Source organism: Equus asinus, chromosome 10, assembly GCF_041296235.1.
Source record: "Equus asinus isolate D_3611 breed Donkey chromosome 10, EquAss-T2T_v2, whole genome shotgun sequence".
In the NCBI taxonomy this organism is placed as follows: domain Eukaryota; kingdom Metazoa; phylum Chordata; class Mammalia; order Perissodactyla; family Equidae; genus Equus; species Equus asinus.
The window spans coordinates 17,558,553-17,695,539 of record NC_091799.1 but is presented as its reverse complement, the minus strand read 5'-3'; the positions used below and the strand labels follow the sequence as shown (position 1 = coordinate 17,695,539).

The 136,987-nt window shown below is 54.4% G+C and overlaps 7 protein-coding genes across 71 annotated transcripts in view; 4 read left to right on the top strand and 3 right to left on the bottom strand.

The window, feature by feature from the left end:
* Positions 1–2,633, bottom strand: part of PTGES2 (prostaglandin E synthase 2) — a 5,254-nt gene extending 2,621 nt beyond the window's left edge. The window contains exons 1-4 of one of the 3 annotated variants that reach the window (XM_070518681.1): positions 2,329–2,594; positions 901–1,098; positions 453–541; positions 124–182 (exon numbers count right to left, since the gene is read on the bottom strand). In XM_070518681.1, coding sequence (XP_070374782.1) covers positions 124–182; positions 453–530 — 137 coding nt within the window. In that variant the 5' untranslated portion in view covers positions 531–541; positions 901–1,098; positions 2,329–2,594. Of the gene's footprint in view, positions 1–123; positions 183–452; positions 542–900; positions 1,099–2,328 lie in introns of all 3 variants that reach the window. The other 2 variants (XM_044778684.2, XM_014863299.3) reach the window with 2 other exon arrangements.
* Positions 2,634–3,592: 959 nt separating this feature from the next.
* Positions 3,593–18,832, top strand: LCN2 (lipocalin 2). 18 transcript variants are annotated; one of them, XM_070518673.1, is made up of 10 exons: positions 3,618–3,849; positions 5,809–5,847; positions 6,401–6,480; positions 14,925–15,096; positions 15,668–15,804; positions 16,967–17,046; positions 17,245–17,364; positions 17,594–17,695; positions 18,492–18,521; positions 18,637–18,832. In XM_070518673.1, the coding sequence occupies exons 3-9, from the start codon at positions 6,467–6,469 to the stop codon at positions 18,512–18,514; spliced, it is 648 nt and encodes a 215-aa protein (XP_070374774.1). In that variant the 5' UTR covers positions 3,618–3,849; positions 5,809–5,847; positions 6,401–6,466; the 3' UTR covers positions 18,515–18,521; positions 18,637–18,832. The 18 variants fall into 18 exon arrangements, with proteins under 18 accessions (XP_044634618.2, XP_070374771.1, XP_044634616.1 ...); XM_070518671.1 differs by having other exon boundaries at positions 3,672–3,849; positions 6,331–6,480; XM_070518674.1 differs by having other exon boundaries at positions 3,704–3,845.
* Positions 18,833–22,879: 4,047 nt separating this feature from the next.
* On the top strand, positions 22,880–26,490 carry BBLN (bublin coiled coil protein). Its single transcript, XM_014863619.3, has 2 exons — positions 22,880–23,175; positions 26,021–26,490. Exons 1-2 carry the CDS (start codon positions 23,097–23,099, stop codon positions 26,191–26,193), a joined length of 252 nt encoding a protein of 83 aa, XP_014719105.1. The 5' UTR covers positions 22,880–23,096; the 3' UTR covers positions 26,194–26,490.
* CIZ1 (CDKN1A interacting zinc finger protein 1) lies at positions 23,918–43,078 on the bottom strand. Of its 13 annotated transcripts, none has more exons than XM_070518662.1 (18): positions 42,939–43,078; positions 42,173–42,338; positions 41,816–41,931; positions 39,865–39,936; positions 37,841–38,070; positions 35,330–35,423; positions 35,038–35,146; positions 33,832–34,526; positions 33,453–33,574; positions 32,615–32,812; positions 31,779–31,903; positions 30,350–30,437; positions 29,743–29,856; positions 29,388–29,540; positions 28,432–28,501; positions 28,085–28,206; positions 27,654–27,809; positions 23,918–25,085 (listed from the first exon to the last, which is right to left on the bottom strand). In XM_070518662.1, exons 2-18 carry the CDS (start codon positions 42,331–42,333, stop codon positions 24,972–24,974), a joined length of 2,739 nt encoding a protein of 912 aa, XP_070374763.1. In that variant the 5' UTR covers positions 42,334–42,338; positions 42,939–43,078; the 3' UTR covers positions 23,918–24,971. The 13 variants fall into 13 exon arrangements, with proteins under 13 accessions (XP_070374763.1, XP_070374762.1, XP_070374756.1 ...); XM_070518661.1 differs by lacking the exon at positions 42,939–43,078 and adding an exon at positions 42,812–42,924 and having other exon boundaries at positions 23,918–25,501; XM_070518655.1 differs by lacking the exon at positions 42,939–43,078 and adding an exon at positions 42,812–42,924.
* An 8,449-nt stretch (positions 43,079–51,527) lies between these two features.
* Positions 51,528–93,467, top strand: DNM1 (dynamin 1). 20 transcript variants are annotated; one of them, XM_044778670.2, is made up of 23 exons: positions 51,529–51,808; positions 64,716–64,789; positions 65,116–65,265; positions 65,640–65,843; positions 66,103–66,201; positions 66,297–66,457; positions 67,811–67,953; positions 68,087–68,222; positions 68,409–68,476; positions 71,378–71,516; positions 76,795–76,881; positions 79,208–79,278; positions 79,437–79,488; positions 79,694–79,705; positions 81,362–81,475; positions 85,308–85,417; positions 86,143–86,254; positions 86,701–86,712; positions 87,073–87,243; positions 88,313–88,554; positions 88,916–89,131; positions 91,233–91,269; positions 92,194–93,458. In XM_044778670.2, exons 1-22 carry the CDS (start codon positions 51,648–51,650, stop codon positions 91,252–91,254), a joined length of 2,556 nt encoding a protein of 851 aa, XP_044634605.1. In that variant the 5' UTR covers positions 51,529–51,647; the 3' UTR covers positions 91,255–91,269; positions 92,194–93,458. The 20 variants fall into 20 exon arrangements, 14 of the variants coding, with proteins under 14 accessions (XP_070374753.1, XP_044634605.1, XP_070374750.1 ...); XR_011506210.1 differs by lacking the exons at positions 71,378–71,516; positions 86,701–86,712 and adding an exon at positions 69,602–69,740 and having other exon boundaries at positions 88,313–88,528; positions 92,872–93,467; XR_011506211.1 differs by lacking the exons at positions 71,378–71,516; positions 86,701–86,712 and adding an exon at positions 69,602–69,740 and having other exon boundaries at positions 88,313–88,528; positions 92,197–92,296.
* Positions 93,468–94,023: 556 nt separating this feature from the next.
* GOLGA2 (golgin A2) lies at positions 94,024–111,877 on the bottom strand. Of its 15 annotated transcripts, XM_044778652.2 has the most exons (28): positions 111,731–111,877; positions 110,108–110,224; positions 109,696–109,812; positions 108,622–108,702; positions 105,351–105,467; positions 105,025–105,068; positions 104,844–104,907; positions 104,353–104,412; positions 104,091–104,171; positions 103,258–103,296; positions 102,969–103,031; positions 102,788–102,881; positions 102,583–102,689; positions 101,496–101,554; positions 101,104–101,245; positions 99,647–99,736; positions 99,432–99,539; positions 99,152–99,239; positions 98,404–98,741; positions 97,989–98,102; positions 97,082–97,306; positions 96,924–96,999; positions 96,613–96,701; positions 96,155–96,370; positions 95,963–96,065; positions 95,760–95,866; positions 95,513–95,681; positions 94,024–95,425 (listed from the first exon to the last, which is right to left on the bottom strand). In XM_044778652.2, the coding sequence occupies exons 1-28, from the start codon at positions 111,818–111,820 to the stop codon at positions 95,208–95,210; spliced, it is 3,216 nt and encodes a 1,071-aa protein (XP_044634587.1). In that variant the 5' UTR covers positions 111,821–111,877; the 3' UTR covers positions 94,024–95,207. The 15 variants fall into 15 exon arrangements, with proteins under 15 accessions (XP_044634587.1, XP_044634589.1, XP_044634591.1 ...); XM_044778654.2 differs by lacking the exon at positions 104,091–104,171; XM_044778656.2 differs by lacking the exon at positions 105,351–105,467.
* On the top strand, positions 111,133–117,452 carry SWI5 (SWI5 homologous recombination repair protein). Its single transcript, XM_044778675.2, is given in 6 exon segments — positions 111,133–111,439; positions 111,442–111,485; positions 112,576–112,624; positions 114,436–114,557; positions 115,238–115,332; positions 117,138–117,452. Coding segments are annotated over 6 exon segments (558 nt in total). The 5' UTR covers positions 111,133–111,256; the 3' UTR covers positions 117,203–117,452.
* The last annotated feature ends 19,535 nt before the right edge of the window (positions 117,453–136,987 follow it).

Here is a 136,987-nt window from a genome sequence, read left to right as displayed (position 1 = left end):
AAATCTAAGCAGCAGCCCCATCCTGCTCCCATGGAGGAACTCAGGGGAGGCCTCCCGTGGAGGCAGGAGAAGGGACAAATGCGATGCCCGCCTGGGCCTCCGGCGGGGTGGGGGGGGTCTTACCCCGACACCAGGTGGGTCTTGAGGGCGCTGATGATGACAGAGGAGTCATTCAGTTGTTGCTGGAGAAGAAGATGGTTTAGGTCAGGGCAGCTGCCTGGCAGCCGGCACGATCCCCAGGGGCTCTGAACAACACCGACACCCCGGCATCGGCGGGCACTAGGCAGGGGGAACCCGGGCACTGTTCATCCACCCCTGGGGGCTCCCCCAAAACCGAGGCCCTCCTCCTAACCCAGTCCCTGCCCTCGGGATGGCCCATCACAAGGGAGCAAGTGCAGCTCATGGGGAGGAGGCGTGGGGAGGACCCAGGGGCTGGGCCCTGGCCCACTCACCCGCCTGGCCTCCCGGGCACCGAGGGGCAGGATGGACTTCAGATCTACGTAACAGGTGCCAAGCACTGTGCCAGGCATATCTGCTGTGCCTACAACCAGGAGAGTATGGTCCTCGATTAATGAGGAAGGAAGCCCAGAGAGGCTAAATAACTGGCCCCAAGTCACACAGCCAGTGAGTAGCAGAGCCACACCTCGAACCAAGAGCACCCCGATTTCAGAAGCCAGCTTGTTAAGCTCTGTGCTCTGCCTCCCTTAGACCTGGCTGGGTTTGGTGTTGGTGGAGGAAGAGAGCCTACACTGCCTGCACATCTATCGTAAACCAGCCACTTTCCCCTCGTTCCCAGCTGACACCCAGGGAGCCCAAGCTCCTTCCAAGGCTGCAGAGCAAGGCCCCACTTGGGAGTTTCCCAAGACAATCCCGGACCTGCGGGGGCTCCCCGAGGCTCACCAAGCTGTCTCCTTCCTGGGCCAGCAGGATGGGCACCTTCCTGTAGGAGGAGAACTTGATCTCGGCCTTGCGCACGGGGTTCACCTCCACCACCCGGTAGGGCAGGGCGTGGAAGTCGAGGAAGGCACGGACCTTGCTGCAGAAGGGACACGTTTTGTACTGGTACAGGGTCAGCTGCAGGTGGCCGGTCAGGGAGAGCTGGGTGGGGAGCAGAGAAAGGGGGGCTTCTGAGGCCTGGCACCCAGACCTGCCCCCAGACCCAGGCCCTGCCCCCAAGCAGACATGTCTCAGTTGGGGAGGGGAGTCTTCTAGGATGACCCTGAGAACATCGGGAGGAATGGGGGTGGGTAGCAGGGAGAAGGGGAGACACAGGGAGGTGGGGAGTGGGCCCATGCAGTGGACAGACAGCCCAGGCTCAAGCACCCATGCGGCACACTCCCCAGAGGGGTCTGTGTAGGAGGAATTTTCTGGGCTCTGTCCAACACTGGACAGACACCTCTCCTCTCCCTCCTGTCCCAAGGGAACACCAGGCACCAACAGGTGTGCGCCCGGAGATGCAGAATAATTGTTTCAACTTGGGAGTGCCCACCCTCTCTCCCCCAAACCCAGGGACCTCTGGGGGAGGGGGCAGAGCCAGCTTTGCCAGAGTGGGGTCTACCTCAAACCTCCAGGAGGGAGGGTTGTACCAGTGCCTCCCGCCTCCCCCTGGATGCCACACCTTCCTCAGGAAAGGCCCAGGTGAGCTTGCACCCTATTCACATAGGAAAGTGGCACCTGCAGCCCACCTCCCTCCATGTTGCGGGGGGGGGGGGGGGGGGGGGGGGGGGGGGGGGGGGGGGGTAGCAGGAAGACACAGAGGATGCCACTCCCCTTCCACCCACCCTGGTCCCCTGCGGCCAGGAAAGGGACTGCAGGGGGTCGGGGGGAGGGCGGGAGCAGAGAAAGGCAATGTTGGTGCTGTGTATAAAGCATTTCAAGGGCAGCTGGGCCACCATCGGCTGGGAGGACACCTCCCTGTCCCTCCCTGTCTCCGCCCCTGGAGTCTATGGGTCATCGGTCCCATAAAAATACTAATAACAACCCTAATAAGTAAATTCCCGACCTTAGGATTTGGGGACGGTGGGAGGGGGACAACAAAATGGAAAGTGATAAACTGTGAAAGAGGCTTGCTTTCTCTTTTCTATGACCTTCAAATCTTTCCATTAAAACACTTAGAAAAACGATTTTAAGGCAAAGACAACAATTCGAGTTAGCAGACATCAGCAGCGCCCCCATTTCACAGATGAGGTCGGAGACTTAACACTGAGTCACGTGCTCAAGGTCACAGCGGACGGAGGAGGCATTCCTGACCCCGCCGGTTTCTAGAAGTCCCGACGTGCGGCGCAGACCCCAGCGCTCCGACCCGCACTCGGCCCGGCCCTGGCTCACCTGCACGGCCGAGCGCTCGGCGCGGAGGTCCTGGGCGCGCAGGTGCCACCGCGCCGTGTGGTACAGCCCCAGGGCGCCCCCCAGGGCCAGAGCCGCCGCCCCTAGGAGCCGCGAGCTCCCCTTGCGGGCGGTGGCGGCGGGCCCTCCCGCCGTCCCCGCGAAGCCGGCCCGGCCCTGCATGGGAAGTCGGGGCGGGGGGCGATGGGCCAGCCCCCAGGCCAGAGCGCGCCCGCAGGGCCACAGCGCCCGCGCAACCTGGGCCATGTTTGTTCACCGGCGCCGCGGGCGGGCGCGCGAAACGAAGACGGCCTGGGCTCGGCTCCTTTTAAAGGACCTTGGGGGGGGGGGGGGGCGGGGTGGTCTCCGGGTTGCCAGGGGCGACCGTGACGCCGAGCGGGGAGGACAGCGCTCCTGGGACTGGGCGTGCGTGCCCGGCGCCCAGCTTCCACACACCGGTCAGAGCCACAGAAACACATCGGGGATGCCTGGGAGTCGCTAAGTGCCCCGGCTTCTGAACATGTAGATATACTGGGTCTCGGTGGTGACCCGGGCCGAACGCAGGGAACTCGGCCAATAACTCGCCATGTGGCCTCTGAGCCTCAGCGTGGTCCGTAATAGATGGCTAGTAATTTCTAACCAGTCGAAACAGACAGAACCCTTGAGAGTGTCAGGGAAAGGGTCACGGCTTCGGGCCCATGAGTGTCGTGGAAACGGGCCGACCCGCCCCACTAGTGGCCGGACGTCGGCCACTCGGGCTCTTTCTGCCCTCCCGCATCGCTGCGCCGTTTCTTCGGTGGCCCGAACCATAAAAGTTTCCCTACACACAGGGGGCCTTAGAAACCACGTGTCTCAGATCTCGTCCACGCTTAGGCGCCGGTTCGCGGACCCGCAGGTCCCCAGATGCAGGATGAGGCCGGGGTGGCGGGGGGGCCGGTCCCAGGCTGCTGCTGCCCCACGCCCGGCCCGCTAGCCCTAGCTGAGGACCGAAGCCTCAACTATCTAGGCGTCTCCGCGGGCAGCCCCGGGATGGCCCCGCCCCGCTGGGCGTGGGGCGGTGCACGGGGAGGGGCGGAGATCTGAAGGCGGGACAGGTTGTGGGCGGGGAGGGGCAGAGTCTGAGGCGGGGCGGGGACAGCGCTGCTCGCGCGGGGAGGTGCGAAAGCGGGCCTTAGTGGGGGGCGGAGCCTGGCGGCGGGCGGGGGCGTGATTATGGGTGGGGGCGGAGTCTGGCTGCGGCGTGGGGCGGGGCTCTTGCGGTGGGGCGGGATGGGCGGAGCTCTGGGCCCCCAGGCTCCTGCGTTACGCTCGGGGACTGCTGTCAGCCGCACCCTTCCACCCTTTCCGCGCCGTGTTCCCTCCTCCTCCTGCACCTTCCGCCCGGCGCCGGCTCTCCGCCCGGCGCTGTTCCATCGTCCGCGGCCCTTGCGGCGCCCGAACCCGCAATGTGGGGCCCCAACCGGGACCTGGGCGTGCCGGTGGAGGCGGGCGCGGAAGGCGAGGACGACGGCTTCAGGGAGGCAGGTGACCCGGAGGGGCTCCTGGAAGCGACCTTTGCTTTCCGGGGGTTCCCTGTTGGAAAGGGGGATCGGGGCTGGGATGGGGGCGTGAAAGAGACCTCGGAGCCTCCCCCACTCTTGGGTGGGTCGCGAGCTGCAGGTGCCATCTCGGGGTTCAGGGCGAGCATTTGAGAGCGGGTCCCCAGAAACCGCAGCATTCGAGAACTATGGGAGCTGGCCTCGTTTTGCAGACGGGGAAACTGAGGCCGCTTCAGGGACACTCGCCCTGTTGGGATTTGCCCCAGCCACTTCCTTCAGCCCCTGAGGAGACGGAGGCTCCTGAGGGGGCGGGGCCTGTGGACCGCCTTGGCTCAGCACCGGGGGCTGTCTGGGTGGGCGCGCCTGCCCTGCTGAGTCGGCATCCCCGGCCCCCTTTGCTGGTGGAGGCTTGGCGACGGTGACTTGCTTACAAAGCAGCCCGTTGCCTGCACAGCACGGCGGGGGGGGGGGGGGGGGGCGCGTCGAGGGGATGGGTATTGAGAGAGAACCGTAAGCTTCCTTTTCACCTTATGAAGCCGGTTTCCCCATCCGTAAAATGGGAATAAGGATTAGTGTCTCCTATTGAGATGTGTCGGGATTAAATGGGAAAACGAATGGCAGAGGCTGGAGGCTGGAGAGGCCTGTTCCTTAGAGATCCCTATTTTTTTGCCCACCTGGCAGCTGCTCCACCCAAGCATGGGGTGATTCAGCCTTTGGCAAATATAGCAAGGAAACCCTATGACCAGCCCCTCCACCAAAATATTTGCCTCAGTCTCCCTTTGTCCTCCTGGCCAAAATTGGCAGGACATCAGGGCAGGCCCACACCTCTTGGCTTGCCATCCAGTGCTCCCGCCCTTGGTCCTACACCGCTTCTCCCTTACTTCGCTCCAACCAGGGGCCTCCTATCTGTGGCCAGCATTGACGGCAGCACTGCTTAATGCCCAGGGGACCACAGGGCTGTGGCTGAGTTGGGCAGAGCCCTAGGCCCAAATTGGAGCAAAGCCCAGAGATGGCTGTGCTCTTCCCAGTTGTGAGACATCTGGGGTAAGCGGCTGAGACCCAGGGTTCCCGTATAGGGAAGAGGATGGAGCCTCTGTCCAGGCATAGCCCAGATCCTGCCAGCCCATGAGCCCTGTTCCAGACTATAACTTCTATGACCTCCCTTTGGTATCTGACCCTGGTGGCCTCTCTCCTCCTGGACACATGCCCTTCTGTGGCTCCATGACACCACCTCTCTTTGTTTTCCTTCGGGCTCTCTGGACACGTTTCCCTGGAAACCAAGGAAAGTCTGAGAAACTGTCACAGTTTCTCAATAGGAGCCTGAAGAGACATGACAACTGGATGGGATCCTGGGACAGAAAAGGGACATTATGTGAAAACTAAGGAAATCGGCGTCATTTATGGACTTTAGTTAATAATAATGTATCAGGGGCCGGCCCCGTGGCCGAGTGGTTAGCTTCACGTGCTCTACTTCAGCATCCCAGGGTTTTGCTGGTTAGGATCCTGGGCATGGACATGGCACCACTCGTCAGGCCATGCTGAGGTGGCGTCCCACATGCCACAACTAGAAGGACCCACAACTAAAAATACACAGCTATGTCCTGGGGGGCTTTGGGGAGAAAAAGGAAAAAATAAAACCTTAAAAAAAATAAATAAATAAATAAAAAATAGTAATGTATCAATAGTGTTTCATTAATGTAACAAACGTACCATACTAATGTAGGATGTTAATAACAGAAGAAACTTGGGTGCAGGGCATATGGGGACTCTGTATAGTATTTTCACAATATTTCTGTAAATCTAAAACTATTTTAAAATTAAAAGTTTATTTTTTAAAAGCTTGTCAAATTGTGCAGGTTGAATGTGTGCAGTTTATTGCATTGTCTGGTGTTCTCTTTGTAGGGAAATTTGTCCCTAACTGATTTAATTTCTGTGATCGTTATAGGGCAACTCAGACTTCCTTTTTCTTCTTGAATCCATTTTGGTAAGTTACAATTTGCTGGAAATTTCCATTTCATTACTTATAGCATTCTCTTATCCTTTTAATGTCCATAGAATCTATAGATATATCTTTGTTTGTTTGTTTGGTGAGGAAGATTGACCCTGAGCTAATATCCATTGCCAATCTTCCTCTGTTTTTTTTCCTCCCCAAAGCCCCAGTACGTAGTTGTGTATCCTCGTTGTAAGTCCTTCTGGTTCTTCTATGTGGGATTACATTGCAGCGTGGCTTGATGAGCAGTGGGTAGGCCCACACCCAAGATCCGAACTGGCGAACCCCAGGCCACCAAAGCAGAGCACGCACACAACCACTCGGCCATGGGGCCGGCCTCTATAGATATATCTCTTTTTTATTTCTACTTCTTCTGTTATTTGTGCCTTATATCTTTCTGTCTTGAGAAATTTTTCCAAATTTCTATCTATGTTATTAGTCTTTTCTAAGAGTCAACATTTTTTTTTCTTTTTTCAGGAAAAGATTTGCCCTGAGCTAACATCTGTTGCCAATCGTCCTCTTTTTTTCCCTTTTCTCCTCCCCAAAGCTGCAGTGTATGGTTGTATATCCTAGTTGTAAGCTCTAGTTCTTCAATGTGAGCCACCCCCACAGCATGGCAACTGACAGGTGAGTGGTGTGGTTCCACGACCAGGAAACAAGCCTGGGCTGCCAAAGCAGTGAGAGCGCCAAACTTCAACCACTAGGCCATCAGGGCCGGCTCCCGAGTCAACTTTTGGCTTTGATGTTCCTATGGTAGCTTTCTATTTCATTAATTTCTGCATTTAACTTCATTTTCTCCTTCCATTTTCTTTGGGTTTTTTGTGTAGTTTCCTTTCTAAATTCTTGCTTTGGACACTTCTTCATGACTTTGCAGCCCTTCTCAATCTGAACTCACACTTAAGGCTATGTGAGCCTCTTGTGTCTTGTGAGCCCGGCAGGGCAGTTGAGTCAGTTTCATGCTAGATCAGTGGTCTGGTGGATGAGGGGGCCGTTCAGGGTGCCCAGATTGCTGTACAGCCAGGACTTCTTTCGTACGGATCCTCTCCAAGGTCCACTGGGCCCCCAGGAAGACCAGGCCCCCCTGCCTTCCCGTGCAGAGTGGCAGCCTCCTGGGCAGCCTACCCCTCTGCTGTCCAGCAGGGGCTGATGCAACCCATCTCTTGCCTTTTGGCTTTTTGTGGCAATAGTCTGACTCCAGTCCACAAGCTCCAAGGTCAGAAGTCAGCTCCCCACCTTCCCCAGGGATTCTCTAAAATGGCCACTGGCGGGGAGGTGGGCAAAGCAGCTCCCTCCCTCCGCTGCTCCTCGTGGGTATAATTAATAGAAGGAGAGGCTTGTGGTTGGGGGGGGAAGGACCCTGCAGTCCATGACTACCAGGCAAAGGGACAATAGTCACAAAGGGACTTGAGTCTGGGGTCCTCCGGGATATACCAGGTCTGGGGGACCTCCTGTTTCCCACCACTCCTAATACAGCACACACTCAGAGGGAGCACTTGGGAGCCTGTATGAACCCTTAGCCACACAGGTGACAGGAAGAGGAGGAGACAGTGGCAAAAGGACAAGGCTCCCACACTCCAGCCTCAGCACCCACCGGGGCACCCAGGACCCCTGCCTGGGACAGCTGAGCCCTGAAGGTCCTCAGCCCAGGATGCTAGGGGCTCTCTGAGCAGCCTGGCCGCAGCTGCCTGCACAGGCCGGCCCACCCAGGGCCCGGGGCCCCTCCTGAGATGAACCCGAGTCCCTTTGTGAGCAGGCCTGGGGTGTGGGGAGGAGATCAATGTGCCAAGGTGACTGTGGTAAGCTAAAAAATGGCTCCCCAAAAGAAATTCGTGTCCTAATTCCTGGAACCTGTAAATGTAACTATATTTGGAAAAAGAGTCTTTGCAGCTATGATTAAGTTCAAAATTTTTTTCTCTATTACTGCTTTTTAAAATTTCATAATAGTTAATGTCCTAATGTTCGATTTTTAAGGGGGACAAATTAAATGCATGCATTACTCTCTTCAAAAGCAAACAGAACAAGCTATCTTTTTCTTGGTATGGTCCAGATTTTTTTCTTTTCTTGGAGATTCGCAATGTTCTCCTTCCTGATTCGTAAGACAGCACAGAGTGCCTTCTGTTTTCAAATTTGTAAGAGAAGAATAAAATTATTTTCACAGCTCACCAATATTTTAACAGTAGAAGACAGGAGTTCTCAACCAATGTTGGGCCTTTCCCTTCTTTTCCTTCTCCTTTCTGTCTTCCTTCTTTGCCTCCTCATTATTATTATTATTATTAACTTATTATTTCACCTTTTTAATAAGTTGGGATTTTGACATGAGGAGATCGTCCTGGATTATCTGGGTGGGCCAGAAATGTCAGCACAAGTGTGCTGGGAAGAGCGAGGTGGAGGGAGATTACACACGGAGGAGACGCGATGTGCAGGTGGAGGCAGACTGGAGTGCTGGGGCCGCAAGCCAACGAGTGCCAGCAGCCCCCACCAGCAGGAAGAGGCAGGGAACAGTTTTCTAGAGCCTCCAGAGGGAGTGTGGCCCTGTCCACACCTTGACTTTAGCACAGTGGAGTTCTGATTCTGGACTTCTGGCCTTTGGCATGTGTGGTTTTAAGCCAATAAATTTGTGGTAATTTGTTACAGTTTTGATGATTTGGGAAGTTCTCAGCCTATCCAGACTGCAGAAGATGCCACAAGTAGGAAATTCACTTTTAGGAGAACATGCTCTGGGGAGAAGTCCCAGGGTGTGGCTGGGTAGGGGACCTATGATGTGGGGAAGAGGAGGCCCAAGACAAGGGTCTCCACGGGGGTGGGGAGAGGTGGCCCAGGACAAGGAGACCCAGAATACCATAGACTAGGTGGCTTATAAACAACAGAAATTTAATTCTTACGGTTCTAGAGTCTGGGAAGTCCAAGATGAAGGTATTGGCAGATTTGGTGTCTGGCGAGACTCGTTTCCTGGTTCAGAGATGGCTGTCTTCTCGCTGTGACTGCACATGGTGGGAAGGGCAAGGGAGCTTTCTGGGGGGGGGGGGTGTCTCTCTTTCTCTCTCTTTTTTTTTGTGTGTGTGTGAGGAAGATTGGCCCTGAGCTAACATCGGTGTCAATCTTCCTCCATTTTTGTATGTGGGATGCCACCACAGCATGGCTTGATGAGCGTCCAGGTTGGAAACCCGCAAACCCCAGGCCACCAAAGTGGAGCATGCAAACTTAACCACTATGCCACCAGGCCAGCTCCTGGGGTCTCTTTTATAAGGGCACTAATCCTATTCATGAGGGCTGCACCCTTATGACCTAATCACCCCAAGGGCCCCACCTAATGCCATTGCATTGGGGGTTAGGATTTCAACATATGAATTTGGGGGGGGACACAAACATTCAGTTCTTAACAGTGTCCCAGGACAGGGGGATGCAGGGGTGTGGGTAGAGACTGAGGAGTCATGGGTCACTCCAATCCAGGCAGATCCAGGCTGGTTCCTAGAGAGGGGCACTTGTGGCTGCACTGACCCTGGGGGAGGCTGGCGCCCACCCGAGGGGCTCTGGGCCCAGAGGGAGCGCTCAGACCTGTGCTCTGCGTCCTCTGCCTGTCCATCACACCTCTGCAGAGGCTGCCCACTCCTAAGAGGTGATTCTGAGAGTCATGAGAAGGGGGAAGAGAGAGGTCCTTCCTCCAGCCCAAGGTCCCCAGAAACTCAAAACTTCCCCCTAGACCCCCAAACTTGTCCCCCTGAGATTGGGCTACAGAGGGACAGTGGCCAGGCCAAGGCCAAGGTGGGTGTTCTCTGCTCCCTGCACCACTCTCCACGGCCCCTTGCCCCACTCTCCACTGGCCTGGGTCGGACCCTTCTTATGAAGGTGAACACGCTCTCCCTTTGGAGTCTGACCTTGCCCTCACTGCCTGTCACAGTCCTGCTCATGACTGCCCTCACCCGGATGGGGACTTAGCCACAGACCTCGCCCCATCTGAAATAAACACGGTGTCGTGGAGCTGAGCTGAGACCCCAGCCACTGGGATGAATGGGGAGGGGCAGAAGGGCCATAGCTCGGTCGGGCCCCAGCCCCCACCCCCTAAGCACCCAGGGAGGACCCAGGAGGAGCCTGAGCACCTCTCAGACATTTGTTCTCATTTAACCCTTCCAGCACCACTCCCCCACCCCCTAGGCTGGGCGCTCCCCTGGCATATCCTGGGCTCTCAGGCCACAAATGAGAAGGACCCTTTCTGGGGAGCCAGGTCCGTCCTCTCACTCAATCCACCTTCAATGTGTCCAGCAGAGGCCCAGTCAAGGGCCTGGGAGCAGGGAGTATGGGGATGACCCAGGAGTGGTCGGGGTGGAAAAGCCCCTTTCCTGGGGTGCCAGAGGCTGCAGTCCAGGCAGGAGGGGTGCAGTGCTGAGAGGAGCATGTCTTGTCCAGTGCCAAGGCCAGCCCAGGCAGAAGCCTATGACAAAAGTGCCCCCTGCCCAGCTCCACAGGAGCCCAGCGTCCACTACAGATCCTGCTCTGAGCAGTGGCCTCCACTCCCCTGCCCTCTTGTGGCCATCATGGGCCCTCTCACCCACATGGGAGTCCAGGCGCCAGAGTGGAAGGCAGGAGCACCCAGCCAAGGGCCACACTGGGCAACTCACAGGAGGACCAGAACCAGATGGCAGCCCTGGGCCCAGACCTCATGCTGCCTCCTGCCCGGTGGACCCTGAGGACCTCCCCAGAGGAAGGAACCCAGTGGGCACATTGTGAGGGTGTCAGGAGGGGCTGCCTTGCAGAGCTTTTCCACAGGCAGGGCCCCTGTCAGGTGGAAAGGACAGGAGCCGGGGGATCCTCCACTGAGCCCTGGAATGAGAGGTGGGAGGTGGGGTTGGGAAGCTGCTTCCAGAAACTGGACACTCAAGCTAAGGCCCTAGGGCAGCAGGAACCTCCCATTGAACAGTCCTTCTGTTACTGAGCAATCTGAGCTGATTAATCACAACGAGTTAGAGATCGAGAAAGGAAGGTTTTACCCAATTAGCTGGCACAATCGGAAGATGGCAGACTAATGTCTCAAAAACATCCTAAAGAATTACAGAATCTTGGGGCAGTTATAGCGGGAAAACGGGCAATAAGGAGGGGGTTTAGAAATGTCGGCCTTCAGGCGTGAAGGACTCCAGGGTCCCTCACTGTTCTGTTCTTCTGCCAGGGATGATGAATATCCTACAGGTGATCCTTCTTCCTGGAGGCCTTCTTATTCCTTGGGAAAATTTGTTAAGGTTTCTCAGGAACAGGGGGCTGGCCCCATGGCCGAGTGGTTAAGTTCGAGCGCTCCGCTGCAGGCGGCCCAGTGTTTTGTTGGTTCGAATCCTGGGCGCAGACATGGCACTGCTCGTCAAACCACACTGAGGCAGCATCCCACATGCCACAGCTAGAAGGACCCACAACGAAGAATATACAACTATGTACCGGGGGGCTTTGGGGAGAAAAAGGAAAAAAATAAAATCTTTAAAAAAAAAAAGATTTCTCAGGAACAAAGCTCTCAGGGCAGCTCAACAAGTGGATGTGCACAGGATCAGGGCCAGAAAATTACGAAAGCGTGTAGGAATTTACAGTGATTACATTTTAACTAGGAAAGGGCCCTTTAGCGTAACAAGATGGCCTCGCTTCTGTTCACTTACACTTCCTCCTGGATGTTTGGACCTGCAGTAGCCAAGGAAGGCCCATCTGCAGACACGAAGAGTTCCTGCGGCTGTGACGGGCCCCCTGGGGGCATCGTGACTGTAGGCTCCTCCCAGGCGTGACCCTGGCTCCAAGAAGCCTAGTCACCCTCTGGGGGGACCTCCTGCCCAGCCCTTCAAGCAGGGGAGAGAGGGTTGTTTTTGCCCTGGCCATCCGAGGCTGGGCTGAACACTGCTCACAGGCTTCCAGAAACCTGTCCAGGAGGTTAGGCTGCATTCCTGAGGTGCAGGAACTGTCAGAGAACATTATGCTGCCTTCCTGAGTTGATTAGACCAGGGCTGGAGCCCGGGCCGCTCCGTGGGAGGACAGGCCACTGCGGTACCTGAGAGCCTCTCCTCTTGGGCACATGGAGGGGCGAGAGCCACCTGCCAGAGACAGTGTTGGGGGTCTGGAGCAGCCAGAGTTCTCTTGGCTTCTTGCCATAGAGAAACCCAAGTGTGGATGGTTTTTAAGTTCCTGCCATTGCTAAAGAGACCCAGGGCAGGACTTGGAACGCTCTGTTCTGGCGTCTCCCAGGAGGGGCTTGGCCTCAAGGCTTCTGTGTGGCTTCTTGCGGCCTCACTCAGGACATCTGAGTTCCTGGAGGGAGAGGGAAGGTCAGTAGGGGTGGCCCTGCAGGACCAGCCTAGAGGCCACAGCAGAAGCCAAGAAAGGGGCTGAGAGGAGACTGGTGAGTGCTTGGTGTGCCCCTCACGGTGCCACATGTGCAGTGCAGACCGTTCTGAGAGCCCCGGGGCCCAGGGACTGTCCCCAGCTGGGCAGTATGAACCCAAGAGTCCCCTTTTTGGCCAGGGGCTCAGGCCCAGTGGGAACTGGGAGGGCAAAGAGTGGGGCCTCCAGGGTCCTGTCCACCCTGGAGCTCTTGGAGTTGGCCTGAGTCTCAACAGGTCTATACCACGGTCCTCACTCAACCCTCCTAGTGCTGAGTTTCGCCGCTTGGGTGAGGCTGGTATGCACCTTAAGCTGACCTTCCCCCCGAGGCCCTGCTCGACCCTGAAGACAGTGGGCAGAGCTTTTCACCTGTATCCCCAGCCCAGCCTACTGGACCTCCCTTCCGAGGGCAGAATGCAGCGAGCATCCCCAGCTGATCCCCTGCCCTCCATCCCCAGCCAGCCCAACACCCGCCTCTTATTGGCTGAGGCAGTCTGACCTCTGCTCCAGCCATGGCCATGACCATCCTCAGCTGGGTGGGCCAGGAGAGAAGGCGGGAGGCAGCCAGGTAAGGAAGGGGCGATGAGATGGCCATCACCATGTATCAGCTGAGACCAAGATCACACAGAGATGAGGACAGAGAGACAGAGACAAGGCCAGAGGGTCTGAGACAGGCCTGGAGCCAGCGCAGGGAGAAGAATGGGCCCTGTGTGGGTTTGGTCAGAAACTCAGCAGTGACCTCATGTAGAAACACTCTGTGCATGTGCACGTGGACTCTGCGTGTGCATGGCCTCGAAGAATCTGCAGGGCTGCTCTCTTCATAGAAGGGGAAACTGATGGGGCTGTGGGTGGGCAGAGATTTGAGAGTACCTAGAGGGGCCAGGATTCAAAGTGGGGTCCCTGGGCTGGGCTGTCACCCCTCCTGCACCTGGCCCTGGTTTTCATATGCTGCAGACCAGGCCCTGACCCCCCTCCCCAATTCATACCAGGAGAGCATTGGCCACTCTACCACCTGACATTCAGAGTCTAGAATATTCCATCCAGTGGCTCCTTGGTGATCCAGTACACTGCCCCTTTCCTACTTAAAATTCTTCAGGGCTCCGTCCATCGGTCTCCCCACATCCAACGGTCACCACAGACCTGAGGATACCCTTTTAAGGTCAAAGAGAGGGGCAAAGGTGGAGCCCCTGGGGCTGTGAGCGGGGATGAGAGGGGTGGGAGGTGGCCACTCGCACCTCCAGAGGGTGTGCGGGCTTTGGTGGCAACATCCTTCCCCCAAAGCAGCTTTGCTCACCTCTACTTCCTGCCCTTTCATCACCCAGAGGGGCAGGCAGGGCAGGGCCTGAGGGGACAGGGGGCCTGCGGGGGCCTCTCCGGCCTTGGGGAGGCTGAGGCTGCACCCTCCCCGCCAGCTCAGGACCCCCTCCAAAGCCCCCTCTCTCACACCCGCCACCCCAGAGCCCAGGCCGGGGGAGCCAGTCTCCTGCAACAGATGGGCAGAGCCACTGAGGTCCTGTCAGTCTCCTCTGAGGCCAGCGAACCCTCAGTTTAGCCTCAGGTCAGGTGTCCAGACAGCCTTGGCCCTCATGGTGACATCTGGGAGACACTGCACAGGGGCTGGGGCCCACTACTGCCTCCTAAGGACCACCAAGCCCCCAGTTAGGAAACTGCTTTTCTCCACAACAGAGCTAGGATTGGCCATGGCAGGGACAATTCCAGGGGCCCAGGCCTGAGCCACTGGGCTGCACGGCGCAAGGCTGTGCCAGGAGACATGGATGATCTCAATGACCTCTCAAGGACGAGGCTGAGTCCTTGTGCTCCCTGTGACCCAGAGCACCTGGTGTCCAGAGCAGCCTGGTGGAGAGCCCACCTTCAGGCCCCCAGCCTGCCTCATCCTGCGCAGGTGCATGCCCTGCATCATCCCCCCGCCGGGATGGAGCTGGGACTGCAGCCTTGGCATTCTGCTTTGCCAAGCAGCCACATGTGCTGCTCCAGTGCCCAGCTTGGGGTCTCTGTCCACTGGCCACAGGACAGGTCAAGTCCCTTAGGGGTCAGTTGCAGTCTGCTCTTACAAATGGCGCATGGAGGAGGGGAGGGGTCAATTCTCAGGTCAGCCTCTCAGAGGGTCTTACCCTGTGCCAGGGCCAGAGTCTGGGCTCCACAAGCTCAGGGCACATACTCTGTCCTTCCCTGTTGGGCATGTCCACTCTCAGCGGCTCCACCCTTCCCTGTCCCTTCCGAGAACCAGGAAACAACACACAGTCTGTTGTGGTGAGGCATTCCCTGCTTACATCAGGTGCAGGAAGGGGGGCCTCCATGCACAGACCCCGCGCCAGGCTTGGGCTGAGCAGGGGCTCCTGGAGGTCAGAGGACAGCTCCTCCACATCTGGGACCACTGCCCACATATGAGGCCAACCAGAGCGAAGGGAAGGGCCACAGGGAGTGTGTGGAGGGACCCCTTGTCTGTGCCAGAGGTGAGGAGCTCAGGTATTGTCGCTCCCAACCCCCTTGGCCTTCCTGCCCATCCACCTTGCACAATCCTGACCAGCGGGGAAAGAGGCAGAAATCTTGCCAAGTGTTTCAGCAGGAGTTGCTGGCAATTGCCTCACCCTTCCTGGATGTGGCAAAGGATGAATCACTCCATCCTGGGGTGGGCCAGCCACAGGTGGACCATAAATAAGGTCCTCCAGGCCAGGCTCCTCACTCTCCTCCTCCTCCTCCAGCAGCTCCCGGAGTGCCAGCTTCCTTGGCCCCGAAATCATGGCCCTAGGTCTCCTGTGGCTAGGCTTCACCCTGCTCGGGGCCCTGCAGACCCAGGCCCGGGACCCTGCCCCAAAGCTGATCCCGGCCCCACCTCTGGACAGGGTCCCACTGCAGCCCGACTTCAAGGATGACCAGGTGAGGGGCCTGGAGGGAGAGCTGCAGAGAGAGCCCGGGGAAGAAGGCAAGCAGAGCGGAAGAGAGCCGAAGCGTCTTAGGAACCGTGTTAGGGCAGGAGACCCAGGCCCAGGCTTCAGCTCAATGTGCCCTTCTGGAAGCCATGTCCCATGCCCCCATCTCACCCTGACCTTGCTAACAAGAGGGTCACCTGAGCAGACCTTCCCAGGCCCATACTCTCTTTAACCCCCACAGTCTTTGCAAGGTGGGAACACCTTCAGTCCCTCTGCATGGTGAGGAAACTGAAGCTCAGAAAGGCCAGCTGGTTACTTGCCCAGGGTCACCCCATCCCTGCAAAACTCAGGGCTCCCTCCTGGCCTGGTGGCCTCCAGATCCTGCTGGCTTCATCAATGCAGGCCCAGCTCGGGTCTGAGTGCCCAGTCCCCAGGGGCCCAGTGCCCCTAGGCCCTGCTGCCTAGTTAGACGGGCTCCTGGTTCCAGGCTGGGCTGCCCAGAGGTGCCTTCAGGGATGGAGCTGTAGGGGGGCCCTGGGGCCATTCCCGGGCTCTGCCTGCCATCAGCCCCCCTGCAGTTCCAGGGGAAGTGGTATGTCGTGGGTGTGGCCGGGAATGCATTCAAGAAAGAAGAACAAGGCCAGTTTACGATGTACACCACCACCTACGAGCTGAAGGAAGACCACAGCTACAACGTCACCTCCATCCTGCTCAGGTGACAGCCACTGCCTCCTTGGGGAACATGGGGACCTGGGGGTCTGTCCATGGGGCCGAGGCGCAGACTGATGTCGCAGCCAAGAAGTGACCGAAGCTAAGAGACAGGCATTGGTCCTACTGCTCAGTGCTGGATTCGCATATTTGTCCCTTCTTTCCTTCTTGATTAGATCAGCATTTATCGGTCACTGCAGCGCAGACACACAGATGGCAGTGGGGATGGACAGTTATTGGGAAACAAGATGGAGAGAGCAGGGGTGTCCCGCTGTGGGAGGAGGGTCACTGGATGCAGCCTGGAACCCCACCCAGGCTTCATCCAGGGCTTCTAAGGGGGTGGCCTCCAGGCTGGACCTTGAAGGAGCCAACCTGCCTCAGGAGGAGGCATGAGGCAGTCACGGCAGGGGCTGGTGGACCCCTTCAGGAAGCAGCAAGCCATTGTGTGGCTGCCTTGAGCAAGAGCCGATGAGCAGCCTGGAAGGGGGCAGGTGCCATGCTGGCGGGGGCCTCAGGCACCAGCCCCAAAGGAATTTGGTGAGGAGCAGGTCCGAGCAGGAGAGGAATGGTGGGGTGCCAGGGATCACGTAGCTCCTGTGGGTTTCTGGCTCTGGCACCTGGGGACATCGGGACAGAAGCATTTGTGGTGCAAGGAGCAGAAGGAGGGGAGTTTGGGAGGTCAGGGGACAGGGTGGGACTCAGGCAAGAGGTCGGGTTGGCCCAAGAGCTAGGGGTGTCCTTGGCGTGGAGAAGACTGGAACCTCACAGGGTGAATCCCCCGGGGGAGGCCACAGAGAGGGATAAATGCCTGGGGAACATGGTGGGAGCGACAGTACGACAGTACGTAGGGAAGGCCCCCGCGGGGAGACAGCCCTGAAGAGGGAAGGACAGTAGGTGCTGAAGGGAGGGTCTAAGCAGGGTCATGTGGCCCAGGGCAGACCGGGCAGGGACAGCCAGAGATAGGCTCAGAGGGGAGGACCCAGGTCCGTCTAAGCTGGGTGGGGTGGGGCCCCCTGCTGTGGTGGGGGCTGGGCTGTCATGGGCTGGCTAGATCAGAGGCATCAGAATCTTAGCCCCTTCAGCTACAGCCCTGGCCCCACCTCGTCCAGCCCAGGCAGTCCAAGCCTGTGTCCTCTCCCCTCTCACCCACCCATCTCTCACTCTCCCAGGGACCAGAACTGTGACCACTGGATCAGAACTTTCATCCCAAGTTCCCAGCCCGGCCAGTTCAACTTGGGTGACATTAAACGTGAGTCCTCAGTGAGGTGGGCCCCGGGGTAAGGGCTTGGGGGAGTGGAGTCCTCTTAGAAGGGGCACAGACCCCCCTGCCCCTCCACATAGGTGCTGTCCGGCGGGGGGAAGCCCATGCAGACAAGTGGGGGGCGGGGCAGGAAGAAAGGATCAGCTCCCGGCCAAGGTGGGCTGACCACTCACCGTCGCCCCACAGGTTACTTTGGAGTGCAGAGCTATATCGTGCGCGTGGCGGACACCGACTACAACCAGTTTGCCATCGTGTTCTTCAGGAAGGTTTACAAAAACCAGGAGTACTTCAAGACCACTCTCTATAGTGGGTTCTCACCCACCCCCTCAGGGACCCGGCTCCTGGTCACTAGAGGGGAGGAGAGGACCATCCCCACCCATCCCCCAAGGTCCTCTCCAGCACCAGCTCTGCTCTGAGCCCCTGGGAGGCCAGGGAGAGAGGTCCCTGGGTGAGGAGGGGTTGTGAGGCCTCATTCACACATTCAACAATATTTATGGAGTGTTCACTGGCCACTCACTGGCTGTCTTGGTCACAGGGAGGACCAAGGAGCTGACCCCTGAACTGAGGGAGAAATTCATCAGCTTCGCGAAATCCCTGGGCCTCACCGATGATCATATCATCTTCCCGGTCCCTATTGGTAAGGGCCAGTTGGGGAGAGGAGAAGGGGATGTGGGGACTGTCCAGGTCTGGTGCTGCACCACCAGGGAAAGGGGAGAGGAGGCACAGTCCCCTGCTCCAGTCACTGGAGCCCCCTGGGAGCCACTTTGGGTTCAGGAAGACTCTGCCTTACCCAAGGGTCTGTGGGGCCCCCAGGGATCTCTGCCCCAAGTATTCTTCCCTGACAGGCCACCTGGGCCTGCCCAGATGAGAATTTTAGGCCCAGGTTCAAGTTTCCCCTGCCTCATTGCCCAGGGCCACCTCCCGCTATGCCCCAGGTCCTGCTGTCCCAGGCTACTCCCTCCTCACACTCCCAGGCCCACTTGTCCCCGGCTTGGCCTGGGGCTTGCTCACCACTGACTTGGGAGGTGCTCTTGTCTGAAGGTGGCCTGGCCTGGGCAGGGGGCTCCAGCCAGGCCACTCAGAAAGCTAGTGAGCTCCCCAAGGCTGAAGGGCTGCTAGGGCTCGGTGGGTAGATGGGCAGGAGGCCTGGGTACCCGAGCAAGCATCTGGGCCTCACTTGCCTCCTCCGGAGAATGCGTGTTCCCCAGGTCCACTTGTCCTCAGCCCTTTCTCCCAATCCGCTGCCCCCATTGTCCACCCCTCTGCTGCCCCATCTCTGAAGGGAACCCCCAGATCTGCTGCTGCTGGGCCAGACTGGGGCAGCCCAGGGGCAGTACAGGGGCAGTACAGGGGCCCTGGTGGTCAGGGATCACACACACACAGACATACACACACACACCCCTGCCCATTCCGACCGACTCTCTCCTCTACAGATCAATGCATCGATGAAGAGTGAGCGCGCAGTGAGTACAGCTCGGGGGGCTAGTGGGAGCTGGGGTGCAGCGGGGCAGGGTCTCGGGCCTGCCTTTGCTCCCCACCAAGCTTGCTGCCATCTTGATTTCCTTGTCTCCCTCTCAGGTGCCTTCTGTCTCTCTGCCCCCGTCACCCTCATGTCAGCCCCTGTCCAGGGCACTGCCTCAGCTGCCCCAACCAGCCCGGACACCAGTGAGAGAGCCAAGGGACCCTTCCCGAAGCGCAGCCCACCAGCTGCTCCCCAGGCCACCCTACTGATGGAGCCCCTCCTTTCCTGCTAAATAAACACAAGCCCCCAGCCCCCCAGTCTGTGCTCCTTGACCCCTGGGCCATCTGGGAGGAGGATGGGTGAAGGGTGGGTTCACATTAGCATTGCTCCCAGGGACTGAGGTCCCAGTGAGGGATGGAGGCTGCAGAACTAGAGTCCAGCTTTCACTGAACACTTCCTGGCTCCCAACCCTGGGCCCACCTCCATGTCCCTGCCTTCAAGGGGTATCCAATCCAGTGGAAACAGTGATGGGGCCACACCTCATGCCCATGCTCTGCTGCCTGCAACAGTCCTGTAGCAGAGGCCCACCCAGGGCCAGGGAGCTGGAGGGGCCTGGGAAGGCTGAGGTGCTGTCACCTCTGATCACCCTGTGGATGCTGGAAGATGGCAGCCAGTGTGGGAAGGGTGCACAGTGGTGGGGCGGAGGCATGCCCAGCTTGAGGCTGTGCCAGGCAGAAAGGGTCCCCAGAGGTGGTTCCCTGCCCCTCTGCTGGCCCCTGTGGGCCCAGTGCTCACCCTCCTGGCCCCACTGGTGGGTGGCAGTGTCCATGCTGACCCCATTCAGAGTGCTGTCCCTTACCCATGCCTCCTCTCCATCATGACCGCTGATCACCAGGGGCAGGGCCGGGGGAGGCAAGGAGGGGAATATGCTGCCAGGAATCCAGATTCCGGAAGATTCGAGGGCTTGAGGCCTGCACCCACTGCTTAGCTGTCAGGGTCAGGGGCCTGATAAGCCCTGTCTACCCGCAGGCCACAGCTGCAGCTCCTGCATCACACACAGGAACTCCCTCCGTGGCCTCTTCTCCCCCTGCAAGGTCAGAGGCCAGAGGAGGCGGGGTTCTGAAGAAACCTAGGCTTCTGTGCTCCGCAGACTTGTACACCTACCCACTGGCTGAGGGGGTGGGGAGACACTGGAGCTGTGAGCAGTCCTAGCCTGAGCCCCCAGGGAGCAGGACAGGCCTGAGACCCAGGCCCACCAGATGCTGCCGCAGCCTCAGAAGTCTGAAGCAGACTCCAGGAAGAGACCAGCTTGCTGCAGCCTGGGCTGAGTGAGGGATGGGAGCCATACCTGAGCTCAGACAGGCCCACACTGAGAAGAGCACCAAGGGGGCCACTAGCCAGAGCCCCTGAGCTGGCCGAGAGTGGGGGAAGCTGAACCCAGCACGCCTGGCCCTTGGGCTCTACTTCAGGCAGCAGATGCAGGTTCTTTGCCTTGGCCCACGCAACACAGCTTCCCATCACCACCTGGGCCTGCCAGGCCTTCCGGGGTCAAATCCTTAGGGCACAAATGGGGCTCTGTGTTTCCTCCCAGGGTCACTGGGTTTATTAGTTGTCTATGGCTGCTATAAGAAATTACCACAGGGGCCAGCCCGGTGGCACAGTGGTTAAGTTTGCATGTTCCGCTTCGGCAGCCCGGGGTTTGCTGGTTTAGATCCCGGGTGCGGACATGGCAACCACTTGGCACGCCATGCTGTGGTAGACATCCCATGTATAAAGTAGAGGAAGATGGGCACAGATGTTAGCTCAGGGCCAGTCTTCCTCAGCAAAAAGAGGAGGATTGGCAGCAGTTAGCACAGGGCTAATCTTCCTCAAAAAAAAAAAAAAAAAAAGAAAGAAAGAAAGAAAAAGAAATTACCACAAACTAGCAGCTTAAAACAACATATATTTCTTGTCTTACAGTCCTGGAGACCAGAAGAGGAAAATCAGTTTCCCTGGGCTGAAATCAAAGTGTTGGCTGGGCTACGCTTCCCCCTGGGGACTCCAAGGGGAACCCACTTCTCTGCCATTTCCAGCTTTTAGAGCTGCCTTCCTTGCATCCCTTAGCTTGTGGTCCTTTCCACCTTCTTCAAAGAGCACAGCAGCGTAGCATCTCCAAACCTCTCTCTCCGCGGAGGTCCTCACACGGCCTTCCCTCTTATGTCCATGGTCAGATCTCCCTCCGTCTCCCCCTTATAACTTGTGATTCCGTTTAGGGCCCACCTGGATAATCGAGGATAATCTTTCCAGCTCAAATCATAATGCAATCACATCTGAAAAGACCCTTTTTCCAAATAAAGTACCGTCCACAGATTCCAAGAATCAGGACCCGGATCTCTGGGGACGATTATTCAGCCCACGCCCCCGGGCTTAGAGAGAAATGATGGCAGAGCTTGTGAGTTGGGGAATGAGAGGTGAACAGGGACCCCACAGGCAAGGCAGTACCAAGGCACACCCCCACCCCCATCGGGGCTGGCTGGGGAGGGGGTTGTTTTATCCTGTGGTCTGGTGTGTGGGCCTTGACACCAGAGTGGGGTGGGCAGGGTGCAGGTTAGCTCTGGCCTCTGTGAGTGGAGAAGGGGCCAGCCAGGTAAGGGGCCTCTGCCATCTCGCCTGCTCCCCCAGCCCCAGCTCCCTCACTCCCCCGGCTCCCTGCCCTCACATGGGCATCCACATGGGGGATGAAGCTTTGGCTTCATCTGCCCTCTGCTCTCCTCTCCTTCCTGCTTCCCTCTGCCCACACCACTACCCCAAGCCCCAGGCCCCTGCTCGGGCTCCAGGAGAATGGCCACTTCTCCATTCCCGGAGAATGGCTCCTTGAATGCTGCAGGTGGGGCTGGTCCTGCAGGGGGCCTTGCAGGGTCCAGCAGACCCTACCCACTTCTCCATGGAGTCTGACTTCTAACAGGACAAGGTGAGGGACTCTGATCCCCACGATGGGATGGGAGCCCCTGATGGGGGAGGGGGCACTCTCTGAGGCTAGGTTGCCTCCCTGGGAAAGGGGGGGCTGAGCAGGGGCAGCACCTGGCAGAGGTGTGAGCAGGAGTGAGAGAGAAGGAGGGCTGGGCGCTGCCTTTGGCTGATCAGTGAGAGGCCCTCTCTGGGGACCATAGCATTTCACCAACCAAGACAGCAGAGCCCCATGTCCGCTGACAAGCACAGAAGCACCTGTGTCTGTGTGTAGCACACCAGTGTGCAGAGACATGTCAGAAACACAGGTCAGGGGTCGGCCGGGTGGCGCAGAGGTTAAGTTCGCACGTTCCGCTTCAGCAGCCCTGCGTTGGTCGGTTCAGATTCCAGGTGCAGACATGGCACGGCATGGGAAGCCATGCTGTGGTAGGCGTCCCACATGTAAAAAGTAGAGGAAGATGGGCACGGATGTGAGCTCAGGGCCAGTCTTCCTCAGCAAAAAGAGGAGGATTGGCAGCAGATGTTAGCTCAGGGCTAATTTTCCTCAAAAAAAAAAAAAAGAAAGAAACACAGGTCACATGTGTGGATGTGCCAATGCAATTCAAACACATTTATCACTATAAGCACAGGGCACCCCCCCAAAAAAAACACAGGCACACATTTTGCTCTCAGATGTGAAATCACATCTGGGATCACAGGACCCCACTCTGTGTATGAGCCCACAGACAAAGGGATAAATACTCAGACTCCCGGGCACACCGGGATGAGCAACAGACCCTCAGAGAGTCATACAGGTTCCCAGAAACATGCCCAGGCGCACACAGACACACACACCACACAGACACCCAGGTGGAAACACACACGACACAGACACTGCAAGTGGATGCGAACCCTCACTCATGGAGGTTGCACAGAGATGCGAGATGCACACGTCCGCCCAGCTGCCCCCAGGCACACTTTCAGCACCCTCCCTTCCCAGCTGGTAAAAGGGGTGGAGGATGGTGGCAGCTGGGCCCAGCTTATCCCAAAGCCTTCCCTGACGGGCAGCCACAGACGGTGACTCTCAAGGAGGCTGTGAACGGAAATTTTCCCCATATTGGTGAGGGGAGGCGGGGGGGGGGGGGGGGGGGGGGTGGAGGCCGGGGGGGTTTGTCTTAGAAACCACGCGTTTCAGATTTCGCCCACGCGGAGGCGCCGGCTTGAGGGCCCTCAGATCCCCAGCGGCAGGATGGGGCAGAGTGGGGACCCTCTCGCCCTAGCTGAGGGCCAGAGCCTCAGCAACTGGGGCTCTCAGCCGGCAGCCCCGGGACGGCCCCGCCCCGAGGCCAGGGGAGGAGCCGGGCTCGCGCGCACGTGGGGGTGGGCGGAGTTAGACTTGAGGCAGGGTGTGGGCGGGGCTAGAGGCTCGGGGGCGGAGTCTGGCGGCGGGCGGGGGCGGAGTTAGGGGGCGGGGTTCGGGCCGTGCGGCTCCAGCCCTGGGGGCGGGGCCCCGGCCGCCCGCCGCGTTCAGCCGAGCAGCTCAGCTCTTCCGGCCCGGCGTTCGCTCCTCCGCCTGCACCTTCCGCACGGCGCCGGCTCTCCGCCCGGCGCTGTTCCATCGTCCGCGGCCCTTGCGGCGCCCGAGCCCGCAATGTCGGGCCCCAACGGGGACCTGGGCGTGCCGGTGGAGGCGGGCGCGGAAGGCGAGGACGACGGCTTCGGGGAAGCAGGTGACCCGGGGGGCTGCTGAAGCGACCTTTGCTTTCCGGGGGTGCCCTGTTGGAAAGGTGGATCGGGGCCGGGATGGGGGCTTGGAAGGGACCTCGGAGCCTCTCCCACCCTTGGGCGGGTTGCGAGCTGCAGGTGCCGTTTCGGCGTTCAGGGCCAGCACCTGCGTGTGAGCGGGTCCCCAGAAACGGCAGCGTTCGAGAACTATGGGAGCTGGCCTCGTTTCGCAGACGGGGAAACTGAGGTCGCTTCAGGGACACTCGCCCTGTTGGGATTTGCCCCAGCCACTTCCTTCAGCCCCTGAGGAGACGGAGGCTCCTGAGGGGGCGGGGCCTGTGGACCGCCTTGGCTCAGCGGCAGGGGCTGTCTGGGTGGGCGCGCCTGCCCTGCTGAGTCAGCATCCCCGGCCCCCTTTGCTGGTGGAGGCTTGGCGACGGTGACTTGCTTACAAAGCAGCCTGTTGCCTGCACAGCACGGGGGGGGGGGGGGGGGGGGGGGAGGTGGAGAGAGAACCATTAGCTCCCTTCTCGTCTTCTCGAGCCTTAGTTTCTCCATTTGTGAATTAAGAATAATGATTAGTGTCTCCTACTGCAGTGTGTCAGGATTAAATAGGAAAACGAACGGAAGATACTAGGTAGGTTCCAAGCATGCTAGTGCAGTAAGTGGTCATTATTATTCTCTTTAGTGTAATGAAGACTGGGTTATTAACAGGACTTAGTAAATGTGGGGCACTATGGAGTCTGCTTTTTGTTTTCTTTTGGGTAACAGCTTTATTGAGTTATAATCCACATACTATACAATTTACCCATTTCAGTTGTACAATTCAGCGGGTTTTAGGTCATCCACAGAGTTGTGCATCCATCACCACAGTAGTTTTAGAACACTTTCATCACCCACAGTCTGCGTTTAATGAGGAGGTAGAGGACCTCCCACTCCCAGTGGGGTAAGTGGCGGGCTGGCTGGTTGACCCTGGACACTACTAGTGAACAGTGGCCAGATGTGTGTGATGACACGGCAGCTGTGGTGGCAGCGTGAGGAAGGGCCTCCCAGGAGTCACACGAGTGGATGTTGGCAGATTCATGAGACTTAGCACAGTGGGGAGGAGGGCGTCCCAAGTGGAAGGCAAAGGTTTGGACCTGGGAAGTGCCCTTGACACAGATAAAGTCTGGCCCCAGTGGTGTGGAAATGCTCACCTCCCCCATCCTTCTCCCGGCCTGTGTCTCATGACACGGAATGCGAAATGTTGACGGTAATGACCATCTGTAAGTACTTGCTGTGGTCAGACCTTGTCTGAGTTCTTGATACAGATGAATCCTCACAAAAACCAGTTCTCACCACCTGTTCCAGAAAGGGGCCGTGACTTGCTGGGATGGGGCAGAGCTGGGACTAAATCCGAAGTGCCCCTGGTGGCCAAGTCTGAATTGTGGCTCTGCCATGAACCAGCTGGAGGACCCTGGGCAGGTCTCCTCCTTCTTGGTCCTCAATTTCCCCATTTGTACCACAAGGGGGTTGGAATGTAAGAGCCAGCAGCGACCTTCCAGGACTCTGGTCTCTGTGAGGTGGGCCAGCTCTGGGCGATGGGTGCTCTTCCCCCAGAATGCAGACACATTCGCACCCATATCCCAGACCGCACTCCTCCAGCCCTGGCCTTTTCCAGACACTGCCAGCCACTTCCCCTTTGTCCAAAGCTGGCAGCTGAGTGTATCTGAGTCATGGGCTGGCTCAGAACTGGGTCCCACAGTGGGCACAGGCCCAGACCTTGGGTCCTAAGGGATATTGTGTTGCTGAGAGAAGCAGGTCAGGAGTGGCCGTGGTGGAGGGAGTGATGGTTTCTTCTGGAGACCATGGAAGGCTTCTCGGAAGAGGAGGCATTTTGAGCTGGTCCTTGAATGGCTGTTGTGCTTGAGGCATTCTGGGTGGCAGGGACAGTTAAGCAAAGGCAGAAAGGCTGGGCAGTCAGGCTTCATTCATTCACCCATTCATTCATTCAACAAATGGTTATTGTGTACCAGTGAGGGCACCAGGGACACAGCAGTGGACGCAAGACCATCCCACCTCTCATGGAGCTCTACAGTGTGGTAGGGGAGACAGACCAGCACACAGATAATCACGGCAGGCAATCCGGAGGTGAGGGCTGTAGAGGTGTGAGGAGGGCAGGGGCTCAGGAATAGAGGCCTGGTCCACCTGGGGCATTGGGAGGGCTCCCTGTGTGTCATCCATGCTGAGACATGAAGGACGAGTGGGACTCATCCAGGAGGAGAGGAGGGAAGGAAGACAGAAGGAGGACACAGCGCATTCCAGGCAGAGGCAACAGCATGTTCAACGGGCCTGAGGTGGGCAAAGGCAGGTGTGAGAGAGCAAAGGAAAAGACATGAGAGGCGGGGCTCGAGACAGGAGCAGGGATGGGGCAGAAAGGGCTAGAGGCGGGCAGGGGCAGTGCTAGAGAGGGGAGTGGGGCCTTAGAGCCTGTGGGGAGCTTCATCCCCAAGGGCAGAGAGCCACAGAAAGGCTGGAGAGTAGTGCCTGCCTGGGGGCAGAGGCCTTGATTGCCTGGGCTCTGGCCTCTAGGCAGCTGATGAAGGAAATGGAGAGGAGACTTGGCACCTGGCAGGATTTCCCAGGCAGGACACTGTCTGGCTGACCTCCTCATGACCACCCTAACCCTAGAAAAAACAACGATGCACTAGGTATGATTTTTCCAAAGCCTTTCCTCTTTTGGTATCCACCTATTTTCCAGATGGTGACGCCGAGGCTCAGGAAGGAGGAGGGACTTGCCCATGGTGGGGGAGGGTGTCTGTGAACCCTGAGGAGGCGAGGGACCTTGGCTCTCTTTCCCCTTCCTCCCAGAATACGCTGCCATCAACTCCATGTTGGACCAGATCAACTCCTGTCTGGACCACCTGGAGGAGAAGAACGACCACCTCCACGCCCGCCTCCAGGAGTTACTTGAGTCCAACCGGCAGACGCGCCTTGAGTTCCAGCAGCAGCTCGGGGAGGCCCCCAGCGATGCCAGCCCCTAGGCTCCCGGAGTCCCCACCCAGGCCCCTCCCTGGCCAGGCTCTGGCCTGGGCACTCACCACCTGACTTAGATACCTTCTCAAGGGCTGGCCTGCGGGTCCCCTGGTGGGTCTGCCTGCCTGGGCCACCTTTCTCGTATTCCTCTTGGGGTGCCTGAGCCAGCCCACACTGCCCAGCATCCCCTCCTGGGGCCAGGAGTATGCCCACAACCCACCCACCTTGTCTGCCTGCCCAATCCCTGGGCACTCCCCACTCTGCCCAGGCCTTGAGCGTCCACATTAAACGGGGCTCCAACACCACTGCGCCTCTCTCCTCTGTTTCCCAGGATGAGGGTCCCAGGGGCCGCCAGAAGTGAACAGGACAGTGGAGGCCTTCCAGGAGGTGATCACCACTGGTGGCTCACGGGCCTGGTGTTGGGGCTGGGGTTCTTGGCCTTCTTGTATTTCTGGACACAGAGGGCACAAGTGAGGTCAGGGCTTCCTCCCCACCTGGTGTGCTCCTAGCCAGCAGCTGCTTTCCCAGCCTGGCTGAAACAGCATCAGACATGCTGTGTGACCCTGTGTGATGCTCTCAGCTTCTCTGGGTACTAGGGCCTTTCACCCAGACAACTAACACCAAGACATGCTGTGCAACCTTGGGCACTGCCCTCCTGTTCTTGGCCTCAGTCTCCTCAGCTGGCCAATAACAAGGTTGGTCTGATTGGCTATCTCTAAGGGTCTTTCTAGATGGGGAAATAGCAGAAGTAAAGAGCCACCTCAGCCTGGGCCCCATTTACTGATGATTCATCATAGAGTTGCCTGACGAGAAGGGCGGGCCCTACCTGCCCTCCCCCCCCCACTAGTGAACCACAAACTCAGACCCTGAAGAGCAGCGAGGGTCCACTCTTGTGCACCTGAACTTCCACAGGGTCCAGAGCTCAGGCCTGGCGTCAAATCCTAGCCACTCACCAAACATATGACCTTCAGCAAGTCACCTGACTTTGCTAGGCCTCAGTTTCTTGATCTGTAATTTGGAGATAATGACAAGACCCGCCTCCTAGGGTCATTGTGAAGATTAAATGAGATCTTACTTGAAGGTGCTTCCCTAGCCCTGATACATTATTAAGAGGGAAGCTGAGGCTCAGAGAGGTGAAGCGCTTTGTGAACGCAGAGCCCCTGGTTAGAGAGCCTTCTGGTTCTGCTGCCACACTGCTAGAGAGGCTGGGCGCTGGCTGAGAGCTGGCCGGGTGCCCCCTTCCCCTCTGCCCCCGGACACAAGGGCTGTGGGAACTGTACAGCCAAACTACCTTCTTTTATTGGATTTTGAGTAAAAACACCAACCATGTCAAAGTTTCCACACAGATTCCTACAGCTAAGCAGGTCTGGACCCAGACAGGGGGGCCTGGGAGCTCCCGCTATCAGGTTTTGAGGCGGGTCGAGCGCCGGGGCAGTGGGGGCTGAGGTAGAGGGGGCCGGGCCGTCACCTTGCTGGAGGTTTTTGCTGTGTCCTGGGCGCTGGGCTGGCTGGGCGGGCGGCCACCAGAGGTGAACAGAGCAGTCAAGGCGTTGCGGGCATTGATCGCACACCGGCGGCTCACAGGCCTGGAGGTGGGGCTGGGGTTCTTGGCCTTCTTGTATTTCTGGACACAGAGGGCGCAGGTGAGGCAGGGCTTCCTCCCTGTGCTGTGTGACCCTGTGCGATACGCTCGGCCTCCCTGGGCCAGAGCTCACCCTGGCCCTCAGCGCCCCTGACACCAACAGCAGGAAGACCTTGGCTCACCCGGGCTCTGATTCCCCTTGTGCCCAAGGACTGAGGCCAAGCACAGGAGGGAGGTGGCCACTGGCCATCCCCATCAGCTTGGGCGGAGTCTGAGCCCCTGGGCAGGGCAGGGGGCAGGCAGGAGGTCCGGCTCACCTGCAGGTTCTCGAAGTGGGCCAAGGTCTTGCAGTGGGAGAGCTGCGCCCCCGAGTTGCTGTGGTAGAACTTATGGCAGATGCGGCAGATATACCCCATCACGGGCACCAGGAAGTCCACACCTGGGGGATGGCAGGGTCTGTGCACTCACATCCCCAGCGCCAGCCAGGTGTCCCGCCCTCTCCAGGGGCCCATTTGCTCCCTCACCCTTTGGGTGGGAGAAGAGAAGAGGACGAGGAGGGCTAGGCTGGCTGGCCAGGATGCTGTGGCTCAGATCTGGGGGGTAGCCTGGGGGCTGGGCCCGAGGGCCACAGCTCCTGCAGGTGGGGTCAGGGCTGCGCTCTTACCATATGCGGTGTTGGGGCTGTAGGTCTCCGAGCCTTTCCACTCCTCTATGGATATATCTCTGGACCTCACCTGGAATCATGCAAGTGTTCTGAGCAGAGGAAACTGAGGCTCGGAGAAGCCAAGGGGCTTGCCCGGGGTCACGCCACTGCTGACTGCTGAGTAGCAAAGCCAGCCTCACCCCTAACCTGCGACCCTCCATCCACAGCCCCTCTGCGACCCCCCCTTCGGCTGCCCCCTCACCACCCTGGACTGCAATGGGCGGGCTCTGTGAGGGCAGAGGCCAGGCCTTGGTCCCCACACATCCCTGGTGTCCAGCACTAGGGCTGGCCCCAAACAAGTGCTTCAGAAACATTTGTTAGACTGAAAAGAATGCAGGCTCCTCCAGCTCCTCACTCATGGGGGCGGCGGAGCTGGGGCGTTATGAGCGTGAACTCACTGCCTGGCATCCAAGTCGGTGAGATTCTGCCGGGAAAATGCTTGGTACACGCCTGGCATATGGTGAGTGCTCCAAAAATGGTGACTATTCTCACCACCACCACCACCACCACCACCACCACCACCACCATCATCATCATCATCTTCTTCATCTTCATCATCATCATCATCATCATCATCATCATCTTACGCTGATTTTTCCTGTATACACCACACAGTCCCCCCTCTGTGCCTTTGTTGGTGCTGTTCCCTTGGCCTAGGCTGACCCTTCCCTTCCTCAACACAGGTCAAAATTTCAGCCAGGCTTCGAGGCCCCTGCATATTTCACCTGCCACCCTGTAGTCATCATGGTGTATATTTACATATAGTCACACAGTATATAGTTCCTGTTAACACTACATGAGGCATGCGTTAGTGCCTACAAATGCCGCACGCTGCCTCTCGGCCCCTGGGAGGTGGGGCGAAGTCCCTCCCAGGCTTGGAGTCCAGCCTGCCTCCCACACACCCCCCTCCCAAGCACCTGCTTGCAGAATTCCTCCTCAACCTCGATCTCTTCTTCTTCCTCGTCATCGTCGTCCTCCTCTTCTTCATCACCCTCAAAGCAGCCCACGGCATCCACCGTGATGAAGTGGTCCTCATCTTGGCCAGCTATCTCCTTCTCAAGCATCTTCAGCTGCCCAGGGGAGTGGGCCAGCGCTCAGGTCAGCTCTGGGCAGCCAAGGTGCCATGCCCCGTCCACCCCGCACCCCAGAAGGCTCCAGTTCCTCTGGAACTGCTATGAGTTCAGCCTGGGATAAACCTCAACTTGCTGTGTGGCCTTGGCCAAGGCTCTGTACCTCTCTGGGCCTGTCTTCCTCTGAGGGAGCTGGGGTTACCTCCTTGACTTTATCCTTGTGCCCCTGGGACTTCACATGCTCCACAAACTTGCGGGGGGTCTTGAAGTAGCGGTTGCAAATAGTGCAGAAAGGTCGCAGCGATTGTTTGGCAATCTGGGGAAAGGAGGGCAGGCCAAGTGGGCAGCCGGCAGTGTCCCCAGGTGCAGCCAGGCCGTGCCCAGTGAGACCTCGCTTCCCAGCTGCAGGCCACCACACCCGTAATCAGCTGGCTGTGCTCTGCCCCTGTACCAGAACATGGGCCAACATAACCCCGCCCTGTGCCATGGGCTATGAGATGGGATGGCAGATGGCAACAGAGACAGGACAGAGAGGAGACAGGGAGAGAGGGAGCCGCCAAGAGGACCCCCACAAACCCTGTGGCTGAATGGTGGGGTGAGACGGTGCCTTGCCCACACTGGACAGATGGGGAAACCGAAGCCCAAAGAAGAAACAGGACTGACTCATTGAGAAGCCACACTTATGAGTTATGTGTGCGGAGACAAAGACTGACATTTACTTTCCACTCCCAGCCTGGGCTCCCTCCTTCCCAGCCCTCGGCTCGGTGACAGCTCATGTGGGTGCCTTCGCAGCATGCAGGTCCTCTTACCTTGTGGTCCTGTGTCCTGCGGTGCTGGATCAGGTCCCCCACGTAGTAGACCTGGCAGGTGTTGCACCAGCGCCTCGGTGGGGGCTCTCTGAATCATGAGAATCAAAACAAGCATAGGGTGACACTATGTCCCCATCGGAAAGACAGCAGCTCTCCCAGATGCTCCGTGAATGTGGCACAATTTCAACAGGATCTTTTTTGGAAACTCAACAAAATGGTTCTGAGATTCATCTGGAAGAATACTTGAATAAGAATAACTAAGGAAACTTGGGGGAAAAATGAGATTTAGAAGCATTTGGGATACCAGGAGGCCACCAGGACAGTGACACAACTGAGGATATCTGGCCTTGAAAACTCTTTATCCTTTAGTCTAAATGTCCTGTTGTTCCCAGAGCTGTTCTTGCCCCTCCCCCATTCCCAGGAAGCCAGGCCCCCCTCTGAGGCCCCAAAGTGCCGCTGCCATAGCATTTTCCATGATGGACTGGGAGCACCTGATCCTTCTCTGCCCCTGATGGACTGTGGTGAGCTCTGGGAGGCCAGGACTCCATCCCAGGACCCCCAGGCCCTGAAGGGGATCAGCCCAGAGTTTCTGACTGTTGGATGATGGGAGGACAGGCAGCCCATCTGCAGGACTGCCACATTCTGTGTGGCCCCACTGGGTCAAGTCAAGACTCAAGGGGAAACGTCATCAGCAGACAGTTCAATGACTCCCCTCCATCTGGAGTTTGTTAACATCTTGAGCTCCATCCTTCTGGTTTTCTTGAGTCACAAGATGTATTTTTATATAATCAAGTTGATTCTGCAAGTGCAATTTTGAATCTGTTCTAGCCTGACATTACATCACACATATGTTTCCACATTATCATAAATTCCCTGCCTCTGTCCTATTTATCAGTCATTCCACAGAGTGGACAAGGCTTAACCGATCTAATTCCTTAGTTCTGGATATTTTAGATCATTTCCAATTAAATTTTTTTTCACCATTACATTTACTCTGCAAGGAACATCTTCGTGAGTCCCCTTTCTCCTGTGTTCATGATTATTTCACCTGAGTATTAGTCCTAGGGTAGTGGGCAGGGCAAGGTTTAAGGCTCGAGAACAGACTACAAAACCACGCAGAGCGGCTCTTCTCAAAGTGAGATTTCACACACAAATCTGGGTTTCTGGATTCTCCCCAAAAAATGGGAGATCTGGAGCTGAGGGGCATGTGTCATGCACGAATTCCTGCATGACACCCTGCACCAGGCCATTTTACAGATGAGGGAAACTGAGGTCCAAGGCCACACAGTGTGAAAAGGCCTCTGGGCAACGGCGCTGCTTAGCCCAGAGGCAGGCCTTGCAGATGGTAGATTCGGGGCCCCTCCTGGCATTGCCTGGCCTGCGAGACAGCCCACCCCCCAGCACAGAGGCCCTGAGATTCCCCGCTCACTCGTCCTCTCTCTCCAGGACATCCCGGGGCACAGGCAGCAGGGACAGGAGGCAGGCTTGGCTCATATGCTGGATCTCCCCGAGCCTCTGCTGGTGCTGGGCCCCCGACATGTGGTCCTGGAACTCCTGTGGTGGGCGAGAGGGAGGGATGGGTGTGAGGAGTGAGCCCCGGAACAGCAGGCATGGGTGGGGCCTGGGGAGAAGGCCTTCAACTTTGGCTTCATGGCCACCCCACCGTGGCTATGAGGCCATTCCTCTTACAACAACTCTATGGGTCAGAGAAGGATGGTAAACTGAGGCACAGAGGGCGCACACAGCAGGCAGAGCTCCTGCTCCTCCGGGAGACTGTGAGCGCCTCAGAGACAAGGAGCGGTCTGATTAACTTCCAGGTGCCCATGGCTCTGCTCAGGTGAGGCACAGAGTCACGGAGGGAACAATAGCAAGGGTAGTAATAACGGGAGTATAATGCTGTTATTAATGCTGTGCTCACTCTAGGCCAGGCCTGGGGCTCCTGACTTCAATGTCAAGTCGCTGAATCCTCAGAACCACCCAGTGAGGTGGGTTCTAAATGTCTCTTCATTTGACGCAGGAGGAAACTGAGGCACAAAGGGTGGAATTCACCTTCTGAGGTCTACACAGCTGGTCAGGGCCGATTCAAACCAGGTCAGCCTGACTCTAAAATCCTGCCTCCTTGGCTAGTCAGGAAATGTTTTCTGAGCAAATGCCCTGAGTGGCCATCAGGCAGCCATGGAACGGGCAGGTTGGGCATCCCCTCCAGACCCCGAACCCTCCACTCTGCCCACTCGACCCGCCCACCCCGGGGCCCGCTGGCGGCACCTGCTGGCTGCTGCAGTTGGCCTTGCAGATGTAGCAGAAGAACTGGAGGGCCTGCTTAGAGGGCGCGCTGGCGGCGGCGGGGGCAGCGGAGGTGGAGTCCCCAGAACGCGGCCCGGGTGCGAGGGAGACGGTGCTGAAGGCCCGGCTGTCACTGCTCTGCAGGATGGTGACCTTCAGGGAGCCCCCAGCACCCCACATCTGCGCCGGGAACAGGAGCAGAGCTACCACCAGCTGGGCGCTTAGGGTGGGCCAGCCCCAGCACTACACATCCACCAGCACTGTCTCATCAGGCCCTCCTGGTGGCCCGCTTTACAGATGGGGAAACTGAGGCTCTGAGCGGTTAGGTGACTGCCCGAGCTCACACAGCTAGGAAGTGCTACAGTCGGGAGTCAAACCCAGGTCCGCCTAACTCTAAAGTCCATCCCACGTGACCCCTCACGCGACCGATGGAGAAGCTGAGATGCAAAGAAGAGAATGGGTTTGGCTAAAATTACACTACGAGGCAGAACTGGGACCCAAGGCCCAGGCTTCCCTCACACAGGCAACGTGACCCTTGTGAGGGGACTGGGGTCTCTAGTGTAGGGAGGAGCAGGCTGGAAGGGACTCATAACGGAAAGTGTCTCCGGGCAGGGCATGTGAAGGCAGCAAACAGCACGAGCATTTGATGAATCACCGTCAAACCCAGTCTGGTCTGCCCACGAGCCCAGGCAGAGGGCTGCTGTCCCATTTCACAGGTGAGGAAGCGTGAGGGGGCCCAGATGGGGGCTGGGGCAGAAAGAGGCCATCCTGCCACTGGCCCCTGTGGCCCTCATGCTGCCACGTTAGCATCTCTACCCACCCCTAGCATCTCTCTTGCTCTTTTTTCACATTCTCCCACATCCAGGCCACTGGTCAACTCCTCCTGGCTCTCCTCCATGCTGACCTGGGCACCTGCTGGCTCCGGCGAGGCCTCCTCCAGGCCTGAAATGACAGACGTGCTCTGTTTCCCAGAGTCCGTCTCCCACCTGGGCCCAGAGGGACCCAGGCCCAAGCCACCTTCTCTTCCCACAGCCAGGACCTTGAGGCTTCTGGTGTGGATGGCTCTGAACTCTGGTTCCAGGCCCAATGCTCAGCCCCAGGCAGCACCCAGTCAGGGCTGGACAGTGCCAGGGGAGGAACGAAGGGTTCGGGCAGAACTGTCCCACCACCAGGCCAGCTGGGAGCTAGCGCTCACTTACCTGCTCTAGCTTCTACTGTGTCAGGAGGTGTCTCCAGCACTGTGGAATGAACCAGAACCGGTGTTTGCTCTGATGCTGGCAATGACACCTGTGACTGGGTCTGAGGCTGCCCCTGGGTCTGGTCCAGTGGCTGCACTGGCAACTGCATTGGAGGTTGCTCCCGTGGCTGCTCCAGTGGCTGAACCCTTGGCTGTGCTTCTGCCTGGGCCTGTGGATACGTCTGCGTCTGTGCCTGCTTCTGCAGCTGTGGCTGAGCCTGCCTTGGGGGCTGTGAATGTGCCTGTGGCTGCATCTGTGGCTGCACCTGCTTCTGTGGCTCAGCCTGCCTTGGGGGCTTTGAATGTGCCTGTGGCTGCATCTGTGACTGCACCTGCTTCTGTGGCTCTGCCTGCTTCTGCAGCTTCAGCTGCACCTGCTGCAGCACTAAGTGCTCTGGAGAGGTCTGTGTCTGTGCCTGCTTCTGCAGCTTTGGCTGCACCTGGACATCCACTGGTGGCATCTGTAGCTGAGTCTGTGGCTGCACCTGGGCCTGGATCTGCAGAACCCGTGGCTGGAAACGTGGCTGCACTCGGGCTTCCTGGGGCTCAGGCAGCAGCTCAGGGGTCTGTGTCTGCTTCGGTGCCGTCATCCGGGCCTGTGGCTGGACCTTTGCCTGCAGCTGCCCTGGGGGTCCCTTCTCTGTGGGCCCCTCTGAGCTAGGAAGGATAAAAAGAAGATCAAATTCACATCTTCCAATTGGCCCCAGGGGCTCCCCAGAAAGGCCAAGACCCAAGTTCCAATCCTAGCTCTACCACATACAAGCTGAGCATTTGGGAAGCCCCTTTGGCTCTCTAGGTACCAGATTCACCAAAATAAATTGAGAGTCACTCGCTCCCACTTCCCACAACTTGCTAATATGGATCCAAGCTGCCCACCCTCTGCCCATTCTGAGATCTCAGATGCACATCTTCACCCCTCCAACCTGGCCACCTAGCCCACTTCCAGGGGGCTCAATCACAGTGAAGACACCAGAGTCTGTCTGGCCTGGGACCTTCCCAGGTGAAGCACAGAATTAGGTTTGACCTTCCTCCAAGTCAGAGGCCAAGGCCTTTTCCTTGCTCCAGCTCCCCTGAAGGGCCCCACCCCCAACCTACGCCCACGCCCTGCCTTTGCAGGAAGGAGAGTACAGGGCACCTGGGCCCTGGGCAGGTTTTCAGCAGCAGTTACCTCTTTGACCTCTTGGCTGGTGGCTCAGATGCCTCACAAGACTCGGGCTCAGGTGCTGGAGTGCCTTTTTCCTTAGTGATGCCATCTGGGCTGGGAGAGGTATCTTGGTCTGGAATGGAGGTTAGATGAGTGGCCTGATGCTGGGTAGAGCATGAATGAGCTCCAGGAGACAGAGCCTGGGCTCACACCCCACCAAGACCCCTGCCTCCCAGATCTGCCTTCATTACCAGCCCCACACCCAGCTGCCCCAACCTGCATCCCCTCTGAAGGGCCAGCAGCCTCCCTCCCTTACCTTCTGGTGTGTCTGTTTGGGGTTCTGTGGCTTCCTCAGACCCCTCTGGGGGGTCTGACTTGTCTTCCACAGGCATCGTCTGAGAAGAAGAATCCTACTTCCTTTCAGAAACTGTCTTTGACATCTGCCACCCACTGTTGTAAACACTCCCTTGACCAAGAGTGGCTGCAACAGTCCCCCAGGATGAAGGAGCCTGGCCCCAGAGCTGCCAGGAGATGACCCTAAACCTCTCAGGAATTGCGTCTAGGGGGTTCCATCTAACTGCCTGACTGTTAAGTATACCCAGGTTTGGGGACACAAAGCCCTCTCCTGGCCCACGGTGCCACCTCCTGACTTCCTCGCCCCCTCCTCCATGAAGCAGCCAGAGTAAGCCTTCTAAAATGCAAACCCGAAGACATCTTGTCTCTTTCAGGCTGAGACTCTCCTGTGAGTTCTCCTTCCTTACCCTAAGCCTGAAGCCACCTCCCCCACCCCCTGCGCAATCTGACCTCTGCCCCCTTGTCCACTCCTCCAGCCTCAGCTCTCCCTACTCTCCCCCTCACCGTCTCTACGTCCACAATGGCCTTTTCTCTGGTTCCCCAAAGTTGCAGAGCTCTTCCTGCCCCAGGCCTTCACCCAGAGCCTTAAAGGCACTTCTTGCAGGAAGCCCTCCTGACCCTAGAGTGGGTGCAGACCCAGAGGGCTTTGGGCTTCCTTTTTGTGGCATTTTCCACAGTCTTAATTAATTGATGGGAGCATTGTCTGCATTAACGTCCCATCACCAACACCACCCTCCTCCCCAGCCCAAGATCTCCAGCAGGGCCAGGCCAAGCCATCTGTACCACTGAGTCCCCTGCAGGGACTTAGAGATGTTTGCTAATAAATGCTTGGCTCCGGCTGGTTCCGGGGCACCCCAGGAGGCCCCCAGGAGTACGCCTGCAGCCTCCCTCCCTCCTACTAAGCCCGAGGAACGAGTGCTGAGTGGGGATGTGGATCATACCAGGACTCCATGCCCTTCAGAAACTACCCAGCTCTCGCCCTGCCCGACACTGGCACTGGTGTGCGAGTCAGGAGGCCCAGGCTCTGGGTCTGTCTTGACAGCTGTGCAGCCCAGGGCAACCCCAATCTCTGAGCCTCAGTTTTCGCATATGTAAAATGGGGGCGGGAGTAGACCCTAGACAAGACCACCTTAGGACAGGCCCAACTGGAAGGCTGGAGGCCAAGACCCCCCTCTGGAGGGAAATGCCTCACCTCCAGATGTGGGCGGGCCCTGGAGCAGCCAGAAAATGGGGGGTGTTGGCCCTGCCCTGGAATGCTCTCAGGAGCATAGTGTGTGTGAGGAGCTGCCGGGACGGTCAGGGGCAGGACGGTTCTTTCCTTTTCCAGCTCTCTGAGTCTGCTTATCAGGGAGAGCCTCTGATGAGTTAAACACCTCTCAAATGCCCCTGGAGCAAGCAGTGCTGGCTGGAACCTTCCATGGCAACAGTGTAGCATTCAGGATTATATAACATTGTTTCACTCTAGCTTGCTTTCTTTTCCTTCTGTGTATGGCAATTAATTTAAACTGTTTTTAAAATTTCAAGAAGTGATATGTTTCCTTTTTAAATAAATGTAACTGAGAAGCAGCTAGTTGACTGAAAGCTGCTCTGCCCCAGACAGGAGCCACCAGACACACGTGTGTGGCTTTTGAGCGCTTGAAATGTGGCAAGCTGAACTGAGATAGTATGTATAAAATACACACCAGATTTTAAAGATTTAGTACAACAACAAAAAAAGGAATGTAAAATGCCTCATTCATTTTTTTATATTGATTACATGTTGAAATAATTTTTTTTCTTTTTCTCCCCAAAGCTCCCTGGTACATAGTTGTGTATTTTTAGTTATGGCATGTGGGACGCCGCCTCAGCATGGCCTGATGAGTGGTGCCATGTCTGCACCCAGGATTCGAACTGGCGAAACCCTGGGCTACCGAAGCAGAGCACGCGAACTTAATCACTCGGCCACAGGGTCGGCCCCTGAAATAATATTTTTAATATATTGGGTTAAATAAAATACATGAGTAAAATTAATTTCACCTGTTTATTTTTACTTCATTAATGTGATTACTAGAAAAATTTAAATGACATATACGACTTCCATTTTATTTCTATTGGGTAGCACTGATTTAAAGAGAAATATTAGGGTACATCTAAAATTAACACAATGTTTTACGTCAATTATATCTCAGTTTTTTTTTTTTTTTTTTAAAGAGAGAAATACTAGGTAAATAACAGTTCTAGTGGTGTTTGGGCATGGCAAAAATCACAAAATCACATCAGGGGTTCAGGAATATTTGAAGTTTGGGAAACACTAGACAGGTCCAACTTATCTTCGTTGCCCCTAGCCTGGCTCATCTTACAGATGAGGAAACTGAGGCACAAAGAGGGGTGTGACCTGCCCCAAGGCCCAGTGTGAGCCAGAGTGGGTGGAGCTGGGCTGATACCCAGGATGCCCTCTCCCACCCCCACCTGCTGCATCCCAGCCACCACTCACCTTGCGATTAGGGGTGGTGGAGGAGGGGGTCCGGGCCTGTTTCTGGGGGGTCCGCCCTGAAAGGTTGAGTTGGGAGGGGTTTATGGGGACCCCAACAGGAGGGGGGCCCAGCAGAGACTGCCGAGTGGCCTGGGGAAAGAACTGCTGCAGATTTGGGGTGGCCAGCGGCGGGGCTGGGAGGCTGGGGGCCGTCAGGTTCGGAGTTGCCAGGCTGTAGCTGCGGAGGTTACCTGTAGGCAAGAAGAGGGATCACAACCGTGGTTGGGTGGTAGAGGCTGGGGTCAGGGGTCAATCTCCCAAAGCATCATGGGAACATCATGGATAACTTCAAAGGGGCCCCTTCCCACCCAAGGGCAACCAGAGGGGAGAAAGGAGAGCCGAAGCCCAGTCCCACCTCAGGCTTTGGTGGGGAGGGGGCTATGGGGCTGGTTTTCTGCTCCAGCTGGGGAGGGGAGAGGTTCTGCCTTTTCCCTCCCCAGATACCTCTCTGGTCAGCAGCTTGAGCACCCCCAGCAACCCCGCTCACCCTCAGGCATGCTTTAGGGTACGCCTTAAGGTGTGTGAAAGATCCACACAGGACCCATAGGGAGAACCAGCAAGATGACTGGTCCCTGGAATAATGAGACACTCCCTACCCACCACCAGCTATCCTTCATCAAAGTCTACCGGGAGCCAGGCCCTTGCTAAGCACTTTCCACGCATGGCCTCAGTCACTCCTCCCAGCCACCATCAGGGAGGTATTATCATCTCTATCCATGACCAAATAGAGACACAAAGTGGAGGAGTAGCTTCTCCAGGGTCTCTGGGAGGGACACCACTGTCCACCCACTGGCCCCAGGCAGGCTTTTGGGGTCCCCCTGATTCTCCCCTCTCTTTACCCCCCCCCCCATCCAAGCCATCACCAAATCCTGTCAAGCCTGTCTCCTACCCCTCTTCCCGGTCCAGCCTGACTCCCCTTTCCATCTCCACTCCTGCCTCCCTTCCAAAGCTACCTCATCCCGTCTGAATTTCCGCCACAGCTTTGGCACCAGATAGCAGCAGACAGTGATCACTCTAAAACCACACTCTGACTTCGCCACCCACCCCCAAACCCTTCCATAGCTGCTCAGGAACAAAGCCCATTCCGCACCAGGCAAGGTCTAGCCCTGCCCACCTCCTCAACCTCCTTTCTTGACATTCTCCCCACATGTGCCCCCATGATACTCCAGCCACATGCTCCCGTGAGTCCCTCAAACAAGCCTGGTTTCTTCCTGCCTCTGGGCCTTTGCATATTCTGTCCTTCCACCTGAGTCATTCTGCTTTCACTACCTCCAGTCATCCTTCATTCCTCCTTTAGATGTTTCTCCTCTGGGAGGCCTTCCCAGACCCTCTCTGTGTCCCCAGAGGCCTTGGCTTCCCTGTTCTAGGACCAGCTGCTTCCCACTGCCCACTACCCAAGCACACAGGGAACTCCTTAAGGGCAGACACCATCTGACTTAGAGGCCCAGTACTCAGGCCATAAAAGACAGTTCAAATCATTGCCCTGGTGAGGGGACAGGAAGCACAGGGGTTAATGGCATGGTGCTGTGAGAGCTGGCTCAAGTCCAGATTCTACAGGACAAGCTCTGTGAATTCAGCAAGTTAGGCCCCTTCTTAGGCTCAGTTTCCTCAACTGTCAGATGAGCATAATAACAGAGCTTGACTCGCAATGCTTTATGAGGACTCAGGAGATACACAAGCGTGCCTGGTACACAGCACGTGTTCAGTTAACATCAACTTGAACACATATACACATATGCGCAGAGCAAGAACGCCAACCAGCTCTTAAAAACAGTGAGATAAAAGATGGCACACTCAAAAAGAAAAATGGACAAAGGACATGGACAAGTCACAAAAAGAAATACGAACGTTTAACAGACAAATATAAAATGTACAACTGCACTGGCACTCCAGGAAATGTAAATGAACACATTAATGATAGAGCTTTTTTGCCAATCAAATTAATAAACTATGTGTATATATATATAAAGAAAAGCATATAATACCCAATGTTGCTGTGGGCATGGGGAGACCGGCACTGTCATATGCGGCTGGTGGCATTGCAAACTGGTCCAGTCCTTTGGGAAAGCAATTTGGCAATACTTATCAAGAGCCATAAAACATCCACCACCACCCCCACCCCTAGTCACCCTAGTTTTTTTTTTTGGGGGGGGGGAGATTAGCCCTGAGCTAACATCTGCTGCCAATCCTCCTCTTTTTGCTGAGGAAGACTGGCCCTGAGCTAACATCCGTGCCCATCTCCTTCTATTTTATATGTGGGATGCCTACCACAGCATGGCTTGACAAGCAGTGCCATGTCCGCACTTATGATCCGAACTGACGAACCCCAGGTCACCAAAACAGAAGGTGTGAACTTAACCGTTGAGCCACCAGGCTGGCCCCTCAGTCATTCTACTTTTGGGAACCCATTCTAAGAAAATAATCTCAAACATGATATTCATCCCAGTGTTACTTAAAACAGCAAAAAAAAAAAAAAAAAGGAAACAGCTGAGAAGCTTAGGTAAGCGAGGGTACATCCCTCCAGTGGAATATTAAACACCTGTTAAAAATACTCTTTACAGAGCCTGTCAAGTCATGTGGTAAATGAGCACACCATTCTACTCAGTGGAAAGGAAACAAGATGCAGCCTTTCGAGTGTACCAGTAACCACAATCATAAACAAATCCCCAAGTTTGTGCCTAGAAAAAAATGGGAGGAAGTCCACCAAAACCTTGCCGGGGGCTTTTGTCTTCAGGAGGTGAGTGTACATATGACCATTTGGGTTTTCTTATCCTCTTTTTAAAATATTTCTTTCAGGTAGCAGAGTAGCGCAGAAGTGTGCTGGGCCCATAAAATTTTTTTTTCGCATTTCTTTGAAGAGTGTGACTTTTAAAGTGGGAAAGAAAAAGGGGGAAATACATATATACACGTTATGGGTCCCTGTGGTTTTACCTCTGCACCCATCCATCTATCATTTGTAAGTCAGCTCCCAGGACCAGCCACACCCATGGGGCCCTGGTGGGGCTGGAGAGTGACAACCATCCCATCTTGTGACCTGGCTGCATGCCCTGCTGGGAGGCAGGATAGCCTGGTGTCTAAGAACGCAGCTCTGTGCTAAGACCTGGGCTCTAGCTCTCTTTCTAATCAACATCTCCATGCTGTGTGACCTTGGGCACATGGCCCCTCTCTGGGCCTCAGTTTCTTCATCTGTAAAATGGGATCATGAGTGTACCTCCCCTTAGGGTTGTCAGCAGAGTCAAGGAATTGGGTTTGCAAAGGCCCCAGCACAGTGCCCAGCCTGGAGGGACCACCCAGCAAGCCACGCCCACTCTGTAGGAGGCGCTGGGCCTGAAAATGAGCTGGCCCCAGGTCAATGGATCCCTGGGTTACTCCTGCAGGGGCTGATATATCAGGCGCAGCATCTTGGAAGTAGGAACTGAGAGACTGCTCTCCGCATGGGGAAACTGAGGCCAGGGCACAAGCTTAATGCACAGGGCTAGAGACACCCACCCACAGATCCAGGGAGTCAGGAGGCCCGGGCCTTGGTCTAGCTCAGCCACTGCCTGTGCTGTGTGGCTCCAGGGCAAAAGGGAAAAAGACTTTCCTTCTCTGGACCTCAGCTTCCTCATCCATCAAATGGGATGTGGAGAAGGGTGGTCAACATAGATCTTTCCATCTATCATCTCATCTAATATGAATGTCACGGGACTGTGCTGAGCACGGCCCACAAAGACAGCACCATGGCCAAGGGCACACCTCTGTGATCAGATAGACCTGCATCCAGCTGAGCAACTTAGGGCCTTCCACCTCCTGGAGCCTCAGTGTCCTCATCTGTAAACTGGGACACTGACAGTAGTTCCCTCTCAGGGTTACTGAGTGGATTTGATGAGATTTCCTGCAATGGGGCTCCCGGGGAGCTACCACTAAGATGGTGTGAGAAAGGGCCCATAGCCATACCTTGCAACTGCTGCAGAAGCAAAGCTCTCTGGAGCATGGAACCATTGAAGAGGGAGGCCGAGTTGGTGCCCTGGAGATTCAGAAGCTGCTGCTGGGGTTGCTGCTGGGGGAGCCCCCTGTGTTGAAAGGAGGTGTCAGAGGGTGACTGGGTGAGCCAGACTCTCCCTCTTTCCTGAGACCCCTCATCTCCATTCTTTCCCCCTCTCCTGCAGACTGAGGATCCCCATGGGGTGGGAATGGAGAACTTCCAGGATTCAAACCGGGATGTCCCTGGGAGAAACGGCTGCGATGGGGGATTCTCCGAGAGGGGTCCGAGTGGCAGGCCTAGAGCACCCACCCCTCCAGTGGGGAACTCACCGGCTGACAGCCATGGGCAGTGGGGCCTGCGGAGGGGACTGCTGGAGCAGCTGCTGGAGCTGCAGCAACTGCTGCTGTTGCATCTGTTGCTGCTGCTGGAGCTGCTGCTGCTGCAATTGCTGGAACTGCTGCTGCTGGAGTTGCTGCTGCTGGTTGAACATGGCGGCTGGGGGAGGCAGGGGAGGAAGGCCTGGATCCCCACCACACGTCAGTCCAGCGCCCCTCTCACCCATGGCCACCCACGCCAGCCCACGGCCCTCAGAGACTGCCCGCTGAGCTTCACAGCTACACTCCCAGTCCTGGCGAGAGCATGCCACATGGGCCCCCCATCCTTTCAATACCTCCAAATCTGCCACTAGCAGCAGGCTTCAGGTATCTTCCCTCCAACTTCCCCCAAATCCTGCCAACAGTCTCTCCTGCAAATGCCCAACCCCGCCCTCGATCTCTCCAACTCCCACAGCTCGACCCTTCCAGGAGGAGCGTCCGACCCCAATCCGTCTCCCCAGCCCACCCTTCAGCCGTGCCCTGCTCCAATCACGTCCCAACGCCAGCCGCTCCCACTCACACCCCCTTCGACAACACTCCCACCGTCTCCCTCCTTCGTGCCTATTTTGTGTCAATAACAACAGCATCCCCAACCTTTCACTTTGGCCCAGAAACAAGGTAGGAGGAAGGCTTCTCTCTCCCCGAATCCCCCACCCCCATTCCGCTCCCCGCTTCCTCTGCAGGTGCCGCCTGCGTTACACATCAGATCCGGGAGCCCCACCTGCCCGCGAAGCCCGCAGCCTCCATTCAAGGGGCCCCAAGCCTCACGTCCGGGCCCCGCGTCCCCGGCGCGCGCGCCTCGCCGCCCCGCGCGGTCCCCTCCCCGCGGCCCCTCCGCGGTCGCGCCGCCCCCACGCGCGGGCGGAGGCCTGCGGCTCGCGGCTCGCGGCTCCGGCCCCCAGCGCCTCGGCCGGGGCCTGTCCGCTCCGAGGGCCCGTCGGCGGGCCGCGCCGGTGCAGCGCCCCCTGGAGGCCCGGAGGTCCCGGTGCCGCCGGCCGCGCCGCGAGCGCCTGCCCCACGCCCGGCTCACGGGGCGGGGCGGCGCCCGCTCACCCGGCGCCTGGCGGGCCGCGGGCTCGGCTCCCGGCTGCGAGGGGGCCTCGGGAGGCGCAGACCCTCCGTCGCGCGTTCTCCGCATCGGGCAGGGTCGGCTCTGAGCCCAAGGTCCGTCTGCTGTCCAGAGGGGTCTGTCGTCTGGCGGCGACATCGAGGGCGACTTCCAGGAGGACCGTCCCCAACCGACCGCCCCGCGGCCGCCACTGTCCCGCGATCCCCGGCCCCGCGCGGGGTTGGGATGGGAGGGGGCGTGCAGCCGACCGCTGTCCATTGGGACACCGAGACCCGACGAGAGGGCGATCGGCGCGGGCAGGCAGAAGAATTGCCCTAGAAGGGCGCGGGGAGGTCCGTTTGAAAGTGTTTTTTCAACTTTGATTTGACTCAGGACGGGGCGAGGAGGGCTGAGTTCAATGATGAAAAACGGCGCTCATCCTGCCTCTGAAATGGTCCTGCCCGGAAGGACCCTTCAACTTTGACTCTGTCCCGCGTCCCGGCCCCCCTCTCCTCGGTCCCCACACGGGGTCACTGAGCCGAACAATCTGGCAGGGCTGCCGGAGCCGCGCAGTTACTAAGTCGGTTAGTGGTTACTAAGTAGCAAAGCCTTCCACAACTGTAACAGCCTTGGGCTCTTCGCTCCCTTTGCCTTAAGCGCCGACTGTGTGCGGGCAGGGCGCGCGGTGGCGCTAGGGACGCGCAGACCCGAGGCCTGCCCAGCGTGGCGGAGACGGGAGTGTCAGCCAATCACTGCAAGTCATGTGACAAGCGCTGCCCTAAGCTCTGGGCCGGCTCTACTGCAGCGCGGGGCGACCTCACAGGTGCCTAACTCCGCCTGGACTTGGAGGCGCGAAAGTGGCCTAGAGTGCCCGGAGCGCGGGGCGGGGCCGGGGTCAGCGGGACGTTGCGCCTTTGGGTGGAAGGGCAGCCTGGATGGTGGGGACTTGGAAGACCGGCCTAAGCAGCTGAGCTTTATCTCCGGAGGCCAGGGAGGGCTAGGGAGGGCTGTGACAGCATCACATGCACCCAGGTTAGAAAACTCACTCTGGTGAGAACCAAGACACAGACAGTGGGGGAGGAGGGGAGGGGCCGAAGCAAAATCTTGCAGGCTCGCAACCAGGTTGATGCGGCTGCTGGCCTTGGAGGGGTCCGGGCTCCGCTTCCGTGTAGCTCACGATCCCGGCCGGCGCAGGAACCCTCTCTGAGCCGGTTTCCTTGTCTCTAAAATGGGCGCCCCCCGGGGGTGAGGGGAGTGTGAGGATGATATTACATAATGCTCAGCACTGGCACCTGGCACAGAGCACGCTTAGCAAATTGCCAAAGTAAAAAAACTAAAAATAATGCTCATGCTGGTGAAGGTAGGGAAGCCAGCGCTCGCTTCCTGTGTTGGTTCATCTTTCTGAAAAGAGATCTGCAAATTCTCTAACAAGACTCTTGATTGTGTTCTGCACTTTGACCTGGTAACCTTTCTTGTAGGAATCTAACCCAAGAAAAAAGTCAGAAACGAGTCTTTTAAAAGCCAGCAGGTCATTCACAGAAACATTATTTATAATAGCTGTGGAAAATAATCAGCTTAAGAGGAACAACTAAATAAATCCTGGTGTCTGTCTCTTCAGAAATAGCACACAGCCATCGAAATTAGGTTTTAAATATCAAAGGATATTTAAACACAATATGATGTGAGATGTGAAGTGAACTCAGCAGGTTACAAAACTGCGTGCACATTATGATCTTGATTTTGGAAAGAAGAAATATGTGTGCAGTGGGCTCATGGGCGTTTTTCACTTTCTCTCCTTTTTTTCTAACTTGCTGTGAGCGGTTTGGATGGTTTTATCACAGGGAAGGAGTGAACATTTTTTTGAGTGTATATGACCTTGTGCTGCCTCCTTAAAGACCAGACCAGATAGTGGATGGGAACACTCTGGGGACACTGTTTGGGGCTAGACTCATGTTAATTTCTTTTAATTACTTCCTTTCAGGCAAAGGCCCCAAATGGAACAAGTTGAGAAGGAGAAGAGAGGCCCCGCCTCTTTGCATTCCAAATGAAGTCAGAGGCTGTCGCATCACCTGGGGGCCTCTTTCTTGCTCCTAATTTGAGATGCACTTTCATCACAAAATAAACTCTTATACTCAGTGGATCTATGTCCAGACCTATTCTGCTACCTGTCTCTTCCCGTGATGATATCCCATAGTGTGGTTATTATAATTTTGGAATATATTTTAATGCCTGATAGCACAAGGCCCCGACATCATTATACTTTATAAAAAATTTCTTGCCAATCCGCAATCATGTAAATTTTTTCAGTTAAATTATAAAATGATTTTGTCAAACTCCTCCCCCTGCCCCCAACCCCATCAGAATTTCAGCTGGTGTTGCGTGAAATGTGTTTACATGGAGAAGAGCTGATATCTTTATCCCAAGTTTTTCAGTTTAAGAATGAAGTAAATGTCTCCATTTATTCAAGCCTCGCGTTATGTCATCTTTCAGTATCCTTAATCAAGCGCCTGTGAAGTTTCTATGGTGGTTATTATTGCTATTTTCCCAGTACACTTTCTAGCCAGCTATTGATTATGGTGTCTTTGTCTTGTAACCTGCCACTTCCTCACTTGGCATTATTTCTGCCTTCTGTAATGTCATGTGCCCCTTAGCAGCGGAAAGCAGCTGCTGAGTTGCCGCTGTGTCATTGGGACACCAGCTCAGAGTCCTGCGCATCGTGATTGCCTGGGAAAGGTCAATTAAATGAGCGAGCGGATGAATGAATGACTCTAGTGTGCAATTTCCTTCCTCCATCCTCAGGTTGGTGTTCATCGTAGCAGCTCTTCCCTCCATGACATCTGTGTCCATCACCCCATGGAGGTGGACCCCATCAAGGCACCCAGCTCACAGACACAGGTAATAGAGTGGACCCACAACCAGACACCCAGCCCAGGAATCACAGGAACAGGCTGTGCTCGGTGACAGCTCCAGGTCAGACTAGAGGCAGAGAAAAATGTAACACCATATGCTTGTCATGCAGCCTCACCAGTCACTGTCACCCACCTGTGCCTTTACCTATAAATAAACAGGGTGAGGGAGACAGACAACAGAGGCAGGGAGTGGCAGGATGGGACAGCCTTGTTGCTGCCGCTTCCTTCCAGAGTGACCCAGGGCAGGACCCCTCCTGACTTAGGAACTTAGTTTGGCCATCTCTGCTGGTCAGGACTGACTTGAGGGTAATGGGTTCTCTCTCACCCTCCTTACCATGTCCAGCCATGGTGGCTGCCTTCTGTCCCCAAGGTACCAAACTTCCCTCACAATGCACCCCCATGCCTCACTCCTCACCAGGCCAATTGCTGTGCAGTTTTCCCAGCTCAGCTCAAACGTCACCTCCTCGGAAGGCCTTCCCTGATGGCTGGTCATACCCTCAAAGCCCCCTTCTCTGCGGGGAATTGGGCCATCTGGAGCCCAGTGGGGCTTGGGATTCCCATAGGCTGAGCCATCCAGGGACACAGCTGGCTCCCAATCCAGGCCTGTAGATCCAGCTCTGTGTCTCCCACAAATCCTGGCACATTTCTGATACTTGATCCCTCTCATCAAGAGATGACTCCCTCTGCTACCGCCACAACACTGCAGTTTCTTCGGACGGCACAATGGTGATGATGATTATAATTACACTGATCGTAGCTCTAATTATTCCCTGTTCTAGGCACTGTTCCCATGTTTTAACTAAATTTTTATTATATCACCGAATCCTCCCTGCACAACCCTATGAGTTAGACAATATTGTGATTCCCCTCTTACAGATGAATAAACGCAGGGTCAGGGAAGTGAGGTGACTTGATCAAGGTCATTGGGTTAGAAAGCGGCAGAGGTGGGATTTGAACACCAGGCTGTCTGGCTTCGGAACCCGTGCCCTTGACCCTCACGCATCTACTAGCAGCATGCATGGGCACCTGACCTGTTCTCGGCTCATGGGGACTCCTCACTGTGCAATGGGGCAGTGCAAGCACAGATGCCTGGACTATCAGTGTCCAAAGCCCCTGAGGAATCTTGGTGCCCAGGCCCCAGCCATGCAGAGGAGGGCACTGTGTGCGCCTCGGCCTGGCCCAGCTGCTTCCTCAGCAGTGACCTTGCCCTAGACAGGGCCAGGTGCCCTTGCTTCATGCACCTGGTCTGCTTAGCTAGTCTTTCTCTCCCCTGTGAAGCCACATTCTAGCAGGAGAAGCCCTGCATCTTATTAACCTCTTAACCTCTCTGTGTCTTGCTTGAGGTCTGGCACGAAATAGCCACTGATCAATACATGTTGAAGAATAAATGAATAAATGAATGAATCCCAAGGCCCAGACACTGAACAGAGCTAGTGACTAAATATAATGGCTTGACCCAGGAGCTGTATAATAAGGCCACTGTCCAATGCAATGCAACTGGCATTTATTGAGCACCTACTGTATGCACACAGAAACCCTATCAGAAAGTGTTTTATTTTATATGCATTAAAAATGTATAGGTTAGGGGGGCAGCACCGTGGCTGAGTAGTTAAGTTCATAAGCTCTGCTTTGGCGGCCCAGGGTTTCGCCACTTTGAGTCCTGGGTGTGGACATGGCACCGCTCATCAGGCCATGCTGAGGCGGCATCCCACATGCCACAACTAGAAGGACCCACAACTGAGATATACAACTATGTACTGGGGGGCTTTGGGGAGAAAAAGGAAAAATAAAATCTTAAAAAAAATGTATAGGTTACAAGAGCTCATGTGATGTAGCCTGTAAACATGGAAGCTCTGAGTCACACCAGCCTCTGTTCATGTCTTGACTCCATCACTTCCTGGCGTTTTGTGTCAGTCTCAGCCTATCGATAGGGATGCTATTAGCTGGCAATGCCTGGGGGCTCTCACCTGGGCCCCAACTACTTGCGGCAGCCCCTACAGACATTTCCCCCACCAGAGCCAATGTTGTGATTGCATGGGCCCTTGTAGCTCTTACTATGATTGCAAGACACACCTCAGTGACACCCATTAGTCCCACGAGTCCTGCAGGGTACATGGCACACTGGGGGCCACACAGCAAGGTTGCGGGTAGAGAGAGAAAGAGAGAGAGTGGACCTGGGGTTCTACCTTTATTGGAGTCAAGGGTGGGGTGCCTAGGGTTTTGCGGGTTTATTTAAAACATAAGAATTTAAAACATACGAGCAGGAATTAAGTGTGGGAAGGGAAAAGCAGGGTCCTTCAAATAGTCCATTATCTAGGTCACCAGGACTTTCTAAAAGAGGAACTTCATAGGTGGGGCAGACCGGCTCTTTATTTAGTTGTGTAGGTGGCAATGTGTTTATCAGAGATGGATGTCTTTGAAATGGATGGCTCCGCAATCAAAAGCTTAACTCGAGGCACTTGCATTACAATCAAAAGGCTCATTGTCAGCATTTACACTACACCTGGCTTTGTGACCGTAGAGACCTTCCTCATTAACCTCACCTGTCAGAGGGGGCTGATGGAAACGTCTCCCTCCCGAGGGTTGACTCTCTCAGGAGGAAATGCACGGTGAAAGTTCCTGTTGTTAAGCTGCCCAGCACCGTTGGTGGTTAAAGCTTTGGGAACTCCAGAGGGAATCCTCCCTCTCTGCTGCTCAAAGCAGAGGGTCAAAGCTATTTCTAAGATTCTCACTTAATTCTTCGGCCCTCAAGGCCCCCAGCTTCTCAGCACCTGGGGAGGACCATCTGCAGTGGCCCTCCTCCAGTCCACACCAAGCACTGTGGGAAACTGAGGCCAGGGTAGATTTCAGGTTCCTTTCCTTTCTGATCCCATACCTTTGCATATGCTGGTTCCTCTGTCCAGAATGTGGGCCCTTTCTCACACCCCTCATTGGTATTTTTTTCATCCGTTCTTCAAGCCCAGCACAGCCATTTTTAGCAGACCAGGGAATGAAACCAGGGCACTGTCAAGCAGTGGAAAACTATGCAGCTATGAACAAGGAACATGACCGATCTGTCTGTTCTTACACTAAGACGTCAAAGACTTAATGTTACTAAAAAAGCGAAGTGCACATAAAATATATATCAGAGCTTCTCCAACTTTGATGTCCTCAGGAATCTCCTGGGGTTCTTGGTTCTTCTTAAATGTAGGTTGGGATCCAGCAGGTCATGAATGGGGCCTGAGACTCTGCATTTTTGACAAACTCCAGGCTGCTGGTCCGGCATCAGTGATACAGCAGCACAGGAGATATAGTATGATCCCTTCTCCATTAAAACAAAATGAAACAAAACCAATATATATGGGAAAAAGTCAGAGAATAAGCCCTAAACTATAAATAGTGGTTATCTCTGGGGGGGAGGATGACCAGAAGCTTCCAAATACTTGTGTAAAGTCTGGTTTTTACACTGTTTCACTAGTGTAATTAGGAAAGACAACCCAGCCATAATGGTGCCCCTCTAGGCAGACATCTGTAAACTGCACCCCCACTCCAAATTAATGGCTCCACTCCAGGCTTCACTCTGCACTCTTGGGTTCTCAGAGCATAATAACAGGTCAATTTGAAGCAGCTGCTCAGGATGCATGTTGCATGTAGCTAAGGCTCCAGCTGTCTGGGGGGCTGTCATCATTGGCACCCTCAAAGTAGCGGTTTAATAAGGGTCTCCTGAGTGCCAGGCTGGGGCCGTGCCCTTCACAAGCAATCCGATCTATCATTACCCCCATTACCCAGATTAGATAACTGAGGCTCAGAGACGTGGAGGGTCCCAGATCACACAGGTTGTCTAAGGCCTAGGCCAGGCTCCTGGGATAGAGCCTGCTTCTTCCCCTCTGCCTGCCTGGAAAATTCCTCCTTAGCTGTCCACGTGAGTCACTCCCTCACTTCCTCCAAGGTCTCTGCTCAAATGTTTACCTTCCCAGAGTCCTTCTCTGACCACTCTATTCAAAATAGCAAGATGACCCCACCCCGACCTCCCCTAGCTTTCCTGCTCTCCAAAGCACCCATCACCATCTGACAGAGTCATATTTATTGGGCTATTTGTGCCTTGTCCCTCTTTTCCACTAGACTATAAGCCACATGTGGGTACGACTTTGTTCATTTTGCTCACTGCTGGGGTCAAGCATAGTGCCTGGCTCAATAAATATGCAGTAGATGGGTGAACGAAGGACAGGCTCCAATTCACAGGCCACTGCTCCCCAGCAGTGACCCCCCCCCCAACTTGTTCATGTACAGGGTGACCCGCTGATCCTCAACAGCACAGAGAAGGCTGGCCTCTCTTTCCCAGCCTTCTTGTGGGGAGTCCAAATGAGGTTCCTTAAGTGCAGAAATGGATGGCTAGATCTCACGGTCTCTCTGTGTGAAAGGGATAAACAGGGTAGGGTTGTAGGAGTCCCGGATTTGAATCCCACTCTTTTGCCACCACCCCATGGGTTGAGGCAAAGACAGTGATTCTCTAGGACAGAAAGTCCCAACTCTCTCAAGGAAGACTCTTCCAAGCGTCAGGACCTTTGCACCTGCTGTTCATTCGGCCAGGCATGCTTTTCTCTGTGATCTGCCTGTGGCTGGCTCCTTCTCATCTTCAGGTCTCTTCTCCAATTTCATCTCCTCAGAGAACACCCCTAACTCCTCCCAGACTAATGTGGACTTTTTGCACCCACACAGGTGCCTCTTCATACCCCCTCTTTATTTCCTCCATCACTCTTAGTATAAACTATTTTTGCTTTTACTATTTCATTTCTCTGTTCATTCATCTACTATCTATCTCTGCCACCCGAATGTCAGGTCTACGAGGGGGGAGACCTGCTTGTCTTGTTCACTGCTGTTCTCTCCAGCGCCTGGAAAAGGGCCTGGCTTATAGGAAGTGCTTAATAACTATTTGTTGAATTAATGTTCTATTATTCTCTTTCTAGAGGCAGAGAAACTGAGGCCCAAACGACGAAAGGGACACTCCAGAGATGAATTAGTGTCAGAACCCAGAGTAGAGGGCAGTGAGGCCAGCTGGAACTCCTGGTCAGGAGATTGTGACCTTGGAGGAGGCCGATCTCTCCAAGCCTCAGTTTCCCCATCTGTAAGACCGAGCAAGGCAGTCATGACCACTATAGGAGAGGCCCGGTACTAGGTGTGAGACCTCGTCCATTTCCATGAATTATATCTGAGGTGCAGCATCCGCGACCCCCAGACACGGTCAAGCGCCCCAAAAGCCGCAGAAGGAGAAAACTACAATCCCCATAGCGCCGCGGGCGGCGCCTGCGCACGGCCGCCGGCCCGCGGTGCCGCGAGCGCCATCTGGTGGCATCTTGGAGTAGCGCTCCGCTCCGCTCCCAGAGGGGCGGGGGGCCCGAGGCGCAGACAGTCGGAGCGCGCGGCTGCAGCGGCGGAACCGGAGCCGGGAGCCCGAGCAGCCGCCGGATCGCAGCCCGCGGGGCCCGCCGCAGCCATGGGCAACCGTGGCATGGAGGATCTCATCCCGCTGGTTAACCGGCTGCAGGACGCCTTCTCTGCCATCGGCCAGAACGCGGACCTCGACCTGCCGCAGATCGCCGTGGTGGGCGGCCAGAGCGCCGGCAAGAGCTCGGTGCTCGAGAATTTCGTAGGCAGGTAGGAACGGCGCGCCCCGGAGCGCGGACTCGCCCGCCGGGGTCCCCTGCCCTCTGCCCCGGCCCCGACGGCGCTGCCCCACGGACGGCGCGCCCCCCACCTCCAGCCAAAGGGAGGTGGCCCCCCCCTCCACGGGAGCCCCTCAGGCGGCAGCGCCCCCCGCTTGTCTACAAATGTCGTCAAGCCACAGGCCACGGTATCACGCCCCCCTCCTCCGCCCCATCCTTTAGGGAAGACAGCGCTCTGCCAAGAGCCCCTGGCAAAGGGTTGCCACCCTCCCCCAGTATAGGCACCGAGGGGGCCTGCATTACTCAGCGCCTCCCGTCGGCTCCGAGAGCCTCTTGGAGCGGGCAGCACCCCTTGGCAGCGCCCCCACCCCAGGGCTCTACGGGGGACAGCTCCCTGCCCCATGGGAGTTCCTGGACAGTGGCAGGAGACCCCCCCCCCGCCTCCCCCCCCCCCCCACGCACGCACTCTGCAGCCCCTGGGAGAGGACATAGCCCCGTGGGCATCGAGGACCAGGCACAGCCTCCCCCCTCACACACACACCTCTGCGGCTCCCGCCGCCATCCGTGCGCAGCGCGGCGCCTGGCTGGGGGGGGAGGCGCGGGCTGCAGGATGAGGAAGAGAAGGGAGGTGGGGGAGAAACCGCTTCCGATCCTTTGCTGAGCAGCTGGCCCATTGCTCCGCCGCCGCCCCTGGGTGGGGGGCGCCTGTCAGTGTCGTTCTCCTCTTGGCCTGGCAGAGGGATTGTGATGGAGAGAGAAGGCAGCGGAGGGCAGAGATGACTAAGACAGGGAGGCTGGATGGCGGGAGGGGGGCAGCCATTTGCAGAACCTAATCCCCCTCCTGCCTCTGATCCCACAAGCCCCTGGGAAGGCCAGGTGGCACGGGAGTAGGGGGCAACCGCAAAGACAAAGGGTCTTGGGTTTGGGGGGCAGGCAGGGTCGAGACCCCCCCATACTCTCCCCAAAAAGGGGAGGCAGAGATGGCTTTTCCGGTGCTAAGAAGGAGAGAGAGAGGACGGCAGTCTCCCGTGCTGCTAGGCAGAACGGGGGCTGGGCAGGCAGGAGAGTTGACACTGACCTCCCCACTCTATCATCTCCCTCCCTCACCTTCAGAAACCCTAGCTTTCTTCCAATGACCTTCACGGCTAAGGAAGTGCCTGGCATATGGAAGAGGGAGGCAGAGGACCCCCCCAACCTCTCAGAGGACAGAAGTTCTAGGGAAGACATCCTTGGCCCAAGCCAGGTTCTGCTGTGAAAACTTAGGCGAGTCACTTGCCCTCTCTGAGCCTTAGTTTCCTCATCTCTAATATGGACAGTTGGCCTGGATGGTTGTTCCTGCCCCTCAAATGACCTGGGAAGCCCAGTGCACACACTAGGGGTGAGGCAGAAGGGTCCTGACAGGAGCGATATGTCTGTGGGATGTTGGAAAACCACCATGGGGGCGGCCAGCCCCATCTGGTCAGCAGAGGGGGAGGCCGTCTGCCTCTTGGGGACCAGCTCCTACAGTACCCCCCTCCTGCTCACGTGACCCCCAGAGCTGCAGAGACATACAGGCGAGACGCACAGATGGGCCCTTTCCCCATGGCCTGACAGTCAGAGCAAGGGGATGGGGGGACCTCGGAGGCAATGAAGCCCTGAGGCTGTAGTGCTTTAAATGGCACTTGTGGATATCCAGCACTTTACAGCGTACAAACCATATTCCCACCTTTCCTCATGGAGCATTTGCTGAATGTCTGCGCTGTGCCAGGCTATGTGTTCTCGGCATAGGGTACAGACGAGAAAGTGGCTGCAAGTGAGCCCTTTGCATGTGCCCCACACCACACTTCATGGGATGGCTCACAACAGCCCCATGAGGCAGCTCCCATCATGCCCATCCTCCAGATGAGGAAACTGAGGCCCTGAGGTTACATGCCTTGCCCAAAGCTACACAGCCAGGAAGGACAGTGTCTGTTAGACCCCACAGCCCAGCTTCCCAATCTGGACCCTGACAGCCTCTGAGAGCCAAGCCCTGCACTGGGCACAGGAACATGCAGGCATGTGGGCCCCCATTTTCCCATCTGAGGGATGGGACACTGATGGCTGCGGCTCTCCCTTGCTGAGACGGTGGCTGTGGGGCTCCAATGAGTTCATGGGTGTAAGCATGTGGGAGGGAGGTGTTGGTAGTCAGGTTTGGGGGCGTGCGTGTGCCAGGACAGACCCTGCTCTGCCCTCCTGGAGGTCACTGTCTGGCAGAGAGAGGTGCCAGTCCGTAGGCAGCACAGCAGGCCAGCCGGGCACAGCTGAATGCGGCAACCGTTTGCCAGTCGAGTGGTGGAGCGGGATGTGGACGCTGCCCCCTGCACCCAACGCCCTTGGACAGTGGCCCTGCAGGAGGCTGCGTGGGGCGTCCCGGTGCAGGCCCAGGGCAGAGGAGAGGGGCTTGGGCTGAGGCGGAGGAGTGGGTGGGACAGCACTATTTGATCCTCGTGAGAGCTAGGGAGGAGGCCAGGGCTGGGGTGCAGGCGGGAAACTGAGATTCCGCAGGGCCCCCAGCCAGCCCCACCTGCTCCTTCATGTGCTCCGACCTCTCCGCCCAGGGCTGGGTCCCCAGGCTGGTGAACATGGCAACAGCCGCTCTGCCTCCTGGGGCTTCCCGGGAGTCAACCCCCGACGGAGAGGAAGTGGAAAATGCACCAGGGGAAGCGAGGCTGCTTCAGGCCAGCTGGGCTCCTGGGCACCCAGGAGGGCCCTGTGTCAGCTCTGCAAAGGAACTGGCCCAGCGGCCGGCCCAGACCCTGCTAGGACTCCTCTGGGTCTGTGCTATTTCTTCATTCCCCTTTGAAAGAAAGGAAAACTGAGGCTGATTCAGTCATTCATTCATCATTCATGGAGGGCCAACAATGCTCCGCATGGGGAATGCTAGGGTAGAAAAAGCAAAAGCTCTGCACTCCAGAGGGGAAACTCTGAAATAATGAACACAGGAGCATGTATGGGGTGAAGACAACCAGAGAATGTGGTCAGTGCCGGGGAGGGGAGTTGGCTGCTTTCTGTGGGGAAGTCAGAGAGGGTCTGTAGGAGGGGGTGGCATCTGAGGGATGAGAAGCCATGGACTAGCTGTGGAGAAGCATTGTAGGCCAAGGGAACAGCAAGTGCAAAGGCCCTGGGGCAGTAATGAACTTGCTGTGTTTGAAGAACAGGAAGGAGCCACTGGGGCTGGTGTTTGATGAGCAAGGGGGACATGGCCTCAGAGAGGTAGGCAGGGGCCAGATCTACAGGCCCTCAGAAAGTGGTGAGGAGTTTGGGTTTATTTTCATTATTATCAGAAGCTTTCAAGTAGTGGAGTGACTTGAGCTGATTCCAGCAAGTGTGTGACATGGGGGCCGAGAGGGGGCAGGAGACAGGGGAGGAGGCTGCTGTGGCAGGCAGGAGGTGACAGGACTTGGACCCGGGCTTTAGCTGTGGGGAGGAGGAGAATGATGGGGTTCAGGATATATTTTGGAGGAAGGTCCCACAAGACTTGCTGGTGGATGGGATGTGGGGGGGTGAGGCAAGAGGAATCAAGGATGACTTCAGCATCTTTGGTTCGGGGTGGGTGTTGGTGCCATTGACGGAGTGCGGGTTTGGGATACAGAGCAGGTTTGGGGGGCGGGGGTAGGAGCTGGAGCTTGGTTTTGAACATGTGGAGTCTGGGACGTCAGGTGGGCAGTGTGGTGATGTGAGTGGGAAGCGCAGGGGAAGGCGGCTGGAAATAGACATTTGCGAGTTGTCCGTGGAGAGACAGGATTTAACCCATGAGCGTAGGTGAGATCATCTTGGGGGCGAGTGCAGACAGAGGACTGTGCGGGGGCCCCAGGACACCCCAGCGTTTTGTGAGCAGGTCCCTGGTGCCCCAGGCTCCCCCGTTGGCCCTCCGCCGCGTGCCCCGTCCCCACAAAGCCCGTCCAGCGGCAAGAGTGGGGAGTCCTGGGACAGGCTTCCAGGCTCCGGTGCCCTGACCTCGCTCGCGCTGGTGCCGGGCAGGCCAACAAATGGGCAGTGCGCACCCTCGTCACCCTCTTGGCCCCTGGGGAGGCCGAGGCCAGTGGGGATGTGGCAGAGGGGCTGAGAGCTCAGCCTCCGGGGTCGGACCAGGGTTTGTAGCTCAGCTCCGCGACCTGCAAGCAGAGTGACCTCGAGCGTGTTTCTTAAACCCCCTCAGCCGCTGTTCCCCCATCTGTAGAATGGGGGTAATAATAACGCCTCCCTCCTGGGATTGTGCTGAGACAATGCCTGAGGGGCACTCAGAGGAAGGCCTGGCATAGAGGACGTGCCAGTTCCGGTCCTGCCTGGGCATAGGTGCAGCTGGGGGTGGGCCAGGGTGGGGACAGAGGTCTTCATCTGGTTTGGGCAGGGGGCCTGGTGAGCAGGCCTCTGTCCAGGGCCCAAGGGGCAGCCTGGGAGACAAGATTTTGCGTCTCCCTGGTTACTCTGCCTATGCCTGCCCAGGCTCCCTGCCTCCCACAAACCGCCCTGCCCCTTCCTCCACATCCTCATCCCAGCACGGGCTGGGTGCTGGTCTCCAGCCTCTAAGAGCCCTCCTCTTGGCCAGCCCCAGCCCCTCCCATGGGGGACGCCCAGCCGCCACACTAAGCTCTGTCTCTTCCTCTGAACACTTGCGGATACATCTTAGTGGGCCCATTTCCCAGATTTGGAGACTGAGGCCAAAGAGGATTAGGGGCTAACAGAGACATTGCAGGTAGAAAGTCACTGACTGATGGGGGCAGAGGGAGCTGACATTTTGTTGGCACTTGCAGCGTGCCAGGCCCTATGGATCCAGCTATGACCAAGCCGGACCCATCCCTGCTCTTGGGGGCTCGCCACTGAGCAGGACAGAAAGACACTGAATCACACAGAGAGCTCTTTTTGTCATGTTTGAGGAAGGGTATGAGGAGCCTGATGCTGAAGGGTGGGGAACCGTCAGGGGACTAGAGAAAGCCCCCTAAGGAGGCGGCATTTGAGGCTGGACCTGAGCAAGAATAGGACGTGGTCAGGCAAAGGAGTGAACATTCTCCAGGGGCAGGGTCCCCCCTGAGCAAAGGCCCAAGGCGGGAAGGAGCCCAGTGGGTTTGAGGACCTAGAGGCAGGGCAGTGTGGCTGAGTGATGAGGTCCGGGAGGCGCTAGTGGCCCCTCGACAGCCACCCCCACCCAGAGAGCCCCCATTGCTGCCGGGCAGCCACATTCTGCTTTAGCCTCTCTGTGCTCAGAGCATGCACCTGCCACGTGCTGAGTACATGCCCACAGCTTGACTCATGTGCCCATCCCCGGCCAGAGGACATCTTCCCCAAACCCCTGCCCCACTCGGTGGCCTCGAGGAGCTGGGAATGAAAGGTGACCCTGGGAGACGGCATCTGATCCCAACTCCAGAAGAATCGAGTTTCCCAGGCCTTGGCTGGAGTCAGAGGGTCGAAACCTCAGGGGCGGGATGCAGGTTGGGGAGGGCGGGAGGGGAGGAAGCGAGTCGTGGGCGCAGTGCTATCAGGCGTGGAACAAGAGCAGGAGTGGGGGCCCATGTGCCGTGTGTCCAAACATTCCAGTTATAAATCAAGCTGAGGAATTGCTAGATGCAATGCAATACAATACAATACATTGCTAGATACAATACCCCCCACCTTGACGAACACACCTTTGTAAGAGCTTGGCAGGCTGGGTGTGAATTTAGAATTTCAGACTCCTCAGAGTTCTGTGATGGCATGTGGAGGTGTGGGGACAGGTGGCCCCTCTCCCCAGGCTGCCCCTGTCCTTCCCACTCCATCCTGCACCACAAGGGGCCTCTTTGGCTCACATGTGGACACCCCAGCCCTCATATCCCAGCTCTATCTGCGGCCCCAGAAAGGATCCCCCCTGAGCCCCGGGGCAGCCCCACAGCAGTGAGGGCAGCTTTCAGGGGGGCAGACCCTGGAGGAGAGTTTGAGGCTGCTCAAGGGGGATTCCTGGACACTCAAATGTGGCCCAGGAGGGGTGCACAGGCTCCAGCCGGGCACCTGCCCTTGGCACCTGGGGACCCCTTGCTCCATGGCGAAAGTGAGGCCAGAGATCCAAAAAGGGACCCCGAAAGCTTGGGGCCCCTGATTCCCCAGGTCCAAGGGCAGTACTTGTTACTGTCTGCTTGGAACCAACAACCTGTTAGTAGGAGGAGCAGGTTTTCACATGACGAAATGGCTCGGAGAGGGTAGGAGACCTGCCTTATGTCACACAGCAATGGAATCAGAGGCAAGACAGGAACCCTCACCCACCTCCTGCCTTCATGTGAATGTCCACCCTCTTCACCCCGACCATGTGCGTACATATCACGCACCTCAACTTCTCCTCCACTCTCCCTGGTTGTCTCTCTGGCACTCTTACCTCCTCCCCGGACTGAAATCTGGCTAAGGAACAGGAGCTGTTTGGGGAAGACAGCTCTAGCAACTTGGAATTACTACAGGCAACAGGACAAAGAGGAATATTGGCCTCACAAGGTGTTCAAGACAGTCTCTTAAGTGGCATCTTCCCAGTGCCCTGGCCAGAGGCCCCAGGGTCAGCCTCCCCCTCCTCTCTCATCCTCCCTGTCCTGGTCATCCCCGAATCTGTGGTCCTGCGCCTAGTCCACCCCTCTACCTCCACCGCCACCACCTTTGTCTTAGCATTGGGGGCAGCCTCCTCCCTTGCCCCTCTCATCTCTTCTCCCCCTGACAGCATGGAACATTCTATGGCTTCCCAATCTGACCCCCTCTGCTTGAAGCCCTCTTTGGCCCCCTGCCCTCCAAACAGAGCCACGGCTCCTGAGATGGGCCCCTGAGGCCTGCCTCACCCAGCCCTGCTTCCCTCCGGTGCTCCCTCCTGGGCCATCTGAGTATCTTGCAGTTCATGGAAAAAGTGGGCTGAGTCCTCTCTCTCCCCCTCCTGGGGGCCACTGCATATGCTGGAAGGCTCTTCAACATGCCCTGGTCTTCCTCCTTCACTGGCTCGTCCTCCAAGTCTCTCATCAGCCAACACCTCCTCCAGGATGCCTTGCCTGACCACCCTCGCCCCCGATGACCGGCCCCTGGGTGTGTGGGGTAGAGCTCAGTTTTCTCCCAGGATGAGGAGCTGTAGAGGAAGACGGCTGAGGGCTCCTGGCAGACCGCAGTTTCTCCCACGGTTACGGTGGACTTTGTACCTCTTTGTGACTGCGCCACTCGTTCATCACTCCAGCTCTGATGCAAATGATCTTAGCACAGGAAACGAGGTCCCCAACCAGGGCGGGGAGAAAAATCTCAGTAGGTGAAGGCACGCTCCCCTCTGACCTGAGTCCCGAAGTCGAAGGGACAGCGCTCTCCCGGCAAGACCTCAGGGCATTCCCTCGACAGCCCCAGGAGAGAGCTGCTGGACTGTGTCCCAGGTCACTGATGGGGAAGCTGAGGTTTGGAGCAGGGAAGTAATTTATTGGTGGAGCTGAGATTCCTTCGCATCAAGCTGCTGGTGAGAAGAAATAAGGATCCAGATGTGGCTCTGAATTGAATGACTTGGGAAATGTCCATGATAGGCTATTAGTCAAATGGAGCTGCTACCCAAGTGTGGACGGAGCCCGGTGCACATGTGGGCATATGAGGGGCGTGTGACTTTGTCTCTCTGAGCCTCAGTTTCTTCCCCTGTAAGATGGGGAAATGGGTCACACCCACCCCACACAGCCGTGCGAGGATCAATTTGGAGGCTGCAGATTTCTTAAACAGCTTAATAAGGTATAATTCACATGCCATAAAATTCGCTTGTTTGTAGTGCACAATTCAATGATTTTGAGTATATTTACAGAGTTGTGCAACCAGCATCACCATCTAATTTTAGAACACTTCCATCACCCCAAAAAGAAACCTCGTGATGGTGCGGATTTTAAAGCCCGTGGCAGAGTCCCTGGCCGGCAGTCAACGACCCCTCGGTGTTTGCCACGATGATAATTATGAGTGATGAGATGATGAGCCCCCGGTGTTGGGATGATGGTTGCATTTTATTTTTTAAACACTTTATGTATTTTCTGAATATTTTTTCAAAGGAGAACATATGATTTTTAAAAGTAGGAGGCAAAAGAGAACTCTATTTCCATTTTGAAAGTATAAAAAGTCATCAAGACTTGAAAAGAAGGAAGGAAGGAGGAAAGAGGCCAAGAAGAAAAGTAGGAAGGACAAGGTGGAAGGAAACATCATGGATCTTCTTTAAAAGAGAAAATGGTTGCTGTGGAGAAAGTGCCAGGCTCTGAGTCCAGAGTCCTGAGTACAAGCCCCAACCTGTCACTAACGTGCACTGTGATCTTGGGCAACACTCTTCCCCTTTTTCTGCCTCAGTTTCCACATGTGTACAACAAGGGTGATGGTGACGGTGAGAAAACCGGAGGAGCTCGTCTTTAAATCATTCTTTCGGCCAATGAGGCATCCCCCGTGCCGGCTCCGGCTCCGTGCTGGGTGCTGGGGAGACGGCCGTAAACAGTGCCAGCCCGGTGCCTGCTCTCAGGACAGCAGGACAGCAGGGGAGGCTGAGGCCCCGACTGTTCTGAAATGTTCAAACCTCAGCTGGAAATTCATGGGCTGTGTGACGTGGGCACGCCTGGGGCCTCCTGGGGCAGCAGGAACAGAGAGGGACTTGTTGCCTGGAGGCAGCCTCACCTCCTCCCTACTGTATTTCTTGGCCCACCCACTTCCTCGCCTCCACCCCGGCTCCCTGATTCAGAGGGCACCTCAGAGCCTGCCCACCCCCCTTGCCTTCCACGTCCAGTGGCAAAATTTGGCTGGAAATATCCTGGCCTGACTGCCCACTCTTCCCGCCAGCCCCTGGAGACCCACCTTCCAGCTCCCTCCCTGTGCACTGTTTGGTGACGGTTGTGGGAGCCCAGCCTGTGTTCTCAGCTCACTCAACAAGTTATAATATTTGTAATCACGAAGCTACCATTTATTCAGGCATTAACTTCTACAAGCCTCAAAGAAACCCATTTTATAGATGTGGAAACTGAGGCTCAGAGAGGTATGGTCATTTGTCCACAGCCACACAGCTCCTAAGTGGCAGCTCTGACATTCAACACCGGGCTTGTCTGACATCAGAGCCAGGAAACAGGAGACTTATAAGAATGACCTCCCCTGGGTACATGCCACACCAAGCATGCTACTTTCTGGCATCGTTTGCATTCAACAGGATCTAGGATCCAGGGTCCCTGAGCCCTGGCCCCAGATGTGGTGGTGGGGGTCATTTCAGACCTTCGATGTACTTTCTCCAGACCCCTCTGGGGATGACAGTGTCAATTCAGACAGGGAGCGTACGGCGTTTGGAGGTCCTGAGAGGTGTTTGTTTCATCCTCCCTGGCTTCAGGTTTGAAGGTGCCTCTGCAGATGGCAAGGCAAGGCCTCCCCGGGAAACCACCATCTGCCTAGAATGAGTAGGGAGAGCTGGCATGCCACCATGCAACCCTCCCACACGGCCTCCGAGGCTGGTGGGCCCGGCACACTTTTCTCTGGGCACCTGTTCTGTGCTCCCTCAGCCTAAGCAGGAGCTGGGTGGGAAGTGCAGGGGTGGCACTGGCTGGATCGGCGTGAATCCACAGGGCTGAGGCACCAGGGGGCACTTTAACAGAGCGCTGTGGGACAGGGTGCCCAGGTGAAGGGCAGGGGCTGTGGAGCTGCCGAGCCTGAGCCATGCCCGCCCCTTCGAGTGCTACCTGAGCACCTACCATGTGCCAGGCCTGTGCCGAGCGAGGCTCTCACAGTCTGAACGTGGGAACAAGCCGGTGCTCTTCACTGGCTGTCCAGGTGTGGGGCTGGGGAGCAGGCCTCCAGTGTCCTGGTCCCTCTTGGCCACCTCTCCCATCACCGTGTGGCCTCACAGCTCCCTGCCCCTCTCTCGGCCTCTGTCCCACCCTCTGGACGGTGATGGGGGCATGAGATGGCCTCTGAGAGCTTCTCCTCTTTGATGTCCATCGTTTCCGTCCAACAGTTCATGGCCAGAATCCTGAGATCCCATTCGGGGCCCGGAGGCGGTGAGGCAGAGGGTTCCAGAGGATCTTGGATTCCTTGCTGAAATTTGGGAATCCTCCTACGGAGGAGGCTGAGAACAGGAGGCACTCCTCGGAAGCCCCCTTGAGCTGCCGAGCGCCTACTGTGTACCAGGCACGGGCTAAGTTCTTCTTCAGCTGGGATTCGACCCCAGGGCCTCTGCCTGGAACTGGCTCCCAACCACTAAGCCAGTGATCCTTCAACTTGAAAGGGAATGTGAAAATCACATGGGGATTGCGTTTAAAATCCAGATTCTCTCCTCTCCTCCCCAGACCCCTGCCCCTAAGATTCTAACCCAGCATGTCTGAGGAATGTGCATTTTAACAAGCTGCCCAGGGAATTCTGATGCAGGCCCTGTGAGGGTGTCACTTTGAGAACCTGGGCCATGGCAGAGATGGGGCCCCTCTTGATCCGGGCACTCCTATCCCCACTCTGGCCCTGGGAAATCTCAGTCTGAGAAGAGGCTCTGCCCCGACACGTGGCCCTGCCCTCTAATCTCTGCTTCCCATAAGCTGCTTGGCCTTTAAGTAGCCCTGGGGAGGCAGTGACTTGGGGCAGGCAGGCCCAGACCCTTGACCACTGCCTCCAGCCCAGCCCTGGGCTCCCCGCGCCCTCAATGCGGCACCTCACAGACCTCTGCGCCTCAGGCCGGCCAGGGCCAAGTGGGCCCATCTGTGCAGGGGGAGGCCGTTCAGGGAAGAGCTCCGGGGCAGGTCCATGTCTCTGCGTGGGGGCTTTCTGTGGGGAGTCCCATCCTTCCAAGCCCCTCCTGCAGTTTCCATGGCAACTACTGTTGCCATGGTATTGCTGGGTGAGGAGCTGGTGGGGAAGAGGGTGGACCCCAGGCCCCATGTGAGAACAGATGTCCTATCTCCACAGCCCTGGGGGGATCCCAAATACTAGGGGGTCACCCCCACAGGAGTGAGTAGGGGAGAGATAGAGATAGGAAGTCCCCCAGCCCCCCAGTTAATCACCTCCTTTTCTGTGCTGCCTCTTGCACCTCCGTTCCAGCACATGTCACACTGCACTGCATTATCTGTTTACTGGTCTGGCTCTCCCACCACACTGTGAGCTCCTCGGGTGGGGAACTGTCTGACTCATCATCTCCCATCCCCAGGGCCCAGCACAGGGCCTGGCACAGAGCAGCTGCTCCCAAATATGTCGTAGACTGAATTTAATTGAATTACGTAAAAAGTCAAGTCTGGCTTCCACGGGTTTAGGGAGCAGCACAGTTTGACAGGGAAGTTCCCAGGCTCTGGGGTCCAACAGACACTTGGGTTTGAGTCCTAGCCCTGCCATTCCTAATAGGGTGACCTTGGACAAGTCACTTCACCTCTCTGAGCCTCAGCTGCCTCATCTGTAAAATGATAATTTCCACATCCGAGCACTGTGCCGAGGACTTGGGGATTCAGTCGACATTTATGAAGTACCTCCTGTGTGCTAAGCCCTGTGCTGGGCTCTGGGACACAGTGGTGGACAGAAAGAGCAAGCCCTGCCCTGTTGAAGTGCAGAGTCTTGCAAAAATGAAAAGCGCTTGCCGGGTACCTAGAAATGATGAATAAATGCAGGATTCATCATCCTTTTCCTTCCCCATTAAAGTGGCTGACTCCTCCCCCTTAGGAGGGCAGATGAGGACAGGGGATGGAAGGGGCCTCCCCGGGGTCCCAAGAGGAGGCCTTGAGCCCAGGAGCCTGGGCCTGCTCTGTTCTCCCTGGGACCCCCTGCCTCAACCTTGGGGCACAGGAAGATGTGTGAATCCAGGTCAGGCTCTGGGCTGGGGGCAGGAGAGTCGGGTTCTTGCTCTGGCTGTCTGAGCCCTGTAGGAGCTTGACTGTGTCTTTTCCCCTTCTTGGGCCTCCATGTGTCTCTCCGTCAATGAGGTGGCTGGCCGGATTCTATGGTCCCTCTGGCTCCAGACAGCTCCCCCTCTCCTGGGTCCTGGGGGTCCCATGACTGCAGATTCCGCCAGCTTGGTCCCTGAAGAGGCCTCCACCCTCATTCTTGTGCCAGCCTGGCTGGGGCCGTAGTGGGTGGGGAGATGGGAAGAGCTGACAAGACAGAGAATCGGCACTTGCAAGAGTTAGCCAAAAGGACTGCTGAGGTTGCCATTGGCACGAGCTGCTGTCTCAGGTACAGACATCAGGCAGAGGGTGACCTTGGGACCCCTGAGTTCAGTGCTTCAAAGGACTGCAGGGCGCTGAGGGGCTGGGAGCTTTCACCGCAGAGTCAAACAGTTCTAGATCCAGGGTCTGCTCTGCTAGCTACTGGCTGCACAACCTGTACACCCCTGAGCCTCAGTTTCCTCATCTGTAAAAAGGGATAATAACAGCACCTACCTCACGAGTCTATTATGTGGAGCCCAGGAGCTATTGCCCGCAAAGAGCCTGGCATGCAGTAGGCGCTTAAGCTTGAGTTCTTATCCTTGCCTTCTCCTTCCCCCCAAACCCCTCATCCTCAACACCAGCCAGATGGGGCCTGGGAAGGGGAAGTGAGACGCTGCCCTTCCGCACAGCGGAAGGGAGGGGAGGAGGTGCAGCTCCATTTCCTTGGGATCCACCCTGTGGCCACTGGACACTTGGGCATGTGGGGCACCCCATGCCTCAGTTTCTCCTGGGCTGAATGGCAGTGGCTGGGTTGGGGCAGGGACTTCCTGTTGGCTCAGAACCAAACACAGGGCATACCTGAGAGAGGTCTCGGGCTTGTTGGTTTTGTCTCCTGGCACCTCAAATGCAGAAATTCTGTGACCCGGGGGATTTGGGGGAAGTCTTTTCCACCTTTCTCAGCTGCTATCTCCCCTTAGCAACCTGATGCCCTTGGGCTAAGGTGTGGTGGGGCACTGTGGGGAGCTTTGGAGCACCCATGACCATCCTGTTACCCCCAACTCATTGCAGGGACTTCCTGCCCCGAGGATCTGGCATTGTCACCCGACGCCCCCTGGTCCTGCAGCTAGTCAATGCTACCACAGGTACGTGGTGTCGTCCACCAGCAGCCCGACCTGGGCTCACCAGCCCCCCACCCCATCCCCAAGGAGAGGTCCAGCCTAGCCGCTGAACTTGCTCGCTGTATGACCTTGGTCCTCCATTCCCCATCTGGACAGTGGGAATAAAAATGCATAACGGAGACATGGCGTTGCTGTGGGGAGGGAGGAGAGAAAAGGCAGCGTTTGGGGGGTGTGTGTGTGAAGGTCTATTCCCAGTGGAAAATGGGACCCAGGTGGGCTCCTGGCTGTAATAATTACCCCTAACTTCGCCCCCTCATCCCACCCCCACCCCGACTCCGCCTCCGGGGCAGAATATGCCGAGTTCCTGCACTGCAAAGGGAAGAAATTCACCGACTTCGAGGAGGTGCGCCTGGAGATCGAGGCTGAGACCGATCGGGTCACCGGCACCAACAAGGGCATCTCGCCGGTGCCCATCAACCTCCGCGTCTACTCGCCCCACGGTGAGGACACCTGGCCCCGCCCCCGGCCTCTGGGCTTCGCCGCTTAGCCCCGCCCCTTGGGGGGGCCATTTTTCCTTGGCCCCGCCTCCTTGCAGGTGCCTCGTTACGCAGGCTCCCCGCCTCCTGCAGACTCCGCCCCCACAGCGACCCCACCTCTGTGCATCCTACCCTAAGCCCCACCCTGCCATGACCCCGCCCACCTCTGGCCTCGCCTCCAACGGGCCGCCCGCTTTAGCCCAGCGCTTTTCCCTGACGCGGTCCACCCACGGCCACGCCCCCAAGCCGACCCTCTCTAAGCCCGGCCCTGTTTCTTAATCCGCCCGCCCACGGCCACGCCCCTCGCCTTGAGCCCGCCCTCTCGCCGCCCTGTCCAGTGCTGAACCTGACTCTGGTGGACCTGCCTGGAATGACCAAGGTGCCGGTGGGAGACCAACCTCCCGACATCGAGTTCCAGATCCGGGACATGCTTATGCAGTTCGTCACCAAGGAGAACTGCCTCATCCTGGCCGTGTCCCCGGCCAACTCTGACCTGGCCAACTCAGATGCTCTGAAGATCGCCAAGGAGGTGGACTCCCAGGGTAGGTTCCCACCGGCAGCACAAGGCCTCCTGCAGGTCTGTTCTCAGTGGAAGGGGAGCCACTGGAAGGCCTAAGCGAGTAGTGGTGAGATCAGACTTATGCCTTTAAAAGACATTTTGGCCACTCTGTGGAGAATGGATGAGGGGTGGGGGAGGGAGGGAGTGGGCAGGGAGGTGGAGGGAGCAGGCTGGGAGTGCATTGGGGTCCCTTGTGTGAGGGCAAGTGCAGATGTAGACAAGCCTCTCCTGCCGCCCCCCAGGGCAGCGCACTATTGGGGTCATCACCAAGCTGGACCTGATGGACGAGGGCACAGATGCCCGTGACGTGCTGGAGAACAAGCTGCTCCCCCTGCGCAGAGGTAGGCAGGTCACTCTCCTGACCCTCTCCACTGCCCATCCTCTTCCCCCTCACCCCCTGCAAGGCTGGTTACCCCAACCTTGAACCCGTCCACAGGCTACATCGGGGTGGTGAACCGGAGCCAGAAGGACATCGATGGCAAGAAGGACATCACGGCTGCCTTGGCCGCTGAACGCAAGTTCTTCCTCTCCCACCCATCCTACCGCCACTTGGCTGACCGCATGGGCACACCCTACCTGCAGAAGGTCCTCAACCAGGTAGGGGCTCAGGCTGGGATGAGGCCTGGGCAAACCAGCATGAGAACAGGATCATTTAAGTGTGTTTTATGAGACCAACCAGCAGAGTTTAGCATCTCTGTTATGCAGATGAACAAACTGAGACCCAGGAAAGCAAAACAGCTTGCCCACAGTCCCATGGGGAGGTAGCAACAGAGCTTTGCTGACCTTTCCCTGTCTGGGGCTGGGAGGGGAGCCCTATAACCCCCCAGGATGGAGAGAAGACCAAGACCTCGTGTGGAGGGGGCACTGACAAGGGCTTGGGTTTGGGGACCAGGATTGGAGTGTCCTGGGCTGAAGACCTTGATCCTCCTGAATGAGGAGAGGCTGATCTGGAGACGGGAACAGGTGATCCCAGGGGCTTCCTTATGATGTTTCTCCATCTGCAATGGGGCTTCCAGAACTGAAGTGTGTGCGTGTGTGCATAAGGATGGGCGGGAGGCAGTGGAGAATGCAGTGTTGCGTAGAGGAGTATTGGGGACTCTGGAGGCCGCAGACCTGGGTTCCAATCCCAGCTTTGTCACTCGCCCACTGAGACACTCTCTCCAGCTCTCTGAGCCTGTATTTCTGCATCTGTAAAATGGTGATAAGACCCTGTTTCATAAGACCATGGTGCAGGTTCAAGGAGAGACTGTGTGTAGGGTCCTAGCCAGAGTGAGCCCAGAACCTGAGAATTACCTTAAGGGAGGCCTTAAACCCAGGGGCACAAAGGAGCGGCCCTCTAGCTATCCCTGCCCCATTTATTCATTTGGTTTGGCTCTCATGATGTCTAAAAATATTAAATTAGGGGCTGGCCCGGTGGCCCAGTGGTTAAGTGTGCACGTTCCGCTTCGGCGGCCTGGGGTTCGCCGGTTCGGATCCCAGATGTGGACATGGCACCACTTGGCAAGCCATGCTGTGGCAGGCGTCCCACATATAAAGTAGAGGAAGATGGGCACAGATGTTAGCTCAGGGCCAGTCTTCTCCAGCAAAAAGAGGAGGATTGGCAGCAGATGCTAACTCAGGGCTAATCTTCCTCATAAAAAAAAAATTAGTCAAAAATCAGGTGATTTCATATAAAAATCTGAATTTCTGGCTTCTATTGAAAATTGAGTTATTCATTCATTAATTAAATTAATACACCTCTGTGAGCACCTACTGTGTGCCAGGCCCTGCCCTCAGGCAGCTTTCGTTCTCTTGGATGGGGCAGCAGAGGGCATGGCTGTGTCTGCCCTCTCTAGCTCTCCACCTCATTGTGTCCACAGGGCCCCTGGCATCCTGGTCCTTGCCTGGCCCTGTGAGCATCTGGGTTTGTGACCTTGAACTTAACTCTTTCCTCGCCCCCCCACTCACCAGCAACTGACGAACCACATCCGGGACACACTGCCCGGGCTGCGGAACAAGCTGCAGAGCCAGCTGCTGTCCATTGAGAAGGAGGTGGAGGAGTACAAGAACTTCCGTCCTGATGACCCAGCTCGCAAGACCAAGGCTCTGCTTCAGTGAGGCCCTTGGCGACTCCTGACTCCCCATCACTGAGCTGCCCCTCCCCCCAGCCTCTCCGCACAGGGCTCTCCCAGGGCTGCCCCCACTGGGCTGCTGCTGCTCCCTCAGGCCACACCGTTCTCCCTCCAGGATGGTCCAGCAGTTTGCCGTGGACTTTGAGAAGCGCATTGAGGGCTCAGGGGACCAGATCGACACTTATGAGCTGTCAGGGGGAGCCCGTATCAACCGGATCTTCCATGAGCGCTTCCCCTTTGAGCTGGTCAAGGTAAGACAGGCTCCCAGGGGCAGGAGGGCTCAGGGCTAGCGCCCACCCCCTCAGGACTCTCTCACAGGTACCATGGCTGAGCCCACTAGAGGCCCTAGTGCCCAGCCCTGGGAGTGGGGCAGACCCTGTCTTGACCTCCTAGGCAGCACGACAGACCCTGACCAGCCGTCTCTCTCTCCTACACAGATGGAGTTTGACGAGAAGGAACTCCGAAAGGAGATCAGCTATGCCATCAAGAATATCCATGGCATTAGGCACGTATTGGGGCCAGGGAGGGGGGCTGGACCCCGGAAGGCAGGAGGGTCTAATGCAGAGGCATAGGGCGTGATGAAGTGAGCTTCCCTCAGGAAGGACCAGGAGCCCTAGTCCCCAGTCCCCTCAAACCCCAACTTTCTGGCCCCCAGCTCAGACAGCCTCCTGCAGGGGGAGATGGATGGGAGGCCTGGGCCATCCCCAGCCCTGCAACCTGCTGCCCTCCTTTGCTGTCCCTGAGAGCAGGGTCTAGAGGTGGGACCAGCTGAGCAGAGCCCAGGATACAGATGTCTGGGGAAGTACCCTCTGGGCTTGGGCCCCCACCCACCCTTGGGGTGAGACCACTCCCCAAGTCCTATCCAGGTAGCTGTGCAAAGCTGCCCAAACCACTGGGTTGGGCCTGGGGTGGATCATCTAGGTATTGGTCTGTGTCCTTTTACGGTGGGACGGGGACTCTCAACCATCCGACCCTCCCATAGTCCCAATAGCTCCAAGTGGGCCCCATTCCACCCCATGTCCCTCTAGCCAAGCTCAAGGCCTGTGGAGCAGGGAGGGGGACTGGGAAATAGACGGCTCCTTAAAAGCTTAGCCCGCCCTTCAATGCCCTAGAGCTATACTGCATTCACTCAACAAGGAAATTTAAAGCACCTACTATGTGCCAGGCAGTGAACGAGACCAAGATGTCCCTGCTTTCATGCAGGTTCAATTCCAAGGTTTGGCATGGAATTTACAGACTGATAACTGCATTGGCTAAGGCACAGGAAAAACTCTCTCCTGCTCTTAAAATAAAATACTTTTTCCCAGAAAGGCTCCTAAAGAGAACCGAATCCGGCAGTTTTCAAACCATTTCTGGCCATAGAGCCATTTATGTGAACAGAACCTTAAGAGGAAACAGGACATATATGACAGTTATAAGCAGACCTTGTGTTGCCCCAAGGAGTATCGATTGAAAGTTCTTCATTAGAATCCCACCCGCCCATTTTACAGATGGGGACACTGAAGCCCAGAGAGGGGTAGTGGGAGGACCCAGAGGGCCGAGCTCAGGGGGTCGGGTGGGGCCCTGGCCTGGCACACCTGGCAGGAACTGGCCTGTGACACTGTGCCCTTCTCCTGCTCCGGGCGTTCAGAACGGGGCTCTTTACCCCAGACATGGCCTTTGAGACCATTGTGAAAAAGCAGGTGAAGAAGATCCGAGAACCGTGTCTCAAGTGTGTGGACATGGTTATCTCGGAGCTAATCAGCACCGTTAGACAGTGCACCAAGAAGGTAACCCGGCGGCCCGGCCAGCCCCCGCCTCTGCCCCATCCTGCACTGCTGCCAGGCACTCCTTCCCCACGTCCCCACTGCCTCCTCGGTAGCATGTACAGACCTCAGCGGGGTGGGGGAGGCAGGCCACCACAGACCAGGAGACGGGGACGCTCTGAGGGGGCATCACCCACCCACTGGCCCCCAGGCCCAGGGGACCAAGCGATTAGACCTTGGTAAGACAGGTATGATGGTGGCTGTTTGTCCTGAGAGCCCATCAGGAGCGCCCCCAGCTCAGGGAGAACAGGCCTTCAGGGGACCCTGACCCCCCTCCCTGCTCTCAGAGGGGGGTCATGTCTAGGGGCTCCAGGGAGGGGTCTTGGGGAAACCTTAGCCCTGGAGACAGGTGAGATACAGGGCCTTCTTGGGTGCTGCTCTGGGGGCCTGGACAGCCAGAGGGGTGCAGAGGATCCAGGTCCAGCAGGCCCCCTGACTCCCCACTGTCCTTCCTCCTCCCCATCCTCACCCCACCCTCACTCAGGGCCTTCCCCCCCCTTTCCATCCACACCCGGCCTCCCAGGGACAGAGCCCTCTTCCATCCGCTGTGTCATCTGAGCCCGCCAAACCACCCAAGGAGGGCCGGGCAAGGCAGGGGGGATGGCACCCACTCAAAGGAGGAAGGCTGAGGCTCAGGAGACCAAGTGACCTGCCTAAGGTCATATTGGCTAGGAAGTGGCAGAACTCTTACTCGAAACCAAGGCTCTGGACTCCAAGTCCAGTGCTCGTTAGAGTCCACCTTCCAGCCTCCCTTCCTTTCCTCTCCCCACTGCTGCCCTGGCCCCTCTCTATCACCACCTCCACCCTTTCTGTCTTTCCTCTTCTCTCTCTTTCTGTCTTTCCGAGCTGAGTTCCTCCAGACTCCGTCGGAGGAGAGGCAAAGGATGCCCCTTGAGGAGAAAGGGAAGGGCAGTAGAGCAGGGAGCTGGAGAGTGGAGGTCAGGCAGCTAAACTCCATCTCCAGGAGGCATCGTCTGAACCATAGTCTATGCAAATGGAGCCCCCTGGAACTGTGCAGTGCACAGCCTGGGCAGCTGGATGCAGCAACCCTGGTGAAGGTGGGGCATTGTGTCGGGCTGTGGAGTCAGGATGAAGCAAATGCAGGAGGTACTGGGAAACCTAGAATTGAACAGAATTTGTGGGTGGGGTCCTGGCCTGGGTCAGCCACTTAGGAGAACCCAAGGCTGTGACAAAGATGGCATTGGAAAAGAGAGAGAGGCTCAGTGTAGCTGAAGACTGGGGGCCCAAACGCTGGGGAGAGGATCTGAACTCAGTAAGGGGCCTTGTACAGAGCAGGGGCTTGGTCCCTCAGAAGCGCCCCATCCATCCCCACAGAGCCCTGGGGATGCTTGGCAGCACCTGGGAGGTGCCCACTCCGGGTGGCGGTAGGGAGGGCCGGGTCCCACGCTCACATTGTCTTCTGTTCTCTCTCTTTCTTTCTCTGTGTCGGTGTCTCTCTCTCTTCCCCCATGCTGTGCCATCCTCCACCCCTGGACCCTGGCCCTGCTTGGCTTCCATTCCCCTCCTTCTCTCTGCCTGCCTGCCCGCCCGCTCACTCGTGGCTGCTCCTCCGCCTGTCCTCCCCTTCTCCCTGGGTGCAGGACGGGCCTCTTCACACCTGACCTCGCTTTTGAAGCCACAGTGAAAAAGCAGGTGCAGAAGCTCAAAGAGCCCAGTATCAAGTGTGTGGATATGGTAGTCAGTGAGCTCACGGCCACCATCAGAAAGTGTAGCGAAAAGGTATGACGGCCGCCTGGGCGGGGCTGGGCCTGGCCATCCTTTTCTCATGGCCATGGCCTCCCGTGGGCAGAACCGTCTGCTGAGCAGGCCTGGCAGCCTCTCGGCCACCCACGTGGACCCAGATGCCCACGCTGGCCAGGTGGTTCCTCAGCCTGAGGTTTCACGCCAGCTTACCACCCTGGGTCTCCTCACATTCACAGTCCCTTCGGGTCCCCGTCTCTGCCAGAAGACTTTGTTCCAACCCAAGTATCGTCACTGTCCCTTTCCACCAATAAAAATGACATGACGATGCTGAGGATAAAGAGATGGCTGCTGCTGATTGAGCACCTACTGAATGCCAAGCCCTGGGCTAAGTGCTTGTTATCTGACAGAGCCTTGTTGTCTGGCTTAATCCTCTCAACACCCCTAAGAAGTGGGTGGTAGTATCCTCATTTTACAGATGACAAAACCGAGTCTCAGAAAAGAAAAGCCAAGTGGGGTTCAGATTAGGGAGGCTGAGGGAGGAGCCCTGAGATCAGGCCTCCTGGAGCGAGGGAGCTATCCCGGTCCCTCCAAAGCCATTTGCCTAAAAGCATATTGGATTACTCGCTTTACAGTAATCCCTATGTGTTTGGCAGGGTTGGCCTCTTTTGAGTCGTCTGTGACCTTTTAGACGCCTTTTTCCTATTTGTCCACTTTTGGGCATTGTGAAGATTTTTAGCCAGAGCTGCTGAAGCATTTCTTCCCAGGGGACTGCCTGAGAACCAACTGCCAGGGGGCACCTTTCCAGAGTTCAAATGCCCCCGCCCAGCAGGCTGAACCAGCATCTGGGGGGGTGGGGGAGAGCCCAGCCTCACCTGTACTGGAAAACACTCCCTGTGCTGGGGAGGTGGGATCGCACCTGCCTTACCTTCATGTTTCAATTACGCGTCCCAGTTTTCATGGCTCGTACACGATTAGTCACTGCACCTCTTTCACAATCTTGTCTCCCTTTTGCCCACTTTTGTGTCAAATGGGGATAGATTAAGCAAATCAGCATCCACTCAGTGTCTGTCCAGGTGGAATGAAACCTGGGCTGGGCTCCCCATTGCATAGTACTTATCGTGACATCTTAGTCATGGTCCCACGGCATCATGAATACTAAGCAACGCACTCTTACTTTTGTTCAACTTTAAAAAATGCCAAATTCATGTTAAGCTGACTCAAATCCTTCTACAAAAGAAGACAAGCTATAACTAACTTTTTTTTTACACTTTGTTTTTTAATTATAAAAGTTATACATTCTTAATTAAAGAAAATTTGGAAAATACCAGAGGAAAAAGAAGGCAACAACCCTCCCCTGCCAGAGAGCCACTGTTGAGATTTTTGAACATTTCCGGCAAGTACATTCCTTTTTTTAAGAACAAAATTATCAGTGTTGGTTTGTTTTGATCATACATGATTGTTATGAAAATATTCAAACAGCACAGAGAAAGCAAAAGTCCCTATAAGCCCACAACCCTAGAAAGAAGGACTTGCTCGCAGCACACCCTTCCTAACTCATTATAAACATACACTGGTTTTAACCGAAATCGGATCATCCTACACACACTGACCATGCACTCTCCTTCCTTACCAAGCAGTGTGCAGTAGAATCCTTGTGTGTAGCTACATAAGGACCACGACCTTGAACTGCTGAATGTATTCCACTGTAGAAATGCGACATCATTTATATATTCAATATCCTATTGACAGACATTTAGGTTGTTTCAAATTTTTTTTCCTTTACAGACTGTGCTACAGCGAATATCCGTATAGATGTATTTTTAGTACTTATCCTGTTGTTTCTTTCAGGCAAATTTCTATATCTAGAACTGCCAGATCAATGGTGATGAGCATTGACAATTTTGGTACCTTCTGCAATGTTGCCTTCCAAAAAGTTTTCACCAGTTTATATTCCTCCAAATCTTTTTTTTCGATGCATAGGTTTGTTAATTTTGTTAGGTACACTGTGAATGTATTAGCATTAGAATGTATTAGGGTTTTCTCTTAATAATATCCATTTTTTTGAGTATTATTACATGGTCTGCATAAGCATTTTTAATGATTGCATAATATTCTGTTGATTAGATTTATCCCGGTTTACTTAACCACTTTCCTATTGGTGAACATTTAAGTTGTCTCTAGTTTTTCAATATTATAAATAACCTGGCAATGAACATCTTTGTGTATATAGAACTTTATTTTTCTTTCTCTAGGATTATTTCCATAGGATAGATTCCTAGAACACTGATTCCTAGATATAAACATTGAAACACCGTGCGACACTTTGCTGAATTACATTCCAAAAGGAAAGCAGTAATTATTGTAAATGGTAAAATTTTGGAAACAACCAAGATGTCCACCAAGAGTGGACTGATCACATGAACTATTACACAGAAATGGAAGACTATAGCTGTTTAAAGGGCAAGGCATATTTATTTCCATTCATACGTCCCTCCACAATGTAGTGTGAACAAAAAAGCAGGTTTCAGGAAAGAATGTATAGTATTTGGGGGAAAAACTTATATATATGCATGATAAATTTCCAAAGGCATATCCACCAAATTGCTAACCATTATTTCAAGAGAGAGCAAGGAATATAGGAATTTTCCCATTTCTACTTCACAAATTTTAGTCCTGTTCAAATTTACAGTGAGTCTGTATGATTTTTGTGAACAGAAAAAATGAGCAACAAAAACTTTAAAAAGCAAAAGGAAAGCTTTAAACTTATTTTTTAACAATTTTTGTCTTTTATTTAGTGGATGGTAATTATTTTTTTTAATATGGAAAAATTCACCCATCTCTGTCTTTTTTTTTTTTCTCCCCAAGTGTTCTAAGCTTAGCAAGCCACTCCTGCCAGAAGTTCGATAAATAGTCAGCTCTAATTATTCCCAGCCCTGCTGGGATTAGAGTTTTCATTACTAGATGAATTCTAGAGTTTAATGTTGGGCATAGAATGTGCTGCTCAATGCTCTCAACAACCTTCAGAGGGGAGGTGTCATTACTACCCCATTTTACACATGGAGAAACTGAGGCTCAGAGAGGTCCAGTCACTTTTCTGAGGAGAGTCAGCAGGGGAGGAGCCGACTCTGAACTCAGAGCCATGAGGCTCCAGGGGCTGTGTCCCTGGCCACTAATCGGTGGGCTCCAGGCTGACCTGGACTAAACTCAGCCAAAGACCAAGAGAGAAAAGTTCCATTTTAAAAACTGGCTAAAAGTCTTGGAAATGCTCAGAGGCAGCCAGAATGGAAAAAGATGCTCAAAGAGAACAGACCTTCTCAAAGGGGCTGAGGCTGCCCTGTCATGTGTGACACGTGGAAAACCTGACAAATGGAACATCCAGGCGGTTAGTGGGAGAACTGGTCATGCTCTTTGGCAAATTTCTCCCTCCTCCTCCCTCCTTGCCCACCTCTCCCCCACCAGTCCCTCTGGGAGGGAGCACTTGGGACCACCTCAGAGGAGGCCTTCTGGTGGTGGTGACTCAGTTCCAAATCTCTGTCCTAACTTGGAGACTTTGAGAAGGAGGCTCCTTGAGCCTCGTGGGCCAGCGTTTTTGTTAAGCCCCTGGTCTCAGGCTGCCTCTCTCCCAGGTCCCCTGCACTTGGCCACATCAGTCCACACCCTTGGCACAGCCATGGATGGTCGAGGGGAGGGGGGAGATGTGGCATCTTTCATGTCTGCCTCTCCTGGGCTGGCATCCAGGGCACTGCTTTCTTCCCCATTCTCCTGCCTCTCCCGATGACCCCCTTTCCCACCTCCCTGGCCTCCATCTTGCCCTCAGAATCACTACCTATGACTCAGGCATGCTAACCTCCAGCTCTCTTCCCACATAGGACATTCACCTGAGGGCCTGACCTAGGCATGGGAAGAGGGACAAGGAGTGGTTCTAGCTTTGCCCTACCTGGGCCCCACGTGGCCACAGAGTGGGGAGAGTGGGCCGGCAGGACTGGAGGTCTCTGTGGGTGGGCTCCCAACATCAGCAGCTCAGCGAGTCCTCCTCCCCAAGGAGTTGCTGGTTCATGAGCCAGAGGGCAGAGCAGCTGGTGTCCACTCACCCTGGCAAGGAGGGCAAAGACATTCATCCTTCATTCATACTCTCATTTCTTCAACATGCCCTCTTTGAACACCAGTGTTGGGTGGGCCCTGCTACTGCCTTTAGGGCAATTACAATCCAGTCTAATGAAGGAAGGGGTGGGGCACAGGGAGCCCCCCAACCCAGCTCTCAGGGTGGTCAGGGCAGGCTTTCTGGAGGAGATGACATCCAACAGAGTCTTAAAGGAGAATGAGTCAACCTGGGCTTTGTCCAGAGCCAGCTGAGCTGAGGACAGAGTTCACAGGCAGAGGGGGAAGGGTTTGGAGCAACTTTCCCTTCAGCCTCAGTTGATAAAAACTGGGGGAAATGGGTGCTACTGAACCCCTACCCCAAAGGATTGGCGTAGAGACAGGTTGGCTGGCCAGCTCGGAGCCAGGCAGACATGGCTGGGGATGATGGTGCCAGGCTGGGGCATGCAAAAGGAGGCAAAACCGGGTGGATTCTACCAAGAGGGCCCGTGGCTCAGCCCGGCCCCCGCAGGGTACTGCTCATGCTGCTGGCACCCCCACTCCGCATGCCCCCCTATGCCCTCGCATGCCCGTGCCTGTGGCTCCTGCATGTCGTTTGTGTGATTGCTAGTTTTCTCCTGCCCCGTCCCCTAGCTCTGACAAGGAGCATTGACTGTCCCCAGCCTGACTCAGGAGGCCAACTGGCACCTTGGGCCCTGCCCTCCCCAGATTCTTCCTGGATAGTAATCTCGAGGCTGTTCCCTGTCGGATTCCCTATCCGACTGTCCCTCCAAGCCTTTGACAAGGCAAAGGGGTAGCCCTGAGGGTCGGTGAAAGCCGTGGGAGCTAACGGTCTCCCAAACAAAGGCCACAATAGAATGTCGGTTTCCAAGATGGCTGCCACCAAGATGGCGGCCGAGGAGCAGGCGGATTCCGATGGCGTTTCTGCCCATGGGAACTGCCCGCCCCCACGAAGTTGCCCAGGTAGGCCAGTGAAGAGGGCTTGGAACCAGGAAGACCCTTGAATTGCCATTTGGAACCCACACTTGGAGGAGAAGTGTGGCCCTGGCTTGGTGCCATCAGCTTCCTGGGACCCCAGGTCTCTCGTCCCCCTCTCGGGCATTCTGTGTGTGTCTCCCACCCCACGCCCCTAGATCCCTGGACTCTGGTGGGGTTTGGGTGCTCCCTGCCCGTGCCCCCTGTGTACGTGGCTCTCTCCCCTCCTGCCCCTCCCCAGCTCCAGCAATACCCGCGTCTGCGGGAGGAGATGGAGCGCATCGTGACCACCCACATCCGGGAGCGTGAGGGTCGCACCAAGGAGCAGGTGAGCCCACCACACGGCACCTTCTTCCCTGGCCTTCCGTCCTGTCCCAGGGCTCTCTTCCTTCCTCCCTTGTCCCTCTGTCTCCACCTCCTTCATACCTTCCCTCCTCATAGTAAGTCTCTACTTTTCTCTCTCTTTTTTATTGTGGGAAAAAATATATAACATAAAATTTCCTATTTTAACCATTTTTAAGTGTACGGCTCAATGTCGTTAAGTATATTTACATTGTCGTACAACCATCACCACCATCCATCTCTAGAACTTTTCATCTTCCCAAAATGAAACTCTGTCCCCATTAAACACTACCTCCCCATTTCTCCCTCCCCTCAGCCCCCAGAAACCACCGTTCTTCTTTCTGTTTCTATAAATGTGACAACCCTAGGTACCTGATATAAGTGGAAGCAGACAACATTTGTCCTTTTGTGACTAGCTTATTTCACTTAGCATAGTATTCTCAAGGTTCATCCATGTTGTGGCATGTGTCAAAATTTTTTTCTTCTTTAGGGCTGAATAATATTCCATTGTATGTATATGCGACATTGTGTTCATCCATTTGGGTTGTTTCCACCTTTTTGCTATTGTGAATAATGCTGCTGTGAACATGGATGTACAAATATCTCTTGGAGACCCTGCTTTCAATTCTTTTGGGTCTATACCCAGAAATGGATTTGCTAGATCATATGGTAATTCTGTGTTCAATTTTATGAGGACCCACCATACTGTTTTCCACAGCAACTGCACTATTTTGCATTCCCACTATCTGCTTCTCAGCTTTCTGGCAGTCTCTCCTGTGGTCGTCCCTCTTTGGGCCTATCTGTCCGTCTATTTGCTGTTTCTCTGGGTCACCTCATACCTCTCATAGCCACGCTGCTTCCTTTTATGTAGTCAGTTATCAAATATTCATTCATTTGATCACAAACATATCACCGAATGCTGTCTCTGAGCTGGGAGGAGCAGAGAGGACAGGCCCCCGGCGTGGCCCTCATGAACCTCACGGGCTAGTCCTCTATCCTTGTCCGTCTCTCTGTCATCCTTCCGTCTATGCCCACCTCTGGCTCCCATTTCCCAGCCTCTATGCTCACACATCTGTTTTCCACAATGGCACTGTCCCCAACTGCTCACATTTTTGTTGTTGATGTTGTGTTTTTAAATCCTTATGGGTCTCTTTTTTAATTACAAAAGTGATAAATACTCAACAAAATATTCAATCAGTATAGAAGTGATTAAATTACAAGTAAGTGTGACTCCATTCACTCTTCTCTGCCCCCAGTCTTTCCCACAAAATAACCATTATTAACAGTTTGGTGTGTCCCCTTCTGGGCATTTTTTCTAGGCACACACAGATTCCAGATTCCATCTTAATCTTAAAAAAACCACAGTCCTGCTGTGTGTCATGCCTTTTTTTCTCTAAAGATAATTGTTGTAGCTAACATCTGTCAAGCACCTCTTACATGTCAGACGCATGACCTACCTCACCTCATTGTGTCTCCTTCGCTCCTCTGAGGCAGAAACACTTCATTTGTGGAACCTGATGCTTAGTAAGCACAGGCCCCAGGCTCACGGGAAGCAGCAGGCCCTGGGTCTGAACTCAGCAGTGTTCATTATCACGACTCAATTATGAATCCCTTCACTCTTAATCATTTGCAAAGAGGATCTCCCCATGCCAGGACCTAGAAATTGTCCTCATCCTTTTGAACAGCTGTAGAGTGCTTTATTGTTTGGAGGGTACCATAATCTATTTCACCTTCTGATGGCCATTGGCTTGTCCCCAATTTTTCTCTATTATAAACCACATCACACTGAGCACGCTGGTATGTGTGTCTTTGCTCACGTGCTGAGTTTATTGGTGAGATGTAGTTTTGGAAGTGAATATGTACATTTTAATGTTGTTAAATATTGCCAAATTGCCCTCCAAAAAGGTGATACTATTTTACACTTCCACCCATAGTATATGAGAGAATCCATCTTCCCACGGTTGTGCCCACACTGGTCATTATCAGTATTTATTATTAGTTTGATAGGTTTAAAAAAGACCTCATTGTTTTAGCTTACGTTTCTTTATTAGTGAGGGTGAACATTTTTTACGTATCCTTATTGGCTGTATGCATTTCTTTTATGAATTACCCATTCATTGACCATTTTGATTTGTTTTTCTTGTCTTTCATTTATTGATTTGTAGGAACTCTTTATTTATTATGGAGTGATTGATTGATTGATTGATTGATTATGGATTCTATTTGCGCTGCAAGTTTCTCCCAGTTTTCATGCATTTTAAAACTTTGTGGTTATCTTTTCTACTTGCCTGCTGACCTGTGTATCCTTGAAGGTCATGCTCCTCATCGATATTGAGCTGGCTTACATGAATACCAACCATGAGGACTTCATAGGCTTTGCCAAGTGAGTGCTCCCTGGGCTGAGAAGGTGACACCTTGTGTGACTGTGTGTGGTGGTGGGGGTGCCCTGGGTTAACCCTCTGGGTCTGGTGCCCATTGAGCAGTGGCAGTGGAGCTGGGCCTTTTGAGAGAAGTTCTGAGACTCTCCTCTCTCTCCATTAGTGCTCAGCAAAGGAGCAACCAGATGAACAAGAAGAAGGCTTCAGGGAACCAGGTGAGTGAGCCCAAGTGCCCCAGCCCGAGGGATGGAGGGTGCCGGATGGACGCCAAGCTCTGAGAGCCCCCTCCCCTGAGAGGAGGGGTCCCACAGGGGCCAGGGAGCCTGTCAACTGCCAGCCACAAGCCTCCCACTCTGCCTCAGTAACCCTCTCTCCTCTCTCCCGATGCTTCTCGTGGTTGCTATGGTTACCTCTTTGCAGGATGAGATTCTGGTGAGTACCAGGAGTGGGGCTCTTGGCTTGTGTAGTGAGGGGAGGAGGGGGCCCATTTGTAGTGGGGATATGCAGTGGGCAAGAGGGCACCTTTGGCTTGAGCTGCTTGCCTACACTAGCACATGGGTGTCCACACATGCTGTCAAGCCAGAGGCAAGGACTAGCCATACACAGAGTCCCATCAACCTGTCCATCAGTGCGCATGAGCTGAGTATCTACATCAGGTACATCTACAGAGGTAGACCATGTGGCTGGGGGTGGGTGAAAATGCCTGGCAGGGGCCTGGCACTAAGTGGGTGCTCCTTAAATATATGTTGGAGGGAGGGAGGGAGGGAGGAATGAGAGACAGACATGTTTTTAAGCTGAGGCCATCTGTACCAGAGAGTTGAGTAAAGAGATTAATGAAATGTCAAGGGTCAAGTGCTTCTTGCAAGTCAGGCCAGCAAGCAGGATGGCGAGGTCTGTTGCTTGGGTTCTCCATGAGGTTCTTGGGGAAGCCAGCGAGGATTAAGGAGGCTCCAGGAGGGCCTTGAGGGCCTTAGAAGCAGGCCTGGCCCAAGGGGGCTTTCCTGTCAGCCCCAGGCTCCTTGGTCTTCTGTGGATGCTCAGAGGAGAAGCCAGGGAAGTCATGGCTAAGGGAGGGAGCAGAAGTTTCTCGCTCATCCTCTTAGTCTGGCCCACCACCAGGGTCTGTGCAGTGGCCCTGCCCTTGAAATAGAACCCACAGACCCTCGTCTGTGGTGATAGCTCAGGACAGTCCTGGGGACAGCTGCTTTCTGCTGTGAAAGGAGACCTTTGCCTGTTACTCTGAGCTTCCCCTGGGAAGAAAGGGCTCGGGCAGTTTGAGCTCAGCGCCCTCCCCCAGCCCTTTCTCCCTACCACCCCACTCAGTCCAGGTCTGGGATCAGACTCTTAGAACCCTGCTATCATAGCATTCCATGTATTCATGCCACAAATATTTATCAATCACTTACTGTCTGCCAAGCACTCCACAAGGTTCTGGGACATACCAGTGAGAGGAAGTTCACAATTTAGCAAGACAGGCTGACATCAACAGATAATCATGCACACCCACACACAAGGTAATTTGAAATCCCAGTCATTGTCTTAGAAGAAGAGTTAAGGGAGCGATAAAACATTATAATGGGGGTCCTGACTTAAACTGGGGGTCAGGGGGCCCTGCCTGAGAATATGACTTCGGAGCCCAGAGGGTGAGTAGGAATTTGCCAGGCAGACAGGAGGGGAAGTGCTTTCCAGGCAGAGGCAACAGCAGCCTGTGAAAAGTCCCTGAGGTCAGAAAGAAGTCTTAGAATAAATTATATCTTAAGCTGAACAGACACTCAGAGTTGTCTTGCCCAACTGGCCACCTAAACTCTGCACACCTTCAGTGATGGGGAGCTCATCCCCTACCAAGGCCACCAGTTACTTACTCAGACGGCTCTGTCAGAAGGCTCTATATCCTGAGCTGACCTCTGCCTTCCTCTGTCTTCCACTCTGTTCCCTTTGGTTCAAATCACGGCAGGTCTGGCCCCCACCCTCTCTGACCAGCCAGGCCTCCAAGAGCTGGGTGGGTTTTTGAGTGCCTCTTTTTGTCTCCCCATCCTCCACGGGGAAGCCTGGCCCCTGGCCACTGACCTCCTGACCCTCGCCCTCCAGGTCATCCGGAAGGGCTGGCTGACCATCAACAATATTGGCATCATGAAGGGGGGCTCCAAGGAGTATTGGTTTGTGCTGACCGCTGAGAATCTGTCCTGGTACAAGGATGATGAGGTAAGTAGAGGGCCACTGGTCATCAAGGGTTTGGTTAGCGGCCAGAGTCAGGTTCAGACCCTACCACGGCCTTGGAGTGGACTGGACCACCCAACAGGGGTTTAAAGAAATCCCATCAAAGACCCTCAGGTGGAGGTGGGATGTAGAGGCAGGCGGTCCTGGGTGCTCATCCAGGTTGGGCAGAGAAGGTGGCTTGGCAGGGCTGGGGAGGTTGGGGCTAAGCGCCCTGGAGAGAGTGGGCAGGGGTGCTGGGTGTCCCTCTCTGACCCCACCAGCCCTGCAGCCTTCCTGTTTTCCTGCTCCAGGGCGTGCCGCCTCCTCCGTGGCCCCCACAGGCTCATGACACACATGAGTCCAGCTGCCAGACACCCTGTTAACCCCTGCACCCCAGTCCACCAGACCCTGGAGGTCCAAGGGAGTTGCCCAGGGTGCCTCCAGGCTTAGGGACAAGGAGCGATGGGGCCCTGCAGAGGCACTACACCAAACCCCGCCCTGCCCAATGGGGCACACAGACCCCCGCCACCTCCCTCCCCTGCTGCTGGTCTCCTTTAAGAATGAGTCTATTTGGCTTCCACATCTGGATTCCAGAGGTGACCAGAGAGAATGGGGAGGGCTGGGGGGGGGGGGGCTTGTGGTAATGAACTCCAGCTGGCCATGAAGTGGGGGAAGGGACCCTCTTCTTCCTGGCGGGGCTGTTGGAGGAGAGGGCACTCTCAACAAGGGTGCGGGGCACGCGGTGGGCGCCTGCGATTTTGGTCTCCAAGCCCTCTCCTTGATCCCTGCCCCCTCCAAGTCGCCCAGGGCAGGCCCCCTCCTCCCCACCTTGGGCGGGGGCCCTCTGTCGTCACTGGCGGGGGCGCCAAGCCATCTGGACCTCATTACCCCAACCCTGGCCTCTCCCAGAGCACGGGGCCCCTGGAAGGGATGGAGTGTGAGGTGGCGTGGCGCGCGGGTGGGGGGGTCGCTTCCTGCTCTATCTCCCAGGCAGGCGCCCTAGACAGCCCCTGTGGGCTGGGGGTGCCGACTGCTGCCCCACAACTCCTGCTGCTCCTGTGTTGGGGCTCTTACACAGGGTCAGGGGACAGCGTGACCTGGGGCTGAGGGCGCTACACTGGCTACAGTGGGGGGGAGGGGGGAGTGTATCTGAGAGGGGCCCCCTGTCCTCGTACCTGCGTGGGGGGTCTTTTTTGAGCTTTGTGTGTACATTCGAGTTTAGTGGTGTGTGGAAGTGAGTGCTGCGTGTCTGTGGGGGTGGGGTGGGGTGGACAGTGAGTGCTGGGAGGTTGGGGGGGAGACTTGTGGCTGCTGTGGGCGGGTGCTCTGTAAGAGACTGTTTGGGCTGTAGGCATCTAGGTGTGTGTGGTATATGGGGGTCTGCCTGTGCCTTTGGGGGCAGACCGTGTGTACCTGTGGTGTGACTCAGGCATATGTGCCCATGCTCGGTGTGTAAGTGTAGGTGTCTGTGTGTGGCCAGTGGCTTGGGGAGGGAGGGTATGCCTGTGGAATATTGGAGAATATGTATGCATTGGGGATGTAAGGATGGGAGAGGGCCGGTGTTCCATTGTGAGGGTGTGTGCATGTGTGTGCACATGTGCTTGCACTTGCAATGTGCGTGTGTGCTTGGGGCATGGATGTGTGATTTAAAGTTTGGGTGTGAGAGTGTATGTGCCTGATTTGGGGAGTGGGTATCAAGGTGAGGTTGTGTGTGTGTTTTGGGTGCCAGTGGATTTTTTCACTAGAACAGCTGGGGCCATGGAAGTGGGCAGGCTGTGGGGAGGCTAATGTGTCCCCCTTCTCCACCCGGCTGCCAGCCCTCTGGTCTTTGGGACCTGGGTGGCCCTCTGGGCAGACAGGCGGCCACCCACATCCCCAGCCCTCATTGACCCCCCCATCTTCTCAGTCTCCCTCCACCACCCATCAGCGCCCCCCACCCCGTCCCACAGCAGGGTGGCACCCCCATCTTTCTGCACCTCCTCCCAGCCCACCCTGTGCCCCCCAAGCTCCCTGCCCCTGCTCCAGGCTCCGGTTCTGGGATGGCGGGCGGGGGTCGGTCCAGCTCTCCAGCGGCGGCGCCGAGGGTCTAACCCAGCCCAGCCTAACCAATGTGCAGACTACTGTACAATTTGGGAGTCCTGAACAGATAGTCTAAACACTGGGTAGACGGAGTGGAGGTGTCCTCTGGTCCATCCAGGCAGCAGTGTCTGTCCATCGGGTGGGAGCTTCAGCCCCATCTCCTGGAGATCCAAGGCCCCCTGCCCCAGCCCATGTCCCCTCAGCCCCAGCCCAGCCAGCCGTGGTCCCCTCTCTGCTCCCGACTCCCCTTCTGCCTCTTTTGACGTGGCAGGGGTGAGCGGGAGCTGTGGCTGGGAAGGAGGGGCCTGAGGAGGGGGCCGGCCAGCAGGAAGGGAGGGGTGGGGAGGAGGCCGCTCCTACCTAGTGTCCAACCCCAGAGCGCAGGGCGGGTGGTGGCGGGGCCTCCCTCGAATGCTTCCAGATGTTCCCTGGCCGCGTGTGCAACTTCCTCCTCTCCTCCCCCAGCCACCCTCTGGGGCTCTCGGCCACCCGCCTGGCATAAAGAGGGCTTTATGTGGCTGGATGGGCCAGGCGAGTGTGGGGGGCAGAGGGAGGTGGGCAGGATGACGCCAAGACGGAGGAGCAGGGTCCTCCTAAACCCAGCCCCCCATCTGAGATCCTAGGCAAAGCTCATGTCCAAGCCCTGAGTCCCCAAGACTCAAACAGGCAGCTCCCCCTCTGCCCCCCGCGTGGGTCCCGTGGTGTTGGGGGGGCGAGTGGGGTACAGGCAGCAGAAACCCTCCCCTCCTGCCAGAGCCCCATCCTCTGCAGATCCCTGAGCCCCTCCCCTTGGACACAGCAGCCTACAGACACATTGGCCCACACCAGGCATACACACGTTTGCATGTGGGCCTGGCACCCACATGCTCATCCACAGATGCACAAATCTCCTCCCAGATGACTACAGATAAATCAAACATATTCAGCCTATTACACAAACTGTATGCATGTAAGCATGTACCCATAGTACGTGTCCCACTGGAACGTTCATGCAAACACATAGACATTTACAATTGCCACACACATCTACAAAAGTGTACACACACCCGCACTGACATACAAATGTGCTCACATGGACACACGGCCATGCTGGGTACCTCCTCAGGCACACGTGTGCACACACACACATGTACAACACAGACACATGGGCGCACACACAAGGCTGATAGGATATGGGCTCAGGCTTGCATGTGTTTGTAGAAACACACAACCACACGCATGTTGCACACACAGACTCACCATCTCCAGGCTTGTGCTGCGCGCCTGATTGCTAACACATGGGCGGCTGGGGGGAATGGGCTGAGCCAGCCCTTTGAAGCCTCCGGTGCTGGTGGCCCCCCTTCCCTGTCTCTACAGTCAGGAAATGAAGTCAGAGGCTTATCCAAGGCAGGCCCTGGCAGCCAGGCCCCGGCGAGAGAGGCTCCAGTGCGGGCTGGCCTGGCTGGTGTCCAGGGCTTGCTTGGGATGGGACGTGGGAGCCACCCTCAGCCTTGCCACCCTCGGCTCTTGGGCTCTGGCATGTATGCAGAGGTGGTGGGAATGGCTTAAACGCCAATGGGAGCGACGGGTGCCCGGCAGCCCCAGGGCTCCATGGCCAGACTTTCATGAGACAGCACCTGTGTGGTACAAGGGGGCTGGTGCCCAGAGCCCAGGGCCACTCTGGGGATCCACAGCTCCAGGCGCCCCCCCAGCATGGAAGACTCTTAGGGAGTAAGGCGTGGGAGAGGAGAATGCCAATCGCTCCCATCTCTACCCACAGGAGAAAGAGAAGAAATACATGCTGTCTGTGGACAACCTGAAGCTGCGGGACGTGGAGAAGGGCTTCATGTCGAGCAAGCATATTTTTGCCCTCTTTAACACGGAACAGAGGTGCCTGCCTGCCCCCGACCAGGGCTGTGGGGCCCCAGACCCTGCAAGCCCCAAACCGCCCCCACGGAGTTTCTCCTCTGTGCTAGACTTCATGTCAAGGTCCCCTCCCCTCCCTCCCTCCCTCCTTCTCTCTCTTCCTTCCTCCCTCCTCGCCTCCTGTCCTTCCACAGGCACTTGGTTAGTGCCTGCTGTGCGTAAGACACTCTGCCAGGCACTGAGGACAAAGAAGAGCCCCAGTCATGCCTGGGCCCCTTCTCATGTTGCTCAGTGTCCAGTGGGGCCAGTGCAGAATCAGGCCTCTCACCTGCCAACCCAGGGCTGAGTCTAGCAGGCTTTCTCCTACTCAGGGATGAGCATTCATCAGGGGAATCCCTGGAGAGCCAGGGAGGGAGCCAAGGGGGGCTGAGAGCCAGGCCAGGGGAGGTACTGTCATGGATGCCCCTTTAATGAGGGCGCAGTCCCTTTCCAATAGAGCATTTGACTGCTCATTTCACTGAACAGTCACAATGACCCTGGGAGGCAGGAATTATGATTATTAACCCATCTTCCAGATGAGGAAACTGAGGCTTGGAGAGAAGAAGGGACTTGCCCAGGGTCACCTAGCTGGGAAATGAGAAAGCCAGGACTGGACCACAGGCATGATGACCCCAGTACATGCATGCCGTTAACCACCAAGGAAGATAGGCTTTGCCCCGTCTCCCCTCACCACCTGCCCCATCTTGCAGGAATGTCTACAAGGATTATCGGCAGCTGGAACTGGCCTGTGAGACACAGGAGGAGGTGGATAGCTGGAAGGCCTCCTTCCTAAGGGCTGGCGTGTACCCCGAGCGTGTTGGGGTGAGTGGTGGGGCAGGGAGGAGAGGGCAAGCTGCTTGTAATGGGGGACTTGGGGTACATCATCCTCAGTGATGCTGAGGCATGCCAGGCTTCCCAGCCCTTATTGGGCTCAGAAATAGCAGGGATCCTTTGCTACCTGCCCTGGGGGGGGATCAGAGTTAAGCGGAGGTTTAGTGGGAGTTTGATGTGTCCCCTTCTCTGCCACAATTAGCATTTCCTGCATCCCCTTCATACGATGGCAGTTTCTTGTGATTCCTGTCTCTTTTCTCCCCTCTTTCACTGTGGCAACGTCTAGAGTTGCCTTACAGTTGGGGTACAGTGCTCTGGGCTCACTCAATCCCTCCCCTTTTCCTCTCTGTTTGTGTCTGCTTCGCTGTGCTCACTGGTGGCGGCGTGGTGGCAATGCTGGTGTGGTGACCTCTATGGCTTTGGTGTGGGCCTCCCAGGACAAGGAGAAAGTGAGTACTCCCCTCCCTCGCCTTCTGCCAGGCGTCTCCAGCCTGGCATCAGCTCTGGCCACGTCTTTGGAATCAGGAAGGGACCTAGGAGATTTCCTTTCCTAATTCATGGACTAGTAAACTGAGACAAATTCTAGGCACTAGTGTCAGAGCTGAGATAAGGCTGAAGGAGGCACTGAGATGGGCAGAGCCCAAAGACCCAGAGCATATGGGGGAGCTGGGTATCTCTGTGTTCAGGCCAGTTGCTTCCCTCTGTGCCTCAGTATGCCAGGCACTCCTGGAGGGGCTGAGACCCTGGGGATGCCTGGAATCTGGCTTCAAGGGCCCAGCCACCCTGATGTCCTCTGTTCTTGATGGCAGACCAGCGAGACCGAGGAGAATGGCTCAGACAACTTCATGCACTCCATGGACCCACAGCTGGAGCGGCAGGTGGAGACCATCCGGAACCTGGTGGACTCATACATGGCCATTGTCAACAAGACTGTGCGAGATCTCATGCCTAAGACTATCATGCACCTCATGATCAACAACGTGGGTGCACCACCACTTGGGGGGGGGCGGGTGATCCTGTGGGACCAGGGAGGCGGGTAGCCAGGTTGCCCTGGGGGAGGTGCAGGCCAGCCCTGTGAGACTAGTTCTAAGGAGGGAGGCATGGGTCTGCACCAGAACTGTCCAATAGGAATATAATGTGAGCTGCATATATTATTTTGAAGATTCATACACCTAAGTTGTTCCAAATATGCTTACATGTTTTACAGAAGGGGCTAGGGATCTGCATCTTTTGAGAACTCCTAGACCACATTTTGAAATACACACCTCACAGAACGGCTACCACCTGAGGCTTAGTGAAAAAGCATGGCCCCCAGAGAATTAGAACTGTGTTTGAATTTTGGCTCTGCCACAAATTCCCTGTGTGACTTTGAGCAAAGGAACTGCCCTCTCTGAACATGTTTCCTTATATGTAAAATATGGATAATAATAGAGTTGAGGATTAGATGAATATAAAGTGCATAGCAACACAGTGAATGGCAGGGAGTAGGAACCTAACATATATTTGAATAACAAAGAAACGAGACACAGGCCTGTGGCGTGAAAAACCTCAGCATCTCTCCATGAATGTCTCAGAGCCTGGCCAGGTACCATGTGGGGATTTTAAAGAGAACATTAACTCACCCTCTGTACACAGAGACTCACATTTCACCCCATCCAGGCACACATTTACACGTATTGCTCAAGGGTTCAGAAAATTTTAAACTGTCGTCTTCCTTATTTTGGTCCAATGGAGCATGCATGTCCTTGGAAAGAGTAACTACCCCATTTTACAGATGGGGAAACTGAGGCTGAAAAAAGCTGAGTCAGCAGGTGTCATCTCAGATCTATGACCTTGGACAGCTCACTTTTCTTCTCTGGACCATCTGAGAAAAGGGCAAGGGGGAAAGCGGGGGTGAGGGGAGGGGGGGCGGAATCTCTGAGTTTAAGTGGTGGCAGAGTCCTGTCCCAGAGCTCCCAGTCCATCACACAGTCCTAACAGGGTCCCGCGGGGCAGGCAGAGCGTTTCAGGAGTCCGGTCCCAGCGCCCCCTCTCTTCGCCCGCCTGCAGACCAAGGAATTCATCTTCTCGGAGCTGTTGGCCAACCTGTACTCGTGCGGGGACCAGAACACACTGATGGAGGAGTCGGCCGAGCAGGCGCAGCGGCGCGACGAGATGCTGCGCATGTACCACGCACTGAAGGAGGCGCTCAGCATCATCGGCGACATCAACACGACCACTGTCAGCACGCCAATGCCCCCGCCTGTGGACGACTCCTGGCTGCAGGTGCAGAGCGTACCGGCCGGACGCAGGTACCAGGGCCGGCCCCCAAGGCCCCAAAGCCCCCCAGCCCGGGGCCCGCGGGAGGAGGGCCGGGACCGGGCAGTGGCGCGCCCGCGTCACCGGGGCGGCTCCCACCTGGAGCAAGGGGCGGAGCTTAGAGAGGGGCGGGGCTTGCCGCGGGGAGGGGCTTGCCGTGGAGCGCTGGCTGCGAGGCTGGGTGGAGCTGGAAAGTTGGAGCCACTGGACGCGGGCCTTAAGCCCCGGCGGACTAGGGTGGGGCGGGGCTTGCGAGCATGGGCGTGGCCGGCACTCGGCTCGGGGCGGTGCCTCAAGCTGGGGCGGTGCCGCTCATCCCTTTCTTCCTTGTCCTCTGCTCCCTGTCGCCCGCAGGTCACCCACGTCCAGCCCCACACCGCAGCGCCGAGCCCCTGCCGTGCCCCCAGCCCGGCCCGGATCGCGGGGCCCTGCTCCTGGGCCTCCGCCTGCTGGGTCCGCCCTGGGGGGAGCGCCCCCCGTGCCCTCCAGGCCGGGGGCTTCCCCTGACCCCTTCGGTCCTCCCCCCCAGGTGCCCTCGCGCCCCAACCGCGCCCCGCCCGGGGTCCCCAGGTGAGTAGGGGCTGAATGTGGCGGGAGAGACCGCCGGGCGGGCGTGGCCGGGAGGGAAGTGGGGCCAGATTCTGGAACATCGGCCCTGGCCGCCAGAGCCGGCCCTCTCCATCCAAGGCACTCGGACTGTGGGTGCCAGAGCCACGGGAGGTGGGGCTGAGGGCTGGCGGAGCCTGTCCCCCAGGGAGCGCTGAGTCCCGGAGGTGGTCGTTTCTGGGGAGGGGGCTGTGGGGCTCATCCCACCTGCCCCCTTCCTTACAGCACTTGCATGGCGCTTCCCACCTTTTCACTCCTTCTTTCTCCCACACACTGCATTCCTCCTCCTTTTCCCTTCTTGCTCTCCTCCATTCTCCATTCCATCCTCTACTTCCCTCTCCCAGCCCCTAGTGAGCCTACCTCAGGTCTGAGGATCTGAACCCAGATCCTCTCCGGATGTGTAGATTTTGTTCTACACTTCTCAGTCCTGATTCTTTTGAGCTGTCCCAGGGGGGTGTCCAACCTCTGGCCTGCAGGAACGGAGGCCAGGCTGTGACTGTGTGAACAGCAAGGTGTGTGATGTGTGTGTGGGCGTGCACACGGGTGTGAGTGCAGGAATGGCACCCAGGCATGGACTAGGACATAGGGCAGCTGGGAAGGGTGTCTGGGTGCCATGGGGCAATCTGATGGCTTTCTTCCTTCCCTTTGCCTCTGGCCCTCCCTGGGGTGGACTGATGTGGTGGGTGTGGGGGCAGGAGTGGGTAAAGCCTGCCTCATTCCGAGATTTCCAGAGAAAAGGATTCTACTTTATCCTTTGGCTTTGCCTTCTTGATCCATGACCTTCTTGCAAGGAAACTGACTCTGATATCTGACTCAGTCTGACCTCTTTCCACTGGCCATGTTCTCTGAGGAAGAACATATCAGACCAATAGTATCCATTTATGTTTCCAGATGGCTGGAGGGTAGGGCTGTGGTTTTAGCCTCCATGAACCCAAAATGAAGCAGAGATGGGGCTTGCCCTGTGGTGATTTGATGACCAAAGCAGAGGCAAAGCAGGCAGTGTGGTGCTGGTCAAGAGCACTGAACTGGAGTCCAGAGGTTGTGGTTCACCCTGGGCCTTTAGGCAAGTCACTTTCCCTTCCAGGGCCTCAGTTTCCCTTCTACCAAATAATATTGAACATTCTTCCTTTCTCCCAGGGTTGGTGTGGGGATCAAGAGAGACACTAGTTATAGGAGCATTTTGCTAACTTCCAACGTAAGTCCAGATTCTTGAGGGTATTTGACATGCCCAGGTCTGTACTGAGGTGTGACATATGGGAGCTGTGAGATTTGGTACCTGCTCTGACTCCAGTCTTGCTAACACACGGGAAACATTTGGCAAGTCATGGCCCTGCCTCGGGGAAGACAGCAGACCTGGGAGTTTCAAGGTAGCTTGACTGCAGAGGTCCGAGGGCTGTCTGAGATACAGCTCAGGTGGTGGGGAGTCAGGGGGCCTTTGGGGGGAGTGGCAGTGTGGGCAAAGGTTTAACATGGGATGCATTGAGGAGAGCCACTGGCCAGAGCAGTGTGCAGATGGAATGAGGCAGAATAAGAAGTGGTTGCCCTGGGTACCGTGGTACAGTGGGGCAGGTTGGAGAACCTTCAAAGTCCACAGAAGAGTTTGACTTGATGGGACGCAGTGGTGTGGGCAGGAGTCATGGAATGCTCTTGGGCAGAGAAGTGACAGCTGGACCCTAAGACACAAGATTTGTCCCTTATGGAGCATTGCAGGTGGCCCTCTGAGCACGCCAGGCACGAGTATACAGGGAGCTGGTGCAATGCCTCCTGTGTGCGGGCGAGCTTCTGTGTTGTGACTCAGCCCACGCGTGTGCTTCAGTGTACCGAGTGGCTGCATGCCCCAGATCCATGCTGCACGTGCTGGCCAGTGAGGGTGCTGGGCAGTGGCGGGTGGGGGAGGTGTATGCGTGTTGTTCGTGGGCATGTGTGTCAGTGTGTGCATGCGGGGCCGTGGGGCCTCACAGCATGTGTGTGCACGCCCGGGTGTGTGCGTGTGCGTGTCCCCCACCCCCAGGCCTGCCCCGTCCGTGCGTGTGAACTGCCATGTTGATTTCGTGCTGTCTTTCAGAATCACTATCAGTGACCCCTGAGGAGTGTCAGCCACGGTAGGTACATGCCTCTCGGCCTGCTGCATGAACGGTGTGTCTGCCCCTGCTGCACCAGCTCCATAATGGGGGGCGCACCTGGGACCTCAGAGCCAGGCCCCCCCTCTTCTGCAGCTCCAGACTTATTCTTTCCTCTTTCTGTCTTTGCTGTCTTCTAAGAGCTGGCTCTTACCTCCCTTCGCAGAGAGCCTCGGGACTCAGTGCCCCTGACCAAGACCCCCATGGCTGAGCCTGGGGAGCTCTTGGGACAGGCTTCGCACCCAAACTGGCAGACATGGGTGCCCTCTGGAGCCGTCAGAGAGGGCAGAGAGCTCATGGTTTATGGTGTAGGGGTGGAGAGTCTGGAGGGGATTGTGTGTGGGGCTGGACTCAGGCAGGCAGAGGCCTGGGAGGTTCACCCTGGGGCTGCCACACTCATTCCCCAATCTGAGCTGTGCTGCTGGGGCAGCGCAGCCAGCTCTCAGCCTGGGAGCTCTGGGAATTGAATCCACGATAGGGCCGAGGAGGTCAGAGTCCCACCTCCTCTATGGTGCCAACGACTGAGCAGTGATCTGGGGTGAAGGCTCTGCTGGTTCGATGATTTCTGAAAGCCTGAGGGTCCTACCCACACCGTCGGCCCAGAGCACACCTCACAGGCGAGGCAGAGTCACACAGCCCTTCCCCTACCTCCTGGGTGTTGTCACTCCTGCTAGTGCACAACTGAAGGCAGCGTCTTCGGCCCCAGGTGAAGCACCATAGCCAGCCCGTGGGCTCATGGATCTGGGCCTGTAGCTCCTAGGGGTGACCTACACTTTTCAGCCAGGAGGATGACAGTGTCTGCTGACCTGGGCAGGTCTACTTCTCTGAGTTCTGCCCCAGCTGGGCCGCAAAACTCGCCCAGCGAACCCACCTGCCACTGACTCTTGCTCTTCTGCTTTTCCCCAGCAGGAAGGGCCCAGCCTCACCTACGCGACCTGCGGTCCCCCGACCAGCTGAGGCTCCCCTCTTAGACTTATAAGCCTGTGGCCAAGGGCATCCAGCTGCCTGCCTTCCCTGCCTCCCCAGGGTCCCATCAGAGGACACCTGGGCTTTCTGCCCACCCAGAGGGGCCTCCAGTGCTCCCTCCAGCCATCCTCTTAGCTTTGCCCTCCTGGTTCAAACAGTGTTCTTTCTCATGTCTTTCTCCATCAGGCCTGGTGGCTGTTGCACAGGGCTCACAGCCCCATACTCCCTGGGGCTGGGGGCGGCCCTGGGCCAGTGGGTTGAAAGACAGGGAGCCAGAGAAGAGGGAAGCCAGAAGGGGCCGAGCACGTGTCTGGAGCTGTGGGTGCACTGCCTGGTGGTGTGTGAGAGACCAGCGTGCGTGGCAAGGGAGGGCCGCCCAGCCTCCATCTTCCACCCCATGAAGTCTGTCCCCTTGCCCCTCTCCAGCTCCTCCCTTCCACCTTCCCTTTCTTGGTACCTCCTCTATTCCGGAAACCTCACCCAAACCCTCACCGCGTCTTTGTCCCCTGCCCCACCCCTACCCCCACCTCGACCACCGGGCTTGGCTGCTGTTGCCTTACCACCTCTCCCCCTCCTTCTCTCTCCATTCTCTCTCTCTGCTTTCTCTCCAACTGCCAGCCGATCGGGTCAGGCAAGTCCATCCCGTCCTGAGAGCCCCAGGCCCCCCTTCGACCTCTAACCAGATCCCTCCTATTCCTCGGAGACCTCCCTTTCCAAGCCTACCTGGACGGCTGTTCTGTGACTTGACATTGGCTCCCCAGTCCCAAAGCCTCCCCCTTCATATGTGACTTAGTCTGTCGTAGTGGTGAGCTGACATCCAGGCGTGACTTTGGTGAAACTTGTGCCCCCTCTGTGGTGTTGCTCCTGCCCCGTTCTATAAATATCTATAAATACTCAGATATATATACACATATATATGGCCGCCACAGCCTTGCCTCTAGTGTAGGGAATCAGTCACCATGCTGTCCTTGAGGAGTCTTGTGGCCCACCTACAAGGGAACACTGTCACCCTGACATCCCACTCCAGAGCGTGCCACCTCCGATGAGCCTCCCTGTCATGCCCAGCCTGTGGACAGACAGCCCCCCTCTGCCACCTTCCTGTCCCTCCCCGCTGAGCATGGGGGTGCTGTACTGGCAGCTGTGTGGTTCTCTGACCACCAGCAGTCTTGCTGTCTCTTGGCTGAGAATAAAACCTATTTCTGGACGATGGGGAACAGTGTGTCCTCTGCTGGCTTGTGTTCTCCGTGGAGCTCAGGGGGAAGTGAAGGTTACCTGGCATGCCGGGGTGGAGAAGGGCCCAGCCACTGCTAGGGTGCTGTAAGGAGTGGTGAACAAAGGCCCCATCCTTCCCAAGGCGCCCTGGAAAAGCACCTGGAGGTTAGCCTGTCCTCATCTTGTGAAGCCTGTTCCAGCCACTAGGGGGCAGGGGCACCAACTCAGCCTGCACGGAGGATGTGGGGCTCCCGGTCGGGCACCGTGGAGGGACAGGACAGAGGGACAGGATGAGGAGGATGATGGAATGGAAAGTCTGCACTGGAAACCAGCAGACTGCCCCTCAGAGCCCCACGGCAGTCCCCCTGGGATTCCCCGGGCTTCACCACGCTGCGTGCGGGTGACGGGCCTGGAGATCTCTCAACAGCCCTGCGGGACATGCTCAGACACGAGCATCCAGAAGCCTGTCCTCTGCTGGCAGGACCTGCCCCTGCTCAGTGGGCACAGCACAGGCCCCAGGCCCCAGCGACAGGAACAGGAAGAAGCAAGGCCAAGCAGTATGGCTAAATCCATTTATTTCAAAATAAACAGGAGTAGAATCACCCGGGAGCAACCCCGTCCCCGCCTCCTTCCTCTGTCCTATGCTATCAATAAATCAATAAATAAGTTTCCCCACCCCCAAATATTTAATAAACCTTTTCCCCATTTGCCAGCTCCAACCTCCGCTATGATACAGGGAGCTGCCCTGCCTCCAGAATATACAAAATGTTACAGAGATACAGTATATACACTGGGGAGGGAGCCCATCGCCACCAGCTTGTGCCCTTGCCAGGCCTCAGTGAGCCCCAATTGTCCCAAGGCCTGTGAGAGTGCTGCCCAGTTGTCTGTCTGGACGAGGGGGGCACATGTGCCCCAAAGTGCCTCTGAATAGAGGATACCAGAGTCCCTCTGAATGGAGGGCTGCTTGGTGGGGGGTGAGGAGGTCATCAGGGAGCTCCTGCTCCCCGAGAGAGGCAGCCTGCTATATAAACTACCTTGATTGAGCCTCTGGCTCTTTATTTTTCTGGAACTATTAATAGCCCAGAAATTAAGACAGCCCTGGCCAAGGTGGCAAGGGGTCTGCACCTATTTGTCTCCCCACATTAGATGGGGGGGCTCATCATCTTGTCTCCCCGCATTAGATGGGGGCGCATCATTTTGTCTCCCCGCATTAGACGGGGGGCTTATCATACCCGTTCTCAGGGGTCTTATCTTGCTAGTCTAAGGATAAAAGGGCGACTGGGGAAGGATGACCAGGGATGGGGTGGCAGGGAGGGGGTGGCAGGGATGGGATGGCAAGGATAGGGTGGGGGCAGAGCCCCCGGCCCCACTCCTGCTCCCCGAGAGAGGCAGCCTGCTATATAAACTACCTTGATTGAGCCTCTGGCTCTTTGTTTTTCTGGAACTATTAATAGCCCAGAAATTAAGACAGCCCTGGCCAAGGTGGCAAGGGGTCTGCACCTATTTGTCTCCCCACATTAGATGGGGGGGCTCATCATCTTGTCTCCCCGCATTAGACGGGGGGCTTATCATACCCGTTCTCAGGGGTCTTATCTTGCTAGTCTAGGGATAAAAGGGCGACTGGGGAAGGATGACCAGGGACGGGGTGGCAGGGAGGGGGTGGCAGGGACGGGATGGCAAGGATAGGGTGGGGGCAGAGCCCCCGGCCCCACTTCTCCGGGCTTTGCCTACTCGTGTCAGGCTCAGATCACCATGATCTTCACTTCGTCGTTTTCATCGGCCCGGTAGAAGAAGGGGATGCAGGGGTTGTTGCCCAAGCCTGGGTACTCCTGGGGATTCTGAATTTCACGCAGCAGCTGCATGATCTGCTGCGCAGTGAGGTTCTCAGGGGTAGCCTGGCCCAGCAGGGCCTCTCCCTGGGTAGGCTCCACATTGTCGGCGAGGCTCACCTCGTGGAGATCTTTGGAGAGAGAGTGGCAGCGCTCTGAGCTCTGAGCGATGTGCCGGCTCTCCCTTGCCTGCCCTCCCTCCCGAGGACTCTACTCACCATCCTGAGCAGTATTTTGGCTGTCGACAGCGCCAAGCTCCTGGGCAGCTGAGGGTGCTGCAGGGGCCTCACCAGCAGGGTTCTGGGCGGCTGCCACAAACTTGCCATACCATTCATTACGCTCATTCACCAAGCGTAACACCAGCTCCTGTAGCTCCAGCAGCTTCACCTGGAGGGAGAGGCACTCAACACCCCCACCCCTGTCCTCACCCCGGCCCCTGCCCACAGAGATGGTCAGAGCCCCTACCTTCATTTCCTCCTTGTCCCGAGCCAGCCGGCTAATGTACGCCTCCTTCTCCCGGTGCCGCTCCTTCAGCACTGCCCTCTGATTCTGGTAGAGGGCAATGTATTCTCCTGCAGGAAGGGAGGGCAGGCAGACAGAGCTCAGATGCTGGGGCTCCCGATCCACCACATAGCTCCCCCTGCCCCAGGCCCTGGCCTCCTGCTCACCAATGGTGTCTGTCTCTCCAGACAGCTGGATACAGCGATGCTCCAGCTCCTCCACGCGATCCTTCAGATCCACTTTCTCTTGCATCAGCTCTGTAAAGCGGTTCTGCAGCCCAGAGAGTGGGGTCAGGGCTCAGCAGTGACCGTCCCGCCTGCCCCTACCCTTCCTGGCCCATGTCAGGGAGACTCACTCACCTGCAACTTGTCCATGGCCACCTGAAGGGCCTGGTGGGTCTCCCCAGGCACACTGTCGCCCCTGGTCCCAGGGGCTGAGGCCTTCTCCAGCTCATGCTGGGTTGGGGCCGCCAGGTGAGCCAGGCGCCGGCAGCGCTGCTTTTGCTCCTTCAGCTGCCCGCGCAGCTGTGCCTGCTCTTCCTCAGCACTGGCTAAGGCCGAGTTAAAAAATGCCACCTGCGGGCAAGAGGTGCAGGTGTGCTTTCAGGGGAGGATACACAGGAGGAGGCGCAGGGAGGCGGAGAGGCCCTCAGGGGGCCTGCCTGGGGCTCAAGAATGGCGTGGTGTCCAACCACTGGCTCCCAGGAGGGGTGGGTTGGGGGTCAAGAGAAGTCAGAGGGAGAGAAACCAAGAGGTAGGAAGGGTGTCCAGGAGGGAGCACAGACGGAGGCAGGAGATGGGGCAGGGAGGCAGCTCACCATGGCCTCTTGGCTCTCTAGGTACTCCGGCATGCTCAGCTTCGGCCGGGGAGCCTCCTCCTCCTCCTCTTCGCCATCCAGTCCATCTCCTGTGGGGGCAGCCAGAAGGTCCTCAGACAACCCAACAAGGAGGAAAGGAAGAAAGCTCGGGGCCCAGCTCTGACCCTGCCTCACTGTGCAACCCTGGGCCAGCCAGGCTCCAGAGGAAAAGAATTCACTGTCCTAAATGTCTCTTCCAACTAAGTTCTATGAGGCTAAAAGTCTCCCTCATCCTTGGGCTGTGTTCTCTTCCTCTGGGCAGTCCCACTTACCTTCCCCAGGCACAGCCATGAGGCTCAGCTGGGCCTGTAGCTGCTGGTTCTGCTGGTTAGCAGCTTCTAGGCGCTCCTAAGGGGCCAGGAAAGAGAGTGATAAGGGACACGGGCCGCAGGCCTTCCCACTCAGGGGCCCAGCATTCAAACTCTCTCACCTGGGTCTCCTGCAACTCTTGGCGGGTGGTCTCGGCCGCCGCCTTGCCCTGAATTTCCTCGTGCTGCAGCCGGTCCATGATGTGGGTCTGCACCAGGACCTGCTTGTGGAGCTCCTCCTTCTCACAGGCCACCTGCTGATAGGCGGCCACATACTGCTGCAGGTGGCTCGCGTACTGGTCTCGCTGCTGCTGCAGACTCTGAGCCTCCTGGCTCTTCAGTTCCACCTACAGGGAGACCCTGGGAGTGAGGGCAGGTGGTGGCTGCTTCCAGCATCTGAGCCCAGGGACTGGGGAGACTGGGCAGAGCCCTCTGCCGCCTGCGCAGGCCCCTGGCTTCCTTGCTCCAGGGCTAAGTGAGCTCCTCCCTTGCCCAGAGCCCCAGGCCTCCTTCACCCAGCCTCATACCTCATAATAACCTTTCTTAATTTTTGACCACAGACTGGTGGAAAAGCAGACAGCGCCACCAACATCTGTTAAGTGCACACTAAGTGCCTAATACTTTACCTGCGTGATCTCATTTAATCCTCAACACACCTCAACATACGAGGAAAACGCTAATCTTCTTTTTAAGTTATGGAAACTGAGGTTTAGAGCTGTGAACAGTGACCAGTGGGGCTGAGGCGAGAATCCAGGGCCGAACCCAAGGAGCTGCCCATCACCTGCCGTCTCTTCCCCTCTGATAAGGGGCTCAATGCCTCTAGCGGGGATGACGACCTACAGTCCAGGGCTCCCCACCCTGAAAAGTCAGAGGGCAGCGGGCAACAACTAGTCACAGGCCCTCAAGGGCTCTGGGTCACCTGTACCCTGAGGCTGGAGCTGCCTCTGTCCTGGCCCCGGCACCTAGCACCTCCCCTCCCCAGAAGCTGGCGCCTGTCTCCTAGTCCTTCTCAGTTGGGGCCAGAGTTACCGTCTCCTTCAGGTCTCCCAGCTTCTCCTGTAGCTGGCCCACCTTCTTGGCCAGCTCGTTCTTGACATGCTGCTCTGAGTGCAGCGCACTGGTAATCTCCATATTATCATTGGTCTGGACAAAAAGAAGCAATCAGTGGCCACCCAATGTAGCTGGAGACCCCAGAACCTGGTGTCCACCTCCCACAGCTCAGGGAAGAGTGGTGGCAGGTAGGGAAAGCATCCCCCGCCCCCTACATTCATCTCAGCAGGGCTCTCTGGCTCACGGGGGCCTTCATGGGCACCTGTTCACGTAAGGTCTGTCCCGCCCCATTCTACAGGTGGAACAACAAAGGCCCAGAGGGGTTATGCATCTTGCCCTGCACCAAAGGCCTTGGCCAGGGAGGGGGGCAGGCTAGCCAGGTAGGGCTGCGCACCAGCCTGACGAAGCCATCCTGCAGCTCGGCCAGCTGCGACTTGAGCTCGCGGTTCTGGGTGAGAGCGCGGCTGATGGTGCTGCGGTCGCCCTCCATGGTCTCCAGAAGCCGCTTATGCTGCTCCACCTGCTCGTCCCATGACTCAGCCGCCCGTTGCAGCTCCAGCAGCCGCAGCTCCTGCTCCTGATTCAGGCGACTCAAGCTTTCGTTGTCCTGGACTTGGGCCTGCAGCTGCCCTGCCAGGCTCTTCACTTCCTTCTGAAGCTGTTCAGCTTCTGCCTGTAGCCGCTGTTCCACCTCAGATGGCCCTGCTGGGGGCTCCTGGGGTGGGGGAACAGCTGAGAAAGGAAGCATACAATAAGGGCCTCTTGCCTCTGGAGTCTCAAAAAAGCCTCTGCTGGGTCCACAGCTCCTAACTCAGCCTCCTCGCCCCAAATCTTGGCTTCCTGGCTAATAATTCCTCATGCTCATATGATGTTCAATCTGTCAAGACACTTTCAAATTGAGTTCTGTACATTTTTATGCTCAAGACAATTCTGGGTGGTTAACAGTGGGCACTCCACCCCCTTTTTGCAGATGGGGACACTGAGGCTCAAAGAGATTGCAAGACTTGCCAACTCCTGGGAAAGATCTCTGTCCCTTGGCCACAACTCCCTTCCATCCACCCACTTCCCTGGAGTATTCAAAGCCACCTTCACCAGCCCCCCGACACCAATCCTGCTGCCGGATCACTCCAGGCCCAGCTCACCTATCTGGTTCCTCAGTTCGGCCAAGCTGGTCTCCAGCACCTGCACCTGACTCATGCTGCACTCCTTCTCCTCCCTCAACTCGAATAGCTGCCCAAAGCACAGGGGGAGGAGCATACGGAGGGAAGGGATGAAGGAATGGCCAGGCGACCATCTCCCTCTACCCCCGCCTACAAAAAACACACAGCCACCTCTGGCTGCACACAGTGATGATGCATTTTACAGATGCCCAGAAAGATCAAGTGACCTGTCTAAGGTGAGAGGCTAAAGGTCACATCTCACCTTCTCTGACATCTGCTTCATCTTCTCCTGCCAAAAGGCATTCTGTTCTTTCAGATTCACCACATAGTGGTCTCTCTCCACTTGCAGTTGCTTTAGCAAATGCTTCAGCTGCAAGAATGGGGGCTGAAGTTAGCAGGTGCTGTCACTGGGCCTCACCTGCTCCTGGTCACCTGGGGTCATCCTCCTTCCACACCCCTCCCTCTGCAAAGCCTTACCTCCTCCACTTGTCTCTGCAGCTGTGCCTGCTCTTCCAGGGCCTGCTGTAACTGCTGGTTGCTATCACGGGGTTCAGATGGACTAGAAAACTGGGTGATGAAAAGTGAGGAGGTTAGATCTGGGGAGCCCAGGCTGTTCCATACAATCCCCCGACCAAAAGGGTGTGCTAGGGTCAATGTACAACTTAGGGTCAATAAAAATTTCTATCCTCATATTATTAATACCATATCCTTAGGCTTTATTTTTACTAAATACTCATTGTAAACAATTCAAATAAGTGTGCAAACTCCTCCCAACCTTTCCTCTAGCTCCCCAATCCCACCAATCTGGTCTGTATAATTCCAGACCCTTTTCTGTACACATGCAAACATATTTCATTAATGCACATCACAGCTGTGTTGTCTTGGAGTGGTGTCATATATGGTTCTGCAACTTATTTTCACTTTGCTGCGTACAAGATATATTTAATTTTTCTAACAGTTATATAGTAGCCCAACATATGCCTATTGCATACGTTAACCAGACCCTTACTGATGGCCTTTTAGATGCTATATTGAATAAGGCTACACACTGCTGGTGCTGGAAATGGGGCAGCTGGGTCACCAAGTATGGGCAGCCATCTGAACTTCACAGCAACCGTAAGCTCTAACTTCTTCTATCTCTAGCAGGCAATTTATTAGACTGCCTATCACAGGAATGGGCACAAAGGAGGCATTCAATTCATTCTTCTGACTGCCTGGGCGGATGGATGGAAGGAGCGCAGAGGAGAGCTCTCTGTTTATTGCCCAGACCAGAGCAAATGTGGAGACTCATGTTGTGCTCTGGGGGCCTGACCAAGAAAGGAGCCCTGACAAATCAGGTCACATCCTGGAGACAGCAGTCAGGAGGGTGACAGACTGCATGAGAAACAGCTGAAGGAGCTTAGACACTTTAGCACAGAGAAGATCTTAGAAAGGACAGGGGAGCCATATACCCCTCTTCCCTTTTCAAAGCATCTGAAGGTCTCTCTTGGGAAAGAGATTCGACTTTTCCCATGTTGTTCTGGAGGGAAGCCAGACCCCAGTGGAAGGAACTTACAGGAAGGCAGAGTATTGCTCAGTGTGGGGAACTGGAGAGCAGGAGCCCTCTGACCTGGGCACCCTGACTACCTGGTGGCTTGGCCCCCGAGAGGCAGTAAACAGATTCATGGGCTGGCCTTATAACTGTCATCTATAAAACAATGGTTTTCAACCAGGATGCTTTAAAAAATAAAAATTAAAAAGGCCTATCCCTGAGATTCTGATTCCATATGTCTGGGCAGGGCCCCAATTTGTAGGTTTTTATCAATCTCTGGAGGATTCTGTGGCAGGACCATAACAAGGATCCAACTCCTGGCTGGAGGCCACCCACGATGACTCCTAAAAACCTTGGCCCCAGCTGGAGGGGGCCCGGGCTCCCTGGGGCTCCAGCCCCTCACTTGTTGCAGTAGGAGCTCTGACATCTCCAGCTTCTTGCGGAGCTCCTCCACCTCGAGCTGCATGGAGTCCTTCTTTGTCAACAAGACCAGAAGCTTCTCCTCCAATTCTGAGTTCTGCTGCTTCAGGTCCTCATTGTTTTTGCTATGACGGGAGGCAGTGGAGAAAGGCATGAATAAAGAGGAGAAAGGAACCCTTTGGTGATCAACCCACCCCCCTCACCACAGAACCACAGTGGCATTGGAAGGGACCCCAGGATTAATAGTCACAAGTGGCAGGCCAGAGAGAGGACATGTGGCCTGAGACTCTGTCACCATGCCCGCTTGTACCCTCCCACTTCCTAGCACGTCACCCGCCCAAGGTCCCCCAGCCCTCCTCCACCCTCCCATCCTACTTGTTCTTGTATAACTCCAGCTTGAGGGCATCTCGCTCTTTGGTTAAATCCTTGTTGTACTGCAAATACAGAAAGGCAAGGTCAGGATTGGGCAGGCAGAAGATGCAGCTGGCAGACTAAGCAGCAACAGTAACTACTCCATGGCAACACCTCCTCACCCTGAGGTAGACTTTGTATTTTTCCAAAGCAGTTCCAAGCCCATGTTCTCATTTGTTTTTAATAAGAACTCAGGAAGGGTGGAAGAGGCAGGTAAAGAGTTCTAATTCACGGCTGGCTAACGGAGGCCCAGAGTCAGCAGCTCATACTGCTTCATTATCACTATCAGCAGCATCACCACTTCTGAACCTTGACTGAGCGCTTTACCAGGCACCGTGCGAATGATCCCACTTCCTCCTCACGATCACCAAACGAGGCAGGACGACCATCTCCAATCACAGGCAAAAAACCTGCATATTAGAGGTTAAGTCGCTTGCCTACAATCACTTAGAGCTGGGGCTGAACATCCAGGTCTGTCTGATTCTTGAACCAGACTTTCTCCCCAGGGTGGGAGAGCAGATATGAGGGGGGAAATTAAACTTGTAATCTTTTGTTCATTTTTTGAATGGAAGATACATCCACACAGTCCAAAACTCAGACGGTAGAGAAGTGGCATGTCTCCCAGCCACCCTGTTCCTCTCCCCAGGGCGTTTATGAGTCTTTTCAGACACATCTTGTATGTCTCTCTCTCTCACACACACACATGCACACTTCTCCCCTTTCTACACACATGGTGACGTACTAAAAATCCTGTTCTGTACCTTCACAGCCCAAACACCTAGCACTTGGCCAAGGCCCACAGCCAGTTAAGAGCAGGCTGGCCCTCAGGCTCTGGGCTCTGCATCCAGTGCTCACTCTAGACAGCACCCCCAGCCCCGACTCATCCATGGCAACCAACGCATCCTCGGGTTACTTCTAACAACCACACAACTTGAAAGCATCGAGAAATGGCCTGTGCGGCCTTCTGGGCAGCAAGACACTCCATCCTGCAGAAGGGACCTTCAGGCTCACTCCCCGACACCTCCAGTAGATGGGCAGGCACTGGGCTCACCTTGTCGGCCTGTTTCTGCTGCATGGACACAGCAGATAGTGTCCGCTCTAGCTCCCCTATACGCTGCCGGGAAGACTGCAGACGACTAGCAAGATCCTCCAACTCTCCTGGAATGACAGAGTTAAAGATGGACCCCAAAGAAGAAATCCCACTGCAGGCCTGCCGATGTGCCAGGCTGAGGATGAAAGGGCATCCAGATTCCCACCTGCTTTCTGTCTCGCTGCTTGTTGAGTATGAGTCAGGGCGGTATGTAAATCTGACTTCTCAGACACTAGAATCCCTATGGTCTGAATGTGAACCTTTGGGAGAAAAGCCAAACGCATGCTGAAAAGGAGGAAAAGCAATGTTCCCTAGGGGCCATAGGGGACAGCATACAGTCCACTCACCTGCAGCTGCTCTCTTAGAGCTCCTTGCTCCTTTGCAAGCTTTTGCTTAAATTCGTTCTTCTCCTGCAGGAAAAGAAACATCTCTTACTAGGAGGAGGTGGAGATGAAACAGCAAAGGACATGCCCCCAGAATGCCACCAATGGCCCACCAATGACACCAGATTATGGTGGGGGGAGGGGGCGGGGGGAGCTCTATTTCTCCAGGCTGGGAGCAGGCAAGACAAGGCCTCAACCTCTGAGTCCTCCCCCAAACCCAGCAGCCACGTAACGGACAAAGAAATCACATTACTTTCTCTAGTTGATCCAAAATGTCCTGGTTCTGCTGTTTCTGTGGAAAGAGTCAAAGGAAGGTGACTGAGGTTGGCCCCCCTTTCCTATGCTCCCCAGACCAAGAAGGAGGGATGGGCAGGTGCCAGGAGTGGGTTTTAAAGGGAGAGTTCACGGGGACATGAACTGACAAACTCTCCTTAAGTTCCCGAGCAAAGTGACTGCATCTTAGGTGGTTTTGTCATGGCTACAGAAGTGAGAGTCTGAATCCAGACTCCCTTGAAAGGACAATGACACAAGCCTCTAGAAGTGGACTTTGAGAAGGGAAAGACTCCCCTTCTTCTGTTTGGGATTTGGAAGGGTGCATTCAACAAAAATTTACTGAGCACTTACTACAGACCAAGTTCTGTCCTTAGCAGCAGGGATATAGAAATGAAAAGGACCTTTTGAGCTGGAGAGGACCTTGGATACCCTCTAATTCTACCTCCTCAGGAAACTGAAGCCCAGGGAGGAGAAGTGACTCGTCCAAGGTCAAAGACAGAGCAAATTAGGGGCTGAGTCAGGGCTGGAACACACCAGTCACGCTAGTGCTTCCCTTAGAGGCCACAGACCCAGGGCAAGTGTGGAGAGGACTCAAGCAGGGGTGTCTGGAGAACAGAGTAGGCAAAGAGGACAGCCATAGAAACAGCCATGCTGCATGCTCCGTGCTCTGGGGTCCCTCCACCTGACACCTAGGCCCCCCAACCCCATTCTCCCTTGGCACCAGGGGCCCCCAGCTCCTTTCTTAGGGCCCCAAGGGGAAACTGGAGCCCAGGATTGGCAGCACAGAATCAGGGGACCCCACTGGACTCTTACCAATTCCTCTATCTTGCTACTGAGTTGTTTGTTTGTTAGATTGCTGGAGTCCAGGGCTACTGATAGCTCTTGGTACCGGCTCTGAGGCGCATGCAGAGAGGAGGAGTTGGAGGAAGGGTGGGGGAGAGGTAGAGAGAGCAATCATTAGGGTTGGGGGGTGTCTGGGCTGTCTCAGCTGGCAGCGGGGCACCCAGCCCCGGCTATGAGAGGAGGTAGGGGGCTGGCCTGCAGGGTCACTGGGCCATAGTCCAGGGCCACTTACCTCCAGATTCTTTATATTAGCAGAAGATGCTAGGCCCTCCCCATTGACGTATGATGTAGACTAGGAGAGATCAAAGAGCTCACATGGAGATGCTCTCTGGCTCTCTCAATGCCTAAGCCCTCTAACTTCCTGTCTTCCCCATCAACTGGCAAAATTTTATTTGCTGCCTAACTTGGCCCCCTCCTCCCATAACCCCTTTGAGTCAACTTCCTATGGTTCTCATCTCCCCCTCATCCCTCCTCTCCCAAGCACCTCTCTTCCTGTGCTTTCTGCAGTAGGATGAACGGATGCAACGCATCTCGTAGTCCAACCCCTTCATTTGCACAGCTTCAAAGAGGAGACTCGGAAATAATGACTAGCTAAACATTGCCCAGCTGACTCAGCTGGTCCCAGGATCTTCCCTCCCTTTTGGTAATCTCTGCCTCAGTTTCTTTCTATCATCTTTTCCTTTCCCCTCTCCCCCCTGCTCTGGGCTACAAATTCTGGGGTACCTCGTTCACAAGACCGTTGAGCTGCTGAGAAAGCTGGCGCAGGCTCTCAGTAGATGAAAGGGATCTAGGGATGAGCACAGGGGTCAGGGCTGCAGGAGGCTAGAGGGGAAGGGGGGCATGGGCAGCAGCCTGTCCCAACTCCCTCAGCCTAGGGACTACTGCCCCCATCAGAGACACTCACATGCTTTCATCCATGGGACTAGGACCATTTTCAGCATCATGGCTCTGTTTGGGAAAAAAACACATGAGGTAGTCACTCAATTTCCGTTTAGAAGACAGAAATCTTCCATGGGTGGGGTGAGCCAAGCGCATTCCGATAACCTTCCATCTTCCCAAACCTCAAAGAAAACCTGGTCTTGGCCTCCCCCATTCCAGCCCTCGGGAAGGGCACCTGGCTCTAGGAACCAAGCTGCCTGAAGAAAGGGGAAGAGACTCCACAGGAGATACGATCCTCTGGGAAGGAGGAGGGGACGAACATACAGTGGGGCAGCGGGGAAAGGCACAAACCTGAACTGATGCCATGCTAGTGACATGGGGGTGACTAGCACTGGGGGAAGGGACACCATCAGGTGACACGGTGTCAACAGCAGGTGCTGAGGCAGCAGCGGCGCGGTCTTTGGGCGCCTGTCACAGAACAGAGCAGGCGGTTAGGGTGCCATGCAGGAAAGAAGGCAACTCAATGCTATGGATACAGGGGTGCAGAGCGGGTAGGACAGGTGTTGCTGCAGTCAGAGTGACAGTCACACATGCTGGGAGCTACCCTGGGGTATGGCTATCGCTCGTCCACGTTTCAGGCTGCTCTGCAGCCTTCTGGGCAGCCAAAGCCTAAAGTAGGGATGGCACGACCTCCTTCGTGAACACATGACGGCCTTGTTCTCCCCGGAGCTCAGCAAATGACCAGACCAGGCTCTGACCTGTGGCAGCCACAGCAGGTGGAAAGAGGTGTGCCAAGTTAGGGAGAAGGAAGGCACTGCTCTTGCAGAAAGCCAATCTGTGCCTCTGAGTGACCCTCACCCTGGGCCTCTGCTGGGCAGAGGCTGGTGCTAATGAAGAAGCTAACTGCCTCTTTCCTTTCTGGCTCTGATTTCCTCCCTTCCCTCCTCCCCTCAACTGCTGGCTGTGTTTGCCCAATTCAGATATTCAGGCCTTTTCTGGGAAAGAGGCAGCCCAACTAGAAGCCTCTCCCTGCTCCTCGAGGTACCCCCCACCCCCAACCTCCTCACTCCAAAACACCTACCCAACCAAGAAACCGAGAAACCAGAGGTAAGATGTCTACCCTTTGACTCTTAACATCCTAGACAACAATCCTGGGACTGAGGACCAGGAGCCATAAAGAAGCTGCTCCTTCTTCCCCAACTGGACCCACTGGCTTGACCAGAGCCCCATCCAGCCTCTTTCCAGGCTCAGATCTGACAGCTACTTGAGGCCTCTGGCTCTGGAGATCTAATGTCCAACAGGCCAGATGGGCAGAGATGGGGAAGATGGCTGACAGGCTAAAGCTTAATGAGCAAAGAGCACCACGGAGCCAAGGCCAGCCAGCAAGGCTGGGTCAGGGAGGAAGAGGCTGCACTTCTCCTGGGGGAAAGGGCCACCTGCTCTCTGGACCCCTCAGCCCTGCCCTCTGAAAACCCAAATGTACTGCCCTCCTTAGAGCAAGTGCTGGCAGAGCCTGAGAAGCTGAGGACTCAAGCTGTTTGCACGTTTACCGTCCACATTGTGACCACCTTTGGCCCTAGAACCTGGTGTTGCCTTGCCAACCTGTACAACTGAATCTAACAGGGAAGAGCAGGGGTTCAGCAGTAGGCCGGGCATGAGACTCTGGGGGAGGTGGGCACACTCATAGCCCTGGGCCCTGGCAAGCCCGGTCCCTCCCAGCATCTTGGGTGCCCACTGATCTCTAGAATTAGAGGTATTAAATATAGAAAACATGACTATTTTGTGAGCAATCAAGTTATTTCATCATTTTAAGCCTTGTAGGTAAGTGTGGACTTCTAAGAAAACATTGTCCACTCCCCTCAAATGTCCCATTCCATTAAAAATTGGTGTATTTCTCCAACATTCCCCATTTCTGGAAATGCTTTCAGTGCTGCCCAGGCTCCTGTAATCCCAGGCGTGCCGTACTGAGTAGAAAACTTAAGTGAGAAACAGTTATTGACAGAGAGAGGATTTAAAAATAACAAGAAGGGACTATGAGGATCTGGGTCTTCATTTCCAGGAGAAGAGAGGGATGCGGGCACAGAATCTTCGAACATGAGTGCACACACATGGCTTCAGGACTCCTCTACGCCTGGGCTCCCCTTATGTGCCACTCAGTGTCTCCTCTGAGTCGACAAGATGAGTTACCATACCTGGACAGACCTGATCAACTGGGCGTGAGCAGTCCCGATGATTGAAACTCTCCAACAGCAGCCAACAGGGCCCTGTCCCAGCCCCTCTCCCCACGCCCATCTCCAACAGGAGCTGGCCCTGTTTCAGCCCTACTCCTCTGGCCTGGCAGATCTCCCTCGAGGAAGCTAACTGAGGAGGAAGTGCCAACGTCATGTCCAGAGGAGGTCATCTCCCAGCCAGTGCACCCCAAACACCAGCCCTTCTGGGAGGTGCTCTGTGAGCTCATAATCCTGGCTGTTACCTGTACTATGCACTCTGCCAGGGACTCCCATTTCCCCCACACTCGGTAAGGATGAATGTCACCCACCTCTAATCTTCAAACTGGCCTCAAATGCCACCCCCTCCAGCCTCAAGTCCATTTAGTACCAACCTCTGCCTCAGTTTAGCATCTGCAACAGTGCCACCTTCTACCCTGCTTCTTTCAGCAGCGCCTGCCTGCCTCAGGGTGCATTCTAGCTGGTTTACCTACTTTCTCCAGCACCTGGCAGTGTCTCTGCTATCAAGGGCCCACTGAATACGGTTAAGTGTCTGGTCGATTTTTACAAGACGAACGGGGCAGAATGTCCTGGTCACTCATCTGTTTGGCTAACCTCACATCCTTTACAGGTAGTTCCCCTGAAAAAATAACCTCAATCCTTGTAACTATAATACAAACTCCCTTTCTCTTAACTCTACATTCCCTACTTTCAAACCAAAATGAATCAACTCAAAAAATCACAAACTGCACTGTAGTCTACTGGTCTTTCGGGGACAGATGCCCAAAGGGCAAGACAGTTTGGTTTTATTTAATCTCTCCAAGTCTGACAGCACCACTGGGCATTCAAACTTGAGGCTCAAAAAGCCCAAATGCAGGACCGGCCCCATGGCCGAGTGGTTAAGTTCGTGCCTTTTGCTTCAGTGGCCCAGGGTTTCACTTGTTCGGATCCTGGGCGCAGACATGGCACCGTTCATCAAGCCATACTGAGGCGGCATCCCACATAACACAACCAGAAGGACCTACAGCTAGAATGTACAACTATGTACCAGGGGGCCTTGGGAAGAAGAAGAAAAACAAAAAACAAAAAAAAGAAGATTGGCAACAGATGTTAGCTCAGGTGCCAATCTTTAAAATTAAAAAAGCCCACATGCCACACACCTGCTCTGGAAGCTATTCCCAAATACCTTTACCCTTCAAGGTGCATCTCACCTTCTCCAAGACAATAAAAGATGTGGGGGAAGGAAAAAAACCCCAACCAACCAAGCAGGTGAAAAAGCAGACATGAACAGGCCAAGGGTTAATGACAGCAACATAAAATAAGCCAGAGGCAAATGATCCCCCAAAGCAGAGAAGCCGAGGGGCATGCAGAGCTGGGAGGGAGCAAGCCAGAGAGGGGGCTCGGCACTGCCTCACCTTCCAATTGTCCAATGAGGGGAGTGCTACCCCATTGGAGCGGTTAAGGTCAGACACCAGCACCTTCAGAATGTCCTGAATCTATAGGAGGTGAAAAGGGAAAAACAAGGGCAGGGGGAGAAAGAGAAAAGTGGCTTAGTGAGAGGCAAGAGAGTCAAGGAAGGAAGAAGAGACGGTTCAGGGCAATGGAACGCTAGAGAAGAGAGAAGGGGATCAATACCAAAGCCTGTGCCATCTTTCCAAACAGCCACTTGCTGCCTTGCCAGAGGCAGAAATCAACATAAACAAATAGATGGAAAAGTCCCCTGAAAGATGCCGTCACATAGAGTGGAGTCGCCTGACCACTGCAGCTCTTAATACATCCATGACATACTCTCCTCAGGCCCTGGATGCTAGGAGTCTGAAAAAGCTCCAGACCCCCATCTCCATTTTAAAAACCAAACTTCCAAGTAAGGGGTCGCTTGAACAAAGGGGGCTACAGCTAAAAAATAAGTTTGAAAGACAGTGATCTGATCCAACAATATCATCTTAAGATGAGGAAACTGAGGCCCGGGGAGGAAGTGATTTTCCTGAGGTCATCCACCAAGCTGGTGGCAAAGATGGACTAGCAACTCAGATCAGCTCCTAATCCAAGTGTCTGGGGCTCTCCTCATCACAGCCTGGGACTCTCTTGGTGCTTCCTAAAGGGAGAGAACATGAGAAGTGGCTGCTCTCACAGCCTGGCTTCCCCCTGAGGCTGGGGATGAGAAAATCACCAGAGCAGCAAGTGAAATAGCAACCACCCTTTATTGAATGTTTACTTCGAACCAGGCCCTGGACTAAGGGACTAATATAAAAACATCAACAATCCCACCTAAACATCCTAAGTGTAAGTAAGACAATATTACCCCGATTTTGCCAATGTGGAAAGAGAGACCCAAAAGAGTTTAAGCGATTTGCCCCAAATCATATCCCTAGCAGAGGGAGAGGGAAGATTCAAACCAGTACCTGATACTTCTTCCACAGTCTTAATCACTACCCTTTACTGCCCCGTGAGCATCCCTGTCCCTGGATGCCTGGCCAGCTAAGACTCACATCCTCAGGAGAGTGACAACCATCAGAAGTGGTTATCTCAGAGCTACTGCCATTTTTAATCTTCTTTTTCTTCTTTTCGAAAGGACCAAGGTTGTTCTTCTGCTGATATTCCTTCAACTGCAGAAAGGAAAAGCAGGGGGACTCATGAGAACTATGAGCCCCTGTATTCACATCCTATTTTACAGTTTACAAAATACACTTATACTCATCATCTGATTTAATGCCACCAATGACCCTACAAGGTGTTGTAATTCTCACTTAACTGAAGAAATGGACTGATAACATGGCTTAAAAAAAAAAAAAAGGCAATAATGGAACTTAAACTCAGTCTTCTGATTCCGAGTTCTGGGGTTATGCCGGAATCAGCAGCTGCCAGGGGCCAAAACCAGGGGCCTGGCCAGCTAAGACTCACATCCTCAGGAGAGTGACAACCATCAGAAGTGGTTATCTCAGAGCTACTGCCATTTTTAATCTTCGTTTTCTTCTTTGCGAAAGGACCAAGGTGGTTCTTCTTCTGATATTCCCTCAACTGCAGAAAGGAAAAGCAGGGGGACTCATGAGAACTATGAGCCCCTGTATTCACATCCTATTTTACAGTTTACAAAATACACTTATACTCATCATCTGATTTAATGCCACCAATGACCCTACAAGGTGTTGTAATTCTCACTTAACTGAAGAAATGGACTGATAACATGGCTTAAAAAAAAAAAAAAGGCAATAATGGAACTTAAACTCAGTCTTCTGATTCCGAGTTCTGGGGTTATGCCCGAATCAGCAGCTGCCAGAGGCCAAAACCAGAGGCAGAGGTGGAGAAGTAAACATTTCAGTGATCAGAAATCAGATCCTTTCTTATGTCTATCAGAGCTGCACATGACTACTTCTCAAACTTTTACCTCAATGTATCCTAATGGCAGAAGGCAGAGAAGGCACACTTCTAGCAAATCTGGGAACGTAACAGAAAGAGGACAACCCGAGCACTATTTCAGAGAGAAGTCTATCATAATCTTACAAATACATGCAAATGTCACCCCTAAGTACATTTATATAAAAGGCTTTTTCTCTCTTAAGAGAATCAAGCAAAATTGCTGCTTCAGTCTCATATTTATCCTGTGGCACCCAGAGCACCCCGTGTTCAGATGATTTGGGGAAGACTCCCAGCTGTAAAGTTCAGTTTCCTGGGATCTGTTCCACAGAGGATAAGCAGACCTCACTCCAACACTGACTGAGGGGCACTCTGGTCCCAGAATCATAGGGAATTAGAACGGGAGGTAGAGAATTCATATTAAAAATTTGAAAGTGTCTCTGGAGAGTAGAAACCTGGGAGAAAACCAAACTAAACGTTCTCCCCATTGTCACCCAGAGATGTTGTCAAGGTTTCGAGATCACTGGTGAAATGTAGGCTTTTCACACCGTCTGTGCCAAAGGATGGGGGACAGTTTACAGTCAGGGAGCCTGAAACCTCTCCGACCTGGGTCCCATAGTCCCAAGTCCCCTTCAAGCTGGAAATTTGTGTCGCGACCAGAGAAACTGTTAAGGAAAACTATGAAAACACTAAGGGATGGGTCCTAAGATCAAACACCGGGCTCGCGGCGGTAACTATAGCGACGAGGGGGATTGTGACTTCACTACATTCCACTCCTCCCTCCTCCCCTCCCCCCGCCCCCACCGCCGCCCGAGTCGCCACTCCGCGGTGGGGGAGGAAAGCGCAGGGCTGGGACCGAGGTCCTTGGAGACCGGGAGCTCAGGGGCCCGGGGAACCCAGGAGGTCTGATTCTGGGCGGCAGGAGGCGAGAGCTGAACCTGGAGCGGGGAGCCCCGGGAGTTCCTGGCCAAAAGTCACCCAGGGGCGACGCGCGAGGGCGGGGGCTGGGCTGCCAGGGGGCGGGACTGGCTAAAAAGACTTTGGGGGGACGCCAAGGGGCGCCGAGGGGCTCGCTCCGTGTGCCTCAGGGGCAGCACAGACTCTGGCCACTGCCCGGCTGTAGGAGAGGCCTCGGGCTGGGTCAGGGAGCCGCGACCCCGCACGTTTTACCTTTTTTTTGGCCGCGGCCAATTTCATCTGTCGGGTTTCTTCCGACATCTCGGGACAGGGAGGGTAAGGGCGGGGCCACATCAGCGCCATCCCGGCAACCACTGCGGAATAACTTCCGGCAGTCACCGCGCAGCCGTGCGACTGAGCCAGAGAAGGCGGGGCGACGCCTTTTATAGGCAGCGGTGTGGGCGTGGCCTCAGCGCTTACATCCCATTGGTCCGTGGGAAAAATAAACGGAAAGGGGGCGTGGCCAGGCTGCCGTAGGCAGGGAGGAACGGGTGAAGTCACAATGAAAGCTGCGCGCGCAGCCGCTGTCTCCGCCCACCTTAGGGGGAAGGGCGGGGCCTGATCTCGCAGAGTGCGCGCGCAGCTCGCCGTTTGACCGTTCCCGGTCTCGGTCGCCGGACTCCAGTTACCTGGCGAACCTGAGAGGCCACTGTCCTGCCCTCGCCCTGGACCCTTCACCGCTGCAGACCCCCCCAAGACGGGGACCCCGGACCCCAGGCCTCAGGAGGTGGGCCAGGAGCGGACAGCAGGGGGAAAGCGCATCCTTTCACAGTCCCTTTCCTGACTCCCCCATAGCTCTGTCCCAGGCTTTCTCATCCCAGAGATCACCTCCAGAGACCCCCGTCCAGTCCTCCACACACTCCCCACTATCAGAATCTCCCCTCCCTCGAGGATCCCTACCCTGACCCCGGGAGCAATTTGCTCCCCTTCCAACTGGATCCAGTCCCGGTCGCTCCTACTTACCACCTGCTCCTCCTCCCGTACCCCGGCAGTCCCCCTTTCCTCCCAGAGCGGACTCTAGGTCCCATCGGCTTTTCTTCCCTCGGATTCCTCTCCAGGACTCAACCAGGACTTTCCAAAAGTTGCCGCGGAGCCTTCCGATCTCCTGTGAGTATGCCTGTGCTCCGCCCCCGTTGCCCTCCACCGTGTTAGGCACTGCTGCTCCCAAGCCCTCCTCCCCATCCCCAAGGGCAGCTGGCCCAGGCCCACCGCCAGCCGTCTTCAAGGTCTTCTCCCAGGAGACCTTATTCTGCTGAGCCACTCCAGGTCGTTTCTCAGTCCTTCCTCATCTTTTTCATCTGCCCACCAGGCTTCACAGAAGAAGCAGTGTCCCGTCCTTTGTCATCGGTACCCCAGGCTCTAAGTGGGCTCTGTCTCTCCTGCCTGACCACACCACAAGTGGTTGGTTTTGTTCTTTTTCACACTCTTATCCCTTCCCTCACCCATTCCACCCACACAGAAGCCACTCTCCTTCCCTCAAACACATGTGCTCTCTCCGGGCTTAGGGCTTTTAGAGATACTGTTCCCCATCTGGAATACTTTCGTCCAGCTTTTTGCCCAGCTGATGCCAGCTCATCCTTTAGAGTTGGGCTTCCTCAGAGGAACTTCACCCCCAGCCCTGGCTCTGCCCAATTCTCCTGTTAGACAGTCTCTTAGCTCTCTGTACTTCAGTGTCAAAGCATTTTTCAGACTTGTCATTAGTTGATTAATCTGTCATTCACTCATTCGTTTGACCAATTTTCCTGAGTCCCAGCTATGTGCCAGGTATTGCTGTAGACACAGTGCCATCAGCAGTGAACAAAACAACATCCCTGCCCTCATGGAATTTACATGCCACAATGAAAATAATAATAATAATAATAATAATGAAATGCATATTATGCCAGGTGGAGGTAGATGTTAGAGAACTGCAGGTCAGAGGGATGGTGAGTGATTGAGGAGTGACCATTGAGATGGGTGGTCAAGGCAGGCCTTTCTGATGGAGTGTGACCTGTGAGTAGAGCTTGAAATGGAATTATCTAGAGGAAGAGCATAATTGTTGGGTGTTTCATTTTTGGGACTAGGCTTCTTTCCCTGGAGGCGCGGGGGACAGACTTGATGTCTGACGCATTGCTGAACCCCGGGAGCCTTTCCCCGTGCCTAGCAGATAGTACTTACTGACTGTTTGTTGACTGACTGGTTGAAAACTCCTGTCCTAAGAATAGGAACCATGTCTTCCTCTCTTCCTTGGTTTCTTCTTGTATCATGTGTAGACAGTCGATCCAACACACATTTCCTGAAGATTGGCAGTGTACCAGGCACCGGCCTTCGCAGCGTTTCCAGGCAGAAAGGGCAAACATAGACTGTAGCCTCAGGGAAGGGTGTTGTTTCCAATGAGATTATAAATCCAGTGACATCATAGACTTGAGAAGAGAATTCAAGAAGTAGACCTGAATCAGATTCTCTGGGGTCAGATTGGGGACCAGGATGGACCCTTTAGTTAGGATTGAGTTTGGCTGGGAGTGAGAGAAAACCCCAAATAATGGTGGCTTGAGCAGTCATCAGGGACCCAGGCCTCTAACTTGTTCCACCACATCTTCAACCTGGCTTCTACCTCATCTTCCAAGATAGCTGTTTGGCTCCAGCATTGCTTCTGTGTTCCAGGAGACAGGAAGGAGGAAGGCCAGGGAAAGGCGTATCCTATCCCTGGAAGGACAATTCCCAGAGTTGCATACACCATTTCTGATTAAGTTCCACTTGCCAGAACTTAGTTTTAGGGCTATATTTAATTCCAAGGAAAGCTGGGAAATGTAGTCATATTGGGAGGTAGGGGTGTCTATTACCAAACAGAAGCAAGGAGGAGATATTGGGAGAAAACTTGTAGGTTCTAAATTGTGGATAATTGATCAGTCTGGCTAATGACTTTTTGTGCCACTCAGCGGCCATCTCCCAAGTCTGACCTGGCTGATGGGACCAGCGAGGATTCTCTGCACCTTGACATTCAGAAACTGAAGGAGAAGAGGGACATGCTGGACAAGGAGATCTCCCAATTACTATCTGAGTAAGTTCCTCGTTGGGTTCCTCAGCATGCTTAAGATAACTTTTAACTAGTGCCTAGTAACTGAAACTCAGTTGCTCTTGGATTTCGGGTGTCTTCAGCAGCCTGTCTCAGGTAGGGTGTGGTCAAGCTCAGGAGGACCAGGAACTGGGAACTGGAAAGCTGTCAGGAATGGAGGGTATCGCTCTCCCAGCCTCTCTGGGGCCCGTGTTCTCTGCCTCTGCTTCTGCATACACACAGACTTCTTTCTCTCTCTGCAAGGGATGTTTTTTAGTGCTTAGGGGAAGCTGACTCTTCCACAACTCCTGAGTTTTCTCATGCCCCTTGCTCCAGCCACATGGCACAGACTGAGCAGCCTTTGAATGTGCATTTCACACTTGAGGGGATCTGACTAGCCACTCATGTGAATCCTTCAGCTGTGGCCAGGATCACATAGTACCCGTGTGGCTAGGGACCCTACCCTAAGGGTATGGGGAGCATTTGCCAGGAGTGAGTGGCCAGATCCCATGCCCTTCTGTAAGCTTCTTGAGGGCAGGGTCTATCTTGTGATCATCATGTCCCCAGTGCCAAGCACCTAGGAACCCTGAGTGAACATTTGCTAAATAGATGCTTCGTTACGCTCTGACCCTTGGATCCTCATCAGCTTTCTTAACCATTCTCTCTCTCTCCATCCCTCATCCCAGAGGCTACAGTGTGGGTGAATTGGAGGACCACATCTCCCAGCTCCACATGTATAATGACATCAAGGATATAGGCCAGATGCTGCTGGGCAAACTAGGTGAGCAGCATGACTCCGGAGGAGCGGCCGGGGCTTCGAGGGAGGCCCCATCACCCAGGGGTAGTTGGCTTTTGCTCCTGGGCCTTCTAACTTGCCAACCCTCTCGCCTTTCCCAGCTGCCCCACTCCCTGAGTGCCCCTACCCTCCCTGGCTACCTAGCAAAGCAACTGTACAGCTCTTCCCTGAGTCCTAAGTTTTTTTTTCCCTCAAGTGTAGAGCCTGCTTTAAAGCTGCAGGCAGGGGCTGGCCCTGTGGCCAAGTGGTTAAGTTTGCACGCTCCACTTCGGCGGCCTAGGGTTTCACTGGTTCGAATCCTGGGCGTGGACATGGCACCACTCATCAAGCCATGCTGAGGTGGCATCCCACATGCCACAACTAGAAGGAGCCACAACTAAAAATACACAACTATGTACCACGGGGCTTTGGGAGAAAAAGGAAAAATAAAATCTTTAAAAAAAAAAAAAGCTGCAGGCAGGTTTGAGCATAGGCTCGCCCACCTGCTAGACTGAGGACTAGGGTTCCCAGCCTTCTGGGGTCTACTCGGACTGATCGAGACACCATCCTTGCCTCAAGTAGCTGACTTGCTCCAGAGGCAGAAAGTGCAAGGGCAGCTCTGTGTGGTTTAAAGGGGTATTTTGTTCTTCCTTGAACACAGTCTCACTATCCAGAGGGCTTAGCCAAGGCACAGACCCCGGTAGGTACCCCTTGGAGGTAAGGAAATGTGTCATTGGCCTCCATTCCATCCCCTGGCTCCGACTGGTGGCCAATCTCATGTTCAGCAGCCAGTGGCCATTTGGGACAATGTCCAGAGCTGGGACCTCCTGCCTAGTTGCTGCGTGAGTTCTAGTACTTGCAGAGTTACTCATCAGCATCCAGGATTCCACGGCAGGGCGGGCTTCTCTGTGCTTCAGTAGGGCATGTGTCCCAAAGGAGGGAAAGGAGAAAATAGGAGAGAAATATAGATGGATGAAGAGAGGAGGATGATCAGGGCCCAGGAAGAAAGAAATATGAGGAGACTGTAGCCTGGTGGCTAGGGGCATAGCTCTTGTTAGCCAGAACCCAACTTGAGACCTGTCCTTCCAGGTCGTAGGACCTGGAGTGGGCAGCCTCTCCTCTCTGATTTGTTCAGTGAATGTTTACTGAGCACCCACTCAGTGCCACTCTACAGGGTATGAGGACATTTTGGTGATCCAGACACTTGAAAGTCTCTGTTCTCATGTGACTTATGTTTTGGTGTTGAGGTGGGCCGGGGGAATGGTCTGTAAGTAAAGGAGCACAAACAAAGGAATTCTAAAATGTGTTCAGTGCTGTGAAGGAAACAGGACAGAGATGGGGAATATTGAGGTATGAACAGGATGGCAGGTGGGGATGAGATAGGTGGTCAGGGAAGGCCTCTGAGGAGAATCCTTCCCATGGGAGGAAAGAAGAGGCTTTGAGGGAGCAGGAGGAAGGACGTCACCAATAGCAAGGGCACAGCCCATGGGGCGGGCCCCAGATGGAATGTAAATGTATGCGTACGTTTTCAGCAGATGACTCGACTGTAGCTGCTCTGTGTGGAGAAAGGGTCCTAGGGGAGCTTTGTTTGACCTCTCTGCAAAGTAGGGTGGGGGTTCAGCGAGTCTAGTTTGGGGTGGCCAGGCAGGGCCCCCCGTGGAGGGGTCTGGAAGGAGTAACAGGCAGGCTATCTTGGGCAAGTAGAGGAGCAAGAAGAAGGTTCAGGAGTGAGTCCTGGATAGGTCAGGGCTCTGGCCATTCTCCCCCTCACTTCTCCCACTGGCTGTTCATCCTTCCTTCCTTCCTTCCAGCTGTGATCCGCGGTGTCACCACCAGAGAGTTGTATCCAGAATTTGGCCTAGACATGAGTGACTGAGCAGAGGCTCACAGCCCTTGTCCACAGCCCACTGGGAGAGACAGAGGTGGACATGAGAAGCAGTGAGAGCCCAGCCAGCACACCTACAGGCTTTCCAGTGAGAAAATCTCAGAAGCTTTTTTCTAGAGAGCCCAGAGAAGAGGGGTGCAGGGAGAAAGGGGTGTTCCCAGCTCCAAGGTTCCTGAAATGTCCCAGTGATACCTCTGTATGTGTATATATATCCTATTTGTAAATAAACATATGAGCAATCTTCTCTTTTTCTTTGCTGAGGGAGATTCTCTCTAAGCTAACATCTGCTACCAATCCTCCTCTTTTTTTTTTTCCTTGAGGAAAATTAGCCCTGAACTAACATCTGTGCCAGTCTTCCTCCACTTTGTACGTGGGACACTGCCACCACATGGCTGGCGAGTGGAGTATATCCACACCTGCGAACCCAGGCTACCTAAACGGAGCGTGCAGAACTTTAACAACTTGGCCACAGGGCCAGGCCCCATATGAGCGATCTTCGTGTGAATCTGTACACTGATTGCTTCTCCTCTGTAGTCCCCTAATCTTACCTGGGGGAGAGAGAGCCTGCCTTGGATTATGACAAGCTTACATGTGCCAGGCACTGTGCTAAGGGCCTTACATCCATGATCTCTAATGCTTAAATCCATCCTATGAGGAATTAGTATTGCTATCCCCATTTTACAGATGAGGAAATTGAGGCTCAGAGAGGCAAAGGGATTTGCCCAAGGTCACACTGCCAGTAAGTGGCCAAGCAGGGATTTGAGCCCTAACTCTGAAGCTTACGGTTTGCAATCCTGCCTTTCTGGGTTGGGGCACAAATGGATAACAGCTAAGAGCAACATTGGGAGGAATTCTTCCCTTGTAAATCAATCGACAGGATGAGAGTTCCAGCCCCCAATTATAATCTGCCAAGCAAGGGTGAGCAGTTGTCATTTCTTCATTGTGTGTTGGTTATCATGAACCTTCATTGGCAGAAGTGAAACTGGAGGTTACAGCTGCTCAGTGCAATCCAGATGGCAGGATTTCACACCAACTTGCTAAGCCTTCTCAGTATACTAGCTGCCCCTCTGGCCCTGGCCTCGCTGGACATTCTCATAAGATTTCAGATGTGATAGCAGTGATGCGGACATGCTGTCACAAGGTGAAGTCAGTATAGCTTCTAAAAACCAGCCATGCAAGTCAGGTGGGGGTCTGAGTTCCAGCTCTGCCCACTTACAAGCTGTGTGACCATGGGCAACTGACTTGGCCTCTGTAAATGGAAATAATAATGGTTCTCTATGCCTTGGGGCAGTTAGCATTAGCTGTCTCAACAAGCCACCCCAAAATCCCCATGGCTGAACACGATAAAGGTTTCTTTGTCTCACAAAGTCTGATGAGGGTCTGGCAGCCCTCCTACGTTTCAGAGCCTCACCGCTGGAAGCCACAGCAAGAAAAAAGACACATCAGCTCTAAACTCGCTCCCCCCAAATCAGCAGACGTTGCTTGTGCTCACAGACAATTATCCAGAACTAGTCATGCGGCACAAACTGACGGAGGGAGACTAGGAAAGGAGGGTGAGCCCATGGCTATTGAATGGGGACTAGCTGCCACCTGGGTCGTGAGCACCGGGCCCCAGAGAGGGCTTCAGGGATTGGGTGAGCAACCGCACAGGCCTCGACGCCTAGAAACGAGTTGAGCTCCCCTTGAGCCCTCGACAGCAAGCCGTCCTCCTCAGTGAACGGCACGACCTGCTCTGGTCCTGGCTCCCACGGCAGACTTGTTTGCCCTTCTAGATTCACCATGATAGCCTGCCTGCATTCTCATTTGGGGCTTTCCTTGCCATTTCTTAAACTTTCACATTATGATAGCGATAGATTTTCACAACTACCTTATGAGATAGGTTCTGTTATTGTCCTCATTCTGCAGATAAGGAAATAGGGGCTCCGAGAGTAGAAGCAGCTTGTCAAAGTCACACAGTGGCAGAGACAGGACAAGAGCCCAGGCCTGTCTGGCTCCTAATCCCAGCTCCTAACCTGGACCCCACACCACAAGGCCTTGCTCTAGACTCTTACCAGACTGGGTACCCTCTGAGGACAAGACTCAGATTCATCTTGAACGATGCCCTGCCCACCTGCACCTCACACATACGCACTGTTTGCCTGACTGACGTGGCTCTGAGCCTGTTTCCTTAGGGCGTGGGTGAGAGCTAGTGACCTGACTAGAGATGGACCCAGGTCTGGAAGGGGCTCCTGAGATTCTCACACTTCTTAGGTCCCGCTCCTGTCACCTCACTGGCCCACTCCCCTCTCACCTTCCTGTGCCACGTCGTATTACAGTGGAGGAGGAAGAAGAGAGGTGAGCGGCCAGGCTCAGAGAGGTGGGAACCCCAGGAGAAGCAACCCCCTTCTATGGGTTTCCCCACCTCACCCCATTTTCTCCACATGGACCGTTGGCTTGTCTTCCTCTGTCCACACAAAAAGTCCCTCAGTACCAGGAGCCGAGGAGCTGCGGGCTCTGGGTCTGTGCCACACGGTGCTCACCTGCCAGCATGAAGTCGGGGCACTAAGAAGTGAAGACAATGCAGTCTGACAAAAGGCTGTCGTGGGGTCATAGGAGCACATTTTGAGTGGTACCTAGCCCAGCTGGGACACTGAGGAAACTTCCGGAGAGAAGAGACATCGACGCCTGTGCAGTAGAAGGAGTCAGCCAGACAAGAATGTGGGAGAGTTTTCCGGGAGTGGAAACAGCATTTGCAAAAGGCCCAGGGGGAGAGAACTAAGTGGGCCCGGGACCCTCAGGGACTCCACCTGGTTGGAGAGTAGTTAGGAATCGAGCCTCTGCCAGACACAATTGTAACCCAACTCTGCATTTAGAGCCAATCTTTTTTAGCGGGAAGATGGGTACAGTTTTTATTTCCTACAACTCACATTTTGTGATTTAAAAAATCCAATAAAGTCATTTAAAGCAGACATGCAGGAAAAATAACAAAGGGAATGCACCCAAATAATAATAATTGCTTATTTAAGATGGTAGAATGCTTGGTGGTTTTTTCTTCCCGCATGTTTCTCTGCAGCATGCAATGTGGTTACACTGTTGGCAGCACAGCGGTTGTGGGACCCACACCGCCAACACAGCTCCTCTTCACTCGCTTACTTCTCAGTCTTGCTGGTCAATCCTAACCTTCCTGTAACTAATCCTTTCTTTCTTTTATTTTCTTTATTTCTCCCACCCCCTTTCTGGTATCTAATTTCAAATTTTATGGCAAGATATCTTCCCCTCTTCCCTTAACTCTCTGCTAGTTATTTTGCTTACCTCCAACCTTATCCTCCACCCTAATACCAAGTGTTACTACAAAGCAAGGGCCCTTCTCACTCGCTCCCTAGAACCCTCGCCTCTTTACAAATTACAGGTAATCTAGAGTCCCAAGACCTCTTGTGACTATGTACTTGTTTTCTGGCAGTCACCCCAAGTTGCCTTTCTTCTGGAAGGCAACAAATGGCACTAGGGTGGCATTCCATGTTCTCCAGTTGAGAACGAACACACTGTCTCCAGAGACTTTTGCATTGGGGGCCAATTTTAAGGCACCCCTGGAGGACTCTTGGAAGGAAAGAAAGCGTCATCTGGATCGTTTCCCACTTATGGGAGGTGAACTCTCCCAGGTGTTATGGCAGGTGGAGGCCTCGTGGGGGCAGTATCCACTCAGAGATGTGCCCAACGGCCAGGGAAGCACTCCTGGGAGGGCCTTGCTGGGAAGGTCCGGGTCTGCCACACCACTGGCCACAGACTAGATCCTCCGAGTGCCCCACGTAGAAAAGGGGGTTCTCTCTCTGGCAGCACCCCTCGCAGGAGTCTGAAGGGACTCCCCAGCCATGGGCAGTAAGGAGCCAGCTGGTTGTGAGATGTGGATAGTGATGTGTGCCATTTCTCAGGGTGTACCATACGGTGCTGGAAAATTGGTAGCCAAGGGTAGCTCTGACACTGTGAGTGCTCGAACAGTTTGTTTGATGGTATCCAGTATAAACCTTACTGAAAAATATTTATCATCCAGCACCTAAGGGAATTCAAAACACTAACATGTATGGCCGGTATTCTCATCCCTGCGGACCAAAAGGGATCATTTCTGGGCAGCCTGACCTCATGGAGGCAGTGTCACCAAATATCACCCCACTTTAGCTTTGCTCCAAAGAAGGAGACACTTTGAGGAGGGAGAGAAGGGAGGAAATCCAGGCCAGAGGATCCCAGCCCTGGTGCCTGGAGGCATTGTGATGAAAGCTCCCATTAGTGTCAGGTGGGCAGGGACTGCGAATGAGGTGAAAGGTGACAATCACACTCAAACCAGTCACCAGCAAAGGTTCCCCCAGAGAAGGGGTTGATGGTAATGATAACTAATATTTACAAAACTCTGTGACTCAGGCAGGGAGAGGAGCCACTTCCTGTGCAAAGCTCGTCAGCACCTCCCAGCCACAGAGTGTGGGTAGGTGGGCTGTCCCCATTCCCAACTGAAGCTCAGAGGGGTGGAGTGACTTGCTCAAGGTCACAGGTCCAATAAGTGGCTGAACTGTCTGGCGCCAGAGCCTGCTGATGGTGTGCTGTCCAGCCCCCCTAGTGGAGGCTCAGCCTCTCTTGAGTCTCTCACCCAAGGTCATGCATTAATAAAAGAAGTCAGAACTTGAGCCCAGAACTCTCTGAGCCCTTAAGCTGTGCTTCTTCTAAGTTGTATCTGCCCAAGGCCCTGCCCAGCAGCCAGGCCAGTGGCCAGAAATGAACAGCCTCGGCCCTGGCCCCTCTCCTAATTCCTCTGAGTAGGAGGATTTGCTCCCTTTCCAGTGAGTCTCTCATTCCCAACATCAGGAACTCTGAACAGGAACAGATCCTCTCCTGACCTTTAGCCTCTCGTGTTCATCCCAGAATCCCCAGGAATCTCAGCTGCAATAATAGTCATAGCAACTAACCCTTGGAGCACATGCCCCATGCCCGGCCCCGAGCCAGCGCTCAGCATGACTACTGCGTATATTCCTAATGGCAGCCCTTAGAGGTACCTAGTTATCCCCACTTTCCAGATGAGGCAAATGAAGCTCACTTCCCAAGGAGACACAGCCAAGTAGCAGACTCTGATGCTGAAGGCTCCAATCACATGCTCTTTAAAGACCAGGTAATAATTCAAACCTCTGAGTATCCCAATCATCTGAGAAGCCTTCTGAAAATAAAGATTTGCATCCCTAACCTCTCCCTAGGGATTCTGGTTTTGCAGGTTTAGGGCAGGCCTGTATTTTTTATCAAGCTCCCCACATAGTCTTGCTATCTGGCCATGGTGACGAAATTGTTTCTAACCACCAGTAATAACAGCCGATCAAATTCTGCCTCCAAACCAGTCATCTTCAAAGCCTTCTACAGAACCACCAGACCCTAAGAGCCAGCTCTAGGTGGAACCCAGGTGGGATTTTATCCCAGAACCCTCTTATAGGCCAGGGGATTTGTTAGCTCCGTTCCTGGGCTGGAGCCAACCTGCTGCCCCACCCTCCACCCTGGCACCAGCAGACCTGCCCAGCTGGTTTGCCGGAGGGGCTCAGCCTCTTTTGCCATCTTAGGGCTCTTCTTGCTTCTGATTTATTAGGGCTTCAGGAAGTACTTGTAGGGGTTGTGGGCAAGGATCATGTGGAGAAAAGGGCTGGGCAGGGGGCCACTTTGACCACAGGCTGCTTTGCACACCACAGGGGGCTGGAAGGGCCCAGGGCAGCCCCACCACTCCACCAGTCACCTCCCAGCCGCCCACCTGATGCTTGTCTCTCTTAGTCAGCTTGCACCACCCTCAGCAGCATCCTGATCTCACTGAGACAGGAGCGTCTTTGGTGTGACTAACGTGGATCCCTCTTATAATCTAGCCTGGCTCCGGATGAGTCCCATGCCTCCTGCTAAGGTGCTCGAAGGAGGGGCTTCATCAGGGACTGACAGGATGTTGCAGAGGAACTCAAGGTGTTGATACTACGGTGGTGGATATGGTTTCTTGTTTGTTTTATATTCTATGGCCAAACACCAAGCTCAGCAGGCCTGCATTGTATAGACAGGTGCAGGAGGCTGGGCTGGTGGCTCGACTGACCTCACCAGATCTAGGTTTCCTCATCTATAAAGTAAGAAACACAAAACCAGCTGTGGCCACTTCACAAGTCATCATAGGTATAAAGGCTGGTTTAATGATCGTAAAAATTATAGGCAAATGTAGCTTACCATTATGATGACACATTTGTGTCCTAATATGTTTCTGTCCCTCAGGGAATGCAAGGTCCTTATAGCTTCACATGGGACCTCAGAGCCAACATTCTTGGTGCAATAGAGTCTGGGGATGGCAGGGGAAAGGAGGGCTGGGAAGGAGTAAGAGAGGGGGCACTTAGGAGAGGGGAAATGGGAGTGGGCTGGGGAGTGTAAGAAGAGAAAACTCTTACCTTGAAAGCTGCGGATGTCTGGGCCTTGATACTCATTCATTCGTTCCATGCAACAAGTATTTCTTCAGGCACTGATCTAAATTCCAGGGATATCACAGTAAGGAAGACAGACAAACATCCCTGCCCTCTTGTGGGGCTTACATTCTAAGGTGGGAGAAGCAGACAATAAAGCAAATAAAAAATAAATCTTTTTTTTTTTTTTTTTTGAGGAAGATTAGCCCTGAGCTAACATCTGCTGCCAGCCCTCCTCTTTTTGCTGAGGAAGACTGGGCCTGAGCTAACATCCATGCCCATCTTCCTCTACTTTATATGTGGGACACCTACCACAGCATGGCTTTTGCCAAGCGGTGCCATGTCCGCACCCGGGATCCAAACAGGCAAACCCTGGGCCGCTGAAGCGGAACGTGCGCACTTAACCGCTGAGACACTGGGCCGGCCCCTAAATCATTCTTAAGATGGTGATAAGTGTTGAGGAGAAAAATAAATCAGAGAAAAGGTATGAAACCTGAACCTTATAAAATTTGAGCCTCCCCTCTCCCTGATACATATGGAATGAATTCACTTTTAGGTCCTGGGCCCAGGAAGGGCCCACTCTGGGGCAGTATTAAATAGGATGGGAAGGTGTCCGAGGACTGGAGACCTGCAGGAGGGGAGGGAGGCTGTGGATATCTGGGGGGAACAGCAAGAGAAGGCCCTGAGGCAGGAGGGTTTGAGAACAGTGTAGAAGCCAGTGTGGACTCAGCAGGGCAATGTAAGGGGAGAGGAAAGAGAGGAAACGGGAGCGGATTGTGAGGGCCTTTCAAGCCGTTGTAAAGACTTCTTTGGCTTCTGTTCTAGGTGAGATGGGAATGAAACCGGCAGAGTGTTAGCCACTGATGATGAAGTAGCTAGGAACTAAAGTTTTTTTCCTTTTTGCAATTACTGATTATGGCTTTTAGCTGTTTAACCCGCCCATTGTTAACTGTGCTGTTTAGGCAATATGCTGTCTGACTCCCACTAGGTTCCTACAGATAACATCTCCCTGGAGCCTGGGTCACCATGGAAATGGGCGTGTGAGCTGTATTCCAGGAATTAGAACCCCTTGTCCACTTCAGGCCAGTTGAGACCACCAACCCATCAACTGGGCTCATGCAGATGTCCAATAGGCGACCTTTTGACGTCAAGAGGCTAAAAACTCCCCCCTCAGATCATGCTAATGCCACCATCTTGTGAACATGTGTCCTATGAAGAGGCATGGAGTCTGACTCTGCTTGCGCAGATCATCAATTACCTCACCTCTCCTCACCTCCAATCACCTCTCTCCACATTTCAGACCACCTTGCCCCCTATCCCATAAATATCCCTGAGTCCCTCTTCTCGGGGAAGCGAATTTGAGGCTCATGTTCTTGCTTCCTTGAGTGGCTGCCTTGTGAGTAAACTCGCTCTCTGCTGCAATCTCGTTGTCTTGGGGTTTGGTTTTCTGGGTGGCTTTCTGGGCAAAAACGAACCTGGTTCAGTAACAGGAAGGCCTTTGAGCAGAGAAATAACAAGATCTGACTTGCATCTTCACATAATTCCTCTGTCCACCAGAGGGAGAGAGTACAAGGGTAGATACAAGTGAACGGTGAGAAGCGGTCAGATTCTGGAAACAACAGTATTTTGAAGGTAGAGCCGGTAGGATTTGCTGATGGATTAAATGTGGGTGTGAGGAAAAGGAGGTCTGCCAGGATTTTAGCCTGAGTGACTAGAAAGGTGGAGTTGTGATTTCCTGGAGAGAGGAAGTCTATGGGAGGAACAGGGCACAGGCGGAGAAAGGAGTTAGGGTTGAGATCTGTGAGGGTCGAGATGCCAACTCAACATGGAAGTGCAAAGGGTCAGTGACAGATATTTGGGCATGGAGTTCATGGGAAGGGTCGGGTGAGAGATATAAATGTGGGACTGGCAGTGAAATGTACTGATGGTATTGACAGCCATGAGATTCCCAACTGACATCAGCAAGGAGCGAGCGTAGGCTGAGAGAAGAGCCCAATGGAGCCTGTGGGCACAGAGAGGGGGGAGGAGAGGGACCCAGCAAAGGAGGCTGAGAAGGACCAGAGAAGGAGGAGGAGACCCAGTGGAAGGCTCCTGAAAGACTGTTCCAGGAGGCGGCAGTGACCAGCTGTGTCAGACGCTGCTGACAAGGAGCCGCTGGATTCAACAAGGAGGAAGTTGTTCTTGGCCTTAGCAAGAGCAGTTTCTGGAGAGCAGTGGACAGTTCCAGGGAGCATGTGACGAGAAGAATTAGGGGACAGCGACTGGAGACAACGTTTTAAGAGGAGTTTTCCTCTTAAAGAGGGCAGAGAAGGGGCCGGCCCCATGGCCAAGTGGTTAAGTTCATGTGCTCTGCTTGGGCAGGCCAGGGTTTCACCAGTTTGGATCCTGGGTGTGGAACTAGCACCATTCATCAGGCCATGCTGATGTGGTGTCCCACACGCCACAGCCAGAAGGACCCACAACTGAAATATACAACTATGTACTGGAGGCCTTTGGGAAGAAGAAGAAAAAAATAAATTAAAAAAATAAAAATAAATAAAGATCGGTACAATCGCAACAAAAAGAATAAAATACCTCGGGGTGAATTTAACTAAGGAAGTGAAAGACCTATACAATGAAAATTACAAGGCTTTTCTGAAAGAAATGGATGATGACATAAAGAGATGGAAAGACATTCCATGCACATGGATTGGAAGAATAAACGTATTTAAAATGTCCGTTCTACCTAAAGCAATCTACAGATTCAACGCCATCCCAATCAGAATTCCAATGACATTCTTTACAGAATTAGAACAAAGAATCCTAAAATTCATATGGGGCAACAAAAGACCCTGAACTGCTAAAGCAATCCTGAGAAAAAAGAACAAAGCTGGAGGCATCACAATCCATGACTTCAAAACATACTACAAAGCTACAGTAATCAAAACAGCATGGTACTTGTACAAAAACAGGTGCACAGGTCAATGGAACAGAATTGAAAGCCCAGAAATAAAACCACACATCTATGGACAGCTAATCTTCAACAAAGGAGCTGAGGGCATACAATGGAGAAAAGAAAGTCTTTTCAACAAATGGTGCTGGGAAAACTGGACAGCCACATGTAAAAGAATGAAAATTGACCATTCTTTTTCACGATTCACCAAAATAAACTCAAAATGGATCAAAGACTTAAAGCTGAGACCTGAACCATAAGGCTTCTAGAAGAAAATGCAGGCAGTACACTCTTTGACATCAGTATTAAAAGCATCTTTTCGGACACCATGTCTTCTCAGACAAGGGAAACAATAGAAAGAATAAACAAATGGGACTTCATCAGACTAAAGAGCTTCTTCAAGGCAAGGGAAAACATGATTGAAACAAAAAAACAACCCACTAACTGGGAAAACAAATTTGCAAGTAATACATCTGACAAAGGCTTAATATCCCTAGTATATAAAGAACTCACACAACTCAACAACAAAAAAATTAAACAACCCGATCAAAAAATGGGCAGGAGACATGAACAGACATTTCTCTAAAGAAGATATATGGATGGCCAACAGGCACATGAAAAGATGTTCATCATCACTGATCATCAGGGAAATGCAAATCAAAACTACACTAAGATATCACCTTACACCCATTAGAATGACAAAAATAACCAAAACAAATAGTAACAAATGTTGGAGAGGTTGTGGAGAAAAAGGAACCCTCATACACTGTTGGTGGGAATGCAAACTGGTGCAGCCACTATGGAAAACAGTATGGAGATTCCTCAAAAAATTAAAAATAGAACTACCATATGATCCAGGTATCCCACTACTGGGTATCTATCCTAAGAACTTGAAATCAGCAATTCCAAACGTCCCATGCACCCCAATGTCTGTTGCAGCATTATTTACAATAGCCAAGATGTGGAAGCAACCTAAGTGCCCATCAACTGATGATTGGATAAAGAAGATGTGGTATACATACACAATGGAATACTAGTCAGCCATAAAAAAGAACGAAACCGTCCCATTTGCAACAACATGGATGGACCTTGAGGGAATTATGTTAAGTGAAATAAGCCAGGTAGAGAAGGACAATCTCTGTATGACTCCACTCATATGAGGAATTTAAACATGGGGACAAAGAGAACAGATTAGTGGCTACCAGGGGAAAGGGGGGTAGGGGGTGCACACAAAGGGTGAAGGGTTGCACCTACAACACAACTGACAGACAATAATGTACAACTGAAATTTCACAAGATTGTAAAGAAAGATTGACAACAGACGTTAGCTCAAGTGCCAATCTTTAAAAAAAAACTGACTGCTGGGACCAGCCCAGTGGCGCAGCGGTTAAGTGCACATGTTCTGCTTCAGCATCAGTTCAGATCCCGGGTGCAGACTTGGCACCATTTGGCAAAAGCCATGCTGTGGTAGGCATCCCACGTACAAAACAGAGGAAGATGGGCATGGATGTTAGCTCAGGCCCAGTCTTCCTCAGCAAAAAGAGGAAGATTGGCAGTAGTTAGCTCAGGGCTAATCTTCCTCAAAAAAAAAAACAAAAAACTGCTGAGAAGTCCTTCAACTAGTGAAAGAATAAGCAAGCTGTGGTATATCCATATGGTGGAATGCTACACAGCAACAAAAAGGAGTGAACTACTGATATATCTGGATGAATCTCAGATACATGATGCTGAAGGAAGCCAGTCTCCAAAGTTTATATACTGCCTGGTTCCATCCATCTGACATTCTGGGAAAGTCAAAATTATAACAGAAAACAGACCAGGAGTTGCCAGGGGCTGGAGTGAGGGGATCGACTGCAAAAGAGCAGCATGAGGGCTGTTTGGGGGTGACGGGCCTGTGTGTACCCTGATTGTGGTAGTGCTCAGCTAAACTGCATGCACTTGTCCAGAACTGAGCACCAAAAACAGTGAACTTGGAAATTGCATTTTAAAAAAGAGACTAGAGATCGCTACTTAAAAAAAGTAGTGTCCGCTGTCATTCTTTGACATCTACCACCACTACTTGGGAGGGGTGGGTTTATCCTTTGAAGTTAATGATGTTCAGGCTTCATTCTTTTTCTTAGAGGGCCCCCAAAATTGCACAAGCCTCAGGCCCCAAGAAACCTGGGTCCACCCTAGGCCGGAGCCCCCACGGTTTCTTGTCTCTGGGCCCCACAGGAGCATCTGGCCCTGCCCGGTTCTCCATCCTCAGCCTTCTTCCCTTTGCCTCAGTGCCTGGCATCTGTGTTCCTCTGTCTACAAAGCTCTGCCCCTGGACGTCTGCATGGGCAGCTCCTGTGGTGTCCAGGTCCCAGTTTATATGTCACCACCTCAGAAAGGCTCTCCCGGGCGCCAGTCTCCTCTCCACTCACCCTGCTGGGTTCCTTCCAAGTGCTCATTTCTCTTGTTGTCTTGCCTCTCCTCCTACCCTGTAAGCTCCGTGAGACTAAAGACCTTGTCTGTCCTTCGACACAAGTCCTCAGTGCCAGAGCAGTGGCTGGTCTACGGAAGTCCATGATTAATAGTGGAGGAGGGCTGGAATTAGGGAATGATCGAGAGGGTGTCATCTTAATCCCCATTTGACAGAGAGGTGGACTGGTCTCACAGAGGTCAAGTCATCCAGTCCAACTCAGGATTCACATCTAGGCCCTTGGGCTACAAAAGCCCAGCCCAGATGCACAGCTGTGGGACTGCACCCCGCCCCCCCTCACAGCACACCCAGGTGCCCATGTCACCCAGGCAGGCGACTGGCAAACGTGGAGGGCTTGTGGTTTTGTTGAAGTTGCTGGTGCTATTCAGAGCACATTTTGTGCACAGAAAGAATTATTTGCACTTTCTTCGGCTTTCAAAACAGAGTCTAGCGACCAGCCCCGTGGCCAAGTGGTTATGTTCCTGCACTCCACTTCGGCAGCCCTGGGTTTCGCCAGTTCACATCCTGGGCACAGACATGGCACTGCTCATCAGGCCATGCTGAGGCGGCATCCCACATGCCACAACTAGAAGGACCCACAACTAAAAATATATACAAGTGTAGGGGAGGATGACATTTCCTCTACTGGCTCTGGGTCCTTCTGGCTGGAGAATGAATCAAATTCACATGAGACAGAATAACAGGAGAAAATTAAACAAAGCTTTATAACACGTATACATGGGAGAGGCTCAGGCAACCTGAGCAACTCGCCAAAATGGCTGAAGCCACCACCTGAGATATCATCTTCAGCTAAAGACAAAGGAGGATGTTGGGGGTGGGGGGGAGTCACTTACGGGAGGTTACCAGAGAAGTACAGTAAACAAGAGTAAGATTAGGGGCCGGTCTAGTGGCAGAGCAGTTAAGTTAGAATGTTCTGCATCGGCAGCCCCAGGTCCGCCGGTTCGCGCCCCAGGTGCGGACATGGCACCGCTTGGTAAGCGTCCTACATATAAAGTAGAGGAAGATGGGCACGGATGTTAGCTCAGAGCCAACCTTCCTCAGCAAAAAGAGGAGGATTGGCAGCAGTTACCTCAAGGCTAATCTTCTCAAAACAAACAAACAAACAAACAAGAGTAAGATTATTATGCAGATTCAGGTCCTTGCCTTCAGCATTGACCAAGAGTTTCTAGAGATAAGTTCATCCCCCTTGTTGCTGGTACAGAGAGGGAGACACCCTTACAGATGGAGATTTCCTTTACAAATGTAAATGTCTCTTACAGAGGGTAAGTAAATTCTCCTTTTCAGAGTTTCTTTCCTGTCTGCCGTTTTTAAAAGTAACCAGCCCAGGTCTGCCTGGTGGCACAGCGGTTAGGCTTACACGTTCCGCTTCCGTGGCCCAGGTTTTGCCAGTTCGCATTCCAGGTTCAGACATGCCACCGCTTGGCAAGCCATGTTGTGGTAGGCGTCCCACATATAAAGTAGAGGAAGATGGGCACAGATGTGAGCTCAGGGCCTGTCTTCCTCAGCAAAAAGAGGAGGATTGGCAGCAGATGTTAGCTCAGGGCTAATCTTCCTCAAAAAAAAAAAAAGAAAGAAAAAAGAAAGTAACCAGCCCAAAATAATCTTTATGCCAAAGATGCATATCTTGGGGTAGCCAATTCCAGTCCCCCACACAACTATGTACCGGGGGGCTTTGTGGAGAAAAAGGAAAAAAAAAATCTTAAAAAAAAAAAGAAATACACATTTGCATGTGCTTCCTATCTAACAGAGCCGCAACTCTTAGATGGAACTGGATTATGCACGTCTCCCTGGCTCCAAGGTCTCAATAGGAAAATCTCGCTGGGGACCACCCAGGCCACAGTTGGGCTGGGCCTCCCTTGGGCCAAGGTCAAGACAGGGAGGCCAAGGTTAAACAGATTCAGAGCAGGGATCTAGAGCAAGACTACCCTGTTCAGATCTGCAGTCCACCCTTGGCCAGCCGTGAGGCCCAGGCAAGTACAAACTCATTGGTGCCTCAGTTTCCACATCTGTAAAATAGGGATTAAATTCCCTAGGAATTTTGGTATGAGGGAGGGATGGTGTAAGAGGGGGTGGTAGGTGGAAGCCTGGAGCTGCCAAACAGGAAGAAGGGGTGACTGCCCTTGGGCAGTGAATGTGGCTTTGCTGCGGGGTCGGTGAGCCGAGGAGTCGAAAGAAAGATTTCTTAGACTCTTAAGATCTGGCAGTAGTGCTCTTTTATTTAGAGAATAGAATAGCATGGGGACAGGACCCATGGGCAGTCAGGCTGCTGCGTGGGGACAGGACCCACGGGCAGTCAGAGATGCTGCTGGCATGGGGAGCTGCTGCTGCCGCTGCTGGCATGGGGACAGGACCCATGGGCAGGCAGAGCTGCTGCTGGCATGTTGCTGCTGCCGCTTCTGCTGCCTCTGCTGCTGCTGCTGCCCCGAGTTGAGGGTTAGGGCTAAATTTAAGGCATAGGTATGTGAGTCATCTCTTTAAGAAGACAAAGGAAAGAACATGAAAAAAAGTTAAAATGGTATCAGTGCAGGTGGGGTCTGGTCATTGGGTGATCCCATGACTTTTAGACAAGAATCAAATCGGATTAAGTAAAGGTTAGAAAGGTTAGAAGCCACCACCCTAAATCAGTTACATGAGATTGCCAGACAGCAACCAACTTAAGTTCTTGCCTTCCCCATTAAGAGTTTCTAGGGACAAGGTCATCTCTCTTCTTCTTCCTGGTACAGAGAGGGAGGCACCTTTTACAGATAGAGATTTACCTTACAAATGTAAACGTGTCCCTACAAGGGCAAGTTCCATTCCCCAGAGCCTCCTTCCCTGTCCCAGTTTATCGAAAGCAATCAGCCCAAAACAATCCGGATGCCAGAGACATATCTTGGGGTGGCCAATTTCAGGTCCCTACAAGCTCATCCCCCACTTCCTTCACAAATGCAAATGTCTCTCGAAAGGGCAAGCAAAATTCCAGTCCTCAGAGCCTGCTTCTCATCTGTAGTTTTAAAAGTAACCAGCCTAAAATCCTCATCAGCTTGAGCTAGCACAGATGGAGTGGGCACTTGCTCGTGGCTCAGCCCAGCCAGGTCCAGGTGTGTCAGGTGCAGCAGATGGGTCTATATTCCCCTCTGGGGCAGAATTGCAGGAGGTATGCAGGTTAAACTGAGGTCTGGAGCAACTTCCTGCTCAGAAATCATGGAGGGGGCAGGATTCTACTGAGACTGCGATGCTGATGGTCTCTGCTAGGCAGGATGTCTCCCCCTGGGAGCTTTCCTCATCCAAATTATGGGGATAATCACAACACCTGCTGTACCAGGTGGCTGTGAGGGTAACTGAGATGGTGAATGTCAGGCTTTTAGCACAGGGCCTGCCACATCAGAAGCCCTCAGTAAATAGCAGCTGCTATTATTAGTATTATTATTTTTTTTAAGATTTTATTTTTCCTTTTTCTCCCCAAAGCCCCCCGGTACATAGTTGTACATTCTAGCTGTAGGTCCTTCTGCTTGTGTTATGTGGGATGCTGCCTCAGCATGGCTTGATGAGGGGTGCCATGTCTGCGCCCACGATCCGAACCGGCGAAACCCCCGGCAGCCGAAGCGGAGCACACAATCTTAACCACTCGGCCACAGGGGCCGGCTCCTGACAGCTGCTATTATTGATATCACTGTCCTCATCTTCCCTTCAGGTCACCTGGCCTGCTGACAACCAAACCTGCCCAAGCCCTGGGCTTGACCATGGGCCCTGGGAACAATTTACAGCAAGAGCCTCAGCCCAGCCTTTCAGGAAAACAGCGTAGGCAGCCAATTTCTACCTTCTGTTGAAGATATGGGTGTAAGTGCCAGAAGAGAGGCCCAAAGGGGCTCCTCTGAAGAACAAACATGGTCACCCTGAGGTTAAATAACACACATCGAGGGGTCGGCCCCATGGCCGAGTGGGTAAGTTTCAGTGCTCTGCTTTGGAGGCCCAGGGTTTCACCAGTTCGAATCCTAGGCACAGACATGGCACCGCTCAGCAGGCCCTGCTGAGGCGGCATCCCACATGCCACAGCTAGAGGGACCCACAACTAAAGATATGCAACTATGTACCAGGGGTGGGGGCTTTGGGAGTGTCCACGAAAGTAATCCCTAACCAATCTATAAGTGAAAATTTGGGTGAGTTTATTCTGAGCTTAAATTTTAGGATTATAACCTGGGAGAGTCTTTCCACAAAGGAACAGAGCACTCCAAAGAAGTGGGGGTACACAGGGTGGTTATATACCCTCAAAGAGGGTGTTCCACATATGATTGAAATGTCCCTCCCACAATAGTCACAAGATTGCCCTGTCGGCACAGCACTTGATGGACACAGCAGGTAGTGGGTCTGCTATCTTGGTGGGTGTAGCAGGAGGCAAGTCTATTGTCTCCAGCTGGGCGGTCACAGGTGAGCACAGCAATCAGGTTCTAGCCTAAGGAAAGACGCTTAATCCTTAAGGAGACGCCAAGTTGGGAGGGGGAAGGAAGTTGCACCTTTATCTCAAGGGCCTTTGCTCTTGCCATAGGGATCTAAAGCAGATATACAACGCTACAATGCCTGCTCAACAGCCTAGGTCAGGCCCTTTTGGAAAGACAAGGTCAGGCCGAATTAGGTTTATACCAAATGGCTTCCTCATATTCTCCAATATATCCTATTGCTGTCCATTTTTATTTGTCACATTGTATATGTGCTTTTCTATGACACTTCACATTTACATTGTATATGATTCTAGAACAAGTACAGTAACAATAATAACAGGATTTTTAAAAGGATTAGTCTGAAATGAATTCTTAGTCATAGTCCTTATCAGAAAAGGAAATTTGTCCAGGGTTATAAGACAGATCAACCATCTCAAGCCATCGAGCAATCATTACTCTAGTTTGTATGCTACTCTTACAACACTGAGTAAAGAAAATAACAATTAGTTTGAATATTATGACTAGTACAAGAATTCCAAGAAGTAGTAGAAATAGGAATTCCAATCTGGATCGGAAAAGGGAACTGATACCGGAAGGGAGCTAACCAAACAATTCAAGACTGGGTGTCGGATTGCATAAGGCATCCACTTGCTTCTTCATGTGTTTTAGCAGAGAGGACACATTGGAAGATTCATCACGTATAAAAGCACAGCATCCAGTCTGAATGACTGTATATGTACCACCCTGGGATGCAGTAAGAATATCTAAAGCCATTCTGTTTTGAAGGACAGCCCTTCTCATTAAAGACTTTTCAGTATTTAATAAGGCCATTCCTGCTTGACTATCATTAAGGGCTTCCTGTGTAAATTTAGTCAGAGATTCCATATATAATAATGCCATCTTTTAGCTCCAAAGAAGGAGCAAATACAGCTGCAAATATAGCCATAGCAGTGGAACACTGAACAAGCCCATCCGGCCTTAAAGAGAGGGAGATTGGCAACAGGGTTTAACTCAGCCTGACTCCTTCCTTGCTTTTAAAGGAAACTCAGGGTGCAATCTTTTAGCCATCCAGGCAGTAGCCAAGGCCAAAGATTTGTTCCACATAACCATTGAGTTCCATTAGGAGTCACTCGATAAATTCCTGGCCTTCAAGACCAGTCTGTTCCAAATTAATCACTTTAAGTATGATAGCATTCCAAACAAATTATAAAATAGGTATACAGTTTAAGCATAATAAATGTTTAAATGAGGAGATATAAGGCTGGGAATACAGGCCTGGTCCGGAGTCTTGGGACAGCTGTCTACAATAGATGTCGTTTTCTTCTCCTCCTGGTTTGGTCCTTTTCAACAGGGCTGCAGTCTTATTTGATGTCTCTTTCAATAAATAAATTCTTCAGGTTACAGTCCAAGATCCTTAAGTTCTGGGAGCTCTATGAAAGCATCAGCTATCAATCTTTCATTGTACTTTAAGTACCTCAATAAGACCGTGACAACAATGTAATACATCCCTTAAGAAAAGCTGGTTCATATATGTCTTCATCTAATTGCATAGGCTGTTTTATTATTATTTCAAAATGAGACAGCCGATGTTTACAAAAAGTATAGATCTAACATTAAGGAGCACTAGCACAAGAGCTTTTGGCCGTGAGAGAGTAAATGCTTCTGAAAGCTTGCCAATTAAGTTCTAGTTGTGCCATTAGTTTTACCAGTCCTGAGGATCGAGGATGGTAAGCACAGTGGAAATGTTGCATTATTGGCCAAATATTACAAATAGATTTAATTATTTGTCCCGTGAAATGAGTTCCCCAGTCACTATGTAACTCAGTAGGAAATCCCCAAACAGGAATTATTCTCTCTAATAGTAATTTACCGACTGTTAAAGCCGTTGCTCTTCTGCAAGGAAAGGCCTCAATCCAATGTGAAAACATGCAAATCATTACCAAGATGTGTCTATATCCTTGAGATGGTGGCATTTGGACAAATATATCCTATTACTTGCCATTTTTATTTGTCAGGAGAAAAAGGAAAACAAAAAACAAAATCAAAACACATCGATAATGAAACTGACGTTCAGCTCTCCCGTCCAGGGTGCCGAGTCTTCTGAGCATGCAGGGCTCTCGCCTCAGCTGTAAAGGCCTCAGGTGGGTTCTCATTCACAGGCAGTCCAGGTAGCAGGTGGACCTGCCTCTCCACCCCTGATAAGAACCTGTCTGAACTACACTGGCTGTTCCCTTGGCCTTGAAGGCTTCCTTCTCCAGATAGTTTCCTACCTTGGTGCCTCACCTCCTTCAGTTCTTTATCCCAATGGCCCTTTCTCATGCAGCCCTAATTAACAGTGCCACCCTCACTATCCCGCACTTGGGCTGTTTTGTTTGCTGATGTGTTCCCGGTGCCTACAACAGGATCTGGCAAATAGTAGGCACTAAGTAAATATTTGCTGAGTGAATGTTGAATAAACTGGCTGGAACTCAGTCCTTTGGGAAAGCTGCCCCATCCTGGCCACGAGGATTTGCACAATGGGGAAGGAAGAGTCCCAGTGGGGAAGAGGGTGAGGCCTTCTTCTGAGAGAGGCCTGTGTCTCTGGCCAACCCCTTGGGGTCTGGGGGAAGGAGCACTCATACCTGATAGTACAGGGAGAAATGGCCACATTCCATTGTTAAATGGAAAAAGTCAGTGGTGGCACACCATGTACATTATGATTCCACTTTGTTAAAAAAGTAACTATTTGGGTTATTCATTCAACACGCATATACTGGCTACATATACATGTTGATGCAAATAATGCATAACCAATCTATAAATCAGAATTGGGGTGAGTTTATTATAAGCCAGATCTGAGGACTAGCCTGGGGCCTTCCTTCCCCGAGGAAGGACGGGCACCAAAGAAAAGGGGTTATACAGAGTGGTTATATACCATCTTGGAACAAAGAGCATACATTAAACACACCCAGGATACATTTGCATCAAAATTTCACAGAGGTATTCAGTTGCAAATTAGCAACACTACTGTGATGTCAGGAAAGGGACAAATCCAGGGTTACCAATAGGGCATAGGAAGGGAAGTCCGCATTCTTGTCTTAAGAGAGTGCATTCTCTACTTTAAGCGTTAAGCAGATGTACAATGTGTGTTTGATAGGGCATAAGCCAGGCTTTTTAATTCAAGCCGAATCAGTTTTGAATGCGAATAGTTATCCCATATACCTCAATATGTGAAAATCTCTTGTCGCACAGGTAGAAAAAAAAAACGTCTGTTTCCTCTCTACACACAATACTTCTGATGCCAGGTGTGTAGGTCTTTCCACACCAAGCAATTCTCCAGTTTTGGGTGGACACCAACTGGGTGTCCTACAATTTAACTCAGTTCTAACACTAACTGCCTGGAGTTATTGCAGACCCCACAGGTTCAGGGCTCAGGTCCACAAGACTGCTCTCGCTGCAGATGCTAATCAGGAGTCCCAGGTTGTCACCTGTACTGCTGACCCACTGACTATAAATCAGGAGTTCCCACGACCCTCTTCTCAAGTTTGA

Bases quoted from the DNA above. Each gene is read 5' to 3' on its own strand.
- GOLGA2 (XM_044778652.2), bottom strand. From the start codon at position 111,820: ATGGCGCTGATGTGGCCCCGCCCTTACCCTCCCTGTCCCGAGATGTCG. The intron at 99,240-99,431 runs GTGAGATGTGAC...TGCTTTGGGCAG, and splicing joins TGAAGCAGATGTCAGAGAAG to CTATTCGAGTTGAGGGAGGA. The intron at 98,103-98,403 runs GTGCGCAGCCCT...CTTTTTGTCCAG, and splicing joins AGGATGGCTTCGTCAGGCTG to ACCAATGATAATATGGAGAT.
- DNM1 (XM_070518652.1), top strand. From the start codon at position 51,648: ATGGGCAACCGTGGCATGGAGGATCTCATCCCGCTGGTTAACCGGCTG. The intron at 64,790-65,115 runs GTACGTGGTGTC...CCTCCGGGGCAG, and splicing joins GCTAGTCAATGCTACCACAG to AATATGCCGAGTTCCTGCAC. The intron at 85,418-86,142 runs GTGCCTGCCTGC...CCCATCTTGCAG, and splicing joins CTCTTTAACACGGAACAGAG to GAATGTCTACAAGGATTATC.
- CIZ1 (XM_070518655.1), bottom strand. From the start codon at position 42,920: ATGTGTAACGCAGGCGGCACCTGCAGAGGAAGCGGGGAGCGGAATGGG. The intron at 42,339-42,811 runs GTTGGGGATGCT...TGCCTCCCCCAG, and splicing joins TTTCTGGGCCAAAGTGAAAG to CCGCCATGTTCAACCAGCAG. The intron at 33,575-33,831 runs GTAAGTGAGCGC...CTGTCATTTCAG, and splicing joins CACAGTAGAAGCTAGAGCAG to GCCTGGAGGAGGCCTCGCCG.
- BBLN (XM_014863619.3), top strand. From the start codon at position 23,097: ATGTCGGGCCCCAACGGGGACCTGGGCGTGCCGGTGGAGGCGGGCGCG. The intron at 23,176-26,020 runs GTGACCCGGGGG...CCTTCCTCCCAG, and splicing joins CGACGGCTTCGGGGAAGCAG to AATACGCTGCCATCAACTCC.
- LCN2 (XM_044778683.2), top strand. From the start codon at position 3,595: ATGGGCGGAGCTCTGGGCCCCCAGGCTCCTGCGTTACGCTCGGGGACT. The intron at 15,805-16,966 runs GTGACAGCCACT...TCACTCTCCCAG, and splicing joins GTCACCTCCATCCTGCTCAG to GGACCAGAACTGTGACCACT. The intron at 17,696-18,491 runs GTAAGGGCCAGT...TCTCCTCTACAG, and splicing joins CATCTTCCCGGTCCCTATTG to ATCAATGCATCGATGAAGAG.